General features: G+C 40.3%; 15 protein-coding genes across 29 annotated transcripts; 6 read left to right on the forward strand and 9 right to left on the reverse strand.

Moving 5' to 3' along the window:
* Positions 1-1,579: 1,579 nt before the first annotated feature.
* LOC108109957 (COMM domain-containing protein 10) lies at positions 1,580-2,885 on the reverse strand. Its single transcript, XM_017218772.2, has 2 exons — positions 2,697-2,885; positions 1,580-2,634 (listed from the first exon to the last, which is right to left on the reverse strand). Exons 1-2 carry the CDS (start codon positions 2,726-2,728, stop codon positions 1,944-1,946), a joined length of 723 nt encoding a protein of 240 aa, XP_017074261.1. The 5' UTR covers positions 2,729-2,885; the 3' UTR covers positions 1,580-1,943.
* Positions 2,886-3,313: 428 nt separating this feature from the next.
* On the forward strand, positions 3,314-19,342 carry LOC108109956 (cell wall protein IFF6). 3 transcript variants are annotated; one of them, XR_001772543.1, is made up of 7 exons: positions 3,314-3,618; positions 5,431-5,731; positions 6,481-9,092; positions 12,519-12,692; positions 14,156-14,486; positions 15,461-16,191; positions 17,446-17,541. XR_001772543.1 is itself a non-coding variant. In XM_017218771.1 (6 exons), the coding sequence occupies exons 2-6, from the start codon at positions 5,440-5,442 to the stop codon at positions 17,454-17,456; spliced, it is 3,420 nt and encodes a 1,139-aa protein (XP_017074260.1). In that variant the 5' UTR covers positions 3,315-3,618; positions 5,431-5,439; the 3' UTR covers positions 17,457-17,541. The 3 variants fall into 3 exon arrangements, 2 of the variants coding, with proteins under 2 accessions (XP_017074260.1, XP_017074259.1); XM_017218771.1 differs by lacking the exon at positions 15,461-16,191 and having other exon boundaries at positions 3,315-3,618; XM_017218770.2 differs by lacking the exons at positions 15,461-16,191; positions 17,446-17,541 and adding an exon at positions 18,220-19,342 and having other exon boundaries at positions 3,316-3,618.
* Positions 19,343-21,423: 2,081 nt separating this feature from the next.
* On the forward strand, positions 21,424-30,874 carry LOC108109981 (phosphorylase b kinase gamma catalytic chain, skeletal muscle/heart isoform). Of its 6 annotated transcripts, XM_017218808.2 has the most exons (12): positions 21,424-21,662; positions 22,077-22,248; positions 22,425-22,514; positions 22,582-22,719; positions 23,347-23,525; positions 23,593-23,877; positions 23,944-24,034; positions 24,583-24,719; positions 24,781-24,878; positions 26,897-27,382; positions 29,781-29,939; positions 30,003-30,874. In XM_017218808.2, the coding sequence occupies exons 4-12, from the start codon at positions 22,628-22,630 to the stop codon at positions 30,135-30,137; spliced, it is 1,662 nt and encodes a 553-aa protein (XP_017074297.1). In that variant the 5' UTR covers positions 21,424-21,662; positions 22,077-22,248; positions 22,425-22,514; positions 22,582-22,627; the 3' UTR covers positions 30,138-30,874. The 6 variants fall into 6 exon arrangements, with proteins under 6 accessions (XP_017074297.1, XP_017074299.1, XP_017074298.1 ...); XM_017218810.2 differs by having other exon boundaries at positions 22,077-22,514; XM_017218809.2 differs by lacking the exon at positions 22,425-22,514.
* LOC108109983 lies at positions 30,622-31,686 on the reverse strand. Its single transcript, XM_017218814.2, has 2 exons — positions 31,259-31,686; positions 30,622-31,143 (listed from the first exon to the last, which is right to left on the reverse strand). The coding sequence occupies exons 1-2, from the start codon at positions 31,362-31,364 to the stop codon at positions 30,908-30,910; spliced, it is 342 nt and encodes a 113-aa protein (XP_017074303.1). The 5' UTR covers positions 31,365-31,686; the 3' UTR covers positions 30,622-30,907.
* A 2,915-nt stretch (positions 31,687-34,601) lies between these two features.
* Positions 34,602-38,084, reverse strand: LOC108109975 (alpha-(1,6)-fucosyltransferase). Its single transcript, XM_017218796.2, has 4 exons — positions 37,360-38,084; positions 36,296-36,848; positions 35,813-36,237; positions 34,602-35,735 (listed from the first exon to the last, which is right to left on the reverse strand). The coding sequence occupies exons 1-4, from the start codon at positions 37,602-37,604 to the stop codon at positions 35,096-35,098; spliced, it is 1,863 nt and encodes a 620-aa protein (XP_017074285.1). The 5' UTR covers positions 37,605-38,084; the 3' UTR covers positions 34,602-35,095.
* A 524-nt stretch (positions 38,085-38,608) lies between these two features.
* On the reverse strand, positions 38,609-43,246 carry LOC108109976. 5 transcript variants are annotated; one of them, XM_017218800.2, is made up of 3 exons: positions 42,832-43,246; positions 41,136-42,162; positions 38,609-40,750 (listed from the first exon to the last, which is right to left on the reverse strand). In XM_017218800.2, the coding sequence occupies exons 2-3, from the start codon at positions 41,932-41,934 to the stop codon at positions 39,906-39,908; spliced, it is 1,644 nt and encodes a 547-aa protein (XP_017074289.1). In that variant the 5' UTR covers positions 41,935-42,162; positions 42,832-43,246; the 3' UTR covers positions 38,609-39,905. The 5 variants fall into 5 exon arrangements, with proteins under 5 accessions (XP_017074289.1, XP_017074288.1, XP_017074287.1 ...); XM_017218799.2 differs by having other exon boundaries at positions 41,136-42,165; XM_017218798.2 differs by having other exon boundaries at positions 42,749-43,246.
* A 2,228-nt stretch (positions 43,247-45,474) lies between these two features.
* Positions 45,475-48,380, forward strand: LOC108109985 (thioredoxin domain-containing protein 5 homolog). The gene is made up of 3 exons (XM_017218819.1): positions 45,475-45,743; positions 46,844-47,246; positions 47,310-48,380. The coding sequence occupies exons 1-3, from the start codon at positions 45,541-45,543 to the stop codon at positions 47,964-47,966; spliced, it is 1,263 nt and encodes a 420-aa protein (XP_017074308.1). The 5' UTR covers positions 45,475-45,540; the 3' UTR covers positions 47,967-48,380.
* A 574-nt stretch (positions 48,381-48,954) lies between these two features.
* On the forward strand, positions 48,955-51,858 carry LOC108109984 (BTB/POZ domain-containing protein 17). 4 transcript variants are annotated; one of them, XM_017218817.1, is made up of 5 exons: positions 48,955-48,984; positions 49,154-49,610; positions 49,707-50,691; positions 50,756-50,913; positions 51,113-51,858. In XM_017218817.1, the coding sequence occupies exons 2-5, from the start codon at positions 49,269-49,271 to the stop codon at positions 51,365-51,367; spliced, it is 1,740 nt and encodes a 579-aa protein (XP_017074306.1). In that variant the 5' UTR covers positions 48,955-48,984; positions 49,154-49,268; the 3' UTR covers positions 51,368-51,858. The 4 variants fall into 4 exon arrangements, with proteins under 4 accessions (XP_017074306.1, XP_041674786.1, XP_017074305.1 ...); XM_041818852.1 differs by lacking the exon at positions 51,113-51,858 and adding an exon at positions 50,976-51,069 and having other exon boundaries at positions 48,956-49,086; XM_017218816.2 differs by having other exon boundaries at positions 48,957-49,086.
* A 1,261-nt stretch (positions 51,859-53,119) lies between these two features.
* On the forward strand, positions 53,120-64,558 carry LOC108109987 (putative transporter svop-1). Its single transcript, XM_017218822.1, has 4 exons — positions 53,120-53,232; positions 62,721-63,242; positions 63,303-63,959; positions 64,022-64,558. Exons 1-4 carry the CDS (start codon positions 53,190-53,192, stop codon positions 64,429-64,431), a joined length of 1,632 nt encoding a protein of 543 aa, XP_017074311.1. The 5' UTR covers positions 53,120-53,189; the 3' UTR covers positions 64,432-64,558.
* On the reverse strand, positions 53,448-57,809 carry LOC108109989 (mediator of RNA polymerase II transcription subunit 29). The gene is made up of 2 exons (XM_017218823.2): positions 57,413-57,809; positions 53,448-55,922 (listed from the first exon to the last, which is right to left on the reverse strand). Exons 1-2 carry the CDS (start codon positions 57,636-57,638, stop codon positions 55,066-55,068), a joined length of 1,083 nt encoding a protein of 360 aa, XP_017074312.1. The 5' UTR covers positions 57,639-57,809; the 3' UTR covers positions 53,448-55,065.
* On the reverse strand, positions 55,813-62,628 carry LOC108109991. The gene is made up of 2 exons (XM_017218825.1): positions 62,155-62,628; positions 55,813-55,922 (listed from the first exon to the last, which is right to left on the reverse strand). Exon 1 carries the CDS (start codon positions 62,449-62,451, stop codon positions 62,179-62,181), a length of 273 nt encoding a protein of 90 aa, XP_017074314.1. The 5' UTR covers positions 62,452-62,628; the 3' UTR covers positions 55,813-55,922; positions 62,155-62,178.
* On the reverse strand, positions 55,835-60,458 carry LOC108109990. The gene is made up of 2 exons (XM_017218824.1): positions 59,746-60,458; positions 55,835-55,922 (listed from the first exon to the last, which is right to left on the reverse strand). The coding sequence occupies exon 1, from the start codon at positions 60,240-60,242 to the stop codon at positions 59,817-59,819; it is 426 nt and encodes a 141-aa protein (XP_017074313.1). The 5' UTR covers positions 60,243-60,458; the 3' UTR covers positions 55,835-55,922; positions 59,746-59,816.
* On the reverse strand, positions 60,964-61,973 carry LOC108109992. Its single transcript, XM_017218827.2, has one exon. It carries the CDS (start codon positions 61,273-61,275, stop codon positions 61,030-61,032), a length of 246 nt encoding a protein of 81 aa, XP_017074316.1. The 5' UTR covers positions 61,276-61,973; the 3' UTR covers positions 60,964-61,029.
* A 5,431-nt stretch (positions 64,559-69,989) lies between the features above and the next one.
* Positions 69,990-100,980, forward strand: LOC108103584. The gene is made up of 8 exons (XM_041818853.1): positions 69,990-70,289; positions 71,390-71,482; positions 94,759-94,864; positions 98,163-98,316; positions 98,382-98,509; positions 98,578-98,725; positions 98,829-98,951; positions 99,015-100,980. Exons 3-8 carry the CDS (start codon positions 94,787-94,789, stop codon positions 100,400-100,402), a joined length of 2,019 nt encoding a protein of 672 aa, XP_041674787.1. The 5' UTR covers positions 69,990-70,289; positions 71,390-71,482; positions 94,759-94,786; the 3' UTR covers positions 100,403-100,980.
* Positions 95,177-96,158, reverse strand: LOC108103585 (farnesol dehydrogenase). The gene is made up of 2 exons (XM_017209110.2): positions 95,497-96,158; positions 95,177-95,436 (listed from the first exon to the last, which is right to left on the reverse strand). Exons 1-2 carry the CDS (start codon positions 96,070-96,072, stop codon positions 95,257-95,259), a joined length of 756 nt encoding a protein of 251 aa, XP_017064599.1. The 5' UTR covers positions 96,073-96,158; the 3' UTR covers positions 95,177-95,256.
* Positions 100,981-112,153: the final 11,173 nt, after the last annotated feature.

Genomic DNA, 112,153 nt, shown 5'->3' on the forward strand with positions numbered 1-112,153 from the left:
ATTTAGTGTACAATTTTAAATTTTTTTTGTATCTGTTTTGTGTTTAATTTTTTTTATTATTATTATTATTATTATTATTTTATCTTTACAAAGCGTAAACTGTGTATGTATATGTGTATGTATGTATGTGCTACATTAATTTTGTTTAATTATATCAATTTTTATTTAAAAGAAAATCCTTTTTTATTTTTTCCTTTTTTTTTTTGGCGCTCAAAGTTATAAGTTCCAATACAGCGGGCGCTGGAGTTCATTCTGATTAACAAAAAATAATGTAAAACACCGATGTTAATGTTTAAAAACAAACACAAACACAAAAACAGAAAGTTGTTGTGTTTCCATTTTCATTTTTTTTTTTTGGGATTTTTAAGGAAATTAAAAAAATATTTTCCGTATTATATAAGGTAAACCTGTATATCAAGAAAAATTTCTGATAAAAGCAAGTTAATATTGGTAATTCGATTTTTGTATATATTTAAATAACTTTTAATGATTTCATTATTGTTTTTGATTTTATTTAAGCTAATTAATCTCCAAAAGCTATCTCAGCGATACCTCAAAGTATCAAGTCTGACTCAATTTATAAAATTAAAAGCAATTTTATTGATTTTTTCCAGGCTTGCAAAATTTTAATTATATAAAATTCGAGTTCGAATCATGTTTTTGGATTTACTAAAGCCATTTTAAATCACATAACGTAATTTCCCAGAAGAAAATGAACATGGAAATGCAACTGTTAAACAGACAGCACAAATTAAACAACAGGAACAAATGACCAACGCATTTCGTAAGGCGATAATCATTTACACAAACTCCAATATGATTAACAGAATCCCACGCAAACTGTAGACTAACTAACAGCAAAGTTAAGGGGCTTATAAATAAATAGCCGGTGCCAAAGTAAAAAAAAAAACTCAAAACAAAAACAACAACAACCTACACACAACAACAACTAACTGTAAACAATAGCAATAAATTTAAATGAAAATTGTAGTCCAAATAATTTGCATACATTTTGTATTTTTTCCAAAAAAAAAAAAACAAAAAAGAAAAGAAAAGAAGAAAACTTAGTTAAAATTATTAACCGAACTGTGAAAGAGTGCAATAGAAATCGTTTTGCTTCTAGATTAGTGAAAATACAACGAAGCCCCTAATTTGAAAACAAACTAATCCCAAAAAGGTCCCCTTGTCCCCCCACACACCCCACGTCAATAACAATAAATGCAAAAAACATTATATGCAAAAGTTAGAAATGATGATGATCATGATGATGAAACTAGAAAGTCTGTATAATGCATACATATTATACGAGACTCCATTATACACGTACTAAGGCCGACGAATAACATATGCATATACAATATAGACATATATTAAATATATATCATTGTAATAATTTGTAATGTTTATCAGTAGAATTATGATCCGAGGTGGAGCTGACGAGTAAAACGCATGCAGAGATCCATTAAAGTGTACTGTAAAATGTGCCACATATTGTTTTAAATCGATTTATTGGCGGTTTTTATTATTTTTTAAAGGTAAGTTGTATCAATATTTTATTTTAAAACAAGGTTTATAAAGATTTTATGTTTAATTATATTTCTTTTATTATTCTATTTTAGTGTCCATTGGTACTACATACATCTTTTTTTGCTAGTCTTTTCTGGGGAGATCTTGAAGAACTCCATAAAAGCATTGACAAAATACATACACAAAAATAATTTACAGATCGAAGCAGAACTACATCTTTTAAACATTTGGCTACGTTCGGAAATTTACTATAACTTCGGAAAATCTTTCTAAATTTCAATTAAAAAAAAAAAGAACATTAACATTTGGCTACGATTGTGTTAGTATTGGATACTTTTAGGTCCACCACTTTGCACATGGATTGCGTATGTTGATTAACAATTTAATTGGCACTGAGAACGGTCTAACGTGTCCCACTATTGGTTGCCAGGAGCTGGTACATCTGCAGCCTTCATGGCCAGCATGGCATCCAGTTCACCCTGAATGTTTTCGAACTGGTTGTACAGCTCCAAGAGTTCCGGATGCGTCATTTCAATGTTAATATCCTCGCCGACAGCCGTTTTCATTTGAAGCACGGCCAGTGGCGTCTTCTCCCGCTGCTGACAATGTGAGGAGATCTCCACGTTGAGCTTCCAGGCCACATCTTCGATGACATTCGATTCATACCGCTTGCTAGCCAAATTATTCATAATGGGCGTCGTCTCGCGCACCCACAATCGCAATATGGCATCGATCTTTGCCTCATCTTCCAGCTGGAGTTTCTCGCGCAGCTCACGTTGCAGTAAACTTGGCTTAATAATGAATGTGGAGATGCGTCGCAGGATGTACGAGAAGGTCTTGATCAGCAGTAGGAAGTCTTGACGCGGAACGCCCACCAGTCGCTCCAGTTCCTCGAGTGTGTACTCCGGTTCCGAGCTACTCGTGGGATTCTCTTCGCTACTGCTGTCCGCTTGACCAGTGGTCATAACACTGGTGCCCACTGTACTAGTAACATTCGTCGCCGCTCCGGAAGCTCCACTGGGACTCATCTGCCGGTGGGTGTACCACAGAACAGTGTTGAAGGTTTCGTAGGGCAGGGCATTGATGATTTTGATTCCCTCGCGGGCTCTAATAAAAAAAACTCCATTTCCTAGCAATATATTTAATAATAGTTAATTAATAACACTAACCTTTCAGTTATCTTTATCCAGTTAATGCTCATGATAGGTGTTAGGTGCTTGTAACAAACATATAGTTAAAGTATCGCCAGACGCACTTAACTATTTTATAATATATTTTTTATTAAATTTCTTTATCTTTGCGTATGCATAAATTTTCTATAAGAAACAAAAAACAAACGAAGACTTTGTTTATACGAAGCAATAAAAACAACAACAATAAAATCTATCGGATTGCCAATTCCTAATGTTGCCACACTAATGAAAATGATAACGGAAAAATATATTTCGGATATGTAATCATTGAATTAATAATATAATCAATAATATTTATGATAAATATTGGCTAAGTTGTTTTTTAAATAGTATTTACAGTTAGTTTATGATGTCCACAACGCCAATGGGATATACAAAATATATATTCCTTGTTTTGACTTAAAATATTTTCTAAATTCAGTATAAAAAAAAGTTTGTCTAGAATAAAAACAACAATATATATAATTCATCAACCGGATAATACTAACTACTTCTATCTTATCAAAAACCAGATAATTTTTGCTAAAGAGACACTCTATAGTGGCAACGCTGACGACATTTATCGATGGGCCGCTCGATAACGCGTACCATCGATAGGCAGTATTTGTGTATTGGAAACGCGGCTTAACTTAATGCAGATTTTTCCGCTGATTCGGCTGCAAAAGATGCACTTTTGAGGCGCAGCGAGTGCACCCACCGCCCCCGAGTTCGAGTGCAGTTGCAGTCGGGAAAGTTTGGAAAGTGCGCGGAGTGAGAAGAGTGACGAATTTGGCCAGCGCGTCGAGATAAAAAGAAACGGAAAAGTTGTACTGTTGCGGGGGGAAAAACGGCGGATAAACAGAAATTGGAAAATTAAAAACGAAACCCAACCACCGATTTATACGGCAGCATTTCAAATGTAAGCATTCGAAAACTAAAGATTACCCGAAACCGCGAGAAAAACAAAAACGCCAACAAACTAACGGAACAGTGTGTTTTGCCTATGTGTATATGTTTGGTGTATATATATGTATGTGTGTGTTTTGTGTTGGTGCTGTTCCTGTGTAAATAAACAAAACCCGGCTCTTTTTATCTGCCATAATTCGTTGTTTTCGATATTCCTTCTGGAGTTTATTGGCAATTTTTAATTTGCCATAGCATATCTTCTCGATTCTCTTCCTTATTTTTTTGTTGTTGCATTCTGTGTGTATCAGAGTTCTTGTTCCAGCTTGCCGTAAAAATCGATAGCGCGTCGTCGGTTGTTTATTTTATGCTTCGTCTGCATTTTGCAGCCCCTTTTTATCGCTCTCCCCTTTTCACCCACCCCTGCACACACACACACACACCGCATTCATACTCTCACAGTCGGAGTGGTGTTAATGCATACACAAACACATATACACAAGTGATATGGGAAATTAAAAATAATAATTTTTATCGCGCGGTACACAAAAGTCATAGCTGCAGAAACAGAAAAAGAAACAATTTCAATTCCAACAATAATAACGATAATCTAGCCATGCAATCAATTTCAGCGAAACAATAAGAAGAATCGTTTGGTTTTAAGTTTCCCCCGCTTTTCTTTTTATTTTCTTGTACCCCTTCTATCTGCCCCTGCCCCTTTGCCATAATATATATTCGGTTTTATCGCATTTTCCGCTCATTATGGCAGTTTAGCATATTTATGCTGGAAAAATATTGGGGTTTCTTTGCTTCTTACCTTTTTGTTTTACGTTTTGTTTTGCTGTCGGGCTGTAAAAACAGCAGTTAATCCAATTAAGAAAAATAAAACTTTAAATTCCATCGTCACAACGAATTTTCGATCTCCTAACAACAGTAAACATTACACTCAAAACTTATTTATCTGAGGCAGAAAAAATATTTTTTAATTTACTTATTTGTCAAACTCAGTTTGTTTATATTATACTCTTAAATCTTAAATTTATTTAGACACAAAGTTCAGTTTTTTGAAAAGTCCCATTTAAGAAATTACATTTTTTATTTTAAATGGCTGAACACAATCAGAATAAAAATGAGCTTTTTTTTATCAAAACTTTACTATGAATCCCAAACCAATCTTAGTTTACTTTAAAACCATAATATATTGGCAAATAAAAACTTTCACATCGCTTAAATAAAATTCCCCCTTACAAGTTTCTTTATCGTAATCTTTAGCTTTAAGTACATATTTACCCACTTGGTACTGTTTATGATATATTTAGAAACCAGTGTTTTTTCTTGATTCCAATTCAAATAAAGATAGTGGAATGTATTATAAAAGAAATTTATTTTCTGATTAAATGATTAAATAGCAATCAAATCTTAAACTTATCAAGTAAAGATGATTTTATATCTACTAAAGTATATCTTAATCTTTAAAAAGCTTATATAATCTATCCCTTAAACCATAAATCCCTTTAAATTGATTCTTCTGGGAAAGCTGGCCATTAAAAATATGGAATTTTGAGATCGTTTCCTCAATTGGCTATGATTTCCATGGTTGGCCAATCTTTTGGGTCGGCAATGCCCGCCTCTTTGCTTTGTAGAGGAGCTTGGCCAGCGGGCCACTTGCAATTGGCACCAGCTTCGAGCCAGTCAGTCCGCCAGACTTGGTCTTTGGGTCGAGATGTAGAGCTGGATAATATAGGAAATACTATACTATATAGTGATACGGACACAACGGATGGGGCTGAAATTCATTTATTAATGCCCCATATAATGCCTCTTGCAGACGGGGATAATGGAGTCACAGAAGCGGCCGTCGTTGCATTTACACACGGATGTCCCAGCAGGATCGGCATCTGGAGGAGTTGGACCTGCAGGATCTGGGTCTGGAGGAGCAGCAGCTGAGATGTCGCCCACTTCCGGTTTCCTGCCGGACATGCCGCAGTGGAAGAAGGACCTCATCCAGCGTCGGAAAACCAACGTGGCACGCACCCAGGCGGCATCTATCGCCTCACCCACCGATGGCAGTTGTGGGGCTTTGGCTTCGTCTTCGTCGGAAGTCACCGCCGCTCCAGGTGCAATTGCAGGTGAGTGGTGGTTAGATAAACTGGAATACTTTCACTTAACATGCAAATTAGAGGTATTTAAAAGACCAGTATTTCTTGGAAAGTAATTAAGTTGTCAGCATTTCAACATACGGATAATATATAATCCATGTTTCAAAAATTATTTCTTTTTAACAATGAAGAATCGTTATTTTTAACAATTTGTAAACTTTCGCATAAAACTTTCGTTTAAAACTGTTTTGAAACAACCATCCTTATCAGTCTTTAAAATTTCTCGTGAATCTTAAATGCCTTTTCTGTGAGTGGGCTTAATAATTCATATTATGTAGATGACTGTAGTGAAGTATTTATATATTTCCACAAAGTTAGTGAACTGTATTAACATTCCGGAGTATTTTAAACGTAAATTAAAAATATACTTTTTATTTCTATAGAAGTTGTTGTATTCCTAGTTAGAAGTAACTAATCTCAGTATATCATAAATTAAACAATTATCATTCAATCATATATATAAAATAAATTAACTGGAAAAGACTTATGCAATCTGCAATCGCTCAGCTGGCATTTAACAAGCCATGAGTAATGTTAACAAGTGTTTTCAATCCGTTTTGCCAACAGTTACGTTTTCAGTTACCGCGAAACTTTCAAATTGGCCGACCATCGATACACGGTTATCGATAGCGAGCAGAGTTGTCAGATCGCGGGAATTAAAAACAAAAAACAAGTTTTTGTCTTTGTAATATATAAATGCTATTTTTTTTCGTCACCAGATTCCATGGAACCGGCGACAATCAGTAGCACTAGTCAAAAGAGAAATATGATCGCTTCAGAGGAAAAGTCTGAGAAATCTTCTATTTCCAATACCAATTCTAATTCCACTGGAGGTCATCAATCCGTTGTTGCCGTCTCCCTTTCGCCCGAAGCGGCAACAACAACAACAGCAACAACTGTAACAGTAACACCAATACCAAAGCAGCGATCGAGTTTACTCAACACAAGAAGTCAGGAGAAAGAGACAGAGATTCTAAATGAGAGCGCAGACCGCGATAGAGAGACAGAGAGCTGCAGCAGCGAACAGCCGGCTGCCGTGGTAATGGTGAGTAGCAGCCGGTGTGGTGAAGTTGAAACTGGCACAATTGGAGCAGCAGCTATAACATCGTCGCCGTCGTCGTCGTCAGCAAATCAAAACCCAAACCAAAATCATTTGAAAACGAAATGCAAACCGGGACAGAGCGTTGCTGAGGGCAAGCCTTCAGCGAAAGAGACCATTAATACCATTACCAACATCGATAACAAGAGCTGCTGTAAAACCAAGAGTATTTCCGATAAATTGCAGAGCAACAAGTTTATAATTCAACAGCAACAGCAGCAGCAACAACAACTGTCACCCACAAAGGTAACGGTAAAACCGACAATGGTCGCCATGCAAGAGATGAAGAAGACAACCAAACAAAATGGCCAGCACCGACATCTAGCGGGCAAAATTGGCAGCAGTGCCACAGGCGATGTCGATCCACATCCACCAAATCCCATTCCAGATGCCTTGGACACCGGTGAGGATCTGAGCTATGGACCCGGTATTGTATCCAAATTGCGTTGCCGCTATTTAAGTTTGGCCCTGCGAGAATCCCGTCAGCAGAGCAGCAAACAACGATTGCAGCGCTCCACCAGCTTAAATACTTTGCTTGATCGCGATGATGACGAAGTGGAAGTGGAGGAGCCCGATGTGGCCAGCAGCCAAGTGCGTGCCAAATCCACACCACCACCGATATTGGGTGCCAAACCGACAACCAAACCCAGCAGCCAGCAGCAAAGACCCGTTAGCCTTGGTGCCAATGGAGCTGGATCAGCTGTTAACCCGCCCTCGACCACGGATGAAAAGCAATCCGGTGTTTTGGCCAATGGAGGAGCTGGATCTGGTGCAGGTTCGGGCAATCGATCGCGACATTTTAAACGCGGCAACGAAGTGATGAAGCGCGCCCGTTCTGTGGAGGCGCTGCTTTGTGAGAAATCGCCGTGGAATAGTCAGAGAATTAGCACTGCCGGTGCAGCAGTAGGAACACCATCACCACCTGCTCCCAAGGCCACCGTTGCTGCTGCCACCCCCTCACCTGTCACCTCACCAACCTGCGTCACCATTGAGGATAAGATCCATAACGCCCGCGAGCGTCTACACAGTGGCACAGAGACGGCGCCACCCAAGCGACTGACTTCTATTATCGATGACACCGAACGGCCGCCACCGGATCTCGTTAAGCAAACCCTCAAAATGTTCGAGGCAAGTGCCAATCGTCGTCCCCGCGCCGCCCATCGTTCCAATGGCGTTGGTGGAGTAGCCAGCAAGGTGGCAAGCTACAAATCGATTATTAAGGATCAGAAACAACCAACATCGGCGACGCCATCGCCTGGTCTGGGTTTTGCCTCCTCCACGCCACTAAGGAACCCACATCAAGTTCATCCGGATATAATACCCCGTCAGGTCGATTCGCCAGTATCGGCGTTGAGTGTGATGATGCGTCGCATGGAACTGCAGGATCCAGAGACGCCAGAAAGGGACAACCGGGAAACGGAGGCTACACCGCAGAGCGAGGCGCCAAGCGAGACTGAGCGAAACGATCGCGATGAAGGCGATGGCGAAGGCGATGACGACAACAACACTCACAACAATAACGACGATCACGACGACGGCTGCGGCGGTGGCGACAGCAGCGACAACAATGAGCAACGCGATAAAATGGGCGCGGCGTCAGCGGCGGCAGGCGGCGATAAGCCTAAGCCCCCAACGGAATCGGCAGCGGGAGGCGCCCAACGATCATTCGCTGCCTCGACGGAGAACGCGCATGTAGCCAGCGGGAGTACTAGCAGTACAAGTACCAGTACCAATACCACTGTACGGAAGCTCAACAATAACAACGATTCCAGCGGACCAGCGGTGACCAAACAGATTGGTGTAATCCGTCCGCTATTCAATAGCCAAGGAGCTGGTAGTACGCCGCTAACGAGTCGCGAGATTGAAAAGAATCGCATCAATGAGATGAAGAAGTCGACGGCCACAGAAGCCGGTGGTGTGGGTACCGGATCCGGAACGGGATCGGGTAACTCGCCCACCACTAGTCTCGACACCGTGATAAACACCAAGGAAACGGCCAGCAGCGAAACGGAGGCAACTGCCTCACCACTGTGGACACTGCGCAAGCTTAGGAGTCAGAATCAAGCGGCCGGAGGAGGAGCAAGCGGCGCCGGTGGATCGGGGCCCAGTTCCAGCCATCATTCCACAGAGAACACCTCGATGGTGTTCAACTTTTCCAAGAGCACCAAGGAAGTGCCCGACTACATCGAAAGCGACGTTGTGATTTACAGGCGCAAGCGGGAGCTGCCAAAGGTGAGTGCTAGAAACTAAGAAGGGCATCAAGTACTGGGCATTGGGATCTCCAGTATTCCACAACCCTTGTCTCTTTTTTGTCTTTTTTTTTCTGTCTTGAAATCTTTCCCGGAAGAGTCACATTCAGGCGTCTTATCGGGAAGGCAGCCTTGTGGATTATTCATGATTAACAATTACCCCATAAATTATTATTTTCCCCGATAGCAATTTGGTTTCTTTCGTCCGTCCCCAATAACTTTGTTGTTATGGTTTATTTTCCGTTTCTTTCTGGCGTACTTTTTTCTTTCATTTTTTATTATTATTATTATTATTTTTTTTGTTTTTTGTGTCATACGGCGGCAGCCATGCCGTATAAACAAATATGAAACAAAGCACACAGAGAACAGCGATCATGCGCATTTCGAAAGTTCAACAAGGCGAGCAGGGCGAGAACGGAACTGAGGAACTGAGTGGAACTGGGGAGATCGGTGGAGAGAATCGGGTGTAGAAGTGACAAAGCGCAACTTGGATACTCTTTCTTCTTTCTTTCTGTCTTTCGTTTTGTCAAGGAAACTTATATCTTGACTTCCACTTTTTTTTTTCTGGAAATTAGTCACAAGTCTGAATATGTCGTTAAATATGGCTAATTTTGCATGATGACTGACGACTTATTGCTCACTTATGATAAGGCATCTCCCAGATGTTTGCTCTGAGAACTACTTATAGGTTGGATATATATATATACCTATTAGAATTTAGCTCTACTTAAAGTGATTTAAGATTGTTTTGTTTGAGTGAATGAGTGATCTATTGCTATTTAAAGACTAATCTGGGTTAGAGAACTATTTGAAATATAAAAAAAATAAAATTTAGGACAGCTAAAAATAGACAAAACCAAACTGTCAATATTAGTTAGTGAGTAATACTGAAAGATAGCTCAGAATATGTCCCATTTTATCACTAATAACTTTAATAGCTTGAATCTTTTATGTCAAGAATAACTCATCATTCAAAACTTAAAAACACTAATTTGTGTAATTTGAATTGGAATTAGTTGAGCCATAGGTGGCGTTCTATGATTCCCGATAAGTGTGTGTGTGGTTCAAAGCACCCATTTATTACCTGTCGGCAGAATGATCATTGGTGTTGATCAATAAGTATCTCACAAAGATTATACTGCACAGTCGCTTAATTAGCATTACTCAGATCGTTGTACAATTAGGGATATACAATCATTCTACTACTATTGCTTTTAGCTTCTGCTTTAGGCAAACGGCGCAAGCCCCTAATAGAGATCGAAGAAGCTTGCATCACAGCTGGGTATAGTTCGATGTGATCTTCTGCTCCGAGTCAATTAAAATTCGCCTTGAATAGCTCTCCGATCGATAGCCCCGAATCGTGTGGGACATGAGCAGATGCCCCTCCTATATATATGCATATACATATAATTCTCTAGATATATATATATATATACACATATCTGCATATTCTTTCCCAAAGTCTTTGCTTTGTTCCCAGCCAGATGCAAGTCTCATCTTCTTCTGGTATAGTCTTGTGTCTTCTGCCTTCGGTCGCTTCTTCTTTTTCGATTCTTTTTCTTTGGCTGCAGTTTTCAGAGATCGGAAGAATGGGAAACCAGTTTTGAAGCATGCATGTGGTGGACATGAGAAGATATTTCTGCGCTTCCTGCTGCCATGCCAGCAAAAGTCCGAGTCCGTAAAGATATGTGTACACTGGTGCACATGATGATGATGAGATATTATGTGTTGTCTGTGGGGAACTTAATTCTTGGGGAGCAGCCGCTCCTCGGGATGCCGGTTTTGATGGGATTGGTATTGAGATGGGGATATGAGTCTTGGGCTGCTCCTCACAGCTGTTTTTTTTTTTTTTTTTTGTATGTCCTCCGTCAGCCATTATTAAATTCCCTCTATTGGGTGAGGGAAATTTGCCTTTTGATAGTTTTGGCTTTGTTAATATGGAAAACATTAACCAAAATCATTCTTTAGTCTATCATAGTACTTAAAAATGCTGGGAATCTTATTTTTGGATCAGAAAAGGTAGTTGATATCATAATTTATATTATTTCTTATGATAATGATCACCGTAAAGACCATTTTACGATCAGATATATTCTTTTTAAAGGATATATAGCCATTAAAATTTCCAAAAAGTGATTTATTTATAATATTCTCTTTATAGAAAATATCTTTAAACTATTATTCTAATCTTTAAAAAGATCAGATAGTTGGAAAAGCCGACAGCACTGACACTATTTTTCATACTCTATACACATACCTTCTCTCCCTTAGCTTTAGACTGTAGCTTTCGGTTTGGCTGAGTTTTCCTCTTGCCGCCTTCTTCTCGTTGGTAAACCCGTTTTGTTTGTGCTTTGTGCCGTTCCATTCTCTCGGCTACTAAATATCTCGTTTTCTCTCTCTCTCTCTCTCTCAGTTTACCCTCTTCTTCTTCTTCTTCCTACCACTGAACTCAATTTTGTCAATTCTTTTTTGAGGCTCACTTCTACTTACTGTGTTTGCTTTTGCTTTTGCTTTTGCCTTGTCTTTTTTATCTCGTTTTGAACTTTATTATCTGTGGTATAGGTAGTATATATATGGCATATAGCATATGGTATATGGCTGGGGGTCGATTTGTGTTGTGCCACAAAAAAAAATGGGCCAAAAAAGGGATGGGAACGGTACTGAAATTGGAACCGGGACCTGAACCTGGACTTGGACTTGGTACCCCACTGAACCACGAAACCACGGAACCCCTGCCGTGAGTCACAGATGACCCATAACATAACGCTGATTAAGAATGAGTTTCCATGAATTTCACTTTTCGAACAACACACATGTGACCTGAAAAACTGGACAGATTTTTTTGGATGGTGTCAGGGTCGGGGTAAGGTAATCGTATTGGTCAATCCTTCATCTTAAATTATCCGGGAGACGAACCATTTAAATCCAAAGAAAGAAAGAAAGAAAACGGGTTATGCATCAACCAGGGACAAAAGGGGGTTGACGGTCGTTCTTCCCAAAGTTCTTCGGTAGGTAGTTAAACTTTAAATAAAAAGGCGTGTTTACCATTAAATGATAATATCTGAACCAGAAGGAAAACACATCTTAAAAAACATTCCACAAATTAACACATTTTTTTTTTGTTACCTTAAGTAGCTTGTGTTTATTTACCTGAAATTTTTATTTCAAAACAAACATAAGAAAAAAAGATATTACCAAAAGTAGATAATAAATATTTTTATTAGGGGGAGTTATAATTTAAAATCAATATTTATTCTTTATGTGCTATGTCAATCTTTATAAACAATTTATATTAATACCTTTTGATTTAAGAACGTTTGTAAAAGGTAAAGCCTTATCAACCACCCACTTGATACCAAAAATAAACCCAAAAACATCTACTAATAGTTTATTATTTCTAACCTTTTAGCCAAATGAGCCTGGCTTCGTGTTGCTGGGTGATCTCTCCGTGGAGACATCAACGGACACGGACTATGACGACTACTCCATGTGCCCGCCATCGCCGTGCGATGTGGAGTTCGAGAATGCCAATATTGTGATCGACGGCAAGTCCAGCATACGCCAGAAACCCAAAGAGTCATCGGTATGTATGAAGGGGGATAGGATATGGGATGATCCCCCCCTACCGAACACGTTCCTTAAATAGTGTTTAGTATAACCATCGACTAGTAGTGAGTCAGGTGCATAGCGTTTTGTTATTTTGTCAACCAAAATGATAGCATAGGTTCTTTTTTCCAATACCAGTTGGTTATAGTGAAAAGGATAAGATAAGATTATTATTGGCTGGTTGCCCCCGGTTTTGGCAAGGAGGAGGAGGAGGGGGGTAGGTGGGAAATGTATTCGACTGTTTGACCACTCAATGGTTAACCATGATGATAAGGAGAGGGGAATGTAAAGCGGTATTTATGCTTCTGCCTTATATAACATTTATCGACTGTGTCGCCTGTCCAGGGACTATTAATCAACCAGCATTAGGCGTCGCCTTAGTTTGTAATTAGCTTGCAACCTCTTTTCTTTTTTGTCTTTTGTTTATATTTATTTATTCCTTTTATACGGGTGCGTTCCATCAGTGTGACTGATATGGGAAAATACTACTATTGTCTTTAAAACTGAACAGCAGCCGCAACCTGAATTTCCAAATCAATTCTCAATCGTCGAATTGCGTCGGTCTGTTGGGGTTTGTTCTCCGATAAGGAGCCCGATTTCCGAGGGTTGACTCATTGATATGCCATCGATAAGGCATCGATGAGTAAGTAACCAGGGAGTTTGCTTTCCGAGCAATTTATTTGCAATTACTTCAATGTCATGGTTAAAAACTCTTTATTACCAGCTGGAAAAGTGGTTAAAAAAATGAACACAAAAGCCTATTGCATTATGCATTTACAACACTCGCGACATTATCTTTCATTCATGAATGGCTTAAATATTTTCAAAATATATATTTATAACAAAAGCAACTAACACTTTCGTCTAACCTTGAATTTATTATGGCAAGCGGTGAAACTATTTAGTTTTTTTTGTTTGCCATATATTTGTTGATTTGTGGGCACCGCTAAATGTAAATCAAAGCACCTGGTTATGTAAATTATAAACCGATCGTTAAATTAAAACAAAACAAAACAAAAAAGGATTGGACATAGAGTAACGTGTGTTGTAGTAGATCTTGAGTTGGTTTTTGATTAGTTCAGTTTCCTTGACTTGAAAAGGTTTTGTATTCCCAGTCAAAAGTGATATCCAAAGTAGTTATCATTAACTTCAATGGCGCCAGTTAGTAAGTAAACGTATTAGTTGTTTTTTTTTATCAGCAATGTCAGTTACTTTTGCTTAAGTATCAAAAGTTTTTGTTAAGAGGGAAGTTATTAAGTGGGTTTATTTCTAAATGTTGGTAAAAAGTTACAAATTTTATATATATTTTATGAAGAATTTGATATAGTAACATGTTATTTGGCATATGAACTTAACCCTTCCCCCCCAAAAAACCCATCTTAGTGTAAATAATTCCAGAAGCAATCACTGATCAGATTTCTTTTCAATTTTTTCCCACAGTTCCGCGTGCAGTTCAACGACACGCTGACGTCGACATTTGAATACCCCTCCGAGGCATCAATGATCATCGACGATACACCATACGCCGATCCCTTTGGTCATGTTAGCAAACATCATCAGATGATGCTGGCAGAGCATCTGTTGCAGCAACAACAACAGCTGGAACTGGAGCAAATGCGTCAGCTGGGTCTGCAGGAGCAGCATCATCATGTGACCGTTGACGAGATCATTGAGCTGCCCACATCGACGGCGGGACATGGACATGGGATTGGAATTGGACATAGGGCGGGTGCGACGGGGGGAGGAACGATGCTGGGGAATTTACCGTTGGGTAAGTTAATATCCATTCAAAAAAAAAAAAAAAGAACCATTCAAGCGTATATTATTTTGTATTGATGTTGTATGTGGCATGCAGCAGCGCGAATATGATGGAATGGCTTTTTGTCTTTGTCTTACCACACACTCTCTGAGCTCACTCTGTCTTTGTATCTCTGTCTCTCTGTCTTACACTATGTCGCCTGTCTCTGTCTGCCTGATCGCCTGCATACATACTATCTATCTCTATCTATATATATATATATATTATATATCTGTCTCTGTCTCTGTCACTTGCCTTGTCCTTAATCTTGATTTACCAGATGTGTTCTTGAGTTTTGTTTACCATCATTAATACCCACTCATCCATCACTCATCGTCGCGATCTCTTTCTATTTTTTTTTCTCGTTTTTTTTTGTTTTTTTTTTTTTTTTTTTGTTGAGTTCAACACTTTCGTTTGCCTTGAGGGGATTGCAAATATTATACAAAATTAACACCCACACAGATCAGACACCTGTTTAGCAATGGTTAGGTAGTAATATTTGTAGTAGAAAAGGTTATTTGTAGGGACAGCTGAAGAAATTATACATTTTGGCAAGAAATTTCTATCAAAAGAAGTGCTTAAATGGTTTTAATGGTTTCTCCGTCTCCGCCTTCGCCTCCGCCTCAACTTCTGTTACCGTCTCAGTTCCCAAATGTAGCGTCAGGACCACGACGGCAGGCAATGGCTGTTGGCCTTGGCCAAAGTTCCGTTCGGTTCTTGGCGCTCAGTTTCGCCGGCTGACCAGGCGCATCAGGTGGGTGCAGCCTTGCAGCTAGCAGCCCTTTCAAATATTGCCCTGTTCCCTGATCCCCCAATGCTCTTCTATATACGCTATGTCACACAGCTCTCAACGAAACTAAAAAAAAAAAAAACCCAAAAACCGAGATCCAAATAGCAGATCTTTTCTGGCTGAAAGGCTTTCAATTTCGCCTAATGCATATTTGCAGATTACCCAAGTTTAGGGAGGGGTATTATCTTGCCACAGTCGCCACAACAACAGCAGCAGCATCAGCAGCAACAACAACAACAACAGCAGCAGGAACAGCAACAGCCAGAACCTGCAGTAGCAGTAGCAGAACCACCAATAGAATTGGAAATCGTTGCCAAAATCGAGTCACCACCACAACCACCCACAATCGCCAAGCGCCCCCAGCTCCCGGCGAAGCCACAACCGTTGCGTAGGGCTAGGCCATCGGTGCTGTTGAAGCCGCAATATGCCTGTTTCCTACAGCATGATGATGCACCCAAATCCCAACCAGGTGGCAGCAAACCACGCAAGGCAGCCTCATTTACATTGGGCAATCAACAACGCCAGGCGAAGGAGCACTCATCTTCTCAGCATTATCAGCAGCAGCTACCATCGCATCAGCAGAGTAAATATGAACGAAACGATAGCCACCGGAGTCGGGGCAGTGGCGAGAGTCCACCTCTAGAACTCCAGCAGCGACGTCGTCGGCCAAGTCTGCCGTCGTCGCTGGCTTTGTCCAATGCCAGCTCGGCCCTGCTCCAGGCACGCATTCCAGGCACCACGCTCTACTATGTCTGATGGCCACCTGAAACAAAAATCAAAAAAAATATATATTAAAACCACCACTAGTCTCCACTAAACTCCAGATATCCAGAATATCCAGAACTCCAACTCTAACGTCCGATAGCGATCTGAAACCGCCAGCGAAACGTAGGCATTGCCCAAGCTTTACTATATGTTTTTTTTTACTACAAACTAGGCTATAAAGAACACCCATCAATCCCTATTTTTTGGATACCTCTTGGTGACCCCGATCCGCTCCCATATATAAAAAACAAAATACTATATTGGTTTGATGGCCGCTAAAAACTGTAAAGTGTAACCCTGTGCATATCCGACTCACTCCAAATAACTCAATGCGGAAAAACATGCCACCAGGAACACTAAAAACCCAAACACACGAAACAAACACACAACAAAACACACACTGGGGCAACCGGACACATTCGAAACACACTACGATTTAATCGATTAATAGATGATGCTTCCTGATGGATGATGATGCACTGACGCCGTTTATACGAAGCTCTGGATAACGATCAAATGGAATTTGTGAATTCACAAAGGAAGATTATTTCGAGGATTGAGATTCTTAACTTGTATATCTTAAGAAGGATTCAGCTGATCTCCCCTAAGAAACACTGGTTCCTATGCTAGCTAAGGTCGATGTTTTCCCTTTCTTTCTATAAGACGATCTATGGTTTCCATTTTATCCTTCCCTCCCCCTAAAAATGGTACTATCACAGCTTTATAACCAAATGCTTTGCCACAAGTTAAAGGTGTGCCAAATTTCAGACTTGTAGGCCAGTTTTAAGCTTAATGCTATAGCTTACAAAAAAACTTAAAACTAAGAATTGAAATAGTTAAGTTTATAAAGTCAAGGGGGGTTAACAGAAACTTACCTCCAATAAGGCTTGCATTGCAAACGAAACATAGGAACCCCCCCTAGTTAGTGACTAATTCCGACAACTGGCTGTGGTGTAAACCAAACCAAAACGACTCATAGAACCTTAGTTAGTGACTAGTTTCATTTGTATTACTTGTATTATATGGCTGGCGTTAGTTTATGTGCTATGTGCTATCTGCTTATGTATGTATGTTTGCTTTGTTTAGTTTAGTTTAGTTTTGGTATGCAGTTTGTGGGGCATGTATTGAATTGCAATTTGTGATTTGAAATTGTAGCTAGTAGTTACGCTAACCAAGCACCTTCTCGCCCCCACTATTTCCCTCAATGGTTTTCAGTTTCAACAAGCTTTTGTTAAACAAATAAGAAAGAAAATCAAAACTCACCTATCTGTCGCTTTGTTTTGTTTGCATTTGCATTGGCGTTGGCGTTTGCGTTTTACTATTCTATTTCTATTTCTATTTCTATTTTTTTTTGTTCATACTAATTTCTTTTTGCAGATATTATTTAAATGTAACAGAATACATAAGCAAAGCGTTGAAATAATATCTATATTGTATACCAAAAACAAAAATAAAAAACAAACAAACAAATATCTATGATAACACAAGCAAAGGCAAATAAACCGAACCGAATCGAAAACTGAAAATTGAATAACCGATTAACTGCAGCCGCTGAACCCGAACCGCAATAAAACGTAAACTATCGAAGCAAAGCAAATAGTTAATCTAAAAACTAAAAACTAAAAACTAAAAATTAAAACATCCAAAAACAATAACCCAATAATATAAAAACGATTACAAGTGCGAGAAACAGAAATCAGAAATGCCACACCTCTAACCCAGTGCACTTGCTCTGTCTGCTCCGCTGGGCAATCAAAACTAATCGCCAATTCATATTACTATTAAGGTAACTAACCCAGTTTAGAACACACACACACACACACAACACTCCTTGTCTCCACACACACTCAAAATCACTTGGCACATCCATCCTAGTCATATCATGAGAAACCTTCAACTTCCATCGCTTTCATCTCCATTTCCATCTCCGGCTCATGTTTCGTTTTCATTTGCTTGAAAAGATCCGGACCAGATCCCATTTTATCCATAAAAACAACACATCACCTTACCTTGATTATATATATAAATATTTATATTATATTATATTATATTTTCCCAACTCGGTGCCACCCTTACTAACCCCCAAATCCCCACGAGGATTTTTTGATATAAAAAAAGACTAAACTAATCTCAATCTCCTAATGCTTACAGGCTCCACGGCTCTGGGTTTCTACACGCCCATGAAGGGCTCGCAGATGAACAACCTCTTCCAGCTGGGTGTCACCCGGTACGCCCTGCCTGAAAGCAGCAGCAGTGGGAGCAGCAACGGAAGCCACAGCCCCAGCAGTAACGGGAGCAGTCCAGCCGGAGCTGCTGGCAGCCGGTTAATGTTTAATGGGAATGGCTGCATTGCGGGCAACGGCGAGGGACTGAACAAGGATGAGAATACAGTAGCAGCGGATGCAGCAGCAGCGACAGCGGCAGCAGGATCAGGACCTGGAGCAGGTGCCTCCAAGAACGGTTCAGCTGTGGACGAGGATGATTACCATCTGACGGCGACGCCGGGCGGGAGTGTTGTGTACAGCGAGGGTACACAGAAGACGGATTTGCTGTATTAAGTTGTCCCGCTGCTAGCTAAAACCCAGAAGCAAGTAGCAAGGAGCTCTTTTTCTACCGGTTTCCAAACCTTCCCAAGCCTCCCTTAAACCCCTTTTTCCTAGCCCCGAAACCATTCCCCTAATTGAAAAGCGTGCGCTTAGGTGAAATATCAATTTCGGTTAGACACAAAAAACGTAATGAATTAAACAAAACGAAGTATAAAAAAAAAAGTAAAAACAAAAAATAATGCAACGTAAACCAAGTATGGCAAGAAATCCATAAAGATACGTATATAAATAGATATTATTTGTAAGTTTGTAGGCCTAGAGATCCGATGTGTATGTGAACAACAGCAAGCGTGTGTGTCTGTCTTCTTTATATATATATATATGTTTTTTTTTTTCGATAAATTAATAATTATTATATTATTGTAATGTATCTACACGGCACTGAATGAACAACTTCGCTGCTTTATTTGTATTTGTATTGTGTATTCCATTTACGGCATTTTTGATAGTAAATATACAACAACAACAAATCAACGTATTTCCGACTGCATCCCGAAGGTAACTTAAATCTACGAAGCGAGCGGTCATGTCCGATGTCCGCCGGAGTATTAACTTAATGGATCTGAATGATCCGATCTTGTGACCCATCATACCTTTCTGCGACCCTTCCAATTCTTCCGCCACCATCACAGACATTAAAAAAAAAAACAAAAAACAAAAATAATAAACATTATAAGATTCCCCCCTTGCCCATCCGGAAGAAAGCAAAAGAAAAATGTAACATTTGCCTCATAATTATTATATACATTTAGCGCTTATTAAATATTTTTTACAATTGTATTCCGTAAATAAATATAATATACATCAACATCAAGTAGAGTGTTTTGAACGTCCTTGAGTGAACGTCCGTGAGTTGAAAACTAAAACAACATAGAGCAATTTCTGTATGATTTTTTTTTAGTATTATAGCTCCAGCTCGGTCAAAACAAGACGCACAGCCAAAAGAACGACTGTTTCGTGCTGCTAACGACCAATACTAACCCCCCCTATCACCCGTTTTTCGATTTTGGGAAAATCAATTTTGGCCCAAATTTCGCATTTTTGATAAGGGGTACCATCATCAAAATTTTCAAAAATGGGCCAAAAATGAAGTTTCCCAGATTTGAATGCAATTCAATTGGGAATCATAGCAATCAAATTACGAGCCCTACGAGGTATTACATTCCTCATTTGGACCGTTTTTGGCTGTGCTATGGCCGAAAAACTGAAATTTGTGTGCCCAAAATCAAGTATACGCCTTTTGGTAGCAGAGAGCCCGACTTTGTTGCAGTTGCTGAGCTCTAACTTTGCTCAGACAAGACGCACAGCTAAAGCAGTGACTGTTTTATGCAGCTCACAACCAACACTTTAAGGCCCTATACCCACTTTTTACAGTGGTGTACTGCTCTTTTGCTGCGAGGGCTGATTTCATGGCTAAAAAATCAAAATGCAATATTTGTTGCGGTTTTTCAGCTCTAGCTCGGCCAAAACAAGACGCACAGCCAAAAGAACGACTGTTTCGTGCTGCTAACGACCAACACTAACCACCCTGACACTCGTTTTTCGATTTTGGGAAAGTCAATTTTGACCCAAATTTCGCATTTTTGATAAGGGGTACCATCATCAAAATTTTCAAAAATGGGCCAAAAATGAAGTTTCCCAGATTTGAATGCAATTCAATTGGGAATCATAGCAATCAAATTACGAGCCCTACGAGGTATTACATTCCTCATTTGGACCGTTTTTGGCTGTGCTATGGCCGAAAAACTGAAATTTGTGTGCCCAAAATCAAGTATACGCCTTTTGGTAGCAGAGAGCCCGACTTTGTTGCAGTTGCTGAGCTCTAACTTTGCTCAGACAAGACGCACAGCTAAAGCAGTGACTGTTTTATGCAGCTTACAACCAACACTTTAAGCCCCTATACCCACTTTTTACAGTGGTGTACTGCTCTTTTGCTGCGAGTGCTGATTTCATGGCTAAAAAATCAAAATGCAATATTGGTTGCGGTTTTTAGCTCTAGCTCGGCCAAAACAAGACGCACAGCCAAAAGAACGACTGTTTCGTGCTGCTTACGACCAATACTGGCCACCCTTATCACTCGTTTTTCGATTTTGGGAAAGTCAATTTTGATCCAAATTTCGCATTTTTGATAAGGGGTACCATCATCAAAATTTTCAAAAATGGCCCAAAAATGAAGTTTCCCAGATTTGAATGCAAATCAATTGGCAATCAAATTACGAGCTTTACGAGGTATTACATTCCTAATTTTAACCATTTTTGGCTGTGCTATGGCCAAAAAACTGATTTTTTGCCCAAAACAATGTTATGACTGTTGATTTTCCCCTCGGAATAGCAGTAATTCGACCACAACTAAGCCAATAATGGCCCAAATGTGGAATTAATCGTTTCTTAAACATTACATCAAAGTCTTCCAAAAATGAATTTAATTTATAAAGTTTGAATTTAATTTAAGGGATTTTGGGATTTTATTTAGGGAGCATGTATTTGCTAAACACACCACACTTATTCTGTTACATGCTGAGCCTTTCAACCCTGTAATGGAGTATGTCTTTACTAAGTAATCGATATCATCAAATTGAAGTCTTTTATTTAGTCATACCGATAACAATACTTGTAACAGTGTTACCTTTTTCATATAGATTTATTTAGTATATGTATACAAATTACATACCGATATCGATTACAGCGGAGTAGGACCAATTTTGCTGGCTTTTCTTTCTTGGTATTTTTGTTGGTATTTTTATACCAATTATTAGTGCGAAAAGTAGACGGATAAAGAAGTAAACAGACGATGCAACGGAACGGCTAAGAAAACTCGCGGCAATTGGAAACGTAACGAAAAAGACGTCGTTACTAGCGACCAGAGAGCCAAGTGGCTACACGTGTATGTGTTTTACGGGCGGTGCGCGCGCCAACTCCGCAAAAAGCGTACTACTTTTAACCTTAGTTGACATTGAAATGTACCCGCTTAGTTGGATGTCCACGATGGTGCGTGTGTATGAGTATGTGTGTGCTGTGCGGCGTCTGTGTGCGCGAGTGTGTGTGTGATTGCAAAGGAGGATGAGAAAAAAAACGAGAGCAAAGCAAAAACAAAAAGAACCTGCTGCACATAATCGGTGTCTGGTGTGTCTCCGCTGTGTGTGTGCATGAAAGAAGAAGGAAAACAACTGCAAGAAATCAAATGACAACAACAACAATACGATGTATATCAGTGATAAGAAAGCAGAACATAACAAAAATAATGCACCTCTTTTGAAATAGAAACAAAACAAACCGTTGTAGTTGTGTAATCATTCATAACACAACACACACACCGAGTAACAATTTGTGTATTAGTAAATTTTAATTCTATTATTTTTGATTTAATTTTTGCCTGTTATTCAAATCGATCTCTGTTTGTAGTTGGCATTCGTTATTAATTAAATCAGCCGCCAACAGCTGAGCGAGTGAAAGAGAAAGAGTGAAAGGGCAAGAGAGATAGTTAACCGATACAGGCCACTTCCACTTCCAAACGAATCGGAGCAGCGCAGTCAACAGGAGCAGCGCAGCCAGCGGCGCAGTCAGCAGAGGCTTGGTAATTAAAAGGAAAGACTGAAACGAAAAGAAAAGAACGAAAGTCGGAAAGTCGCAAAGTCGGAGAGTCGCAGTCTCAGTCGCAGAGATTCCACTCGTGTCGCACGTCCGTTCGTTCCCACATTGTCGTTATAAAAATAGCAACGCCTTAAACGATCGCATCAACCTCATCAACAGAACACCATCATCAAAACCATCACCTCCTCTTCCTCCTTCTCCGCTTCGACACCGCCGTATCTCATCTTCATTAACAAGCAGCCCGGCAGAGTAACTGATCTGATTACGATCATTATCATCCTTTACTAATCCTAATCCATTGTTTTTTCAAATTTAGATTCCAACCTGCCGTTTCGGCAGCCGGCAAGATTTCACTGGATCTAATGGCCAAGGACGAGGAGGATGATCTGCTGCCCGACAAGGATGCGGCCAAGGGCTTCTATGCCAAATACGAGCCCAAGGAAATTCTGGGCAGGTGAGGATCAAAAGACATTTGATAGGACTAGAAAAAGATATCCCCAACAGAGATGGGAAAATTAAAAACTACTTTTTGGTTTTTCAGCAAAAATTTATTTCATTTAAACCTGAAATGTTTCATTTTATTTTTTAACTTTAACTTAAAAGCATTCCTTGCGAAGAGAATCTTACATAAATTAACTTAAAAGCAATCCTTGTGACGGGAATCTTACATAAATGTATCGAAATATCCTCACTAACTTATCATAATCAAAATAGTTCCTACAAGTGATCCCCAGAAATATCTACGATCGATCTTTTCTGATTTCACAACCTTCTACTGCTAAGTCTGCAGTAATGCCAATTTGTTTATGGCTCTGCAGTTTGGCTAAATGGTGCCAAGTGAGTCAACCTTCTTCAGCTCATTACATGAAGCAATGACATGGGTTTTAAAGTGGCGCCTGTCTGTCGGTTACTTCTCCTCTTCGTACACCACACTGAAGATCACAATTTGCTAAGCAAATAGCAGAGACTAAGCGAAAACAAGGGCTATTACAATTGAAGCGATTAGAGATTAGATAAATTTCCCGATCATGCCAATGTCAAGTGCAGCAGAGCTTATCTCAAGCCAATGTTTGTCTTACAGGGGCATCAGTTCGACCGTGAGACGATGCATCGAGAAGGAGACGGGCAAGGAATTCGCTGCCAAGATCATCGACCTGGGCGCCACCACAGAGGCGGGCGAAACGAATCCATATCATATGCTCGAAGCAACCAGACAAGAAATCTCAATACTGCGCCAGGTCATGGGGCACCCCTACATAAGTTAGTCCTTCTAGCACACAATATAGAAATTGATTTTTAACCCATTTTTTTAAATTTGCAATCACAGTTGATCTGCAGGATGTGTTTGAGTCAGATGCATTTGTTTTCCTCGTATTCGAGCTGTGTCCCAAAGGCGAGCTCTTCGACTATTTGACATCCGTGGTGACGCTCTCCGAAAAGAAGACGCGTACCATTATGCGACAGATCTTCGAGGGCGTCGAGTATATACACGCCAAGAACATTGTCCATCGCGACCTCAAGCCCGAGAACATCTTGCTCGACGAGAATCACAATGTTAAGATCACGGATTTTGGTTTCGCTAGGCAGCTCCAGGAGGGCGAGAAACTGACAGGTGATTATCATGAAGAATCCTTGGGAATTAATTCCCTTATAAAACTTTATATAATATCTCCTACAGATCTGTGTGGAACGCCTGGTTATCTAGCGCCGGAAACGCTAAAATGCAATATGTTCGAAGGATCCCCCGGCTATTCGCAGGAAGTGGACATGTAAGAGCAATATTTATCAGTATATGCCCCTTTTTTTATGTTGCTTGACTTGAGTCTAAAGAGTTGGTCAGTAACTTTAAAAGTGCTGACAACGTTGTTAAATCTTGTTAAAGTTCTACGAAAAATATTACTTGATTTTTAATGTTTACAAAAGCTAGCGTCATATTCTTACTTGAGCATACAAAAATATTAAGGAAATGCCATCGAAATTAGACCCATTTTTTTTTTTAGAGACCAATTTTGCTGATAGGTGTTTATATAGCACTTTTATAAACGTTACTTGTCAATCGAATTGTTTTGATCTTGGAGTGTGCGTCATTACAATCTGAAATCTGATGAGTTCCGATACGGTTGTCTATTTTTCTTTGGTTCAGCAAAATGTACGGGTCTTTTGTTTATTGGCCTGCTGGACGTTTCCCACTGGTATTAACGTTACTTGAGCTCAGCAAAAAATTATTGATAGTTAAACGCTTTCTATAATGGTTTCCAATTCTTTTCTTTTCCTAAAACTGACACCTTTTAAACATTTCTCTTTTGTTTGTTTGCAGTTGGGCCTGTGGCGTGATTATGTTTACGCTGCTCGTCGGTTGTCCACCTTTCTGGCACCGCAAGCAGATGGTCATGTTGCGGAATATCATGGAGGGCAAGTACAGCTTCACCTCACCGGAGTGGGCTGATATTTCAGGTTAGTCGAATGTTATAGTTATGGAAAATGTATGTTAATTTTATGCCCGTTTGTTTTTCAGAGGATCCGAAGGATCTGATACGCAAATGTCTAGTCGTTGATCCTGCGCAACGTATCACCGTCAAGGAAGTATTAAGACATCCATTCTTCAACCAAATGGTAAGTGCCGGAATTGTTAGCCGCCGCCGAGCCCCAACTAAGAGCACTACAACCACCTGTACAAGGGAAAAATCAGTCCAATTAGTCCACTTAGCCGCCAATAATGAGGTCCGCCTTCGAGTCGCCTTTTGTGTGTTCGGGCAGCAGTCTTTAGTTTTCGCATCACCTCTCCTTGTATATAGATTATAGATCTCTAGTGGAGGGGCTTAACCTCTGGAGGGGATCCTTTACACAATCAATCCAACCAAAAAACAACCGTCCCTGCAAATGTCTCTAAACACCAAAATACACCTAAAAAAAAAAACAAACAAACACACACTCTGATGGAAAGAACACACCTGTGACTCACAACCCACTCACAACAGCCTATTAACTGCTTCTTCTTCTTACTGTTACCTCCTAAAAAAATACGATTATGATTTATAATTTGGTTAGGGTAGCAGCCTAACCCCACCCCGTAGTATATAGTCCAATTGTCAGATCTATGGCCTGACAAGGGTCTGTCATAAGTTTGGATCCCCAAAAATTCACCTTTCGGGCCCTCTTAAGCAGCACTCCTCGTTGTGTTAATTTTTTTTTAATTTTTACTATTACTATTTATTATACCAAACATTTTCTCTCTTCTTTTCCTTACATATAAACTATTTATCAAATCGAATACAATTAACTTAAAAAAAAAAAAAACGAACCAAAAACGAACGATAACAAACACACACTATCGATAGCTGTTCGAGCAAAACATTGATGGCCTCAAGCGCAGCCTGTCGACCAAGTCCCGACGAATGAGTCGCATCACTGAGATCGCACTGGTAACGAACTGTTCCCGGACTAACCCAAGCTCTCTCTTTAAATCTCTGTGCTGTGTGTCTCCGTATCCATTTAATATCGGAGCCGTAATCGCTATAATAACGATGATCCCGATAATCGGGCCGGCAGATCCAACTCATGACCACATATATGCAATCCTGCCGGCCCAGCATATATTCGTCTCTGTGTTCCGTTGCATTCTGTTCTGTTTCGTTCTGTGCCGATCTAATATAACCCAGCTAAAAACTGTACATCATAGTGCATATCAATTGTATACTATTTTTATATATTTATAAATCGTTCAGGTCATGTGCCAACATAATAACTTTTAACTGACAAAAACAAGCAAAAAGAAAAAAGAAAACGTACCTGATCTGCTTCGTTTTTTTTTGCATCTGATTTGTTTTGCTTGTCGATTGATTGATGCCCCAAGATGATAACAAAATCTCCCTCTAATCCCATTTCGTTGTACACTCGATGTTGTTGTCGATCTTGTGCTCCCTCTGTGTGTTTTTCTTTATTGTACAAAACAACCGATTGCCTCGATAACTAAAAAACGATAACACACGTCTGCAGCTATGCGCTTGCCATTCGAATCATTCTCTGTTAAGTTAATAACTGTGTCTGCATGCCAACCAAAAGATAAAATCCTGCAGGGTTTCCTTTTTCCCAGACCGTACCCCTCCAAAACCCCAAATTTCCCAATTTTGAGTCACTGCATGTCTACGTGCATTAACCATTAGCCAGCGAGAAGAAGGAGAAAAGGCAGTGAGATATGAGGATGATACACCCATACCTTGATTCTAAGGGATAATACCAATTTATAAGAAAGCATCCAAAAGATATTTCTCTTTAAAGTAATGAAAATCAAGGTAGGGGTGTATTTCAAATACATAAAAACCCAATCAAGGTGCATATAAGTATGAAGTGTAAAGGAATAGGAATTAGCCTACTAGGATGTATTCTTTAAGCCAGGTTATATATAGACTGTAAGTTAAGGTGATATATATTTATATATGTATGCATTAGTACGACCTGATTCACCCCCTTTTGATTTATCCCCCAATGACTGATAACAAAATTTTAATTTCTTCCGCGCCCACACTCTGCTGCTGCCTCTGCCCTTGCCTCTCTGCCAACCAATCAACCAACCACCAACCTCATCCTTCCTCCGTTTTGTTATTTGTAAATCGCGGTGTTGACGTGATCAGGTGTTAATGGGTGACCGCCGGCATGCACCGGCTCCGACTTTGTCGGCCGCCCATTCGAGCAACAGGTACCTCCTCGGTTCCGAGGCATCATCGTACCGTTTTGGGCAGTTAAACAGCAGTAGTGGCGGTGGTGCCCCCGGTTACCTATATTGTGCGCCACAGAGCTCCTACTCGTCGAATCGTATGCGTGACGGGCCGTTTGATGATGCAGCTGCCTCCGTATCCGCCTCCGCCACCTGCCATGCCATGTCATCCAACTCATCCACGTCTGCCACGGCCTTGGCAAACGCCTCCATGGCATCCGCCACCTCACACAAAACGCTAACGGCGACAGTGTACTATCAGCAACAACCGCAGCAGCATCAGACGCAGCAGCAGCAGTATCACCAACAACAGACGACGCAACTGCCGATGCAATTGCAATTGCATCATCCGCCAGGCAATGGCGATGGCAAGCAATCGGTGTATGCACCTCCTTCAGTGCAGGCAGGTTTTCCTTTGATTTTCTTCTTTGCTTTCCCATCACAAATGGCCCAACGGTCGATGGCAGAAAACGCTAGGAAAACGAAAAATTTCATACCAAATACGTGGACAAATATATATCCTGTTCTAATGGCAACTTTTCTATAATTGTTAGTTGATTTTCCTATTTAACAACATTATAACTTTGTTAAAAACACATTATTACCCTTTCTGGTAACCAATTTTAATATAAAATATTTATTCTTAGCCAAGAATAGAGCTCTAAAGATATCTGTTTATAAAATTCCTATTTAAAGTTAACTTTTCTTTCATGTTTTTAATTATGAACTAAACTTATTTGACACCTTAAAGAACATAATATTTCCTTTATTTAAAGTTAATTCATACAACTATTTTAATGATTTTTGTTAAAGACAAGTTACATACTTTATTTCAAAAGTTGTATTAGTCAGTTTTGTATGGATTTTTTTTTTCGTTTCTTCTAACTTTTTTTGACAGCCGCGTGGGTTATTATATATTTTATATATATTTATTTAGATGCCACACGTATTATTACTGATTAATTTCTAGCGCTTTTAGTTGATTCGATTTAGTTCACTCCACTCCATAAATCATCAGAGACAAGCTGCACTCGACTCACTCACCTCCATTGTATCACTCACTCACTCACACACCTACATCCCTCTCACTCACTCACCCATGCAGTATACCGTTCGGCTGTCTCTCTCTAAGATGTTGGATCCCAATGGATTGTAATATCGGGCGATCGGTCAAATGCTGCTTACAACACTCACACGCACACACACACACACACACATACACATCTGCCTACTATTTAGTTTAAGATTTTGAAAAAGTATCTCTACTGCATTATACTATTACTATTATTGTATTTTCTTATAGCTGACACTTAGTCATATCATAGCGAGTAAACACTATGTTTGTATTATATGCACCTTTCTCTAGTACATATCTCTCGGGTGAACTGGATGATATTTACAAGAACTGTATGTAGTTGACTTGCTTCTGCCGTATATACCTCTGTGTAGCCATAGCCGTATAGCCTTTATAGCTATATAGATGTAGTCGTGATCGGTGAATCGTCGTCTGTCACTAATCTCACCCCAAAAAAAAAAAACGCCTATCTTAGTGTCTCTCATTTGTCTCTGTGTCTTGTGGAGGAAGTCAGGATAGTAAACTAAGCTAACTTGCATGCTAGTCTAGTAAATATGATTAACGTGTCTCACCCTCAGTGTATATATACCCAAAAAAAAAAACAAAGATAATAACTATTAATTCCAAATTAATAATGATCAATATCACTATTTAAGCTTAGCTTATCTAATGGATAATACAAATTATAAGTTTAAGAGCTGATAAAATCATTTAACTAAAGATTTAATATATTTTTGGGTGCATATATATGTATATCTATTGCCCATTCTATAATCGTAACTATTATAAAAATAACGCCAAAATCGATTCACTGACGGATTATTATTTTGTTTAATTTCTCCTCTGTTGATGATGTTATACACGTTTTGTTTGTGTGTCATGTTCTCTATATTGTCAGAGTCTCAACGCCCTTATAAGATGTGTGTCTATAAGTCGGTGTTGTGGAGACTCCCTTGTGAGTAAACCAAGTCAAACTGAGATAGATTTGCATACAGTATTATTATTATTCTTATATATATATATATTTATCCATACAACCACACGCCCACTCCGCATACCTAAAACAAAAAACTAGTCAATGTATATCTGTTTTTATCTGCATAATGCCACACATATATTTATATTATGATTTACAATCATGCCAGTTTAATGGTAATCCGTAAATAGCGTCAATGTTGTCGTCAACTCGAAAATGTTTCTCTGACTGTAACTACTCCTCTAATCCCTAACCTCTGACCTTTGATTTGCTTTCGGTAATGGCTTTCTTGTCTTCTACTAATGCGTCTGCTTGGCCACCCACCACCAACCTAAAAACACTCTAACCCAAAAAAAAAAAAAAAACTAGTAACTAATGCTACAGAAATAATGCTCACCCATCGAGACACTAACTTGGAAGATGTATATTCTTCATTGACAATAACAACCAAAAACTAACACTGGGCACTCGAAACATATCGCTGTCCCCGATCCGTGTTGTTCTCTAGTTTTTTATACTTGTCCGAAGGTGTAACCATTAACCATTAATATGTAATCCACCAACTGCTAACCCCCGAAACGATTTAACCCCCCGAAATTTAACCCATGGCGTGTGCACCTCTAACCAAACACAAAGCCAAAAGAAAAATAAAAAGAAATATGTAAAAATGAGATCGATCCGCAATGAGCGAGTTGATGTCCGAAGTGTACAGAAAGTTCTAATCCGTATTTATCCGTTTCTCATGTTTAGCTGCGGAAACAGAGTCGCTTCAACGCGCGCAAAAAGTTCCAATTCGCCATATTAGTGATACGGGCCGTTATCCGGATACGGCGCCTCCGCTACACCGCCGAGCCGCTACACGTTGAGGAGGCCATCCGGGATCCATATCGCGTCAAAGTTCTGCGCAAGGTTAGTATATGTTTTTACAATGTGATTATTATTATACATTAATTAACTAAAATTTAATTGCAGGTCATCGATGGCTGTGCCTTCCGTGTCTACGGGCACTGGGTTAAGAAGGGCGAAGGCCAGAACCGCGCCGCCCTCTTTGAGAATACTCCGCGCACCGAACTGCACGCGCTCTACATCAACAATCTCAGTCGATAGGCGGCAACGGGGGCGTGGTCGCTGAGCTACATAAGCACACACACAAACACACACACATAAAAAACAAACAATCAACTAGCAAGCAAGCAACCAACAAACAAACAAACAAACGAATTAGCAAAAGTTACTAAGAAAAACAGGAAATTGCGATTGCAAAAGGAGAGACACCAAATAGGATTCAACCTTAAACGGCTCGTTGCGATTTCGAATTCGCCTCGTTCTGGATCTGGGTTTTTATCTGGGGCTTCGAGAAGCCCAAAATCAAAGCCTCAAACCAAACACACAATCGCAGGTGTAGATATACATACATGCCTAGTTATATTACCTCTCTCTGCCTTTTTTCGTCCTTGTGATTTTGTTTAAATACTTTTTATTTGATTTTTTATTTTATTATATTTTGTTTTATGCGCCCGCCATCTAGTGTTATCAGTTAGTGTAGAGTAGTTGGGCAACAAACTACTATATATATATATACAAATATATATACCCCGTGTACAGTGATGTATTACCCGATGCCAGAACGAGCCGAATCGGATATAGATATAGGTAGAGCCGCGGACAGGTCCTTGCCTCATTATCCAAACCCAACTACACCCTCACAAGCAAGCATACATGCATATGTATTTTCTGTTAATGATTCTATTAAATTATTTAATTGTATTGCTAAGCGTTTACATTTTAATTGTTATGTTGTAGTATACACAATAAATAAATCAAAAAAAAAAAACAAAAAAACAGATCACCAATCGAAAAGTGTGCGTGAAAAGTGTTTAGATGTGTTTGTTGCAATCGTAGGCTCGCTCGCAGCAAGCGGGATAATCGCGATTTGTGTTGACAAAGTCACGCTGTTTGCATCCCTTGGGTGGAGCGACAGCTGGACAGGTGTTGAAGGTCACATATAAATCGGAATGGCATTCGACTTTGGTGCACTCCCGGTTTGGAGCCTTACCAGTCTGACCGGGCGACAATAAAAGGCCGCCGTCGATCACACACTGGCCAGGATGATCTGAAAATGGAAAAAATTATTTGGTAAATATTTTTTCAGAAGTTACTCTTTGCTCTATAAGTTTGAGTTATGATTAAAAAGTAAATCTTAAAAACACTAAACACCATAAACTTACCGGGATTGGTCAGTTTAACCTTGGCAATGGCAGCCATAGCTTCTTGGCCTCCCAGGATGACGATCAGGCAGGCGAAAAGGGCAGCAGCGACGGTGAATTGCGACATTCTGTTTTATTTGGATTTGGTAAAATCTGGAAACTCTGGATGGCGATGTTATCAACTTGGATGCTGGTCCGCAAGTGCTGTTGTTTGGGCCCCAAGCGAAACGTTTTATACACAGCCGGGTCGCCGGTTATCAGAAGTCAAAGCCCCGGAATGAGGCGGCTTATCCGTTTTAGCTGCCAACGACAACGATCTGACCTTGTCCAACGGTCGGTAGAAGTGCGTGGCAAGCTCCTTTTTCCGACTCCCCGATGCCCGGTTTATCTGCCTGTTTGGCCGCTTTTTTCTCACATATTTTTGTTGTTGTAATTTATCAGCGGTTCATTGAGTATTTAATTACACTTACTCACAGACACAGACGCCTTTAATTTATTTATGCACAAGCACATACACATGCGTGCACCAAATATATATTTATTATTCTTTTTTTATTATTATTATTACAGTCGTTGGGGAAGCTTATCACGTTTCATTATTTTTGAAATTTTTTTGTTTTTTTGTTTTGGGAATTTTCTTGTTTTGGTTTTTTGGAATTCCTGCGGTCATCGAGGTGGTCCAGCGGGGTTAACTTAACTTGACTCACCGATAGGGTACAATAACGTCAATTTGCACTTTCACCGACTGCGTAAGGTTTTTGACCCAATATGTTAGACAAGCTTTAAATTAAAGGAAATCAATATGAAAAAAAGAATTTTAGATTTTTCGTTAACATTAAAAAAATACAACATACCTCGCTACCAATGGTTCAAATGAGGAATGTAATACCTCGATGGGCTCGTAATTTGATTGCCATGATTCCCAATTGATTTGCATTCAAATCTGGGAAACTTCATTTTTCGACAATTTTTGAAAATTTTGATGATGGTACCCCTTATCAAAAATGCGAAATTTTGATCAAAATTGACTTTCCCAAAATCGAAAAACGAGTGATAGGGGTGGCCAGTATTGGTCGTAAGCAGCACGAAACAGTCGTTCTTTTGGCTGTGCGTCTTGTTTTGGCCGAGCTAGAGCTAAAAACCGCAACCAATATTGCATTTTGATTTTTTAGCCATGAAATCAGCACTCGCAGCAAAAGAGCAGTACACCACTGTAAAAAGTGGGTATAGGGGCTTAAAGTGTTGGTTGTGAGCTGCATAAAACAGTCACTGCTTTAGCTGTGCGTCTTGTCTGAGCAAAGTTAGAGCTAAGCAACTGCAACAAAGTCGGGCTCTCTGCTACCAAAAGGCGTATACTTGATTTTGGGCACAAAAAAATCAGTTTTTTAGCCATAGCACAGCCAAAAACGGTCCAAATTAGGAATGTAATACCTCGTAGGGCTCGTAATTTGATTGCCATGATTGCCAATTGATTTGCATTCAAATCTGGGAAACTTCATTTTTGGGCCATTTTTGAAAATTTTGATGATGGTACCCCTTATCAAAAATGCGAAATTTGGGCCAAAATCGATTTTCCCAAAATCGAAAAACAAGTGATATGGGTGGTTAGTATTGGTCGTTAGCAGCACAAAACAGTCGTTCTTTTGACTGTGCGTCTTGTATTGGCCTAGCTAGAGCTAGAAAACCGAACATAGTATTGCAAATTTCTGTTAAAAATAGGTTTCCTCATTTTTCAGCCTTTAATCAGGAGCTCGCACCAAAATATTAAAACTATAATGATAAAAGTAAGTATATGTTTGAAGCTTTGGTAGTCAGCTTCATAAAACAGTCATTGTTTTAGCCATGCGGCTTGTATTGACAAAGTTAGAGCTAAGAGAATGCAACAAAACCGGACATGTATTGACAAAGTCAATATATGTATGTATAGCTCCATGTGCAGAAAGGCTGCTTCCTTCTCAGGATTATGAAAGAGGAATAGGGCCACTTAATGGCAAATAAATTGAATGGAATGTAAAAGCTTACATCGCTTAAAAATTAAAAATGGTTAGCAATTTTCAGATTTTTTGTAAAGAAAAATATATAATTTATCAAAATTCTTACATTTATTTTAATGCCAATCTAATTTTTAATATAAACCGAAAATTTAACTATTAAGAGCAATTTTTTAAAATTTTAAACAGTTAAAAATAACCGAAAAATTTAAAGTTAACGGCTATATTTGGTAATTCCAAGTTATGTGCACTCCGTGGCACTTGTAATTCCCAACAGGTTCTAGCAGAAATGTTGTGACTATGGCGCTGTTGGCCGGTGAAAAATCAGTCAACTCATTTGTGTGTGTGTGTGTGATGTGTTAGTACAGTGCTTCTAAGTGCCTTCATGTGGTCCCATGGTACCCACCATCATATTGGTGGTACCTGGACATGGCCTCCATGGAGGATGCAGTGCACCATGGATTTTTTTTTTTGGAATTCATATTCTGGATGACGTGAGGTGCTGGATATAGATGACGATGCCTACTACACCATGACTGATCTTCAGCAAGCCGGATATCAAGGTAGGTGGCAAACTTTTTTATATTTTTGATGAATAAGCCGAGGGGCATAGTAGGTCCATATCCGCAATTTTTGCAATCGGCTTGCATGCCGTCAATGCAATGTGGATAATTTAAGAATAAGTTACGTTAAGCTAAGCTTGCCCAGCTGTAATTACTCCGACTCTTAGGCCCAGTCCATCGGCTATGGAGATCAGGTTTTTCCCGTTTATGGACTGCTGCTACTTCGGAATTATGGATCACCGTCATGGAGATACTGCTCGGCTGTGGGAAGTCCCAGTCCCTAGCCCATTCCATTAGCGCCATAGAGAACAAGTAATGCTCTACTTCTGTTTTTCTGAATTATAGACTGCTGCCACTTCGGAAGACTTATAGACCACCCACACGGATACACTGTCCGGCTGTGATTTCTCCCAGTCCATCGGCCCTAGAGACCAGGTACTTTTTTGTTTTGCTCCTTTTTTTCTTACTTTTCGGGACCTATGTATACATGGAGATACTACGCTAACTAGGCTAAAATCTGTCTACTTTGCAACCATAAGGATAGATCGGCTGGAGGATAGGCTGTGATCACTCCCAGTTCCAGTCAATCGGCAATGGATACCAGGAACTTCTCCTCTACTTCTGTTTTTCTCGTTTTTTGGACTGCTGCCACTTTGGACTCATGGAGCACCGACATGGGGATACTGCTGGGATCATCATCAATCCCATGAGTCTTTGAGCTTCAAATTTAATATCCATTATAAAAATAAAACGACACCTTTCTTTTTAAAACATTACTATTTATTTATTTTACTATTTACGCTTGAGTTTAATCAGATTTAGTTTTGTTTTCTTTTCAACTATTTTACAGGTGATAGACTATATTGCGCTTAGTGATCCTACATGCACTCCTATATCTAATTTATTTATATATATGTATATATATATATATATATATATTATATATTTGTTTCTAATTTATTTCCTTGTCAACATAATTTCTTCGGCTTTAGACTTACTAATTAATAAAAGACTTGTACAAATGCAGAATTATGAATCAGATTCGGTATCGGAATCAGAAAGTAAAAGTGCTTAGACGAAAACACAAAGAAATTGTCACAAGAAGCACAGGGCTTGGTTAAAAAAATTACAGAAAGCGAGCGAGATTTCATTTGAGATTCTGAACATTCGATAGATTCTGGAGATGCTGATCCGAGCCGAATCGAACTGCACCATGAAAATTCCAGGTGGAATGCGGCAGAAATGATTCACAGATCAATCAACAACATGGCCAAGGGGACGGTTTATGTATCCGCGCCAACCAACTAAACGCCCGGATACAGTGGCAGCTTGGCGGTATCCACTTTCTCCTCCACCTTAAACGAGGGGAACAGTCCGCCCTGATTGGTGCGTGTGTTCTTACCCTTGGAGTTGCCATCCCAGTGGTTGCCAGCCACCGAGACGAGATCACCGACCCGCAGCTGCAGATCCTCATGGGTGCGAGGCTTGTGCGCTATGACGACCCGGCGATTGTGCGCATTCTGACCGCCATAGTAGTAGATGTCGTCCAGCGACTTAAACCGATGCGCTGCATCCGGATAAAGCGTCTGCATGATCTCATAGGCCACGCGACACACTTGCGACGAAAACGTGCACACCAAGTGATCGGACATGGACAGTAAATGGATATCGAGTATAATACCATTCAGTGCCGTGTCCGTGTATCTTGTAGATACGGACGCCATTCGTGCAACTTCCGGATCACCGATGATCTGGTATTGCGGATACTTCCTGCGCGCTTCCTCAATAACCTGAGCATCGTCAGAAGCGAGGAAAATACGTCGCGCCACAGTGCTGCCATTGACCTCCAGCGTGCGATAGTAGTCCTCCACATGAGTCATATACTCCTCCACACTGTGGCAGGCCGCTTCAGTGCCCACCTTGTCAGTACGACGAACATGGACCCTACAAAAGGAAAGAAGAAATTTTTAGGGTCCACTCCCTGAATTTCTGCAAGGAATGCAAACTCACGACTAACTTACCCAACAATGGGACGTTCCCATCCCAAGTTTCGCATGCCAGCGGTGAGGAAATCTCTCGTCGTCGTCTGTGGTCGCAACAAATACTTAAGAAACTGCCCCACCCACCAAACGATGGGGTCTCCATGCAGACGCTTCAGGCGCGGCGCCAGATCCTCAGGAACGGCAAGCGGCAGGTACGGTGGTCTCGGCATCAGCGAGTCAATGATGGGCAACACCAAGACTTGAGTGTTGGGCTTGCCTGGCCAATTATATGTATTGGCGGTGCCCGCATCGTGGCAGCTGTTGGACACCGGTTGGAATACCTCCTCCCAACCTCCTTTGTGATATCTCCAGCCACGAGATTTAAGGATAAGCGTTCGCTCCGTGGCATAGGCCACTATAAAGCAATACACGACGTGATGTAGTTGACAGCCGTAGCCACAGCCCTGGGAATTTAGTAATTATGAGTTAGACAAGATCAAAATCATAGTAAGTAAAACGCACCTTATTGAGCTTGCAGACCAGCTTGCGAGCGTTTTGACAGTCACTGGGATTCTGCAGATGGTGCAAACGCCGCTGCACCAAATCACTAAGCTCACGCGCCTCCTTGTGGCGCCAGGTCTCGTAGCCATCGGACTGACGCAGCCTCTCCATGTCACTGAGCAGCGAACGCTTGTGCTCGGCGCCCTGAAGCAGCACCTGATTTATGGACTCCTCCAGATCGGCATTCGCATGACCGGCGGCCACTGCCTTACGCACCTTTCCCAGCTCACTGCTGAAGAAATTCCAGATCTCTCCTATATTCGTCTGGATGCGTCGGCGTGTGAACTCGTATTCCAGGCTGGGCTCGAATTCGCCATGATCGGGCCCACCTGCATCAAGGAGATCATTGGGCGCTGCCTCGGCAACATTATTCCAACCGCGCAGATCAGCGGGCGCTGATTCGAACATGGGTTCTGGTTCCGGACCGGCGACCTCAGCTGCCAGCTTTGGATTCAATGCATCGTTCTCCAGCCTTTGTACCAGTTTCAGTGCACTTTGCTTGTCCAGCTGGTCACTGAAAGAAAGTGAGGTTGGGGGATTTGGTCAGTAAAGCAGCTTATCGCGTGTAATTCCGTCGACGTGCCACGCATAATTAGTCACGCAGCTGACAAATCAGCAATACGGTGACCATTATTATGGTGGACCAGGAAATTATACAAAATGTCTAGTTCACATATAGGTATTTAAATAAAAAGAAATATTTTCGAAAGGAACTTGTAGTTAAAACTGATGAAAATTAGGCACAAACTTGTATCATATCTATCAATACCATGGTTATTAACTACGAAGGTTACTATATATCTTTTTAATCCTGTTCTGCTATAAATATTTTGCAGTTACTTAAATATTGCAATCATTGTGTACTCATAGTGCACATATGTAAAACCCTTTGTTTAGTTAGTACAAGTGTTTAAGAAGTACAAAAAACAATTAATTATTTGCAATGAACTCATTTCCTTGAAGTGTCGCACACCTTTTGTGCTATTGTAATATCTTCTATTGAATTCTCAGCTGGGTCCACCTACCTCATCAGCTCGTCAATAAGCTGTTTGAGCTCCTCGTTGCGCTGGCGCGTGTGCTCCAGCATTTGGAGCGCCTGTGAGATTCGGCGTGCATTAAGCTCACTTTCCCCGGCAGCCTGTGATCCTTGCGTATTGGTCAATTTCACCACAAAGACATAGACCAATCCAACCCATGCCAGGACGAAAATGATGAGGGCACGGGCCCAGGAGTTGGCCGAAGCACCGAAAAGCTGACGAATCAACAGCATGTCGTTGTCTCCACTCCTCCTCCTTTTGATTCTGCCCACCTCCGGTTGCCGGGATCAAAATCGATCTATCACAGGGTCAAGTAAAAGAGCTCCCAACGAGGACGACTCCGGAAATGGTCTCTATGTGGACTTCGATTCGTTGGTTTTTCGATCCCGGCGCATAGTCACTGCTTCACTGATCTAATCCCAATTAACTTCGATCTGGCCAACGACCATAGCGATCTAATGACATGGTCGGAGAGCAGGGGTGGGGAGTAGGGCTTCGCTTTAATTTATGTTTTTGTTGTATGGGGCGATTGCAAATATCACGCTGCTCACTGAAGTCCAAAATGAAACTCTGAATGGAGGAGGAGGTGGAGGAGGATAGTCGTGGCACAGTCAAATTAGGTGCGAAATTATTCTGTTCTATATGTTTCCGTCCTGTTCTGGGAACACTGTTTTGATTAGTGCTGATGTTAAGCCAATCGATGACAGCGGCGACAGTATCGTTTGTCTAGGCTCCACATGCTATCGATATATTTTTTTGTATTCTGTATTTATCAAAATTCTATTATTTGATTTGTAAAATATGTGTTTTTACATACCATTAAATTAATTTTGTGATGTATTCTATCAATTTAATTAGTTCCTTAGACTTCAAGTTCTATCGTGAGTTTATTCAAATTCTAAGTTCATTAGAGAAAAGATAAAGCAATAGGAAATTTAAAAACAAAAAATATAAATATTCAAGAATTCTAGTAAATCGTTTACGAGTGTTCTTTCATTTCGAATATAATTTAAAATAATATTCAGTGACAAACTATCGTTTTACGAAGCATTTTAATATACTCACCTCTAGATAAGAAGTTACCAGACGTTGCCATATTTTGAAATGCTGTTATCAGCGATAAGTTGATGACTACAACGATAACGATTACCACAGGCTCAATAACGTAATGCCTATTCAAACACTGTTTGAAAATCTTATTGAAGCGATCCAACAATTCAAGATGTTTCGGTGATGGTTTCAGTTTTATGCCGTGTTCTCTTAATATTTCACATTTTATTTGGACTTATGCTACTAATAATAAAAATGATTATAATTTTGAGATGTTTTTTTAGTTCCGGCAGATCTGCGGATTGTATGGGTCGTGGGTATCGGGGAACCACCCGTTATCAGCAACCCAAACCATCCGGAGATCGACCGACCTGCGCCGGGTGCAATTAAGATGCAGTTTTTTTATGTTCGCTTCCGTTTCTTTTTTCGTGAAAATTAAATGAAAAATGATTATCGTATAAATTATAAAAAATTCAGTATATGTAAAGTTAAAAAAAAAGTTGTACACATAAAGTATTATAAATTATATTATTATAATTACGACCACAAAAATTTCTTAGTGTTGAAATGAGTTTTGTTTTGTTTCTTCCGAGTGTGTGGGGGTGTTCTGTGTGTGTGCGGCGTATCTTGTGTTTGTGAGAAAGAGAGCGCGAATTGTTGCGGGGTTGAAGGTCGAGGGGGTGGAGGTCGTGGTGGGGGCTTGGTTTATGCGACAAGTTTTGATTTATTATTAAATTTAAATACTTATGTATATAAATTACGTTTCTGTTTTATTATAATTATTGTTTTTCTTCCATCTTAATCATTTTGTTTTGTTTTCATCTTTTTTTTGTTTTTGTATGTAGTGGGCAACTGCGGCATTTGTAAATTTCTTTATATTTAAATGTTCCTTTTGACTGTGTAAAAATATCGATTTTAATCTGATCTTGTTTTATAGTTACTATTCATGTATGCATTTGCTTTTCGTTTCAATTATAATATTACGTTAACGCTGCATTCTGAACTCTCTTTTACTGATGCTGCTGCTGCTTGTTCTTCGGATTCTTGATCGGATTCTTCTTGGCGCACTTCTTATGCTATTGAAATGTTTTTTGTGGTTCTGCTTTCTGGATCGGGATCTTATATTCCGCTCTGATCTGATCGGTTATGTTATGTTACGTCGGGCTGTGTGTGTGTCGTATGGTGTTGTGTCTTGTGTGTTTGTATGAGAGTGGAGTGTGTGTTGGGTGTGTTGCTTCTCGTTATATGTTGTATATATATATATAATATATTATATGTATGTATAATTAGTTGCTTAATAGTAGAATTTCTTGAATGTTGTTGTGGTAAAGTGTAGGTAATGTTGCTCTATGTCTCTATGTCGACTCAACTGCACTACATACATATGTCTTTCCACCAGATACGTGGCGAGCCGAACCGAACCGATCCCCGTTTCTGCATCCGCATCCGTATCCGTATCCGTATTTCGTATCCTCACCTCCGCCTCATTCGCTGCGCAGCTTCTTTAGCTCCGGTGATTTCTCCCCCACGTTTACATCTACACCACCTGCGTTATTCAGCTCCATCTCGCAGTGCAGGGCAGTGCGCTTCTGTCCAATAGCTGGCGCTGAATCTGCGACCTCTGACGCTACCGGCGAAACGACATCTCCCGCTTTGTTCGCCGCCAGCTGCTGCAGTTTACTGTCCTTCACAATACCGTTGCTGCTATTGCTCTCATCAGCCTCTAGCTCCGCTTCATTTGTATCCTCCTCGTCGAGCTCATCCTCTTCCTCGTCCTCCACCTCATCCTCATCTTCATCACCCAAGACGCCGTTGCCATTTCCATTCCCATTGGCAGCATTCGCTTTGCTGGCTGGCTGTGGTGCTGCTGTGACCGCTTCATCCACTGTTGATGTCACCTGACCGTTGTTGGTGATCGGCTTGTTAGTTTTGTGGGGCTGGCTCGGCGACTGCGTCTGATTCTGGGTCGAGGGCTGTGTCGGAGTCAAAATAGTCAGGTTGTTGGTTTTGGGCGGCGCCTCCTGATTGCTTTCCGAATCGGAGGCAAGTGGTGTGCCACCTAAACCGATGCCGATGCCGATACCCAAGGCCATGGGCTCACCATCCTCTGTGGATGTGGTGGCCGTTGTCTGTGTTGTGCCATCGTTGTCATCAATGATTGGCTCCTGTGAGGTGGAATCGTTAGACACAAAGTTTGAGTCGCCATCCTGCAGGGCAGCGCCTACCGCAGCTGCGTTGTTCTTGGCATCGCCCGACTGTAGAGGCGTAAGGGCAGCCGGGTTGGTGTTCTCGTTCTCTGGCTCCGATTCTGTAGCAGTGTTTCGACCGCCTGCGGATAGAAAGTATCAGTTAAAGTACCAATTGTCAATATGTTTACTTGGTAAGCCGCGGTCAGAATAATAACAAGAAATAATAGACATTTTGGATGCCAACGGAATTATAAGAGGTCTAATTACCTTTGCTAAGTTGCTAAATATTATAAACCTATAAAAATCAATCCTGTGGATATGTAATTTCACTTTTTTATTTTAAGTAAAAGCTGAAGTGACGTGAAAGCAATTGAAGAAACTCAAATAGTTTAGCATAAACATAAATAAAAGTAATAGGAGCCAATCTCGTATTTCAGTTGGAATCCAAATGAAATAAGCCGAATAAACATTTTGATTTCTGAATTCTATTCTAACCGCAGCTGGCGTATTATATTAATGCCTTACCTGCGCCTTGGCTCTCATCATCTAGATCCACGGCCACACCATCGTTGGTGTCGTCGCCGTCAAGCACCTTGCTGCTGGTGCCATTTGTGCTGAGTGAGCCGGTGCCAGTGGCGGCTGCTCCGGATCCCGGCGGCGGCATATCGTCAAGCATCTCAGGACTGAGATCATTGGCCACATAGTGCGACCAAAGGGCCAATTCTACGCGATGCGGCGACCAATGCGGCGTATCACCGCCCACCTCTGCATTGAGGCGCTCTACGGTGGCCTGAATGTGATTGACGAAGTTGAGGTACTCCTTGGTGGTGTAATCGATGCCCTCGATCTCTGGTATAGCCATCAGGCACTCGTCGGCCATAAATGGTGCCGAATCGGGGGCGGCAGCCGCCAGCAGGGCACTGGCCATTGTGGTGCCGACACCCTTGAGGTTCGATAAAGCTGTGATCGCCTGCTCCAGATTGGGAAGCTTGCGGAAGGCCTTCTTCGTCTCCTGGATAACGGCACGTGGTGTGTTGACCTTGACCAGGTATGATAGCTGCGGATAGAACTTGCCGCGCGACTGCTTCCACTTCATCGACTGAACGAGTTCATCGTAAACCATATGCGCATCCTTGCCGCGCGCCTTGATCAATTTGGGTAATTCATTCTGATACCACTGGTCCAGACGAATCAGCTCCTGCGGCTTCTTGCAGCGCTTCTCTGCCTTCAGCTTAAGAACCTGGGGATACAGCTGGTAGCAGTACTCAAATTGTGTTGTGCTCCCGTTCTCAAAGAACGAGACCGTCGCCTTGCCGTTGGACATCTTCTACGGTTGTGTCGTTGTCGCCTGCTAATGTTTGGTGGTATCTTCGTATCGTGGTATCTTCTTGGGGCCCAGGACGTTTGTTGCTCCGCAAGTGCCCGGCTGGCTGGCTATATATATATTATACGTTTTCGTGCGTGCTATATATAAGCCAATCTTATGCTGACTGTTTTGCCGCCTGCTTTATCCTGCTTATCCTGTCCGTTCCGAGCTGCTCCTGTCAATGTACTGCTATTCGATAGTTGAAAGTCCCGGCGAGGAAGAAGAGAGCAAGTCAGTGAGAGAGAGAGAGACAGGGAAAGAAGAAGAGGTGGCAAAGGAGAGAGGAAGAAAAGAGAAGAGAAGAGGCACACAATTAGGTTTACAGTTACGATTACATATGCAAGGGGGATCGGGATCGAGGGGTACTTCGATTGATTACTGTTAATGCTGCTGCTGTGCCGACTCTGTTGTTTGTTGTATTTACTCAATCCGATAATCGCTCACTATTTGCCAAAAATCTGCTCGCTTCGTCCGCCGTGTGCACAACACACAAATCGAATTTTTACAGTGTCGTCGTCGGGTTCTTTTTGGTCCGCCACACAACGCGCACACTAGCACAAACTGACAGCACAAACACACACACACTGGCAAACATACTCTCTCGCACACCCAAAGAGAGTCAGGCGGACACACACACAAGCAAAAACACACGCTTACACTTATATACAGAGGCAACAGCAGCAGAAAATTTCTTTTTCATCTAGGTTTTCGAAAAAATACGAACGCGAGCATTAAATAAACGAATGGTATTTTTTTGTTTTTTGTTTCGTACCTCTTGTCTTTTTGGCAAACGCTGAGAACAGCTTTTCATTAGCGTACTGCACGCACACAGATGAGTGGGTGAACAACAAATACCTTTTAGTTAGTCGCCGCCAGTCTTCCTTTCCGTCCACATCCAAACAACTACTCCAATGCTTTGCTTTTGCTTTGCTGTTTTTCTGTGTTGCCTCTGCTTTGCTTCGCTTCGCCTGTGTGCTTCGTGCTGTGCTGAGCTTCTTCTTCTTCTTCTGTTTCTGCTTCTGCCTCTGCTTTCTGCCTACAGGGGCGTCGTTACCAACCAATACAAAAAAGGGGTTACGAGCGGTGTTCACTGGTGTTACTACCAAAAGAGCACGCCACAAAAAACAAAAAAGTAAAAAAGGATCGGATGCGATGCAGCTGTGCGATGTACGCTCTGCGCTGTTAACTCGTGTGACGGGAATTGGGAATACGGGAATAAGAATATGGGAATGACGAACCGGGAACAGGAGTTGTCGCTCTATCTCGCCCGCACTCGCTGCCCGAATGTATCTGTATCTCTCTGGCACCCCTCAGCGTTCCAATTTGCCGGCGACGTCCGTGCGCGCTGCCGCCGCTCTGCCATCGTCTCTGCTACTGCGTTTATGCGCAGTCAGCCATTTCATGAAAACCTGTCTAAGCCAGGCATAAACATAACATATATACTTAAATATCAACACACTACCGATAAAATTAAATGGTAAATGTGCGATATATACCACACCATTAATGAATTGAAATACATCAAATGCATTTTTCTATGCATAAATAGGAAACTCGATTTTTAAACTAGTGTCATACAAGGAAAATCTTAATTTCTCGTTTCCGAAATTCAAGATATTCATAGTGTAAACACGGTTTCTCTGCTTGTTCGCTGCTTTTGTTGTGCCAGTTGCCAGCGGCAGCGGCGTCGTTGTGCCATTATTCATGAGGGGGTGCGTCAGGTTTGGTGAATTTTTCAGTCTTGTTTGTGCAAAGCGAAATTATTTATGGCTTAGCACGAACATCGATAGAAATGCATATGTTGTCGGTTTGTTAAGAACTGCCCTGAAATGCAGTTAGGTGCATATAATTTGTATTTTAGAATATATAATAAATTTATCAATCAGCTGTTTGAGAACTACAGAATTCTCAGGCTAATGGGGGAAAACTATTATTTATTAAACTTTATTTATTATTTTGTTCATGCTCATGGCTAAAACTTGAATAGCCTAAGTTGACAACAATAATATTTACAAATATGGTCTTCAATATAAAAAAATCGTTAAATCGTTAATTTAGTTAAAAACGGTCACTTTAATACTCGAAATTAGTTTCGATTATTTTCAACATTCTGGTTTTAGCAGTAATGTATTTTCGAACAGCTGCTAGCTCAGGAATCGTATATACACATGCGATACGATACCCAAAGTTTACGCTGTGCGCTCGAGCAGCAACTTGATATTTAAAAACCCTACTTAACAGTCGACTCAAGTTCGATCCCCCCCCAGGTACGCTCCTCAGTTCACCTATCGCTCGGTTGCCTCTGCCGCCATCATTCGCTGTTGCCGTTTTTACCCTATTCGTCGTCGTTGAACAACGAGCAACATAGCAGCTGCAATTTAGCTGTTTCTGTTTCTGCCTTTTCTGTGCCTGACATTCGCTCATTATACCCTGGCAGAAGGTATTATCATTTGTTTCAGATCTGGCTTAATCCCGACGTGAAAGGCCAAAAACGTAATAGTTAGTAAGATCAGCAGAAAATATTTTTTTAACTTCTTCATTTATGATCCTTTTATTCTCCGCAATTACGATTTAAGTATGAGAGCGGAACAAGATCATTCTAAGGACCCTAGGTACTCTAAAAATAACCTAATTAATTAAATATTTTGTAGGGCATTAAAGCGTCAGCTTGTCGAATTGGCTTCCCTTCTAGTTTTGCCCTGCTGCTCTCTCATACACACACACTTGCACGCATGCAATGTGCGACGCGGCGATATGCGTGCGATATATCGCAGCAATACTCGATGCGGACGCCCATCTGTTTTGCGGCGTTTTCCCGCTTTCCCTGTTGCAAAACTTGTTTTTCAAATTACAAATCCTAGTGTATTTCAAAATTGAAAATGATTAATTTTCAAAATTCCCGCTGGAGAGCGACATTCGAAGTGGTTGAATTTGAATTCTCTCTTCGTCATGGCGTATGTATTAATCATTCGGTATACAAGCAACTTTTCGGCACACCCCTCTCCTAAATTAACTACGTCTCTGTGTGTGCGATTCGTTGGTTTTTGTGTTTTGCCATTTTCGCTGTTTACGCACCAATACACTCAAATAACTAGTGTTGTTACAGGGATGCCATATCAATGAGTATTGCTTTTATTTTATTAGCGGTGCCAGAGTGCTGAGGAATCAGAATTTTTGAATGATAATAAAAGTAGTTTTGTTTCTATTCTTCTTAAAGCATTCTAATCATTTTTCGTATTATTTACAACATATTTAATGTATTATATTTAATAATATTTTGGCTTTGTATCGATTAACTAAAATTGGGAAGACGTCACGAATTCTTAAATAATTAAAAATATACATAAACATAGATATCCCATTTCCCTCCCCCTAAAATTTAAATATCCGTTTTAATATTGTTGGCTATATCGTTTAAAATAAAATAGGCTTATACAATCGATGATCAGCTGGCTGTGCGCTATCGATTGTCGTTTGTGGCAGCTCTAGTCAGTCATCGAAATTTTATTTTGTATCTGGACGTGGTCCCCCAGCAGTTAGATCTCTCAAAACGATTCGTCCATCATGTTCGCCAGGTCCATCTTATCCGTTGCTGTGTGCGGCCTACTGCTGTCACCCCTCCTGCCCTTCATCCGTGCTGCTCAGGAGGAAGACGCCTCCTCCACCGGCAAACAGGCGGAAAAGCAGTTCGCTGTGGAGCTGGACCCAGAATCCTTTGATAAAGCGATTGCCGGTGGCAATGTCTTCGTCAAGTTCTTTGCGCCTTGGTAAGTTGCAATTCGTTTCGGTTCCCTTCACATTCTCCCTTGTTCATCGAAAGAAAACTGCGTCCCAAATTGGCCAACTTTTGCCGGCGAATCGCAGCGGTCCACATAGGCCGTTTATTTTATGTGACCAAGCCACGCACACATTAATATCAAAGGTGTTTCTGTTTTCACTATCACCCATTTTTCACGATTTCGATTTTACTAACTTCCATGTAATTATAATCAAAAAGTTTTAAACTTATGATTACGATCGTTTGACCAGTTCATTTTTCCAATCTAAGTAAAACCTGCCAAAAATTAATTTTAATAATATTGTACTATTATTATTTAACTACAAATTATTAAATATGTTGGCAATATGAATCATTTCATAAGCTAACCAATGTTAAAAGTGATTTATCAATATTTTATTTTTCAACTTATGACCTGAAACCGAATTGAAATACAATTTTTATAAATCCGAGAAAGCAGAAATCGGAACACTTCTTTATGTTATTAGGCAGACATAGATTTGCGTACATGGGCGCCTTTTTGTATACCTATTTTTGGAAATTAAAAAAATACCTGAATATCTTGGTTATCATAAATTTGTGACCCCCAAATTTGGTCAAGAAAGCGAAGATCCGTGGAACTGAAGATTCGTCATGTCTTCCAAACGAATCGCACGTTCTCCGATAAGACGATCAAAGGGGCTTTGTTGCCCCTTGATTGACAAACTAAATACTCAAGATTTTGACCACTATTATAGTTTTCGTAGCCCTCGGCTACCAGGTCTTATCAAAAGCCATCGGTGTTGTCTATGAGCTAATTTGATTAGCTTCAATTATGTTGCTAGGAAGTACTTTACGATTACGCGGGGGAGTTTGAGGAAACTCAAAATGCGATTCGGCGCTTGCCCCACAGATGATAAACTCTTTGTTCGGGACAAAGCGCACAAAAGTCTTATCGCAGTTCATTGTTTTGTATTCCTTTGTATAGGGGAAACAATTTGATTTGACCGATTTATACTCCTATTTCAAAATCAATTTAATTTTAAGAGATTAGGGGTTTAATACAACTTTTCAATAATAAATACTGAAACAAAACCTTACTTCTTGCAGGTGCGGTCATTGCAAGCGTTTGCAGCCGCTGTGGGAACAGCTGGCCGAGATCATGAACATTGATGAGCCCAAGGTGATCATTGCCAAAGTAGACTGCACTAAACACCAGGCTCTGTGCGCCACCCATCAGGTGACTGGTTATCCCACGCTGCGTCTCTTTAAGGTGGGTGAACAGGAATCGATCAAGTTCAAGGGCACTCGGGATTTGCCCGCTATCACCGATTTCATTAACCAAGAACTGAGCACACCCGCCGAGGGGGATCTGGGTGAGGTGAAACGTGTGGAGGTCGAGAACGTTAATATTGGTAAGGTAGTGGACCTCACCGAGGAAACCTTTGCCAAGCACGTGTCCAGCGGCAATCACTTTGTCAAGTTCTTTGCGCCTTGGTGCAGTCATTGTCAGGTGAGCTTTTGCAATATTCCTCCTCAATTAATATGCTAAACGGTGCATTATTTGCATTAACAGCGTTTGGCGCCTACCTGGGAGGATCTGGCTAAGGAGCTGATAAAGGAGCCCGCCGTAACGATCTCGAAAATCGACTGCACCCAGTACCGTTCCATTTGCCAAGACTTCGAGGTCAAGGGTTATCCCACTCTTCTTTGGATCGAGGATGGTAAGAAGATTGAAAAGTACTCGGGATCTCGTGACCTGACCACATTAAAGACCTATGTGGAGAAGATGGTTGGCGTGCCGCTGGAGAAGACTGAAGGCAAGGCCGATAACGAAGAGGTAGCCACCAAGGAGGCTGCTGCCGAGGATGAGGCAGCCAAGAAGCTGATACCACAACAGCTGAGCGGTGAGGAGGAGTTTGAGAAAGTCATTGCCGAGGGCATAACCTTCGTTAAGTTCTATGCACCATGGTGCGGACACTGCCAAAAGCTGCAACCCACATGGGAGCAACTAGCTACAGAGACGCACCAGGTGCAGAGTGATGTGAAGATCGCTAAGGTGGACTGCACGGCGCCGGAGAACAAACAAGTGTGCATTGACCAGCAGGTGGAGGGATATCCGACGCTTTTCCTCTACAAGAATGGTCAGCGCCAGAACGAGTACGAGGGCAGTCGCTCGCTGCCAGAGTTGCAGGCCTACCTCAAGAAGTTCCTTGGACATGATGAGCTCTAGGTCTCCTGCAGAACCACAGGGGTTGAACAGCAGTCGGATGAACAAATAAACGCCCGCCAAATTAATTGTAATCGTAATGTTTTCTCTTCAAAATACCAGCATAAAACCTCTGTGAGGAGTCCGCATTTAAACAATCTACCAACAAAACCTAAAAGACAACGTGCTTGCTGGAATCGATGTCGTTCTTACTTTCCTACGCTGTGTTCATGTTTCGTCCCTGTTAGCTCAGTTTGGTTCCCTTTTTTAATGTTTTTAGTGTTTACTTCAATGGGGCACAGGACGTGCACTAAAAAAGCCATTTAGCGAACTTTATTTCCAATTTTAACATCTTTTTGTGGTCACTAGGCTACTTTTAAGTCATTTATAGGAGAATTTGTCAATACAAAACAAATAAATATCTATTGGAAAACGTGAGTGAATTGTTTAATGTTTTTTTTATTTTCTAGAGGTCTATAGATTTATTTTAAATATTAAAGCACCAGTTTCGTTCTATTGTTTGTGAAGAACCACAATTCGATTTGCAAACAAGAACTAAACTATTTTTTACCCCAATTAATAGAAAATATTAAAAGAAAAATAAGCATTTGCACTTAACACTTAATCAAGAATTTGTGAGTAATTTATACATGCATATTTCAGATGGCATACCAGGGGTACTTATTCTTATAATAATGCTTAAATTAAATAAAAAAGAAAAGACCTTTAGAATTTCTATTTTAAAATCTTGTTTCCCGCGAACATATCCATATACCGATAGTCATGCCGACCAGCTGATTGCGTCTGATAAAAGACATCTGACATCGAAGGGTCCGATAGGTTCTGACAAATAAATAAATAAATACATATGAAATATATTTTTTCCGTGTGACTCAACTTAACCCAAAGTCGATATCACAAGGACGATATCCCAATATAACTGTTTCGATATTTCAAAGGAAAACAATCGATATGAGGAAAACAAAATTTGTTAGAGGCCTATCGAAAAAAACAGCTGTTTACCTGCGGACTCTAACGATAGGTATGTCAATATCAATTCATGGTATCGGAGGAAAGTAATAAAAATATTCTAATCTAATACTGTACTGGAGAATACAAAATACAAAGCTGTTAACTAAAATAAGTAATGTAACTGCCCTTATGTTCTGCAAAAAAACTGGGTCATTATATTTCAATATTGTATATTTCAGACTTTTTGCCATGTCTTTGGCTCATGCTAACGGAGCCGTCCTGTAGAGTGTCCTTGAGCAATTTGCCAGCGTAGAGCAAATCCTGGACCTGGCTCCAGTCGATCTCCGATTCCCGATGAACGCCAACGGTAACGGAGGAGCAGCGCCTGTCTGCGGTGGATTGGGCGGTGCAGGTGGTGCGCACGCAGGAGCTGCTGGCGCAGTTGGTGCTGCTGGTGGAGGTGTTGTCGGCGGTCCTGGAGGCGGAGCAGCTGTTGCGGATCAGGCTGGTGATGCAGCCGGTGGAGCAGCAGGTGGTGGCGCTGGCGATGCAGCTGCTAATCCCCAAGGAAATATTAATGGAATTAGTGCGAGTACATCAGAAAATCCAGCGAACGGAGCCACCTCCAACGAGGATCAGGACGCCAAGCGGCGGAAGTGTCGCGAAGCAGAAGAAGGTCAAGATGGAGCCAGCACGGTGCGTAAAATGGAAATGATATGCAACTCTTATAATGGGGAACATTACAATTTCTGAAGTAAGATCTAATCCTGTTTACATTTTTCCCATCCTTAGATGATCGATGCGAATAGTGTGCTCAATAAGATTGCTAACCTGTACGCTGAACAGCTGATGTCAGATATAGTGCTTCTGGTGGACGGGAAGGAGTATCCTGCGCACCGCGTTATCCTGTGCGCCAGCAGTGACGTCTTTCAGGTGATGTTAATGAATCCAGAGTGGAACGAGTGCAGCAAGCATGTGATTGAACTTCACGAGGAGGCATGCTGCTCGGCGGTGTTTCCGCAGTTCATCAAGTACCTGTACGTGGGCCACATCGAGGTCACGCTGCAGACGGTGATGCCAATGCTCGCGCTGAGTGACAAGTACAATGTACGCGACCTGATCGATCTCTGTGTGGGCTACATGAATAAGCACGTGGCCAAGGCGGCGACCAGCGGTTACCTGGTCTCCTGGCTGCAATATACACTCTCCTTCACGCCCACCCACAACGATCTCACCGAGACGCTGAAGCGGTTTCTCAAATGGAACCTCGAAATGGTGGCCGAGTCGCGAGACTTTGTGGAAATGGACCCGGCCATACTGCAACTGCTGTTGCAGCAAAACGATTTGGTTGTCACCAGCGAGTACAAACTGTTTGCCATCCTGCAGACGTGGCTGCTGCATCGTCGAGAACAGATGGAGGCTGTCGCCAGTGGTAGCTTTATGGAGCTGATCGAACAGACGGTGTCCCACATCCGCTTTGGCATGATGACGCCACGCGAGCTGTCGCATCTGCTGATGGATCCGTTAATCGAGTATCACAAGGAGTTCCTTGTTGAGCGCATTGCCATTGGGATGAGCTATCAATCGGGCCAGGAGGATAGAGTGCGAGAGGTGCGAGCCACCGAATCGGGTGAATTACAATTTACGCCTCGACTCTACTGGAACGACACCTGGAGCGTTGACATAGATGTGCACAACTTTGATGCGATAGAGGATTACAAGAACTATGTGACCTGCTTTTTTTCGCAGCGCCACATCGCCGAGACTGAGGATGACGGTAAGTAGTAGACTGAGAGTTTCGATCGACATTTAGAATATTATTATGTTTTCCTACTTGGCAGATCCTGGGATGACCTGGGAGATAGAGTTTTTCCCGCGAGGCGTTAAGTACAACAAGGCCAAAATGGTATGGGGCGAGGACGTACCAGGCTGCTCTTTAAACACAGTTCGCCTACGGGTTACCTGCAAGCATCAAAACATTGGCGAGGAACGATTCAAGGTGAGTAATGTGTGGCAGTTTGAGTTCATTTAGTGGGATATAAATAATCTGAATCATCTTAGTTTTGTATTAGCTCCATTATCCATTCACAAATTTCAAGGTTTCGGGACGTTAATTTGGAGTTCGTTGTGTTCTTTTAATTTTGTTAAGCGTTTATGGATGGCAATGAATCTCCAACACGTGTAATTTATCTTCCCAGATAGCCGTGCTGATCGTGGGCATGCAGAACCAGATAATGCACATCCGAACGGTGGTGGAGCGCACGGAGTACTTCTCGGATTCGTCGCGCGTTATCAATCTGGACAACCTGCTGCCGTACGAGGAGCTGGAGCACACATCACCGTACTTGAGTCCCCATCTGACGGGCACCGCACGGAATACACTTACCCTGCATGTGGTTATCACGCCGATGGGTTCCCATACATGCCGGGATACGCCGCCGTTTCAGTTTTAAAGACGTTTAACACCGATTTGGTGGGCGCATCTTGACCTCTCTAACTCCGTACTTTCCGGCGCATCCGCAGACATCTCATGCAACCAACCAAACGTATTTTCACTCTTCCATTCATAATTTTGTATGTATGTATGTAAAAAATCGGAAATCCAATGCGACTGCGAAATTCCCTAGGGCTCAATCTATGCGATCCTGACTGGCGGGATGTTTCACCCGTCCGCCGTAAACCCTTCCTGCAATATGTTTTGTTATAAGTTTTTTGTTTTGTATAAGTTAAGCGCACCGAAAGGAGTGAGTTCTTAGGCAGGGCCATAATCACTGATGATTGCGGATCCCATGGATAGCTGATATTGGCCATAATGGACACGACACTCGAGCATGTAAGAGATGGTACCGTATTTACTGTACCAGCATGAATGCCAACTGTATTGAAACTAGACTATGAAAAGGAGATTTTCTAATAAAAGTTGAAATGTAAAGTAAAAAAAAAACCCTACCGACATGGCTGAGAAAGAGAGGTCCGCTATTGCTATCTCGTCTGTTAGCCAATGCCTAAAATGTATCAGTTTAAATGTTTTACAGCCAATAGAAGATATGTGTGTATCCGCGCTTGTGTCTGTGTGTGTGTGTGTGTGTATGGCCGTTTAGATTTTTGAATCCCTTTACGAGTGCGTTTATGGCCCGGGATCAACCGCATGTCGCGTCTCCGGTGGCCTATCTTAACGTGCTCTGCTGGGAGTGACTTGGCCAATTATATCCCGTATACAGTACGGCTTTGGCTTTCTCTGGCGATCTGGATAATAGGCCAATATTAATCGGTCCAAGGCATCCAGTCACCATCAATCGAATTGATTTAATCTTGGCGTTAATGTAGTTCTTAAAATAAAAACAAAAAAAGAATGTCTCTTCAAAAATCAGCTATGGTCTATTATTGAAGTTTTCATTAGACTGAACTAAAGAGTAGAATTACTGTCATTTAACGATATAATTTTAGTGATTTCGGTTTTAATTTAATTATTTCCTAAACGTTGACCAGTCATTTTGTAATATAATGTCTCTGAAACCTCTAATAAAGGTGTCTAAAACTATAACTAAATGTTTTTATTGCCATTTTGTAGTGCAAATGTGATATGTCTGCATGGAGAATATCAATAAAGTATTTTATTTAACTTTCATTTTATAATTTCTTATTGTTTTATGAGTTTTTAAGGTTTAATGGTTTGGTTCTAAAAAGTATATATTATAATCCTACAAATTTGGAACCCGCTGTTCTAGTAATATTCACTTACTGGAAAAGTTACTTCTCCTTAGATATCAAAAAAAAGGTTTTGCTTTTTTCCAGGAAAACTATCAGATATCCAGATTATTCCTTGATCAAAGGTAGTTCCATTTATGATCTGTTGCTTTCAGATAGTAAGACGTCTTGGCTATCTATTCGCCTTATCGCCGATTTCGCATCTTGCTTACCCTGTCAAGACCAAAGAACTTTTACACCACGATACTGACTTGCAAATTGGATGGGAGAGATGGTGTGGTTATTTAAGATTTACAGCTTTTGTTTTCGTCTTTATTTTTGGTATATCTGGATATCTCTGGCCGGGTTTTACGATTCTGTTACCCGTAGAGAGCTTTACAGAACGTAATTGCGATCGGACTTTGAAGCACGTACCCCTGCCGTTTAGATACCCGGACGTACATACTTTTAAGTTTCCAGCGCCACGGAGTTGATCAGTTGGCCGTGGACTGCGCCGCCAGTCACAACTTATCCTCAGCCCATTTTGGGTTCAGACTTTCATATCTTGATTTTAAGTTTAAGGACATCATGGATAATTCCGCTTATGTGATAGATTGTGACCGCGAGTTTGGTGAGTTTAATAAATTAGGATTAAGTGAGATTCGGAATCTATTGTTAAATGGAAAGTTGCCAGAAAGTGTGGTGAAATATTTGTAAATCGTTTTAGAAAACTTAATGGTGAAATAGTAACCTGTGCTTTTAAGTCACTGGAATATAGTTTTTATTATAATCAAATATTTCCCAAGTAAACCATTAATAAAAGACTTAACCAACCACGTTCATAACTTAGTTTTTGTTTGCTATGCTTTATTATTGCCAAAATGACTTTGTTTTTCTTGGTATACATATATAAGATATATGCGGTATATAAGATATATATGCGGTATATGCCCATCAGTTACAGATTCAATTCTATATTGTATGCATATCGTTTATAGGTATGTTATTATTGATGAATTCAATTCTCGTGTCTTTGGATGCAGATGCAGTTGTTCTATATATCTCTCTCTCTTTCTAATACTCCTTTTCCTTTTCACTTTCCTCATCTTTCTTTCAACTATCTTTCCCGCTTTTTCGCTTAGTGTATTTGGTTTTTGATAGGTTTGCATTTAGTGTTAAAGTATGTGAATAGAGACCAAGCCAATGTCACGTCACACACATCGGTTATGTGCCCTATATATGCAACTATATATTTGTTCTTGACTTGAGCACGCCGGGTTTTATCTTGTGACTATAGGTAATACGTCAGCTTATTATTATTTATTGGCCACCTCGTGTAGAAATCTCCGGTTCAACATTGCCATAACCAAACATGCCAATCTTTTCATAATATTGTTTTTAAGTTTATGTGGCAAAGAGATCACTTTAGGTAGTTAGAACCCAGATATTATATAATCCCGCACATAACCGATATCTGGCAATGACAAAGTCCTCTTTGGTGTGTGTGTGGGTAAAGTGTGATTCATTCTGATGCTGAGTTATAGTGACATTGATCCGCTTCCCCGTTTTCAGGGGGTATATATACTCCTTGGATGGGTTACTGGGTAATTGATTACTAATTACTGGTTACTGGTAAACTGGTTACTCTAGGGGTTTGGCTAATTATTGTAGTTGGTGTAGCGTTCGCTAGCTGCCTGGAAGCAGTGTCCTAGGTGGGGTGAGTTTGCTGCTGAGCTTGGTGAGGTGAGCCGCCTGTGTGTGATCCCTGATCCGTGATCCGTGATCAGTGATCGCTGATATCGAGTGACTTTCTACTGAAGTGGGTCCCGTATTATGCGTGTGTGTGTGTGTGTGAGTGTGAATCTCTCATTTTCGAGTGTATTTTGTTTTGTTGAGTGGTTCGTTTGTTGTGGTTTGGTACATCGACTATAGTTTAGCTATGGTTTCCAACTATCCTTTTGCAGTACATAACATTTATTAACCTCTATATGTGGCCGGGCCTGGCTCTGTATATATAGACCAAATTATAGCTCAGTACTGATATAAGCGGGTTTACTTTAGAGGAAAAAAGTTACTTGATTTGATTATGGATTACATTATAGCTTTAAAGATTTTCAATTGCAAACATATTTTACTTATAAAAGAACTTAAATTTCAATAAGAAATGCCTAAAATTTGAGATATATAACCAAGATTAAAATATATAACTATATCTTATCCCAGTACTGAGCTTAACCGAATTATTGTGAGTAGTTCTGCCCCTCTAAACAGTTTCTCCATTGATATAGGTATGATCAGGTATGGAAGGTATTAATGTCCAATATTTTGTCCTTTTATTTCTCGACATTTACCATTTCTGTGAGCTAATCTCCATGTCCGATCTTGGCTTTAGTGTATTTCCCTCTATATGCCATACAAAAAAAAAAACCTATGAACCTCAGACTACCTAAACGGTTTCAATCCCTTACTTCTCGAAGATCAGCTCGCCGGTGAGGAACGGATTGAGGTAGGTTTGGGCTTCGTAGCCGGAAACTGAGGCCGTAGTGGTCCTTCGTCGTCCGCCAGATTGTGCCCCGCCCCGCCGATCGCCGTGCACATGACCATGGTTATGATGTAAAGGACGCTTCTCCTCACTGGGGCTCAGGATCAAGGGAATGGGCATCGAGGTGTATAGCTGCAGTTGTGGTGGCTGAACAATGGTTCCCGCCGCCGGATTTAATGGTGTGTCCATATAGTTATGTGGCAAAGTAGCCGCCGTGGCCATGGCCAGCGATGTATCTCCTCCGCTAGTAGTGCTCGGCGTTGAACTGGCACCCACGGCACTGACAATCGAGTTGGCAATGGACAATTTCTTTTGGCCACCGGCCCGAGCCCTATGGTGTTTGTAGTGACCACGATGTGTCTTACGCTTTAGATGACCCATTCCATTAACATCCACCGGGGGTGAGGTGTCCAAGAGTAGAGGTAAATGAGCCGGATCAGGTTCAGATTCAGACTGATCGCCACCCATCATATGACTCATATTTCCTGGTACCGGGGTATATGGACCTAATAGCGGTTTCTTAGGCGGCTCTCTGGGATGTGGATGGGGATGCGGATGTGCCTGGATAATAGTTGCCGTTGCAAAGACCTCCTGGAAGCGATTGTTTGCTTCCAATTGCTGCAGCTGCAGATGTTGACGCTGCAGTATCTGCTGGCGTTGTTGCTGCATGTGACTGAGGATACGGTACTGCTCGAGGATGTGCTTGTAGAACTGCTCCGCGGTCACTTCCGATGAGTTCAGGAGGCGAATGGCTATTTTTTCGGGTATCACAATTTTATCTGGAAAGGGGGAGAAGAGATAAAGTAAGTTTTTAGAACTTTATTACTAGTCTTAAAAAAGCTTTTCAGTTTAAAAGAAAAATCAAATACTAGACAAGACAAGACAAGACCTCCGCAATTTGCTATATTAAGCCAGGTTCTAGCTCTCTTAATAACGCCTTTTAATATTTAAATTTGCCATCCTGTTATTAAAATTTCAACCGCCCTTGTACGACTAAGTAGTACGCTTAGTACCCTTCCAACTATCACAATTTCCTCCTTCGTCCTTGTAGGCAATTGCGTCTGGTTATGCAGGCGGTTAATCAAATTTTAAATGAAAGGCTTTGAAAAGAGAAACCGCCCTGCAAAATGGGGGGGCGAAAACTTTGAAAGCGGACACTAAGCATATTACCCTTAGATTCTGTGCTTTGGCAGAAAGTGCATTCACGCTGTCATAAATTGCAATTTGTTTGCCTTTCTGGCGTATAACTTTCATTAAGCTACCAGATTCTGTATTTAATTGCATCAAATTAGATTTATTGAACTGCAAAAACAACAAATGGAAAGTACACCAAGGAAAACTGCACCCTGGCGGGCGGTTTGGGGGCGGTGGGTGCTTTCGGGTAGATTGGGTGGATTGGGTGTAGTCGTGTGCATGACACCCCATTGACCTAATTTCGAGTTGATTTACAAAAAAACTGAACAAAAAGCCAAGAATCAAAGAAAGGATGGAGGCGGAACGAGCTGAAGCCGTAGCGAGTAAAACAATGTGGGCGGCTTTTTTAACGTCCTTCCTGAGAAAGTGCTGCCAATTCAGATAATTCGCCAAGAAATTTTGGTAGTTTTTACTTTAAGGCTAACTGTGGGTTCATATTCTTAATTTTTAGCATAAAAAAGATTTTTATTCGGAAAGTCTAGTTAGATTTATGTAAAGTTTAGTCATAATATACGATTTAAATTCACTAGAAACTTCTTAACCCTAAAGAGAAGTACTTAGTCCTAAGTTCTAATGTTTTATGCCACATAAAGTTGGTCTAGACTTTAAAGAGTTATTGTTCTTATTTCTAACTCAAGCCCTCCCGATTGGCACTAAAGTGTTAAAAATGCATTAAAGCTTTTAACTTTTTTTTTAAACAGATGTTGATTAGCTCGCCTGTAACCTAAGCGTACACTTTCCGTTGAAAGCACTTTATTTTGCGGCTTAAAAAAGGGGTCAACACTGTCCTGCCGTCAGCCAGCCAGTAATCCAAGCCCATTGGTAATGGCTAACGGCTAATGGGTAGATCATAAACCCAACCCCACCCCCAATCCACAACACCACTAACTCTTAACTCTCATAGCCTAGATTCGGGCTTTGTCCCAGATTGACCGCTGGCCGCAAATTGTCCGCCCCATGATTGGTTTTTGGTCACTGGTCATCAGTTCTTTTTTTTTTTTTTTTTGATGGAGTAGTCAACCCACTGATGATGTGGACTAGTAGTGATTACCGGGTTGATTACTCGACACCTTACCGCAGTGCGTGGCCTTGGTGACAAAGGGGCGAATGGTAGGGTCCCAGATGAAGATGTAGTACAGGGATAGCATGATGGCCGCCAGCGAAACGCAAAGGACGTAAACGGCGACGGTCAGGATGCGGATGACCTTGCGGTTGCTCTGCTGCGGCTGGTAGCATCGGCTTATTGTCTCCGTGGGCGGCAGTTTCACTTTCTCCTCCAGCGAACTGTGTTTCGAGTTCATTTTTGATCTTGATTTCGATATTTACTTTTTGATTGTTTCGATATGTTAAGAGGGATGCCTCTTCTTGATTTTGTTTGCTTCCTTTTTTAAAGTTTATTTAAATTTCCTTTGGCAGTGTCCCGTTATAGTCTAGTATTTATTTTTTTTTGATAAATGCAATGTTCTTTTCGGTTTTTTTTTAGCTTGCCACCTTCTTATCGTTTACATTTAATATATATATTTGTAATATTTTTAACTAATTTTTTGTATTATTATTGTTTATGCGTGGCGAGCTTAGAAGTACAAAAAAAAGAGCGCGCAAAAACTTGTCTGCCAACCGACGCGTCGAACGTGTGCAAGCGAAATGAGAGCAGAGAGAGATTTTGCCAGGAGTTTGTACCGTTTTTTCGCCTTCGTGCTTTTGCATTTATTTCTCCTTCGTGTGCGAACGACACTCTCCGTTTATCCCTCTCTCATGCTCTTATCATCCTTTTAGGGCAACTTCGGTTTTGGGAACGTTTACCGTTTTGCATTAGCGATCTTCGCTTTTAATTTCATTCATAAAATCAACCTCTCTCGCTTGCGCTCATTTACATTTTCGGCTTCCCACGGTCTTTTGTATTTTCTTTTGTTTTTTCGATGGAATTCCTTGAAGGCGAAATAAAAACAAAAACACAGCAGAAACAAAAACAAACCGCACGTCGGCACGTTGCCGCTCTTTGTGTGTCAAGTGCAGTTTCCACTCCCCGGCTCCCTTAACCCCCTAACATCACATTGCCCTTTCAATTGATTCACATGCGGAAATTAAAATGCGCGCTTGAATTAATTTTGCGTTTATTTCAATAATTTCAATGCCAATCAAATATTTTGGCAATTGAAACAACTTTTCGAAACGAAATACAAATGTTGTGCAATTTTTCTCGTCGGTGGGGGGGGCCTGTAGATGAGTGCGGCGGTGGGCGTGGCGGATGCACTGCTGGCTTTGACAGCAACCTTCGCAGGTGTCGCGAAGGACGTCCAAACTTTCGCTGCCCCACCCCATTCCACAGGCCACCTTTAACCCGCCGCGCACACCTTCGTTTTCCGTTGCCTTCGGGGGGTTAACAAACTGCAACTGGGTCACTAGGACAACCTAAGACAGAGAGAGAGCGAGCGAGTGAAAATGAGAGAGTAAAAGGCAAAGCGAGAGTGGAACGAATGCACGGCTCGGCAAATCGAAATGCAGGCGTGCGAGTGAGAGGGCCGAACGGTATTGCAATGTTGGCCATTGATTTTGTTGTATAAGCTCCACGCACACAATAACACACATAAACGCTGCTGAGAAAAGAGATAGCCAGTCACACACCCACACACCCATATGCACATGCACAGGTGAACTTCGCAAACTAGAACAAAGGACTTGCATGCCCAAAAGTATGCTATATTTTCGATACTTTTTATATTTGATTTCTGGAAAATCCCTATAATCTAAATTTTTAACATTCCTAATCAAATTCTTTTTAAAGCAAAAAATAGAAACATCACTGTACTTGCACTTAAATGCATATTCATCATGTGGGCCAGTATGTAGGACACACTCACACTCACACTGCCACCAACTTACTCACATGCATTTCCCCTAGCAGTATTGTTGCAAAGTTTCCTTCAAGGAGTTTAATTCGCCAACGTGGCCAGGTGAAGCTCTCCTTGTCCCTCCACGCTTACCATGTTCATCTGGCTGTTCTGGCCTCGAAAATGTTTTCGGGCCCAGCCTATTGCATTTCCCATTACCCATTTATATTTTCCCCTACAGCCATTCCGGCCCCGCGGCGTACCCAAGCCCAAGTTTAAGGATGGTTTATCCATCTGCTTACTTATGTGCAGACAAAGCTGATTAAGCAGCTCGGGCAGCCGGAACGAAGGGATAACTTGCGCATGAGGGAAACTTATTCCTCGTACATACATGATACAGAGTTGGATACACATAATTAAACTTCAACTTTGGTTGGTTGAAAAGTTTTTGAACCAGAAAATACGGACAACTAGGGTGGCATATCATCTTAATAAGAACTAATGGCTATGACTTGAGTAAATTTGTGTACAGGCAAGATATTGGCCAGAAAATGTAATAACTTTGTAACAGCCTTACCAAAAAACAAAGAAAAAAAAACGCTTCTCTTAGTTAGGATTAGTTTGGTAAATGAATGAAGGTACTCTTCTCTAGCCAAAGGCTGGAGCTTTCTTCTGTCCCTTGTAGACGGGCGGCATGCGTGAGTCCCAGAAGAAGATGTGGTAAATGGATAGAAAGAATCCCAGGCAGCAGAGACCACACAGGTAGATGACGATCACGAAATAACGGGCAAATCTTTCAGTGCACGTTGGCTCAGCGAACACAATCTCCTCCAGCTGCGGTGATTTGGGTACATACGATGTGGCACAGGCACTTCTTCGCGGAGCACTGCTGCTGGCCAGGCGTACGCTGCTGCCACTTCCGCTACCGGTTGATCCCTTTGAAGCCGCTTCTTCACAGACTTCCGCTTCCTCGGCCCTAACATTCGATTCGATTAGATTCACGATTTTGGCCAAATTTGCCATACTGGCCGCATTTCCCAGGCCCACTCTAGGGGTTTCCGCCGGAGTGGACATTACGGATATATATATAAAATTGTAATCGTGGCAGTCCAGTTCGCGATGTGTCAACTACTGATTTGATGTCGCCACCACGATTAAATCAAAATCATTCGACTGACGCCATATCCGTCCTCAGGGTGGTGGCAGAGAATGGAAACAAATGGATGGAGGGAAACTAGGTGGTTCCAACTCTGCGATTTAGTGGCACGTAGCAAAGCGGATTAATTTTGTGCCAGGCTGTCAACTTTTGATATCGGCCACGGGGGCTAATTAAGCCACCAAAGCGAACCCACAACAGTGGTGACAGTTTTTCTGTTTATTTTTGTAAAAACGAAAATCTTTTCTGTGGTAGCAAAACTAACCGCAGGAAAATGGTCAGAAAATGATTTTCCTAAAGGAGATTAAAGTGTTTTTTGAAATTATAAACATAGAAGTGTAAAAGTTTGCTAGTACAGAGTTAATTATTGAGTTGGAAAAGAAAATATTTGTAATCTAATTTTGTTTTCGGTTTAAAATGTGAATTTCATGTAAGACAACAATCATAGCATACTTTTTCGAGCACCAATAGAAGATTTTAGGAACAATACTTATATCTTGATATATTTTATAGTATATATAAAACCCTATTCTTAATATATAGCCATGATTTAATTAAAAACTAGCTAATCGGACATCACTGCCATAATATACCCTCAAATCTGTACGTTGTCGTGGTCAGTTTGACGTGGCCACTCACCCGAATCTGGTCACTGATGTCGATGGGAAGAACTAAATGGCTGGCTGTGTTTCTGACCATTTGATCCTAGCCAATTGGATGCGTATGCTTGAACACTGGTAGCGGTGGCATGCGCGAATCCCAGATAAAGAGGTAGTAGACCGCCAAAGTGAGACCCATACCGCTGACACCACCCATGTACAGCATCAGGGTGAGCAGGCGAAAGGTCTTAGACTCAAAGAAATCATTTGACTTGGGCATTTGGATCTCCTCGTCCTTGGCCTCCTTGACCACCTCGGCCAGATTGGCCATTAAACCCGATTGACCGCTCATTTTTAAAAGATAAATTCACTTTCGATATATCCGAAAAACTTCTTAATGAATATATATATATTATAATCGTAACCAAAATCGAAACGTAACCGTCACTACGGACGAACTGAACACAATTGAGCAATTGGTTGGACTGCCCGGGGAGATCTGGTCTTTAGTTCGATTTCTTTTTATGTTCTTCTTTTTTTTTTTTTTTTGTATTTTTTACATTCCGCTTGACTGTTTTTTGCGGTTTCTTTTGGCTTGTTGGCTTCGAGGAGGAAGGGAGCGCGGCAGCGTCTTGGGGGCCAACGCTAATAAGATTCGTTAGTTTTGCAGTTCGAAATAGTCGAGTACACCGAGTAGTAGACACCGATCCAGATCCGCATCACGTGCTGCGTTCTTGGACGACCACTTGACCCGGTTTGATTTCCCGCCAACGTTGTCGTCACTCCTCCTAGTTTCTACGTTTCCACATCCACTTCACTTCATTTCTTTTTGGCCAGGTTCTTGCTGTTCGTATGTAGATTCTATATTCATGTTTGGTCAAGGAAATGAAAGTGACGATGGCGGTGGATAATGTGTTTTGGTTGAGGGATATAGTCGAATGTTATAGTTTCTAAAACCAGGTAGATCTTTTAACAAGATTTTAGAGAGTTTTGAGTATTGGAGGTTTAGATTTGAAGGATGTTTTAATATAAGAACTAACTATTAATTTCCCTACACAACACATTTCTCTTTTGTAACCACATTGATTCGTTTAAAGGTAGTTACTAACTATTTCCCACCATTAGCAAGGGAATCCAATAGTCTAGAATACCATTTCCACATTCTTAGCATTCCCAAATCCAATTAGCAATAGCCTGCGGCCCCCCTTAACGAGAAGGTACTCGTACTTACCACATAGGTGGATAGGTCAAATGGTCACTGGTACTCGTGTACTTTCTGCACTGGATGGCCGCCAATGGAGACGGGGAACTTAAGGTGGATGTCCGGCATGCTGGAGTCGAAGAAGATGAGATAGTACAAAGCCAGCACCATGCCCAGGCCACTGATCCCTCCAAGATACAGAAAGATCGAGATTATACGAAAGGTCTTTGTTTCGAAGAAGGGTGATGGTGGCTGCTCCTTGGGCAGGCGAACATCGTCCTGATTATCCTCCGATTTTTCACCTAAGTTTAAAGTGGTTGAGGCCATGATTAAATGGTAACTGAGATGGAATTCATTGTGCTTTAAGCTAGTTAAAGGGAATTCTTTAATTATTCCATAAACTCAAGGGTTTCCCATTAAATGACAGTGATTGACAAAGCTGCTTTGAGATGTTCACTGAAAGAAAATACTTAAAAAAAATCAGATTTAAGATTCATTTTAATAATAAAATGAATAACCTAATAAGTAGTTTGTAGTTATAGAATGATCCTTCTAATAATCCTATCTATATCCACATTTTCTCTCCCCTAAAATAGCTATTGGAGGCCGCGAGGAGAACCTCTCGGAGAAGCCTCGTGCACACACTTTCGATGAGGCCATCACGCTGACCGGCGTGGGTCGCTTCCACTATAAGTTGCTGCTCATCTGTGGACTCTGCTTCATGGCCGTGATGGTGGAGATCATGGGCGTTAGCCTGATTATGAACCAGATGAAGTGCGACCTTCAGCCAACGTTGAATCAGCAGGGCATCCTAGCATCCGCTGGATTTCTAGGTGTTGTTCTGAGCTCCCATGCCATGGGCTTTCTGGCCGACACATGGGGTCGTGCCACCACCTTGAAGTATGCCCTGTGTCTCAGCTCGGTTTGCTCGATAGTTTCGGGATTCTCGGTTAACATCTGGATGCTGATCGTTTTCCGATTCCTGACGGGCTTCTTTATTTCTGGAGGACAGGCGTGTGTATTCAGTTTATGTGGCGAGTTCCATGGCAAGGGCTCGAGGGTAAGGCATGTGACTTTGCTATCCGGATTTCTATGCGTGGCCATGATATTTGCTCCAGGTGAGTTTGTGATTGGTGAAAGGAAGAAGATAATTATTATAAAAATAATGTTTGTTCCAGCTATGGCCATTGGTATACTACCGCTGCGCATTGAGACCATTTTCCTTGGCATGCGATTCTCCTCCTGGCGGGTTTTGCTCTTGGCCAATGTCTCAATTTCCCTGCTGGCTCTTGTTGGAATCAGCACCCTGCCTGAGACACCCAAGTACTTGCTAGTCCAAGGACGTGGCGATCAGTCACTGGAAATCCTGCGCTCTATCTTTGCCAAGAACTCCGGCAAAGATCCCTCAGAGTATCCCGTTAAGGAAGTGGCTCTGGAAAGTGGCGGCGCCAGCTTGTCCGATGTCCATGGTTTTGTGGACGCAGTGCGTCTCGTTTGGCACCAGACAGTGCCGCTCTTCCATCGCATACGGCTATGGCATACCCTGAACATCTGCTGCATCCAGTTCTTAATTTACTTTCTGGCCCAGGGCATCTTCATGTGGTTCCCCACCATCTTGGATGAGCTGGGCACACACAATGGCAACGATACGCTGCTTTGCACTGTCCTACAAGGTTTCAATGTAGATTCGGGCTTGGGAGATGAAGTGTCGAGCTGCTCAGTGGAAGTGGACACCTCCACGTACCAAGTAATGATCATAATCGGAGCCAGCTTTGTCTTGATATATCTGTTCTTTGCCTATATCATCGACTATTTTGGAAAGAAGAATCTTCTGAGTGAGTAGCTAGAGGAGATTAGGTTGTAGTTCATCTCTGATTATCTCTTTTTTCTTTCTCAGTGGCCTGGATGGTGTTGACCATGATCTGCTTGGTGGCCCTGCACTATGTCGAGCAGTTCGCCTTGGTGGTTATAGCTCTAACTGTCGTGATGGCCATTGGTAATTGTGGTGGTTTAGTCAGCACCATTGCCATGGAGTTCTATCCCACGCACATCAATGCCATGGGCATGTGCTTCGTTATGATGGTGGGTCGTTTGGGTGCTGTAGTGGGCAGCAATATCCTTGGACGACTGCTTTTTGCCAGCTGTGATCTGATCTTTTGGGCGCTGCTGGTTCTTGTGGTGCTTCTGTGCTCCTTGGGCTACTTCCTGCCGGATAAATCACCTGCATGGCAGGCGAAATCCTCTGCCACGGCCAAAGCGATTGTGGCAGCCACCACGAGTCCTATTTTTGCAGTTAATTCCAAATAGGTTAAGCTAGGTAGAGAGGGTTGATTAAGTAATTTTCCAAGGAAAATCCTTTAAGAACTTGGATTTTATGCTTGTAGTTAATAATTTTTTTTTGTTTATGATTAAAAAGGTATTTATTTTCTACCTATTTTATGATGTTAAAATATATTGTTTAAATCTTCTTAGGAAAAAGAATGAAACTTACAACTTACTCGAAGGTAAAAATTCAAAGTTCGATTGCTAAAAAATTCTTTTTTAAATATAAAACTTTTTTATTTAAAAAAAAACATCAAAAGAAGAAAACCCCACCGTAAGTAGCATCCAAAATGGTTAAAGAATCACGAACGGGAACGAGAGCAGCCGCCTTGGAAATGGGAAATGGATTAGGTAAATGTTTGTGCCCATTCTTCCCTGCCAGTGGCGATGGATGTTGTCACCGAGTGGCAACCGGCAACCAAGTAGAAGTAGCTGCATTAACATTCCAGGCATTCGTTGTGTGGCGAAAGGGGGGGTTAGTGGTGGTGAAGGAGGGTTAGTCCAAGGGGGTTTCAGAGGGGTTCAGGGAAGACTAAACGCATTCCAAGTGCCGTCGCATCACCAACTTCAACTTCAACTGCTACTCAAGGTAAAGGGTATTTGCAGAGTTCGCGGGGTATATTAGTTCAAGATGCTTTAATTTTTTTTAATGATAATTAAAATTTAAGATTTTAAAGTGGTAATTAGGATTTAAGTTTGTTTAAGCAAGGGGGTTTGAGTAGGTTGTAAGGCGTTTAAATTAACTTAAAATATTAGTTATGTTCTTTGTCCGTTGAGATGTCCGCTTAAGGGAAGATGTATTCGCCTTTCAAAGTAGTTTTGATACTTTTTTATGTCAAAATTATTATCAAGTGTTGTGTTTCAATCTTAATCTTAATTAATAAATACCCCAATGGCTTATTTATCCCAAAAAAAAACTTTAAAAATATTTCTCATTATAGGTCATCAACTAGTCGAGTTTCGAAATCATATTCTTTCCCACTTCTTGGCCAGTGTGTTTTTGTGCGTCTTTTTATTTTGTTTGTATTTATTCAGCAAAACGGTATTTGCTCCGCCGGCTGGTCACAGTCTGCGCCTGCGTCTATGTCTGCGTCTGTGGCGGCACCTCCAACCCACCGATCAGGTAGGAAATGGGCAACCGAGCAAGTGAACAGGTAACCAGGTAAGCCAGCCAAATAGCCAAGCAAGCTGGCCAAGCAACAACAACTAGCGTTGCCAATCATAACACACACGTTGCACACAGAAAACTAAAACCGAGGCCATGGCCGAGACACTGAGACAGTGTCATTGCGGATTCCTAACGCCGATTTCAACTCCAAGTCCAATTGCGATTACCTCCATGCCACGATCCCTGGGCCCAAGAAACGATCTGCCGGATTGCCGGATCGCCCGGCCATTGATTGCCTAACTGCGCATTTCTCGACTTATATGGCATTGGCCAGATAACCACCTAACAACTGCCAGTCCCCAGTCTCCAGTCTCTCTAGTCTCTCTAGTGTCCAGTCTTCAGTTCTTCTGTTTCGGCATTGGTGGTTGTCCAACGTCTGAGTGTCAGTCTCGTCTTCGTTCTGGTCCCAATGCCAGTTCCATTAGCCAACGGCATTGCCATTGCCATTGCCATTGCCATTTCAACATCCACCTGTGGGGGCTGACTGGGAATCCAGTCTACACAAACCAGCCCAGCCAACCCACATTGGCCACCGCCCAACTCTGTAGGTGGCTTGGGGTCACCAGATACCACTTAGCATGTTGACAAATTAACCACTATTCATTGACTAACTAGTATTACTTACTACTTAAAGTTTTTCTCAAGATAAAAGTTTGTTTAAAAAATTCAATAAATTTGCAGTAAAATATACATAAGTTTAAAGTCCCGCAAAGTGCAAGATTTAAGTAGAAACTTTCCCAGGAAATTGAATTGATAATATTAATTTCTTATCATTACTTACTAATGACAGTAATTCTAAAAATTGCATCTTACTAACGATCTTCATGTTAACCAGCTTGTAGCTTCTCAAAAATCCTTACTGCTGATCATAGCTTTTTCTGTAAGAAATATTTTAGTTAGATCCACAAAATAACTTACCTAACTTTACCTTCTAGGCGATCTCTTGATTCTACATTAAACCTTAATGCTTTCTTCTCGATTCGGCTGGGCCATCAGCAGCCCATGTTGTGTGACAAATGACCAAAAAAAAAAGAAAAAAAACAACATGCGTTGACAGGTGAACATCCATCTTGATGGAGCCCATCGACCGGCCCACTAACCCATTATGCTGGCAAATTAGCATCGACATTAACTCAGTGCCGGTTATCGCCTTCTCCTCCTCCATCCAGCAACAACAATTGCAATGATGGCCAGTAATGGCGATGACAATGGTGGAGTCTGTCTACAGAGACAGCTTCATTTGCTTCTGGGTCACGATGCTGGTTGGGTGTCATGAATGAGACTTGGGCCATAATTTGAGACACAGGTGTTGGGCACAAGTCAATTGAGTGAGAGGTGGTGTGCTAAGGGGGTTAAGAAATCAGAGAGGGGGGACAGGAGGGTGTGGGAAACTGGGCGACAACGTGCCATGAAACAAAATCAGAGTTAAGCGACGCTTTGCGCACGCCCAAATGGAGCAGCATTTGCCAGCGAATGACAAAAATAGTTAAATAGCCGACTTAGCCAAATTGGCAATATGCGAGGAGTAGGCTCTGCTAAGGAAAAAAGAACTGAAAGAAATAAAGACACTAAAAGATGGTTACAAATTGTAAATTATATTCCAATCTGATAAACTTTTAGTAATGAAAATATGAATTTTTGTAGTTTAAACAATTTTTGATAGGAAAAGCCTTAAATTTAAAAGTAATATTAACCTAAAAACCATATGAAATTTCTCTCAGTGTCACCCAAGGCAGCAGCAGCAATAAGAAGAACAGCAGAGATGGATTTAGAGTCAGCGTTAGAAGTGCGTTGAGGAATTACAATGATGACAGCAAAAGGAGCCGGAATGAGGGGTGTTTTCGGGGGGAGGGAGGCCTTAGCGAACCGGGCGGAGGAGTGTCGCGGAGGGGACAAAGTGTGCCGATGCCTGTCTTGGAAAACAGGCGATGGCGATAGTTAACACGCCAAGTGGAGAAGACAGAACGAGCGACTGAGACGGAGACAGACGCCAAATTCAAAAAGTGGACTGCGCATGCGTGGAATGGGAATGAGAACGCGAACGCGAACAGAGAATCAGAGAATCGGGGAATCGCAGTTGGAGAGTTGGTACAGAAACAACTTTGTTGCCCTGGCTCCCATGTTGAGCTAATGAAGCGGACCAAGCGGTGGTTCGGTGGTTTCGCGGTTTTGTTGGTATGGTTGTATGGCTGTATCGAGGAGGTAACAGGAGGACGCCCGCCAAGTCAAACGTTATTTAATCACAATCGCAATGGCCTCAGTGCAAGAAACAGCAACAACATCAGTCTGGTCTGGGAGAAGTAGCAACGACAGGTGCTAGTGCTGCTGTTGCTGATGCAGCGGTATATAATCCAGAGGAATGCATCAAGGCACAAAAACAAAAACGCCAATCCAAAAGTATTCAAGGTGAGTTTTACAAACTAGAAAATACCTATTATTACTGATTTTATGTCATTTTTAAATACATATTTCTTAACTTTCAGACATGTTGGTGCATGAAACATGAGTTATTTGTCCCTTAAATGAGTGCGTAATTAGAATATTTAACATTATAGAAAGATTTTCAGTAAAAAATTCATCTGGGCTAAGGGATCCTTCTACGTTTTTCTGTAAAACTCAATATCCACCTAGTACTCCAATCCACAATAGAGGGTATTAAATAAGAAAAAAAAAACCAGATGTGGCAGTCGAGACTGAGGAAGAGGCAGTCGCAGTGGCGTGTGGAGTATGCAGGCGCGACGGCCAATCAATTCTCAGAAATGAAAACGCCGTCTTCGGTGGGTATTACCGTTGCTGTTGTTCTGCTTCTGCTGGCTCTTCTTCTGCTGCTGCTGCTGCTGGCTCCTCTCATTTCTCCGCCTTATTGTTGGCACAATTGTGCGATGCAATACAGCAACAGCAACAGCAACACAGCAACACAGCAACTGCAACAGCCACATAAACAGAAAAGAATGCGAAGAAATGCAAAATGCAAACACCACGAACCACAACACAACCACTTTCCAAATGCATTCATGATTTTTACCGTTTAAATGCGCCCAGTCTACAAAGAGAGATAGAGGCAGTATAGGCATCTAAGAGAATAAAGGAGAATGAGAGCTAGAAGAGGAGCAGCCTCTCAAATACTAACAACAAATGAGGAGAAAAGCAGCTGCCAAGTAGAAGTAGAAGATGAAAGAGGAAAAGAAGAGCCAGCATGGAAACCGTTGCACATTCTGTATATATGTATATGTATATGCTTATGTGAAATGGCGAGCTTGCCAATTCCGATGTGTGCGAATGAGATGGAGCAGGCGATCGCGAGAGGAAACGGATTTTTTTTTGTTTATTGCTCAAATCAGCTTTGATCAACTTCTGTTCCCATCTTGATTAGTTGTCAACGACGGGCGAAAACTGTTTAACCGTTATGAGCCGGCAGATCGGTTCCCAGCCCCAAAAAGCCAACCGGATGACTTATGTATGCATGCACCTTGCCCACCAGAAATGCTGGCTACAATATTTTGCCCTGCGTGTGCTTTTCGGTTGATGATAATCTGGGTTGGTGCATGGGGTATATCAATTATTGATTGATTGAGTTAGATGTACATATGAGAGGTTTTAATATGAACATGTTTATCTGAATGCCAATTATCATAGCCATTATCCTTCTCTAAGTGTTCTATTTTTTTATTATATTTTTTATATTAAAATTATATAAGCTGTTAGAAGCCAGATAGCTAGTTTCATTATGATTAATTAAAATTTGTAAAGGAATTGTGTAGGGTATCTACTCAGTCATAAGTTTTTGACATCTCTACGTATTGAACGCGCTGAAAGTTCAAGTTCAAGAGCGCCAAATTCCCGACGTCGACGTCGGCAGTGCCGCTATATTTTTCTCCTGCAGGAGAAGTAAATCTCTTTGAACTCCTGCTGATTGACGGGGGTGTTCAAATGGATTCGATACTATTGAAGTGCTAGATATATGGTTTTTTTATTGGTCGTCTAATTGGCAGGCGATTCTATGTCATTAGGCCGCTTGATTAGCGGCGCCGCTGCAGCGACAACAGCAACAACAGCAACAACACAACAAGTTCTGGCTGAGCTGTGCTCATTTGCGCAGCTGCCAACGCAGGTGTAAAAAGCTCGTTGCGCAGTCGCAGTAGACGTCGACGCAGACAGAGCTTCTCTCAGTGAATGTGTTTCTGTGTACAGGTCTTGCTCTGTCTTGAATTTCTTCTTTCTCTGCCTCTCTTTCTCTTCTTTGGTGCTTCTTGTGCTGCTGCTGCTGATGGTGCTTTTGCTTCTTCTTCTTCTTCTACTGCTGCTGTTGCTGCTGCTGCGACGGCTGCTGTTCCCGACAGTTACATTACGAGGCCAAAGAAAGTATCGCCTGGCTGGCTCGCGTATTTCGCGTTCGTCGCTCGCCGAGTCCACACGTGCTGCAGCTCCCGGTCGTGATACGAGATCGTGATCCGTGATCCGATCCCTAGTGTCTTAGTCCCACGAAAAAATATATAAATTCTACATAAAAAAAAAAATTAAATAAGAAAAACATCCAAAGTGCCCACGAGTGTTAGTGCATATCTTTTTTTTGTTGTTATTGCCGCTGCCTGTTACCGTTACTTGCTTAAGAGCAAGACGCCAAGAAAGAGAAAGAACGAGAAGAGAGTTTAAGAAGAAGAAACGTTCCCGTGAAGTGAGTGTTTCTTCTATCCAAAAAAAAACAAGCAATTCTGTTTTTTTTTCGTTTTTTTTTCCTGATTGCCAATTTTGATTTGTGTGACATATTCAGGATTTTCCATACTTTCAGGATGTAGTACTATACTTCTTCTGCATCCAGAAGAGCTTTCAAGTCTAAGTCTTTCCACCAGCTTCTTCATATCCTGATTCCAGTAAAGATTTATGGATGTTTGGAAATATCCTAAATTTACCATTCTTATCCTTCTTTGAGTTTTAGAGTTCTGTGAAACATCCATCCATTCTTAGATTTTCCAGCATCTACCGCCTCGTCTTCTTGCGCTTCCAGTGGAGCCGATTAACCAGCTAGACAGCAAATGCAGCCGAGCATTTCATGCTTTCTAATTTTCCCAATTAGCACAAATGCGGCTGGCTTGTTGCCTCCGCTTCGTGCTCTGCGCGCACACCTCCTCTTCTTCAACTGATTCTTCTTTATCTTTAGCTAGCCTGCAGAGTGTGTCTTCTCAGCCTGGCCAGAATCGAAATCAAAATCAAAGGTGTTGCATGCTGCACAGCAGTGTAGCTCTGTCGGCTGTAGTGGCTTTGGCGGCTGGCACTTTCCAAAGTTTTTCCCGTGTTGGGGGAAAAATATAACAATCATACATAATAATAATCATAACAATCGCACGTACGGCGGCAGACGATAGACGTTAGTCCCACAAAAAAAGTAGCAACGTCATCTGACGGGGATCATATTCCCACACGCCCAAAACAACAGGTGCACTATTTATTGACCGACCGAGAGGGTCGCACTCCCCCATCCACCCCACATTGAACTCAACTCACATACACCTGTCAAATGGCAACTAATCATCAATCAGTCGCCATGAGCACGGACTTCTCTTGGACTCAAAAACTCTCTGATGATGATGATGATTCTTCTTTATTTGCGTTACGTGTTAGGCGGTCCGGTCCGGTTCGGTTCAGTCCGTTCTGTTCCGATTTCACTTCTGTCCTCCTCAGCTTTGTACATATTTAAGCCATAGTTTATCTTTGCTTTTTTTTATTATTATTATTATTCGTGCCTCACTCACATTTTAATGCATTTGCCAAACGTAGAGCCGGAAAAGCACGGAAATATTATAAGGAGTCCACGGCAGGCATATAGCACACCTGCTGTGTCTTGACCTTCGGAAAGATTAAACTTTATCGGTAAGTTTAGAGCTTATAATAATATATATAAGCTTAGCTTTAAGATATTGAATTTGCGATTTAAATAGTATTATATGTATAAAGATCGAAGAAGAAGTTTACGTCTTTAAACCATTAACTATTTGGAAAGTTGGGATCAAGTTTTTTCAAGGGTATAAGCTAGCTTTAAAAGGATATAGGATATATCCTGGTTTTATGGTACTTTTAGGAACGAATATTACCAAGACATTCTTACACATTTCAGAAGACAATCTTCAGGCTTACTAAGCGTTTTTAAATCAAAGAAAGAATTGCAAAAAACTCATCCTTACTTACTAATTAAACAGCCAAGATGATCGGTTGTCGATACAAGTCAGACAGACAGATAATATGGTAGGATAAGAGTGCCAAAAACAAGTTTATTAACATACAGTTTGGGCCACCTTTTTCTGACCACATTCTCACACCCCATTAAGACGTGCAGTAAGGTGGCAAGGTGGGAATGTGGCAATGTGCGACATCGCCTCATCTCTGGCTTGCAACAGATTAAATGTTATGACAACTTTCGTCACCGCATTTGGTTCATTAGTCTCGGCGAATGTCTCGGCCAGCAGAGTCAGCAAATAGTAACAGATAAATAGAACAGATCTTAGCCAAGATAGAAGTTGAAGTGGCCAAGAAGTTGATGAAGAAGAAGAAGAAGTAGAAGTGAGTGGTAGCGGTGCTAATGCATTTGATCCGTTTTGGAGCGCATTAAATGCACCGTTAACTACTTCGAATTCTAATTAAGCTGATGCGACAATCCAAAGCACGCCGCTTGTGGCACAATAAACTCAATTCCAGGAGGCCAGCAGATTGGCAGCAGCAGCAGCAGAACAAACACGCGACTTGGCCATAAATGCAATGGCAACTTTGCGGCTATTCTTGTTGTCGCATTGCCATCGAAGTTGCACTAGGAATCGGCAATCCAGTATCGAGTATTGAGTATTATCGAGGCAACGGCAAACTATCTCCGCGGCGGCGTCTGTTTGTGCTGTGGACTATCTCTTTGTTTGGCCTCAAATGATTTGCTTTGGCCATTATTGTTGGGACCCTAAACGGCTTTAGCTTTTTATGTACCTCAACCCTCCCTTGTCCCTTGGGTTTCTTTTTTTTTTTTTTGTTCATTCTTTCGTTTTCCATTCATTCATTGTTTCGTGTCTTCGTGCCTCATCGATGAGCTTACATAGATGACGCATAATTTATGATCTGCCGCCGCGATCGACCCAGTAAATTCTATTCCCAGTCGATGCCGCCGAAGCCGCTCTTTCACATCCACAGTTGCGGATACATCGTAGATGCAGAAGATATAGTAGATACAGCAGATACAGTAGATACTGTAGATACAGCAGATACAGCAGATACAGTAGATACAACAAAAATACAACAGATACAGTAGATACATCCGATACAGCTACAGATACATGTAGACATGTACAATATGTAGATGCGGATACAAGATAAAGCTTCGTCGACAAGTCTTTTCTTCTCTTTCACAGAATGTTAATTTGTATTCAGCCAACATCAAAGATATACTTCGGACACTGGCCAAGTTTGTAGATGGCATAAAGAGGGAAAAGGGGGAGGGATGCCGGCGTCTCGTCGTCTAACTGTTCTTTGCCTTTCTACAAACATTCCATAATGAAATGGAAACTTTTCGTGGCACATTTTTGGCCTTTCGGTGCATCTTTGGGCCAGCCACGGGTTTAAATTTTTTTTAGAAAAGTGAGAGTACTGATTGACCTAATGGGAAGGGGGGGGGAGGGGGGGGGGAAATATCCCAAATTTTATCTTTAGTTAACTATCATTAGTTCTAATAAGAAGTGATATAATCCGTAGAATGCCTAGATTTTCAGATTATTAAACCAGTTAAGTTTCCACATCTTTCATTCAAGACAACCACTTACTCACTTTAGCTTAAAGTTAGCTATAAGTTAGTACTAAAGTAAAGTTACTTAACAGCCTTGGCCTCTCCTAAATTAGCCTTTAAGCTAATCCCAAAACAGTCTGGTGAGAGAAAACTGAGTAAATATTTAAAAGCCTGAACTGAAGTCTTCTGCTTTCGGCACCAAGAGTGCCAAATGACCCAAGGGCATTGCATATCGAGCATCTCTTCAAAACACTCTGTGGCATAAACATGCCCAATAAAGTTGTTAAGTTTTCCTCTGGCTCTGGTCTTGGTCTGTGCATCCGTTGATAAGCAGAGCTGGCTGGATGGACTTGGCTTTGCATCCGAGACAGAACCCAGTCCCTACTTCTTCTTCGCTTCTCCTATTCTCCAGTCTCGTTTTTCCTCAACCAGCATTGTTTGCACTTGACTCTGAATGGGGGAGTCGTGGATGCTGGATGCTGGATGCTGGCCCATTCAGTTGGAGGATGAGCTGGCTCTCTCAGTTGGCAGTTGTCATGTTGACAACAGACTGCCAAACAAAAGTTTCGCTGCAGAGCAGGCTTTTCGGTACGGTTTGAGTGGGCCAAGAAAGAGGAGGAGTAGTAGAAGTAGTAGTAGTTGTGTGGAGTGGGAGGCATGAGGGTTAGGTTAGTGTTTCGCAAATGGGCCTCCAAGCCATGATTCCCAGGCTCTGGGCCTGGCCCAAATTTGAATAGCAACTGCAACTGCCAAGAGGATGGTAGAGAGTAGACGGGTAGATGGAATGGAGTCAGGGGCCATTTGACACGTTCTCGGTCTTTGCCAGAGCCATTTGAACGTTTCCAGCTATAGAGAATAGCTGTTGACAACTGCTGTTGCAACAACAACAACAACAACTGGGAAACGATGTCATCTTTAGTTGCCTCTCCTTCTAGCACTATCTCCCTCTAACTGCCATAAGATTTACTGGCAAATTGTTGCCTTCAACAAAAAAAGAAGATACAAAAACTTAATATTCTGAAGCTATTAAGTTGCGACTAAGACTGGGGCAGAGACTGTTCACAGCTTGTTGCAAGTTCGTAAATGCCACATCTATGGCATCCTTAGTATATGCAACTTTGGTGGCATGAAAACTTTAATTGCTGCAACTCGGCTTGTTCGCCAGGCTAATTACACCGAATAAAATTGCATTTGGCTATTTGGCCGCAGAATGCGCACCCGAAAAAAAAAATTAAGAAAAACGCTAAATGGAAAATGGATGGGAAAATAGTGGAAGTGGAAGGGGGAAGGAGGGGGCTGTTGGCTTGCCAAAAGTGGACAAACTTGCTCGAAAAATAAAGGTGGCCCCGGCTGGTCTGGAACCAGTTTAATTAAAAGAAAGTGAACCATTTAAAAATGTATTTTGATTTGGGGTCTGCTTTTCCCATAGCCAAGGCATCATTATCATTATATATATCTTGATTATTGCGCTTTTCACTCAAGCTAAGCCCCCAAAACGGTAGCTAAAAATAACAGCATAAATCTACTCAAAAGAAAACCAAAAAAAAAAAAACCAAAAACTATAGAAAATATATAGATAGATATAGGTAGATATATATAGATGGATAGATAGACAGAAATGAGGCATGGGCAGGTGATTTACCGTTGGCTTTTTGCACAGACCGTTATTCGATTCGAAAGTGGTCGGCGCCATCGGCATTTTTCTCCAACTCGGATCCAACTCCATTTCCACTTCCATTTCCATTTCCACTGGCATTTCCATTTCCATTTTCCACACACACAAACACACACAAAATGCGAACCACCGAACAATCGAAAAAAAGTGAAAACTACCTTAACCGTAACCGTAAGCAAAGTTCGCCACTGATCGCCTTTTGATGCGACAATTTTCTTTTCGATTTCGATTTCGTTTTGATTCGATTTTGATTTTCCATTGATTCGTTTTTTTCTTTCTTCTTTCGTTTTTTTTTCTTAACTTGATGCATTGTTAATGAGTCAATGAATGGATCGGAGATCGGTTTGGGGTTTTTTTTTTTCGTTTTGAGGCAGGCACATTGTGGGGCATGTGGAGGGCCCAGCTCATGGAGCGTGTCGAGTTAACTTCTACTTTTCCGCTCTTCCGCTCGCTTTTCCCGCCGCTGCAGCAAGTGCTGTGCTGTTAATTGCAGCGCCAGTAGAAGAAGAAGTAGCAGCAGCAGCTTCGGCGGCGTCATTAATTAAGCGCCACTAGAGCGTGCAACACGCGGCCAAAGAGCTCTATCGCACTTTCTTTGACTTAGTTAGTTAGTTGGTTAGTTAGTTAGTCAGTCGAGAGGAAGGGGGAAACAACTGTCGCCGTCGCCAAACTAAATCCCAGCTATGGGAAAGGTGCTACATTTCACTGTCAGGTACGAGTATGTGTTAGAAATATGCATTAATTTTTGGGTACATATTGTAGATTTAAGTAAAAAAAGAAGGTAATTTTGGTATACCAATTGGTACCATTTCGTAAATCGCAAAGCTTCTACTAAATATCTGACACATTCAATGGCATTCGAAATGTCAAAATCATGATTATTGATAGTTCAAAAAGCAAACGCTACATGGGCCACCCTGTACTAAATTTTGATATTAAGTTTTGGTTGATTTTTTATTGATATAAATAAAGTAACTATAAGTAGGTGAATTTATATGAAGAAAAGCCCATTAAAACATTATCAAATTCTTTAAATGTCAACCAAAATGAAAATGTAGGTGAAGTCTTTTAAGAAGTTAAACTAGTTTAAGTAACATCAAAGTTTTTATAAATTATTTTATGATATTATTATTAGCCTAAAGTGAAACCTAAAAGTAAACCTAGAACTTACTTTTAATCAAGGCTTTTAGGATATAATACAATATAATATAATATAAGAAGAGTATTAACTTCCAATTTAGGTAAAATATTCTTTAATTTCAGCTCAAAGTTGTTAGAAGCCATTCCTAAATGGAAACCTAGAAGCTTATCCCCTTCTTTTCACTCATAGTTTTAAGAACAAGATATAATCTAACATCCGACTTGGTTAAACTACCCACTTAACTACCTATATATGTTATAATCTAACATCCCATTGCCTACCTAATTCCCCCAATCTAGCTTGAGAATCTATAAATATATTTCACCAACAAAGAAAGAAAGAGTACTGTAAACTAAGCCCCGCAGCTGTAAGATGCCACCCATCAGTGGCCCGCCGGGGGTAGATCGTCTTATAGAACATAGGACATAGGCTGATTATAGTACATCAGTTTTACATTTAGCTGACTTGATTTTAAAATTTTAAATACTTGTATGCACTGATACTCGGTATGTATGTGTCGCCTGAGTCAGGTATTCTATAAGATCCTCCCTCCATTGGTTTTCTGGAAGACGTGACCCTTTGCTATCCCTTGGATGAGTCCACCTGAGAACTCACCCCTACCCTCAAGTGTGCGCTCAGGTCTGCTTGTGCGTGGAGGTGCGAACTCACCCCAACCCTCAAGTGTGTGCTGATATCTGCTTGTGCGCGGAGGTGTAAAAATTTATTGTTAAGCGTTTTAATGAAAAGTTGCAGTTTTTAACTTACAATCGTATAAAGCATACCACTGGAAAGGGCTTGAAAAATGCTTTCCAATGCTTTTTTTAGTGAGGGCCTATATTGAGACCCCCAATTACCGAAATTTTTGCCTTTTTAGGGTAGTAGTGAGCACTTGGGGCATCGGCGAATTGGCACTCGGCTAAAATGGCACTCGGCGAAATGGCCCTCCACTGATTAGCCGCCCGCCCAGCCAGTGTCTAGGATAAATCTTTGGTTGGGGTCTTGGCTGAGAAACCGTTTTCGGGTATAGGTCATAGGAGTCCAAGATCATTACATTACGTTTGTAATTCATTCCGTTTTCCCCAAGTGCTCACTACTACCCTAAAAAGGCAAAAATTTCGGTAATTGGGGGTCTCAATATAGGCCCTCACTAAAAAAAGCATTGGAAAGCATTTTTCAAGCCCTTTCCAGTGGTATGCTTTATACGATTGTAAGTTAAAAACTGCAACTTTTCATTAAAACGCTTAACAATAAATTTTTACACCTCCGCGCACAAGCAGATATCAGCACACACTTGAGGGTTGGGGTGAGTTCGCACCTCCACGCACAAGCAGACCTGAGCGCACACTTGAGGGTAGGGGTGAGTTCTCAGGTGGACTCATCCAAGGGATAGCAAAGGGTCACGTCTTCCAGAAAACCAATGGAGGGAGGATCTTATAGAATACCTGACTCAGGCGACACATACATACCGAGTATCAGTGCATACAAGTATTTAAAATTTTAAAATCAAGTCAGCTAAATGTAAAACTGATGTACTATAATCAGCCTATGTCCTATGTTCTAGCTACTTTCAGCTTAAGGCCAGAAATTTTTAATTGCTTCACGATCGAATGCAAGTGCTGACAACGTGGTTACAAGTAAATATATATATAAAGGTAAAATGTTTATTTCATAACGATTGTGCATGACCGTTTCCGATTCCTTTTAAGTCTAAAAAAAAATATTTATTGCAATTGACGGTGTTCTGACCGTTACTTCCCACACACCTGTATTTACATTCGTGGAACCCTTGGGCATCGTTCTTATCAAGTGAACATAGAAAGGGAAAATCTTTCTTACACGGAGATTGTGCACGAACTATCCCGCTGTCCGTAGAAACCATTAAATGGAATATTTACTACACTTGTCATTTTCCTGACCAGTCTTCCGCACACACCGATATTTACTTTCACTGAACTCTCAGGCCTCATTATCATCATCCGTTAATTTGTTCGCCATCCTTGTCTTCCTTATCCTTCAATACCATATGACTGGCGTCCGGGGCTCCTATGTATACTCAAAACCAATACGATTGGTTCTAGGAGTAAAACATACCTGTATGCACTCCCTATTGGTAACATTAGGTGAACATAGTCTAGAGACTATATAAATGACACCACTCAAATTGCTCAGAATCAGTTACTCAAAGGCCTCAGAAATACATCACTATGGATCTTACTGTTGAATTTTATAATTCTTTTGAGGCTGATAAGACCCTCGTTAACCAACCTTTCGATATAAACGTTAAAGTTATCGGGTCAGATGAAATCGATGACCAGGACTCCGATGTGGAAATTATTGAAGATTCTGAGCCGGACTGCGCATTGGATCTCGATGATGAAGACACCGTGGACCGATACCTACGAGAAGTATTCGAACCACCCTCATCGTCAACTCAAACCACTCCATCAGAATTGGATTCTTTAGGCTTTGAAGACTTTCCTATGGGTAAGGATACCCAGGAAGTTCTAAGAAAACTTATTCTACTTGAACAAAGCGAAGAGCAATATAAGAATATGCAGTGTGCTCAAACGTTTGATTTGAATGAGTCTGAGCCTAGCCTGTTTCCAAATGATGATCACATTTTTAATGAGATAATTGAAAATGAACCGCAGACAAAATATAAACAACTTATGGATGACGGACAGGATAGTGTTTTAATGGATGTTCTCTTAAGATTAGATTCCTAATATTTGTATATTTGTCTTAAAACATTATGAAATAAAAACACGTTATATAAATTCAATATTTAAAGTTTTTGTTCTTTATTAGATATTTCTCTTTCGTTTTATTTATACTTTTTAATTCAGCATCGTGCATCAATATCATGTGCATATTAAAATCGTCTCGCAGCCAAAATTTCCGAACATCAGTACAGAAATAACAGTAGTAATAAAAGGACTTTGATTTTGTATAGCTAAAGTTGTGTACTTTTAAGGTATGAACTTTTAGACTGTTGCGCGTAGTAAAAGATTTTGATTCCGAGCATAACTCACAATGAAACTTGCCCATTTTGATGTGAAACTGAACTGAGTTTTTTTTTAAAAAAATACATCTATTTTAAAGAGTTTTAAATGAAAAATTTTATATTATATACTTTAACTGTGTTGTGGTACACCTGTATATAATATATACATATATATAGTGTGTACATGAAAGAGTGAAATAGATATATTTCTTCATGTATAAAAGACCATGTAATTCATGTAACAAATTAGTATTCAACGACTAGTGACTAGAACACCACGACTCCAATCTCTAACCAATCAAAAATGGTATATAAACATTTCTTTATGTATATAATCCTTCCTAATCTACTTATTCCTTATAGGATTTTTTAGAGACCCTAAATGAATCAAAACCTGTTATTGGTTATACGAAAATTGAAGATCTATGTATTGGGTTTGATTATAAGATCACCGGATGTAAATTAAGGAAAACACCTTATGGAACTAAAATATGCCTTTATTTAACCAATAAGGAAAATGAGGATATTTGGATATTTCTACCAAAAAGTTATGTAAACAAATTTTCTACTAAGACACCATTTAAGAAATTGACTGAGAACGGAATTTCTCATATGGTATATAAAGGAAAGGATCCCAATAGATATAGCTGTGCTCAAATTGAATTTATCAGTAAATAAATGAAGTAAATAAATGAAGTAAATAAGAAATTCCCCTTATAAAAGATTGAATTTCTTATTCCAAAATCAGTCTTAGTTCAACCTTAACAAGTTACAAGTCTTACAAAAATGCACGCTAAACAAATTGAAGTCTTCTTGATGCAGTTTGAAGACATGTTATTCGAGCAACACCTCAGGAGGCTTGAATATTTAAAAGCCACCCTTGAGGACTTAGCGGAAAAGGAGTTAATACATTCAAAGTTTGGATTCCACTACAAACTTTGTCCTTGAGTGATGAAGATGCTACATCTGGACCAGACACATGTCAGTGTCATATGCTGCCGATATTAGAAGACGAGGCCCTTAATATTATGCTTAAATATTATAAGTTAAACCAGAGATTGTATCGCTCAGAAACATTAAATAAACTCAACTAATAATAAAAAAATTTTATTTACTTTTTGAAATTTTTCTTAAACATTTTAAGTATTTGTTTATCATTATAAGTAAAGTCGTTTTTCTTGAAATTTTTCAGGAAGCACTTAAGTGATTTATTTCTACATTTAAAAAGTCCGAACAACATACAATAATGACCACAGGTGTTAGAAAAATATCCTTGTAGTTGTTGTTTATTAAAAAAATATTTATGGGCGTTTGATCTTAAAAATGTTATGAATTCCTTTTTCTGCGGATATTGACCATATGAATCGAAAAATTCAGCTGACTTAGGGCTATCAAAATAGAAGGCAATCCAATGAGTTCCAGGTTTATCTGATGGATCGGTATTCGCAATAATAAGAGCCGGATACTTTTTTATAGTTTCAGGTAACTGGTCCGAAGGGAAAACTCCTTTAAAAATCAATCGTGTTTTTGCATGCTTTGATAGCAAATATTTAATTTGTAATGTATTCATGTTAAAGGAGTAATCGTATGTTTCTATGCTTATCAATATCAATCATGGAATCGTATTCGCAGTACACCAGACAAGTAACTGCTTCAGTAAGTGGTTCAGAGAATCTTCCTTCGATTCGTATAGTTCCTTGGGTTATTAAATTCGCACAAACACTCGAATTTGAATGATCGGCAGTTAGGTCAAAAGCCAATATAAAACTGTTTGTGTCAAACATTTCCTTTGTAATTTGCAGACCACGATCATAATGTTTTATCCCACTAGATCTGAATAGCATATTATAGCCCCGTGAGCTCTGAACATTTTCACCATTCGAGTAATCAAACTCAAGAGCTTGAGAAGGAACTTGAACTCCATTCACCAATAAGTTAAATCGTTGAATTTTAAAATGTTCAAAATGAAATGGATCTAAACCACGGTTTCCTGAGTATGAACGGTTTTTAACCATACAAAACGCTAGAAAATTGGGTAGCTGTCCAATAACTGCATTGTCTATAGATAATGTATTATTTCCTGGGTATATTGTAAAAGATTTTACTTCAACCTTATTGAAAGGGTATATAGCATTTTTGGTCTGTAAAACTCGATGGTGAGCCAATAAAATGCTTGGGTTAACTGTTATATGATTCATGAAAAGTTGAGCTTCCAGTATCTTTAAATTTGACTCAGTACCAGTTTCCATTAAATAAAATGCAGTCTTTTCAATATTAAAATTAATTCTTAAATCAACATTATTTACTAGTAGTTTTGGTTGATTAAATATATCGCCGTGGATTTTTCCGAAAAGTTCCACCTTATTACTATTTTTAAATAAATTTTTAAGCTTTAGATTGGTATCTGGATAAACATATTCGCCTGCCGTTATTCGTCCAAAATTCGGGAAATATCCTTGGGAGGCTAAGTGACTTTCTGAGGCATCACTTCCATAGTTTAAAACTGTTTGCAAATACGATCTATAATGATAATTATTATCACTCTGCGATACTAATATATTATTTAAATAAACTGAGGAACTTCTAAATATAGAGTGTAAGATATTGTTCACTACACCGACATCGTTTCCTACAATGCCGGTACTATCACTTTTTCTAAGTTGCACAACAAGTCGTAAATAAACACTTGATAGGTCTCGATATGTTTCACCATTTCCTAAACAGACAAATTCTATTGATGATGCTCCGTCTAAAGAAGCAATTGGATTATATGAAACTTCTTCAGTTCTTATAATGGAACTTTGCGTGGGATGTGGTGCAAACAAATCCAGTTCACTCTTCATGCATTCGATATGGTTATTCATTTTGTCTTAGAAAAAATGTCGCTAATATTTAATTTTCTTATAGTTCTTTTTCGTTTATGATGCGGTTTGGTTTGTTTACGCTGTTGCTTGGATGTTAAATGATGTCGTTTTTTTCTGGTGCCTCGCTTTTTATTTCTTTTTCCTTCCCCGTTTTGGAATCGGGTTATTTTATCAATTGCTCTATCTGATAAATTTTTCAAAGCAATTTTGCTCTGTTCTTGCAGGATATTTCTTAAGGGCTTTCTCCCGATTTCATTGATTACAGCCTTTCCAGTAGCAGCAGCCTGACTTTTTATAGCAGTTATACCCGAAAGAAAAAGTGGTTTGATATAATTAAAAAGACCACTAAAAAAGTTCCCGATTCCTCGTCCTTGTTGAACTATTCGTGGTGATACATAAAGACTTCCAATATTGCTTAAACCACCCCCACATTGGTTTAAATAGTATTCGTGATAAGATTTCACCATGATGACTGTTTTTATTATGAGTAAATAATTTTTAAGCCCGTATTATTTATAGACTTTACAACGTCCTTCTTCTTCTGAAATGTAGAGTAACAAAAATCGGAACTGTTGACGTTTCAAATGGAACCTTATATCCGTTTGAATCAGTAATTAGTATTGAGATTTCATTTGGTGACCATATATCCAAAGGATAATATTCAATGTTTTTAAATTGAATATTTTTTTCTTTTCCATTATAATACATTACTCGAAGACAACGAGGTTTTTTACAGCCTACAGATCTAGGTTTAATTATGTCAGTATAAATAAAAATCAACCCATTTTCAGGTGTTTTTGAATCAACGCTTACATTTTTATATCTAAATGTTTCAGCATTTACTAAGCTAACAAATTCCGTTTCTTCACGTATTGGAATTTCTTTATTGGAAGTTTGATTAATATAATTATTGAGATACATGTCTATAATGCCAACTTCCCAATCATCGTTCATGTCTTGTGGGATATTTACAATGTTTGTAAATGCACACTTTACGTTATCAGGAAATACATTTAATGAATCATTACTGAGCAATGTGATAAACATTTCATCTAAATTCCCCATTTTTATTATTTAAATTAAGCACTATTGATAAGAAATCCAACTGATTTTGTTTTTTCCTATTTGGTTTTTAGCACGAACCGATCTCATTAATTTTTCACGTCCAGACACATATTTAAGATCTTGAAATGGATTTGAATCTATTTTATATTTTTTCAGCTTTACCCTTAATTTACGTTGTTTATCATTAAGCTTCACTTTTGTCACTGCTCTTCTTTTAATATCTTCTTTATCGTCTAAAAAAAGAAGTATCACTTAATTTTCGCTTATCGTCTAACAACTTTGTCCGTTCCTCGGTCTTAAGTTCTCCTTCATCACTATCAGTTGTTAAATTTGTAAGGACTTCATTTTTTGGTAATTTTTCTTCATATTTTATTATTGATTCTGAAGTATCAGGTTTTGCATCATTCCAATCTAATATTTGAGTTTCATTAATTCTGCTAGATATAGGGGTTGATTTTGAATCAATATTTCGAAAGTTAAATGATTTATTACGTTTTTTTGTTTTGGTAGTAGCATAATTCTTGCCGTATTTTGATCCATTTGTCATAATCACTTATTTTATTGTTATTCAAAATTGGTAAAAATTTTATATCTATTAGTTCACTACCCCGGTCATTGTTTACCAGTTTTTGGTATGCGTTGGGATGCATTAGAACTACTTTGCTTAAGTTATGTTTATTTTTAATCATCTTTTAAAATTTTTCCAAAAATTCCGGAAAGCAATGAACTGATTAAAATAGGTAGGAAACCACCCTTCTGAATAAGAACTTTTCTCTTAGAGCTTAGGGTACGCTTTGGACATGAGAGATATCGCAATGCATTTTTATACTTTTTAAGAGCATTAAGATGTGATTTTGTAACTTTATGATTGCCTTGTAATGTGTTTAAAACAATCTCTACTAATGTTTTTACGAGGTCACTATCACTATTACTTATAATTGCCTTTCGAAGTTTATTGTTGGCCTTTTTGAGCACATACAATAAATGTTTGTTCGCTTTCAAGCGATTTAGATTCTTTTTGTAAACCATTTTCGTCTGAAAAGCACACGGTATATTCGGAATTAAAAATATCCGTTCTAAATCTTAAAAGATCGTTGATTCCTTGAGTAAGATCAATAAGTAAATATCCGTGTGGTTGTTCCGTTACTTCCTTATATATTCTAAATAACTCAGTTGGATTTTCAGGATAAATTTGTCTTGCTAAACATTGAAATTGTAGTTTATCACGAGGGTTTTTAAACATCACAATATATTTTGTGTTTAATGATATGTCTCGGGTATGCGATGACTTATGGAATATATTTTGAGTTACAACTATTACAGATAAATTCCTATGATGTGATCCTTTTGTAAAGAGCTCACATACATTTTTATTAAAAGCCCCCATCATCAAGTCATCCAATATTAAAAGAATGGGTTCATTAGTTTCGTTTTCAATTACATCAGGAACCCCTTTATAGTACTCAACATTATTAAAGTTTGGCTTAGCACTCTCCTCTCCATAACACCAAATAATTCGATTTATTGAAGTATTTAGCAAATCATTCTTCTTGTTTATTAAGTTTTCCAAAAAAGTGGTTTTTCCTGATCCTGATGGTCCGCAGATCAACATTGTAAAGGGATGTATAAACTGCGTAAACATTTTATTTATTTTTATTTTTTATTATATTTGAAATAGATTTTTTATCTTATCCTTAAACTACATTAGGTTTATTTATGTTTTTCCTGATCGCGTTTTTTTAGAGCAGTTCTTCTCGAAGTGAGTATCAGATCCACAATAATTGCAATAAATCAGTTGTGTGTATCCCCTTTTGCGCGGATCATTACCAAACAAACCCTTGAATGACTCCATTGTATAAGACAACTTGTAGGTTCAACTATTTATTTATTACTGAAGCTTAAACATACGTTATAGTATTACAATATACTTCGTAATTTGAGTTTTCCAATATTACAAATAGCTTAAACAAATTATTTAGGGAACATCGTAGAGGAAATTTTGTCTTATGTATTTTACAATTGGTGAAAAAATTGGGTAGTTGGGTTAAGCTTCTTCCGATATCTATATCGATTATGGTCGCTGACAAATACTTTGATAAAAATTTTTTTTTAATTTCACCACGAACAATAATTGAACTATACTTATTGAGTGGGGAGAGAATTTCTTCTAGGGCTGTATACGGTATATCTCCAGCGGCCCATTCCAAACCATTTATATTTTGTTGATTTAAATGTTGCTGCTTAAGAGTTTCCTTATCCAATTCTTTTATGTTGAATGGCGGTTTGAAATGAAAGAAATTTGGTATAACCGTTCCTGCTGGCATGAATGCAAGCTCCTTGACAAAAACTTGTTTGTTGTTTCCAAATAAATATTGAAAATCAACAATAACGCTTGAATTACGATCTACAGTGTTCATGATGGTTTGAAATTTTGAACTGGACTGAGGGTGTACATGCGAAGGCCTTTTCCTTTATATACCGGACAGATTAGAATAAAGTTTTAGTTAAAATAAAGTGCTCTAACCAAATAGACATGTGTGTACCGAAAAGAAATAAAACTCCACGAAAGAAACAGGACCATGAGGTCATTTTTGGATTCGAATACTATGTTGTACATAATTTAAAGTTGAAATGTGGTTTATCCACTTCTAAAAAATTTATGCCTATGATCTGGATGCAGCAAAGTAAAAGTAATTTTGTTGGATTTGATAAAGACGAATGGATGCAACTTCTCACATATAAGGAATATATTCAGTTGAAACTGGACCAGTATGACTTCTTGATGCCTGACACAATTATTGATAACCCCTGCATGGCATCTATGAAATGTAATTTTAGATTTAGGAAATCTGATAATCAGTATGTTTTTGTAATTAATCAGTATGGTAACAAAATTGAGTTTGACTCTGAGTCCTGGAGATCCTTACTAAGACTTGGTATATTTTTTACAACCTTCCTATGTTGGAATTCAATATTACGACAACAAGTGGTATATCTTTACTATAATCATATTATTCCTAAGTGTGTGTCATTACAAAAGTATGACATTCAGTTAGCTGACTTAGAGGGTTCTTTCGGTAAAGATGTACAAATAGATTTAACACGATTATGTTTTGAAATTTCGAAAAAGATGCGTAACGAATTAAAAAGAGATGTACTTCTATATAAGCAGTCCATATTAACTAAGCAAATATCACTATCAAATAAAAAATAAAACAAAATAAAATAAATCAGCAACCTAAAATGAGTAAACAACAAGTTGTTGATGAAATTCACAAACCGGCACGCAAAAACTTTTTGCGTCGTAAATTTGTTCAGAAGGGGATTAATGATACATGGCAAATTGATTTAGTTGAAATGATACCCTTTAGGAAAGAAAATAGAGGGTATAGATATTTATTGACTGTTATTGACACATTCTCAAAGTATGCATTCGCTGAAGCTGTAAAGTCAAAATCCGCACTGGATGTTACAGAAGCAATGAGAACTGTCTTTAAAGCGAGCAAAAGTAAACCAAAGAATATTCAGTCAGATCAAGGAAAAGAATTCTTTAATTCAACATTTAAAACATTAATGAGCACATTTAATATAAATCATTATCACACTTTCACACATCTTAAGGCTTCAATATGCGAGCGTTTTAATCGAACATTAAAAAATCGCATGTGGAAAATGTTTAGTATGCAAGGAAATTATAAATGGATTCATAACATAAAATATCTTGTAAACCAGTATAATCATTCATATCACCGAACCATTAAAATGAACCCTGCTGATGTTTGCATTAAAAATGAGGAGTTCATTTTGAAAACGGTGTATAATTTCCCTAAAGTTTTTCCAAAACATAAATTTTCTGTAGATGATTTTGTTCGAATAAGTAAATATAAGGGAGCGTTTATGAAGGGATATGAACCCAATTGGACAACGGAGGTTTTTAAAGTTATAAAAGTTAAGTCTACATATCCAGTAACATATGAGCTTCAAGATTACAGAGGAAACTCTATTGATGGGTCATTTTATGAACAGGAACTACAAAAAGTTAAAGATAAGAATGCATTCCTGATAGAAAAAATACTTCAAAGAAAAAAATAATCAAGTATTCGTTAAGTGGAGCGGATTTGATTCTAGCCACAACTCGTGGATTCCTGTAAATAAAATTCTTAAATAATAAAACGCAATTAGATATATTTTTAAACATTTATTTATTCACATATTTTTCTTAAAATAAAATTTTAATAATACAAAATATATTTACATATTTACATATATACTTTACAATAGATTATTATCTTGATCACTATTTATAATATGTTCAATTTTATAATGACCATGAGCTAATGTATTACAATTATCTGGTAAAATATATCTCTTATCATCCTTATAATTAAGACTTATTTTGTTCATAATTTCTGTATACAAAGTATGTGATCTACTACGAATTACACGCTGTGCTCCATAAAATGTTTTTTTATATTTTATACATTCAATATAATCAGTATGACTTAGTTTTTTAATAACAGATTTTTTAACTCCTTTAATTTTTTGAATAGATTCTGTTTTATTTTTATCTTTTGCAACTACACAAGAATATGCCTTAGCTTTAAGACCAGCAAAGGAAGTCATAACATCTCCAGCATGTTCATCCTTCATTTTTCCTGGTTCTCTATTATTGGCCTGAATTATTTGGTATTTATTTTCTAACTTATAATTTGAGGTATCAAAGCGATCGGGATTTGCTTTTATAGTCTCATAGAAATCATCCTCTGATGACAAAATAAAGGAGTCTGTATCCATATATATTATTTTCGTAGATGGACTTTTAACTAATAGAAAGTTGTAATAAAATTCATACATAAGCCACTTTGATAATTCTAAAACTGCTACTCCTATGTATATGGGCTTATCATACATTATTTGTGATGGTGTCGATTCAATTGCCGCTAAATCCGTTCCAAATAACTCAACGCTATGGAAATCATTTCTAGCTATACGTTGCCTAAAGCCTGGAGAATTTTGTCTAGACTCATAATGTTTTACTAGAACTACTTTACGACGCTTTTCAACATTTTCCATAGTTTTTCCGTATACGGCATTATTCATTAACTTATAAAAATTTTTTTCGAAGTCATTTCGTGCTAATTTTCTTTGATTAGTATTTAAATCAATATAGGGTTTTAACCAGCATGATTGTGTAAATGACAAAATCCTATGAATTTTTCGCAAAATCAAGCCATGCTGTAAACAAAGCTGAAGCTGTTTTAAATGAATTATGTACCCACTTTTGTTAGTTAAGTCTGCTATCAGTTTGGCCTGCTTGCCTCCTGGGGGAACTTTATTTTCAGGACAAAAAGGCAAATAATTATGAGAGTCATGTTGATTAGGAGGGTATTCCAGGTCAACTTCTAACATATATCCTACATCACCATCAGATAATATATTTTTATAGTCAAATAATGCGATTTCTTCCCTAGTTAAAAATTTAAACCCTGAAAGTGGTAAGGGCTGACTCATAGCCCATCCATATAAATTATTTGCGTCAATGTAACTTAAGAAATTATTTCGTTTGCTAGGATCAAAGTTATTTAAATACTTATTATTTGCTATGGAAATTCTTTGACTGCATTGTGTTAAGCCCCCTCTTACAGCTCTTTTTAAAAAGTTATACATATCACCATCACTTATTAATTCTAAGTGTACGTTGGTGAACTTTAACATTGCGTCCCATGATATGGAGGGAGCAGTTACATAGTTTATGGGGTCTAACTTATAAATTCTACGACAAATATTTCGAAAGTTTTCAAAGACATCGGCTAAAATTAAAACGTCACTTTCTAAATAAAGCTTTAAGTAATCCCTTATAGTATTACAATTAAAAGTGTCCCAAACTTTCTGTGCAAAACTATAATCTTCAACACTACAATTTTCATCGCTAAGAGAATTATAAAAACTATCAATGCTAGGAAGCTGGGTTTCGTTAAACTTTTCAAAGCTATCCAAGTAATCATAAGGAAATACACCCTTCCTACGCATTTGTCTGAATTTTTCTCCTTGAAATTTGGTTGCGAGAATTTTAAAATCCCTATCTTCCATATAGCTTGATAATTTTTCCAAGCTAGAATTTAGAAACCGTACTGAATCTATATACCTAATTTTATATCTATTTAATGCATTTAGTTTTATAGTTTGTGTAAGAGCTATGTACAATTCTTTATTACAAGGAATGGGGTTTAAATCTCCTTCCAATTCAGTAATAAATAAATGTATATCATACTTAGATAAATTATGAAAAACTACAGGAAAAAATGGATCGCTTAATTTATATTTTGGCTTACAGTTCTTATGAATAGGACCTACGTATTTCCCAGAAAATTGGTCGAAGTGTTTGTCCAGGTCGCCATCGTTGATTACCTTTTCACAGGCGCAGCAACTTCCTTCTTGGTCAAAGTCATCGATTGGATCTGTACTGGGACTTTTTGCTGTGGCCCAATATTTGTAAAATAAACTCAAAGTCCTTTCTTTGAGAGTTTTACAAAATTGCTTAATGCAATCTTCACCTGTAATTTTATAAAATTTAAATTATTTCAAAATTTATTAACATCATTTTTTTAATTTACCTTCATATGTCCATAACTCATTCAGAGTTGGATCATATTTGTGTGCAATGTAGAAGGATACCGCGCACGCTGAATGTTTTTGCACCTTTGTTGTTGCCGAAGTAGCCGGATTATTTAAGCAGATCTCATAGTTTTCAAGGACCGCCTCTATGTCTGCATATATAACTACTGGAGGTGATAGCTTCTTATGATATCCATTGAAAGAAGTGGTCGTATTAGGTTCAGGATAGTACGAAGCCACTTTTCCACATTCAAGCTTATTGTGGGTAGTGTTCGTTGTTGTATAAAACTGTAGACAGTTATCACAGAAATATTTTCCTGCGTGCGATTTTGAATGCTGCGAGCCGCATAATCTTTTGATGCACGTAATATAGGCATAGTGCATATTTTGACGGTTATTAATGCCTAATATATTAACGTGGTTTGGTAGAATCTCTTGAGTTTTAACTGTAGGTCCCACAATTTTTTTTACCGTCATTATCAATTTCATACACATTGATGCTAAAATCTTTATTTTTTTTTCTCGAACTGATTTATTCCTTTTTTTGGTAATTGGGAACTCAATTCCTGAAAAATCCAGTCTCATTCCTTCATAATCAATGACTTCTGCATTGATATTTATGTGGTAGTTTGCCGGTTTCGTTAATTTCTCCCGTGAATATTTCTTTTGTTGTGGTGTTGCAAAAGTAGCATTCTGAAATCGCTTGTTAGCTAGAAATGCTAAAATTGCCCACTTAAAACAAAATACGTCTGTGTTTTGAATATTTATTATCGCATTTCGCGATCTTATGGCATTCGGAGCTGGTATGAAACCGCTTGCAGGAATGTTTTCTAGTTTAACTATAGTGGCTTCAAAATAATCAAAGTTCTTGATAGCCCAACCAGAATCCTTTTCCTGGAATTCACTGCTCGATGTTATTAGGGATTCTATTGCGGCATTTAATTCTATAGTAATATTTTCAACTTGATATACCGATCTATATGCCGTTCCAAAGTGTTTCCTGGTTTCAACGGTTTCTCCGTCATCTATTTGTTTCATATAAGTCCCGTACACTCTTAACGAGAATTTGATTGCTCTATATTCTGACATGCAATCCTCAATTATTTTAAGTAGATTTGATTGACAAAATTGATAAAAATCATTTAAGTCAATTACATTTTCGTTGGGACATTTAATTCTATATGTTTTTACAGGAAACTTGGAGTTACTCACAATTTGTGAAATATTTTTATAATTTACATCTTCTCGAACCGAAGCATTCTTATGGTAATCGGTTAGCATATGCTGACGTTCCCTCGACTCAAGATACTGGATACCACAAGTATGACATAAAATTTCTCTTTTTTGCTCTTCTGTATTTCCCGAAATCTTAAGCTTTTTTGTAGGACTATTTGGTTCCTTACCCTCATCCATTCTTATCCGCTTGAGGGCATTTGCTGATGTTGAGGGAATATCGTCTCGAACAATATCTGGTTCCTGTTGTTTTCCTTTATTATCCTTCTTCTTCATTAAAATGCTGAATGCATTTTGCGGTCCTTCACAATTCTTATAGTGCTCGTCAAATTTATAGTTGGGGACTATACGGTAGCACAAGTCACATCTTATTTTAGAACTTGCCATTAAAACCTCGAAGGCATTCCGAGGTTTGGAACACTTGGCATAGTGATCACTAAACTCACACATCTTCACAATCATAGCACACAAATCACATGCAATTGTTGACTCCATTTTTTTTGATTTAAACGATGTAGTTTTTAAGTTATTATAATATTTGAAATGTATTTGTATATATATATATATATATATATATATATATTTGTAAAAATTGTTTATAATTTTTAAGCACCGACGAAAATGACAAAGATAAACACAATAAAGCACCGAGACTTTTAATGTAGTTCTGAGGCCTTTGAGTAACTGATTCTGAGCAATTTGAGTGGTGTCATTTATATAGTCTCTAGACTATGTTCACCTAATGTTACCAATAGGGAGTGCATACAGGTATGTTTTACTCCTAGAACCAATCGTATTGGTTTTGAGTATACATAGGAGCCCCGGACGCCAGTCATATGGTATTGAAGGATAAGGAAGACAAGGATGGCGAACAAATTAACGGATGATGATAATGAGGCCTGAGAGTTCAGTGAAAGTAAATATCGGTGTGTGCGGAAGACTGGTCAGGAAAATGACAAGTGTAGTAAATATTCCATTTAATGGTTTCTACGGACAGCGGGATAGTTCGTGCACAATCTCCGTGTAAGAAAGATTTTCCCTTTCTATGTTCACTTGATAAGAACGATGCCCAAGGGTTCCACGAATGTAAATACAGGTGTGTGGGAAGTAACGGTCAGAACACCGTCAATTGCAATAAATATTTTTTTTAAGACTTAAAAGGAATCGGAAACGGTCATGCACAATCGTTATGAAATAAACATTTTACCTTTATATATATATTTACTTGTAACCACGTTGTCAGCACTTGCATTCGATCGTGAAGCAATTAAAAATTTCTGGCCTTAAGCTGAAAGTAGCTAGAACATAGGACATAGGCTGATTATAGTACATCAGTTTTACATTTAGCTGACTTGATTTTAAAATTTTAAATACTTGTATGCACTGATACTCGGTATGTATGTGTCGCCTGAGTCAGGTATTCTATAAGATCCTCCCTCCATTGGTTTTCTGGAAGACGTGACCCTTTGCTATCCCTTGGATGAGTCCACCTGAGAACTCACCCCTACCCTCAAGTGTGCGCTCAGGTCTGCTTGTGCGTGGAGGTGCGAACTCACCCCAACCCTCAAGTGTGTGCTGATATCTGCTTGTGCGCGGAGGTGTAAAAATTTATTGTTAAGCGTTTTAATGAAAAGTTGCAGTTTTTAACTTACAATCGTATAAAGCATACCACTGGAAAGGGCTTGAAAAATGCTTTCCAATGACACCAAACACTTTTTTTTTTTTTTTTTTTTTTAGTGAGGGCCTATATTGAGACCCCCCAATTACCGAAATTTTTGCCTTTTTAGGGTAGTAGTGAGCACTTGGGGAAAACGGAATGAATTACAAACGTAATGTAATGATCTTGGACTCCTATGACCTATACCCGAAAACGGTTTCTCAGCCAAGACCCCAACCAAAGATTTATCCTAGACACTGGCTGGGCGGGCGGCTAATCAGTGGAGGGCCATTTCGCCGAGTGCCATTTTAGCCGAGTGCCAATTCGCCGATGCCCCAAGTGCTCACTACTACCCTAAAAAGGCAAAAATTTCGGTAATTGGGGGTCTCAATATAGGCCCTCACTAAAAAAAAAAAAAAAAAAAAAAAAAGTGTGTTTGGTGTCATTGGAAAGCATTTTTCAAGCCCTTTCCAGTGGTATGCTTTATACGATTGTAAGTTAAAAACTGCAACTTTTCATTAAAACGCTTAACAATAAATTTTTACACCTCCGCGCACAAGCAGATATCAGCACACACTTGAGGGTTGGGGTGAGTTCGCACCTCCACGCACAAGCAGACCTGAGCGCACACTTGAGGGTAGGGGTGAGTTCTCAGGTGGACTCATCCAAGGGATAGCAAAGGGTCACGTCTTCCAGAAAACCAATGGAGGGAGGATCTTATAGAATACCTGACTCAGGCGACACATACATACCGAGTATCAGTGCATACAAGTATTTAAAATTTTAAAATCAAGTCAGCTAAATGTAAAACTGATGTACTATAATCAGCCTATGTCCTATGTTCTAGCTACTGAAGAGGGCCACCTTTAACAATTGATATTTAACATACGAATTGGCCGGTGGACGAGGACGACAACGACGATGATGATGATGACCGCGCCCACTCTGTGTTCTTGTGCCGCCCCATAAAACGGGAGAAAAATAAAAGAAGGAGAACAATTTGGGAATTTCCGAAAAGTGGGAGGAGAAGTAGAAAGGGACAGCTCAGGGAAAAGAAGAGAAAGGATAGGAATTCGGGTTAAGAGTTTTTTGGTGGGAAGAAGAATGCTGGCTACTATAGGTGGCTGTGTAATTAAATCATGTGGAATTAGTTAATAGTACTACCAGCTTTGTTGGGGGATACTTAAGGTGGTAAGGGTTAAGGATTTAGGGTTCTCAGGTTCTTATCAGGGTAATTAAGCGAAGAAGAAGACTAGTTTGAAGATCTTTTAAGGGGAGGTTTAAGTTTATGTTTACAAACTTTAACTTAACTTTAATTACAACCAACATTCATTCTCTAAAACATGTTAATAATCCACCTTTGCCCCCTTAAACTCCAACTATCTTTGGTTTTCCCACCTCTCTAAACATCTCTTAACGTTCAGCAGTCATCAATGCAATCGATCAGGCAATGGGAGAGATCAGGAGATCAGTCAATCTTTCACTGCAATTTCTGCAATTTCTGTTCTCCACCGTTTAGCTCAGATCACGACTTTCGCTCCTTCAACCTGCCAACCACCGAGAATTCGTGGCCTTAAATCAAGATCAAGATCAAGATCGATCGATCAAGCACTTCCTCATTCTAGTGATCTGTAAATTGCCAACCATTAAAGATCTGCTAGATATATATACTATATAGTAGCAAATCAAATAGTTTTCTAACTTAAATTGGTGAATAACATACAGTTTATTGTACAAATTAGATCAATTAAAAGTGAGCAATTAATGTTTTATATAGTATACAGTGTTGATTGGCTTAAATGAATGTAGAATAACAGATGTGTGCATGCGTAGAGTGAAAGCGTTTCCATTATTTATGTTGATTGGGGCAGCTAGTTTCCACTTTCTTAGCTGCCACAATTAACTGCAATTTAAATGGTAGAAAAACATAAATAAACTTTAAAGTTGTTAGCTTGTTTTGGTCAATGGGGCAGCCAAAGTTTACTAACAAATGAGGTGAATAGCGAAAAGTTAGATAAGAAAACTCTCCATTTCTGTGGTGAATAGCAAAGCTAGCAACTCGCATTGAGGTAGTCCCATAATCTATATACATATTACTATATATATATAATATATATCTTCATTTTACTTACAGATCCGATCGCCACGCCCACAGCGCCATTATGTGGAGCCCACAGAAAGGCCCTACACGACTGTGGGACCTTAGGTTTAGTAGCTGTATATTTATCTTACACTTAATGGTAAGTACAGTAAAGCCAAACAAACTTGTCCACAAACACTCCATAAAGAAAAACAAGTGCAGCCTTATCTTATCTGTATAGATGTCGTGGGTCTATAAAACCAATTTGTTTGATAAACAAATGTTATAATAATAGAATGGCTTTCCTTTTAAGGCATTGATATGGCTAGCAAGAAGAAAAGGTGATTTGTTGGGAAATTCAAGTTAGATAAGAAACAAATTTGTAGATCTCTAACTCACAATTCCTATCAAATCTTAGCCTAACCAGGTTAAGAAGTTATTTTACAAACTAAGACCAATAAAACACCGTTTGTTAATAGATCGCAAAATGCATTTAATATTATAAAATTGTGGCTAAAACTAAATACAAAAATACAGTCAAAACCAAGACGCTTAGATGGTCTCGCCCACGGGCTTGATGGTCAGCTCATGGATCTGAACATTGGGCGGGGTCTGGATGCAGTAGCTAATGGCATCGGCCACATCCTCAGAACGGAGCAATGGCAAGTCGGGGAAATGGACAAGGGCGGCCTTGTCGATGATCTCCGTGTCCACAGCACCAGGACTGATGCTCTATAATTGGAAAAAACAAATATTAGTCGAAATCTTAAAAGAAAATCTTCGTCTACTAACCGTTATCTTGGTCTGGGTCTTGCTGTTGAGGAACTCCTGACGCAGCACCTCCGTCAGGCCAGTGATGGCAAACTTTGAGGGCGAGTACATGCCCATGGTGAAGCCAGGAATATAGGGCACTCGATGACCAGCTACACTGTTAACAATCAAGATGTGTCCATCGTTGACATTGCGTTTTTGCAGCGACTTGAAAGCCTCGCGAGTACACCAGGAGACGCCCAGGACATTGGTATCAAGGATGGCACGAAGATCATCAGTGTTGCCCTCCTTGGTGATAGCAACGCCGGTACGAACAATACCGGCATTGTTAACCAGAACATCAGCACCACCCAAGGTGGCATCAATCCAGGCAAAAGTATCGATCACATCCTGCTCCTTGCTGACATCGCACTTGCGTCCATGGAAGCGACTGGCCTGATCCGCTGGCAATGAATCCTTAAGCTCTTTAAGGCGCTCTTCCCGACGAGCAACACCCACTACGATCAGACCTTTGGCTACCAAATCCTTACAACAGGCAGCTCCAATTCCAGAGCTAGCTCCCGTGACGACAGCAACACGATTTAGCCAACGTTCCATTATGTTAATTCAAGTTTAGTAATGGGTTAATATTTCTATAGTATGTGTCCGATCGCGACCTGTTTTAGAACTGCTCTTTCATTGCCTACCCCACTCGCTTTTATAAGGTCATCAAATATCAACAGAAAAAACCGAACAGATCCGAAGTTTTAACGTTCCGAAGTCGGGAGACGACTATTTCACCACACGACCACAACATGGCCGAACCCAAAACATTTACCCGTAGCCGGTATTTTGTGGACTGTAGCGTAATCGTGAGTCTGCATAAAGTTAGCCTAGCCCTCGTCTTTTTGATCAGTTCATTCTAGAATGATAATATATACTGTATACTATATATATGCCATAGGCATATGCCTCTCTGTTGGTTGAGAGTGAGCGAGCGATCGCCGTCGTGAGTGGAACTCATTGTGGCTCAGCACATTTGTTTGGCGGCTTCTGTTTTAGGAACTTATCAAAGCCCACATAGTGTATCTATCATTGAAAAAAGAACAGATTAAATCAATCATTTGATGTTTAAATTGCTTTCATAGACATGACGTTGTTTGTTTTGCTTTCAAAATGGAATTTATAATGGCAAACATATTAGGTTTTGTTAGTTACGTATACGCAGTGTTGTCGGGTTAGCTAAGAACATAATATCGCTTAAAATACTTTGTAGTTTTGTTGTAAATTGATTTGTTTGTTTTGCTTTCAAAATGAATTTTCTAATGGCAAATATGTAAGGTTTTTGATAATTACGTATACGCAATGAAGTCAGGTTAGCTAAGAACATAATTTGTAGTTTTCATGTGTACTTTCATGTATAAATTGCTTTCACAGACCTCACATTCTATGCTTTCGAAATGGATTTTGTCTAATTGCAAACATTTTAAAGTCTTTGATAATTAAGTATACGCAGTGTTGTTCGGTTAGCTAAGAACATAATAACATTTTAAATACAAAAGTTAATAATAAAAACAGCAAAAAGAATATCTTAGTCAATTAACTATAATAGCTGCCTTTCGCTCTAAAGATTATTCATATAATTAGCTGGGAAAAAAGATGATGCAAAACGCTGAGTTAACTCACAATCCGCGCCAACACTTTTAGTTTGTTAGTTTGTTCGTTAGAATAATTGCTAGGAAAATGTGTGTTACATGAAAAATAAATGCAATAATGCTAAATTATTCGTTTGCCTGATCAAGATGTTAAACAATTACAACTTATTTGCATTAACTAATTTATTCAGTTAACTAACTGGAAGATCGGGCTGCTATCCATTCGCTCCTCAATTTCCATTCTCGTCCGTTGAGTGACGACGACGATGCCAGACAATCTGGCACCATCATGGCTCTGATCAGCTACTATATACTTGATTATATATACTATACTATATCCATTTGTTCAGGTGGCTCTAGTCTGGTGAGGCAACTTTTACTGATGAGAGGAAAATGCAAATTCCTTAGCCAGGCAACTCGATCAGACTTCCCCTTTGATTTTGATTTTGCAGCCATAGCTGCTGCTGATCTATGCGGCATGTGGCAAGGCAGTTTGGGGCAGGTATCGGTATGCAAATATGCAAAATGTCAGGTGCAACTACCACCGCCTCTGCCTCTTGGCGTACAGGTACCAGTTAGCCAACCCCTCAAACCAAACCAAAAGATCATTGCCAAACGGATGCAGGCCAAGTGGAATTCGCTTTCCCATTTCGATTGGCCTTCATTGGCCAACGGTTCGGGGTAACGAAGACTGCTGCAGACTTGAGACTGGAGAGACTGGATTGCCGTTTCGTTTTTATTGGTAACACGTTTGTCCAGGTGCCAGGTGGCAGGTGGCAGGTGCCAGTGGAACCGTTAGGAGCCCACCCACAAGGCTGGCCTTTGATTTTTGGGTGGGTTTTTTTTCGGAAAGGAGGAGGAGGAGGAGTCGAAGACCAAATCGTAACTAGTATTAATTTTTGGAACCCCCTAAAAGACGAAATGACTTTTATAGACGCTTCTACTTGATATTATAATGGTTCTTTATTATAATTTCTTTATGGCCTAACACATCGTCAATTTTCTTTAATATATCTAACTAACTTAGTAATTTCCAACTTATTTCATTAACAGTTTAGTTTAGTCATAGCTGGTAATGAACTGTGGCCCATGGAGCGGCCAGATGGTATGCCCAACATCGTTTCCCTGGAGGTGATGTGCGGCAAGGATCATATGGATGTACACCTAACCTTTTCGCACCCATTCGAGGGCATTGTTAGCTCTAAAGGTGGGTTATCTAAGCTCTATTTTATAAAAGAAAACTGTTATATTATAGAAATATTATCCCTATAGGACAACACAGTGATCCGCGCTGCGTTTATGTGCCGCCTTCTACTGGCAAAACGTTTTTCTCCTTCCGCATCTCGTACTCCCGCTGCGGTACTAAGCCGGATCTCAATGGACAGTTCTATGAGAATACGGTAAGTGTTTATCTTTATATTCTATCAGAAGAAAGTCTTTCTAATATGTTTCTTTTTTCTGTCGCTAGGTGGTGGTGCAGTATGACAAGGATCTGCTGGAAGTCTGGGATGAGGCCAAGAGATTGCGCTGCGAGTGGTTTAATGACTACGAGAAGACCGCCTCCAAGCCGCCAATGGTCATTGCTGATCTGGATGTGATACAGCTGGATTTCAGGGGTTAGTTCTAAGACATTCTTTTGATCATTTTAGACCAGATATATATGGAATATTATACTATATATTGTATGTGAAAGAATACTAATTTCTAACGATCTTTCAGGCGACAACGTGGATTGCTGGATGGAGATTCAGCATGGCAAGGGACCTTGGGCGCCACCAGTAAGTGGAATTGTGCCTCTCGGATCAACCTTAACCCTAGTGGTGGCCATTAATGATTACAGAGGTGAGTTAAGATATCATTTTCTTATAAAAAAAGTACCTAAATCCTTTTCCCAATCTCTACCAGGCGAGTTTGATATGCGTGTCAAGTCCTGTGTGGCCTCCGATGGTTCTGGTCATGTTATTAACCTATCCGATGAGTTTGGCTGCGTGCTGCGACCCAAGATGATCTCACGCTTCCTAAAGGCCCGTGCGCCCGACGAGAGGGCCACCGTGATTACCTATGCCTTCTTCCATGCCTTCAAGTTCCCCGATGCCTTGAGTGTCCACATCAAGTGCAAGGTGGAGATCTGTCGTCATGGCTGCTTGGATCATTGTCAGAATACTGGAGTTGGTGGTGGTGGATCTGGTGAATCATTGGGCTTGGGTCTTGGACTGGGATTGACCAATGCCAATGAGCGAAAGGATGTGCATATGTCCGATGCGATGGGCAGTAGCAGTAATGATTTGCTCAGAGATCTGGCACTGCCGCCGGGCGGTCAGCATGGCATGGGCTTGGGAATGGGACCAGATCATGATATCTTCTATGAGGACATTATCCACGATCACAAGCAAACGCTAGGCGGCGGAGGCGGATTGCCAGCTGGTGGGGATTATGGTCATGAAAAGCATTTGCCGCCACGTCCCGTGCACGAGGAACAGGAGGAGGCTGATCTGTCGGATCTGTTTGGCGACGAAGATCTCGCTGACTTGGACATGGAAGGAGGCGAGGGTGAGCGATACTTAGGCCTGAAGAAGAGTGGCAAATTCCCGCATGGTCCACGGCAGCTGGAGGCCCAGAAACGTATGGGTGTGCCAATGGCGGGTCCACGCTCCTTGGAGCCACATGGTCAGGATGATGAGGATGTGCCGCGACCAGTGTATAGGCCACAAGCGGAGGCATTGAAGAAACCACGCGAAGATCACATCGATTTGGATAAGGAAGATGAAAAGGAACAGGAGGAGGATAAGAAGGAGGAGGACCAACTAGACGGAGCAGCCAAAAATGATTCCTCGAAGAGTCGTCGTCGTCGTTCCTTAGTCATTTCCGATCGCAAGGTTCGCAGTGCCGATGTGGGCGTCAGCGGTCTTTACGATGTTATATCCGAGGCGGATTTGGCCTTCTCACCAGACTCAAAACAGGAGGCGGTCACGGTGTTCCAGGGCAAGATCAGTGAGGAAGTGGTCTATGGCATCTGTATGCCAGTTCCTGGCTTTAGCATTCTCTTTATCGTTGTAATCTCGGCAACGATCGTCTCGGCTCTAGTAGCCGGATCACTGTTATATCGCTATCAATTACAAAAGGAGGCGCTGGACAAGCAGACGCCCATGCCTGTTACCGGTACACTGGCCTCCTGGATGACCTTGAGGCTGTTCCGCCTACGACACTTGCAACAGCAGCAGCAGCAGCAGCAACAACAACAGCAGCAGCAGCAAGTAAGGCAGCCAAGTTCAGGACACGAAACAGTCCAGTGAGATTGACCAAGGATCAAGATCAAAATTACAATCGGAAATCGAAATCGATATCGAAATGGAAATGGAAATCGTCCAACCACGTCCAAGCCTTCCATTTATGATTATTATTTATTATGATTATTGTTTTTTTTTTTTTGTATTATTGGGTTGTTTGTTCAGGATCCTGATCCCGATCCCGACAAGGCGATATGGTGCAGATATCAGATATCAGAGATCGGGCAACAATGCAATACTCGAACTGCTCGTTTCGGTGCTGAATGGAAGTGTGTTTTTTTTTGTATTTTTATTTGTTTTCGGGTGCATTTAGTCGTAAAATTGCATAGAAAAAATAATAGAAAAAAAGAAGGGAAAGAAAAGAAAGTAAAAGTAAAGAAAAGAAAACGGTAAGTACACAAAGAAAGAAAGAATAAAAGAAAGAGAGAGAGAGAGATAAACAAATACAATGAAGACTCCGGACAAGGTGCTGCAGGTTTAAGGAGTCGGATGCTATATATCATATATACATCCGCTAGGCATAAGGGAACTTATTTACTTATACATATATAAATATAAATTATACATACGAGATTTAGCTGTAAAGCCGAACTTGATTGCCATGACTCCCAATTGGTTTGCATTCAAATCTGGGACACTTCATTTTTGGGCCTTTTTTGAAAATTTTGATGATGGTACCCCTTATCAAAAATGCGAAATTTGGGTCAAAATTGACTTTCCCAAAATCGAAAAACGAGTGATAGGGGTGGTTAGTGTTGGTCGTTAGCAGCACGAAACAGTCGTTCTTTTGGCTGTGCGTCTTGTTTTGGCCGAGCTAGAGCTGAAAAACCGCAACAAATATTGCATTTTGATTTTTTAGCCATGAAATCAGCCCACGCAGCAGAAGAGCAGTACACCACTGTAAAAAGTGGGTATAGGGGCTTAAAGTGTTGGTTGTGAGCTGCATAAAACAGTCACTGCTTTAGCTGTGCGTCTTGTCTGAGCAAAGTTAGAGCTCAGCAACTGCAACAAAGTCGGGCTCTCTGCTACCAAAAGGCGTATACTTGATTTTGGGCACAAAAATTTCAGTTTTTTAGCTATAGCACAGCCAAAAACGGTCCAAATGAGGAATGTAATACCTCGTAGGGCTCGTAACTTGATTGCCATGACTCCCAATTGGTTTGCATTCAAATCTGGGAAACTTCATTTTTGGGCCATTTTTGAAAATTTTGATGATGGTACCCCTTATCAAAAATGCGAAATTTGTGTCAAAATTGACTTTCCCAAAATCATAAAACGAGTGATAGGGGTAGTAAGTGTTGGTCGTTAGCAGCACGAAACAGTCGTTCTTTTGGCTGTGCGTCTTGTTTTGGCCGAGCTAGAGCTGAAAAACCGCAACAAATATTGCATTTTGATTTTTTAGCCATGAAATCAGCCCACGCAGCAGAAGAGCAGTACACCACTGTAAAAAGTGGGTATAGGGGCTTAAAGTGTTGGTTGTGAGCTGCATAAAACAGTCACTGATTTAGCTGTGCGTCTTGTCTGAGCAAAGTTAGAGCTCAACAACTGCAACAAAGTCGGGCTCTCTGCTACCAAAAGGCGTATACTTGATTTTGGGCACAAAAATTTCAGTTTTTTAGCTATAGCACAGCCAAAAACGGTCCAAATGAGGAATGTAATACCTCGTAGGGCTCGTAACTTGATTGCCATGACTCCCAATTGGTTTGCATTCAAATCTGGGAAACTTCATTTTTGGGCCATTTTTGAAAATTTTGATGATGGTACCCCTTATCAAAAATGCGAAATTTGGGTCAAAATTGACTTTCCCAAAATCGAAAAGCGAGTGTCAGGGTGGTTAGTGTTGGTCGTTAGCAGCACGAAACAGTCGTTCTTTTGGCTGTGCGTCTTGTTTTGGCCGAGCTAGAGCTGAAAAACCGCAACAAATATTGCATTTTGATTTTTTAGCCATGAAATCAGCCCACGCAGCAGAAGAGCAGTACACCACTGTAAAAAGTGGGTATAGGGGCTTAAAGTGTTGGTTGTGAGCTGCATAAAACAGTCACTGCTTTAGCTGTGCGTCTTGTCTGAGCAAAGTTAGAGCTCAGCAACTGCAACAAAGTCGGGCTCTCTGCTACCAAAAGGCGTATACTTGATTTTGGGCACAAAAATTTCAGTTTTTTAGCTATAGCACAGCCAAAAACGGTCCAAATGAGGAATGTAATACCTCGTAGGGCTCGTAACTTGATTGCCATGACTCCCAATTGGTTTGCATTCAAATCTGGGAAACTTCATTTTTGGGCCATTTTTGAAAATTTTGATGATGGTACCCCTTATCAAAAATGCGAAATTTGGGTCAAAATTGACTTTCCCAAAATCGAAAAGCGAGTGTCAGGGTGGTTAGTGTTGGTCGTTAGCAGCACGAAACAGTCGTTCTTTTGGCTGTGCGTCTTGTTTTGGCCGAGCTAGAGCTGAAAAACCGCAACAAATATTGCATTTTGATTTTTTAGCCATGAAATCAGCCCACGCAGCAGAAGAGCAGTACACCACTGTAAAAAGTGGGTATAGGGGCTTAAAGTGTTGGTTGTGAGCTGCATAAAACAGTCACTGCTTTAGCTGTGCGTCTTGTCTGAGCAAAGTTAGAGCTCAGCAACTGCAACAAAGTCGGGCTCTCTGCTACCAAAAGGCGTATACTTGATTTTGGGCACAAAAATTTCAGTTTTTTAGCTATAGCACAGCCAAAAACGGTCCAAATGAGGAATGTAATACCTCGTAGGGCTCGTAACTTGATTGCCATGACTCCCAATTGGTTTGCATTCAAATCTGGGAAACTTCATTTTTGGGCCATTTTTGAAAATTTTGATGATGGTACCCCTTATCAAAAATGCGAAATTTGGGTCAAAATTGACTTTCCCAAAATCGAAAAACGAGTGATAGGGGTGGTTAGTGTTGGTCGTTAGCAGCACGAAACAGTCGTTCTTTTGGCTGTGCGTCTTGTTTTGGCCGAGCTAGAGCTGAAAAACCGCAACAAATATTGCATTTTGATTTTTTAGCCATGAAATCAGCCCACGCAGCAGAAGAGCAGTACACCACTGTAAAAAGTGGGTATAGGGGCTTAAAGTGTTGGTTGTGAGCTGCATAAAACAGTCACTGCTTTAGCTGTGCGTCTTGTCTGAGCAAAGTTAGAGCTCAGCAACTGCAACAAAGTCGGGCTCTCTGCTACCAAAAGGCGTATACTTGATTTTGGGCACAAAAATTTCAGTTTTTTAGCTATAGCACAGCCAAAAACGGTCCAAATGAGGAATGTAATACCTCGTAGGGCTCGTAACTTGATTGCCATGACTCCCAATTGGTTTGCATTCAAATCTGGGAAACTTCATTTTTGGGCCATTTTTGAAAATTTTGATGATGGTACCCCTTATCAAAAATGCGAAATTTGGGTCAAAATTGACTTTCCCAAAATCGAAAAGCGAGTGTCAGGGTGGTTAGTGTTGGTCGTTAGCAGCACGAAACAGTCGTTCTTTTGGCTGTGCGTCTTGTTTTGGCCGAGCTAGAGCTGAAAAACCGCAACAAATATTGCATTTTGATTTTTTAGCCATGAAATCAGCCCACGCAGCAGAAGAGCAGTACACCACTGTAAAAAGTGGGTATAGGGGCTTAAAGTGTTGGTTGTGAGCTGCATAAAACAGTCACTGCTTTAGCTGTGCGTCTTGTCTGAGCAAAGTTAGAGCTCAGCAACTGCAACAAAGTCGGGCTCTCTGCTACCAAAAGGCGTATACTTGATTTTGGGCACAAAAATTTCAGTTTTTTAGCTATAGCACAGCCAAAAACGGTCCAAATGAGGAATGTAATACCTCGTAGGGCTCGTAACTTGATTGCCATGACTCCCAATTGGTTTGCATTCAAATCTGGGAAACTTCATTTTTGGGCCATTTTTGAAAATTTTGATGATGGTACCCCTTATCAAAAATGCGAAATTTGGGTCAAAATTGACTTTCCCAAAATCGAAAAGCGAGTGTCAGGGTGGTTAGTGTTGGTCGTTAGCAGCACGAAACAGTCGTTCTTTTGGCTGTGCGTCTTGTTTTGGCCGAGCTAGAGCTGAAAAACCGCAACAAATATTGCATTTTGATTTTTTAGCCATGAAATCAGCCCACGCAGCAGAAGAGCAGTACACCACTGTAAAAAGTGGGTATAGGGGCTTAAAGTGTTGGTTGTGAGCTGCATAAAACAGTCACTGCTTTAGCTGTGCGTCTTGTCTGAGCAAAGTTAGAGCTCAGCAACTGCAACAAAGTCGGGCTCTCTGCTACCAAAAGGCGTATACTTGATTTTGGGCACAAAAATTTCAGTTTTTTAGCTATAGCACAGCCAAAAACGGTCCAAATGAGGAATGTAATACCTCGTAGGGCTCGTAACTTGATTGCCATGACTCCCAATTGGTTTGCATTCAAATCTGGGAAACTTCATTTTTGGGCCATTTTTGAAAATTTTGATGATGGTACCCCTTATCAAAAATGCGAAATTTGGGTCAAAATTGACTTTCCCAAAATCGAAAAGCGAGTGTCAGGGTGGTTAGTGTTGGTCGTTAGCAGCACGAAACAGTCGTTCTTTTGGCTGTGCGTCTTGTTTTGGCCGAGCTAGAGCTGAAAAACCGCAACAAATATTGCATTTTGATTTTTTAGCCATGAAATCAGCCCACGCAGCAGAAGAGCAGTACACCACTGTAAAAAGTGGGTATAGGGGCTTAAAGTGTTGGTTGTGAGCTGCATAAAACAGTCACTGCTTTAGCTGTGCGTCTTGTCTGAGCAAAGTTAGAGCTCAGCAACTGCAACAAAGTCGGGCTCTCTGCTACCAAAAGGCGTATACTTGATTTTGGGCACAAAAATTTCAGTTTTTTAGCTATAGCACAGCCAAAAACGGTCCAAATGAGGAATGTAATACCTCGTAGGGCTCGTAACTTGATTGCCATGACTCCCAATTGGTTTGCATTCAAATCTGGGAAACTTCATTTTTGGGCCATTTTTGAAAATTTTGATGATGGTACCCCTTATCAAAAATGCGAAATTTGGGTCAAAATTGACTTTCCCAAAATCGAAAAGCGAGTGTCAGGGTGGTTAGTGTTGGTCGTTAGCAGCACGAAACAGTCGTTCTTTTGGCTGTGCGTCTTGTTTTGGCCGAGCTAGAGCTGAAAAACCGCAACAAATATTGCATTTTGATTTTTTAGCCATGAAATCAGCCCACGCAGCAGAAGAGCAGTACACCACTGTAAAAAGTGGGTATAGGGGCTTAAAGTGTTGGTTGTGAGCTGCATAAAACAGTCACTGCTTTAGCTGTGCGTCTTGTCTGAGCAAAGTTAGAGCTCAACAACTGCAACAAAGTCGGGCTCTCTGCTACCAAAAGGCGTATACTTGATTTTGGGCACAAAAATTTCAGTTTTTTAGCTATAGCACAGCCAAAAACGGTCCAAATGAGGAATGTAATACCTCGTAGGGCTCGTAACTTGATTGCCATGACTCCCAATTGGTTTGCATTCAAATCTGGGAAACTTCATTTTTGGGCCATTTTTGAAAATTTTGATGATGGTACCCCTTATCAAAAATGCGAAATTTGGGTCAAAATTGACTTTCCCAAAATCGAAAAGCGAGTGTCAGGGTGGTTAGTGTTGGTCGTTAGCAGCACGAAACAGTCGTTCTTTTGGCTGTGCGTCTTGTTTTGGCCGAGCTAGAGCTGAAAAACCGCAACAAATATTGCATTTTGATTTTTTAGCCATGAAATCAGCCCACGCAGCAGAAGAGCAGTACACCACTGTAAAAAGTGGGTATAGGGGCTTAAAGTGTTGGTTGTGAGCTGCATAAAACAGTCACTGCTTTTAGCTGTGCGTCTTGTCTGAGCAAAGTTAGAGCTCAACAACTGCAACAAAGTCGGGCTCTCTGCTACCAAAAGGCGTATACTTGATTTTGGGCACAAAAATTTCAGTTTTTTAGCTATAGCACAGCCAAAAACGGTCCAAATGAGGAATGTAATACCTCGTAGGGCTCGTAACTTGATTGCCATGACTCCCAATTGGTTTGCATTCAAATCTGGGAAACTTCATTTTTGGGCCATTTTTGAAAATTTTGATGATGGTACCCCTTATCAAAAATGCGAAATTTGGGTCAAAATTGACTTTCCCAAAATCGAAAAGCGAGTGTCAGGGTGGTTAGTGTTGGTCGTTAGCAGCACGAAACAGTCGTTCTTTTGGCTGTGCGTCTTGTTTTGGCCGAGCTAGAGCTGAAAAACCGCAACAAATATTGCATTTTGATTTTTTAGCCATGAAATCAGCCCACGCAGCAGAAGAGCAGTACACCACTGTAAAAAGTGGGTATAGGGGCTTAAAGTGTTGGTTGTGAGCTGCATAAAACAGTCACTGCTTTAGCTGTGCGTCTTGTCTGAGCAAAGTTAGAGCTCAACAACTGCAACAAAGTCGGGCTCTCTGCTACCAAAAGGCGTATACTTGATTTTGGGCACAAAAATTTCAGTTTTTTAGCTATAGCACAGCCAAAAACGGTCCAAATGAGGAATGTAATACCTCGTAGGGCTCGTAACTTGATTGCCATGACTCCCAATTGGTTTGCATTCAAATCTGGGAAACTTCATTTTTGGGCCATTTTTGAAAATTTTGATGATGGTACCCCTTATCAAAAATGCGAAATTTGGGTCAAAATTGACTTTCCCAAAATCGAAAAGCGAGTGTCAGGGTGGTTAGTGTTGGTCGTTAGCAGCACGAAACAGTCGTTCTTTTGGCTGTGCGTCTTGTTTTGGCCGAGCTAGAGCTGAAAAACCGCAACAAATATTGCATTTTGATTTTTTAGCCATGAAATCAGCCCACGCAGCAGAAGAGCAGTACACCACTGTAAAAAGTGGGTATAGGGGCTTAAAGTGTTGGTTGTGAGCTGCATAAAACAGTCACTGCTTTAGCTGTGCGTCTTGTCTGAGCAAAGTTAGAGCTCAACAACTGCAACAAAGTCGGGCTCTCTGCTACCAAAAGGCGTATACTTGATTTTGGGCACAAAAATTTCAGTTTTTTAGCTATAGCACAGCCAAAAACGGTCCAAATGAGGAATGTAATACCTCGTAGGGCTCGTAACTTGATTGCCATGACTCCCAATTGGTTTGCATTCAAATCTGGGAAACTTCATTTTTGGGCCATTTTTGAAAATTTTGATGATGGTACCCCTTATCAAAAATGCGAAATTTGGGTCAAAATTGACTTTCCCAAAATCGAAAAGCGAGTGTCAGGGTGGTTAGTGTTGGTCGTTAGCAGCACGAAACAGTCGTTCTTTTGGCTGTGCGTCTTGTTTTGGCCGAGCTAGAGCTGAAAAACCGCAACAAATATTGCATTTTGATTTTTTAGCCATGAAATCAGCCCACGCAGCAGAAGAGCAGTACACCACTGTAAAAAGTGGGTATAGGGGCTTAAAGTGTTGGTTGTGAGCTGCATAAAACAGTCACTGCTTTAGCTGTGCGTCTTGTCTGAGCAAAGTTAGAGCTCAACAACTGCAACAAAGTCGGGCTCTCTGCTACCAAAAGGCGTATACTTGATTTTGGGCACAAAAATTTCAGTTTTTTAGCTATAGCACAGCCAAAAACGGTCCAAATGAGGAATGTAATACCTCGTAGGGCTCGTAACTTGATTGCCATGACTCCCAATTGGTTTGCATTCAAATCTGGGAAACTTCATTTTTGGGCCATTTTTGAAAATTTTGATGATGGTACCCCTTATCAAAAATGCGAAATTTGGGTCAAAATTGACTTTCCCAAAATCGAAAAGCGAGTGTCAGGGTGGTTAGTGTTGGTCGTTAGCAGCACGAAACAGTCGTTCTTTTGGCTGTGCGTCTTGTTTTGGCCGAGCTAGAGCTGAAAAACCGCAACAAATATTGCATTTTGATTTTTTAGCCATGAAATCAGCCCACGCAGCAGAAGAGCAGTACACCACTGTAAAAAGTGGGTATAGGGGCTTAAAGTGTTGGTTGTGAGCTGCATAAAACAGTCACTGCTTTAGCTGTGCGTCTTGTCTGAGCAAAGTTAGAGCTCAACAACTGCAACAAAGTCGGGCTCTCTGCTACCAAAAGGCGTATACTTGATTTTGGGCACAAAAATTTCAGTTTTTTAGCTATAGCACAGCCAAAAACGGTCCAAATGAGGAATGTAATACCTCGTAGGGCTCGTAACTTGATTGCCATGACTCCCAATTGGTTTGCATTCAAATCTGGGAAACTTCATTTTTGGGCCATTTTTGAAAATTTTGATGATGGTACCCCTTATCAAAAATGCGAAATTTGGGTCAAAATTGACTTTCCCAAAATCGAAAAGCGAGTGTCAGGGTGGTTAGTGTTGGTCGTTAGCAGCACGAAACAGTCGTTCTTTTGGCTGTGCGTCTTGTTTTGGCCGAGCTAGAGCTGAAAAACCGCAACAAATATTGCATTTTGATTTTTTAGCCATGAAATCAGCCCACGCAGCAGAAGAGCAGTACACCACTGTAAAAAGTGGGTATAGGGGCTTAAAGTGTTGGTTGTGAGCTGCATAAAACAGTCACTGCTTTAGCTGTGCGTCTTGTCTGAGCAAAGTTAGAGCTCAACAACTGCAACAAAGTCGGGCTCTCTGCTACCAAAAGGCGTATACTTGATTTTGGGCACAAAAATTTCAGTTTTTTAGCTATAGCACAGCCAAAAACGGTCCAAATGAGGAATGTAATACCTCGTAGGGCTCGTAACTTGATTGCCATGACTCCCAATTGGTTTGCATTCAAATCTGGGAAACTTCATTTTTGGGCCATTTTTGAAAATTTTGATGATGGTACCCCTTATCAAAAATGCGAAATTTGGGTCAAAATTGACTTTCCCAAAATCGAAAAGCGAGTGTCAGGGTGGTTAGTGTTGGTCGTTAGCAGCACGAAACAGTCGTTCTTTTGGCTGTGCGTCTTGTTTTGGCCGAGCTAGAGCTGAAAAACCGCAACAAATATTGCATTTTGATTTTTTAGCCATGAAATCAGCCCACGCAGCAGAAGAGCAGTACACCACTGTAAAAAGTGGGTATAGGGGCTTAAAGTGTTGGTTGTGAGCTGCATAAAACAGTCACTGCTTTAGCTGTGCGTCTTGTCTGAGCAAAGTTAGAGCTCAGCAACTGCAACAAAGTCGGGCTCTCTGCTACCAAAAGGCGTATACTTGATTTTGGGCACAAAAATTTCAGTTTTTTAGCTATAGCACAGCCAAAAACGGTCCAAATGAGGAATGTAATACCTCGTAGGGCTCGTAACTTGATTGCCATGACTCCCAATTGGTTTGCATTCAAATCTGGGAAACTTCATTTTTGGGCCATTTTTGAAAATTTTGATGATGGTACCCCTTATCAAAAATGCGAAATTTGGGTCAAAATTGACTTTCCCAAAATCGAAAAGCGAGTGTCAGGGTGGTTAGTGTTGGTCGTTAGCAGCACGAAACAGTCGTTCTTTTGGCTGTGCGTCTTGTTTTGGCCGAGCTAGAGCTGAAAAACCGCAACAAATATTGCATTTTGATTTTTTAGCCATGAAATCAGCCCACGCAGCAGAAGAGCAGTACACCACTGTAAAAAAGTGGGTATAGGGGCTTAAAGTGTTGGTTGTGAGCTGCATAAAACAGTCACTGCTTTAGCTGTGCGTCTTGTCTGAGCAAAGTTAGAGCTCAGCAACTGCAACAAAGTCGGGCTCTCTGCTACCAAAAGGCGTATACTTGATTTTGGGCACAAAAATTTCAGTTTTTCAGCTATAGCACAGCCAAAAACGGTCCAAATGAGGAATGTAATACCTCGTAGGGCTCGTAACTTGATTGCCATGACTCCCAATTGGTTTGCATTCAAATCTGGGAAACTTCATTTTTGGGCCATTTTTGAAAATTTTGATGATGGTACCCCTTATCAAAAATGCGAAATTTGGGTCAAAATTGACTTTCCCAAAATCGAAAAGCGAGTGTCAGGGTGGTTAGTGTTGGTCGTTAGCAGCACGAAACAGTCGTTCTTTTGGCTGTGCGTCTTGTTTTGGCCGAGCTAGAGCTGAAAAACCGCAACAAATATTGCATTTTGATTTTTTAGCCATGAAATCAGCCCACGCAGCAGAAGAGCAGTACACCACTGTAAAAAGTGGGTATAGGGGCTTAAAGTGTTGGTTGTGAGCTGCATAAAACAGTCACTGCTTTAGCTGTGCGTCTTGTCTGAGCAAAGTTAGAGCTCAACAACTGCAACAAAGTCGGGCTCTCTGCTATCAACAGACGTAGCATAATTTTGGGCACACAAAAAATCAGTTTTTCGGCCATAGCACACCCAAAAACGGTCCAAATGAGGAATGTAATACCTCGTATGGCTCGTAACTTGATTGCCATGACTCCCAATTGGTTTGCATTCAAATCTGGGAAACTTCATTTTTGGGCCATTTTTGAAAATTTTGATGATGGTACCCCTTATCAAAAATGCGAAATTTGGGTCAAAATTGACTTTCCCAAAATCGAAAAGCGAGTGTCAGGGTGGTTAGTGTTGGTCGTTAGCAGCACGAAACAGTCGTTCTTTTGGCTGTGCGTCTTGTTTTGGCCGAGCTAGAGCTGAAAAACCGCAACAAATATTGCATTTTGATTTTTTAGCCATGAAATCAGCCCACGCAGCAGAAGAGCAGTACACCACTGTAAAAAGTGGGTACAGGGGCTTAAAGTGTTGGTTGTGAGCTGCATAAAACAGTCACTGCTTTAGCTGTGCGTCTTGTCTGAGCAAAGTTAGAGCTCAACAACTGCAACAAAGTCGGGCTCTCTGCTACCAAAAGGCGTAACTTGATTTTGGGCACAAAAATTTCAGTTTTTTAGCTATAGCACAGCCAAAAACGGTCCAAATGAGGAATGTAATACCTCGTAGGGCTCGTAACTTGATTGCCATGACTCCCAATTGGTTTGCATTCAAATCTGGGAAACTTCATTTTTGGGCCATTTTTGAAAATTTTGATGATGGTACCCCTTATCAAAAATGCGAAATTTGGGTCAAAATTGACTTTCCCAAAATCGAAAAGCGAGTGTCAGGGTGGTTAGTGTTGGTCGTTAGCAGCACGAAACAGTCGTTCTTTTGGCTGTGCGTCTTGTTTTGGCCGAGCTAGAGCTGAAAAACCGCAACAAATATTGCATTTTGATTTTTTAGCCATGAAATCAGCCCACGCAGCAGAAGAGCAGTACACCACTGTAAAAAGTGGGTATAGGGGCTTAAAGTGTTGGTTGTGAGCTGCATAAAACAGTCACTGCTTTAGCTGTGCGTCTTGTCTGAGCAAAGTTAGAGCTCAACAACTGCAACAAAGTCGGGCTCTCTGCTACCAAAAGGCGTATACTTGATTTTGGGCACAAAAATTTCAGTTTTTTAGCTATAGCACAGCCAAAAACGGTCCAAATGAGGAATGTAATACCTCGTAGGGCTCGTAACTTGATTGCCATGACTCCCAATTGGTTTGCATTCAAATCTGGGAAACTTCATTTTTGGGCCATTTTTGAAAATTTTGATGATGGTACCCCTTATCAAAAATGCGAAATTTGGGTCAAAATTGACTTTCCCAAAATCGAAAAGCGAGTGTCAGGGTGGTTAGTGTTGGTCGTTAGCAGCACGAAACAGTCGTTCTTTTGGCTGTGCGTCTTGTTTTGGCCGAGCTAGAGCTGAAAAACCGCAACAAATATTGCATTTTGATTTTTTAGCCATGAAATCAGCCCACGCAGCAGAAGAGCAGTACACCACTGTAAAAAGTGGGTA

This window comes from Drosophila eugracilis, unplaced genomic scaffold, assembly GCF_018153835.1.
Source record: "Drosophila eugracilis isolate 14026-0451.02 unplaced genomic scaffold, ASM1815383v1 contig_394, whole genome shotgun sequence".
In the NCBI taxonomy this organism is placed as follows: domain Eukaryota; kingdom Metazoa; phylum Arthropoda; class Insecta; order Diptera; family Drosophilidae; genus Drosophila; species Drosophila eugracilis.

Excerpts from the sequence above, each read along its gene's own strand:
- LOC108109990 (XM_017218824.1), bottom strand. The coding sequence starts at position 60,242 with ATGTCCACTCCGGCGGAAACCCCTAGAGTGGGCCTGGGAAATGCGGCC.
- LOC108109989 (XM_017218823.2), bottom strand. The coding sequence starts at position 57,638 with ATGAACTCGAAACACAGTTCGCTGGAGGAGAAAGTGAAACTGCCGCCC. Across the intron at positions 55,923-57,412 it reads CACCAAGGCCACGCACTGCG|ATAAAATTGTGATACCCGAA; the intron begins GTAAGGTGTCGA and ends CCCCCTTTCCAG.
- LOC108109985 (XM_017218819.1), top strand. The coding sequence starts at position 45,541 with ATGTTCGCCAGGTCCATCTTATCCGTTGCTGTGTGCGGCCTACTGCTG. Across the intron at positions 45,744-46,843 it reads GTCAAGTTCTTTGCGCCTTG|GTGCGGTCATTGCAAGCGTT; the intron begins GTAAGTTGCAAT and ends TACTTCTTGCAG. Across the intron at positions 47,247-47,309 it reads CTTGGTGCAGTCATTGTCAG|CGTTTGGCGCCTACCTGGGA; the intron begins GTGAGCTTTTGC and ends TTGCATTAACAG.
- LOC108109975 (XM_017218796.2), bottom strand. The coding sequence starts at position 37,604 with ATGCTGTTGATTCGTCAGCTTTTCGGTGCTTCGGCCAACTCCTGGGCC. Across the intron at positions 36,238-36,295 it reads TGGTCTGCAAGCTCAATAAG|GGCTGTGGCTACGGCTGTCA; the intron begins GTGCGTTTTACT and ends CTAAATTCCCAG. Across the intron at positions 35,736-35,812 it reads TGGGAACGTCCCATTGTTGG|GGTCCATGTTCGTCGTACTG; the intron begins GTAAGTTAGTCG and ends TTCCTTTTGTAG.
- LOC108109991 (XM_017218825.1), bottom strand. The coding sequence starts at position 62,451 with ATGGCCTCAACCACTTTAAACTTAGGTGAAAAATCGGAGGATAATCAG.
- LOC108109956 (XM_017218770.2), top strand. The coding sequence starts at position 5,440 with ATGGAGTCACAGAAGCGGCCGTCGTTGCATTTACACACGGATGTCCCA. Across the intron at positions 5,732-6,480 it reads CGCTCCAGGTGCAATTGCAG|ATTCCATGGAACCGGCGACA; the intron begins GTGAGTGGTGGT and ends TTTCGTCACCAG. Across the intron at positions 12,693-14,155 it reads AGAAACCCAAAGAGTCATCG|TTCCGCGTGCAGTTCAACGA; the intron begins GTATGTATGAAG and ends TTTTTCCCACAG.
- LOC108109976 (XM_017218800.2), bottom strand. The coding sequence starts at position 41,934 with ATGTCCAACGGCAAGGCGACGGTCTCGTTCTTTGAGAACGGGAGCACA. Across the intron at positions 40,751-41,135 it reads TGATGAGAGCCAAGGCGCAG|GCGGTCGAAACACTGCTACA; the intron begins GTAAGGCATTAA and ends TTCTATCCGCAG.
- LOC108103584 (XM_041818853.1), top strand. The coding sequence starts at position 94,787 with ATGTGGAGCCCACAGAAAGGCCCTACACGACTGTGGGACCTTAGGTTT. Across the intron at positions 98,317-98,381 it reads GGGCATTGTTAGCTCTAAAG|GACAACACAGTGATCCGCGC; the intron begins GTGGGTTATCTA and ends TTATCCCTATAG. Across the intron at positions 98,952-99,014 it reads GGCCATTAATGATTACAGAG|GCGAGTTTGATATGCGTGTC; the intron begins GTGAGTTAAGAT and ends AATCTCTACCAG.
- LOC108109987 (XM_017218822.1), top strand. The coding sequence starts at position 53,190 with ATGGATAATTCCGCTTATGTGATAGATTGTGACCGCGAGTTTG. Across the intron at positions 63,243-63,302 it reads GGCCATGATATTTGCTCCAG|CTATGGCCATTGGTATACTA; the intron begins GTGAGTTTGTGA and ends TGTTTGTTCCAG. Across the intron at positions 63,960-64,021 it reads TGGAAAGAAGAATCTTCTGA|TGGCCTGGATGGTGTTGACC; the intron begins GTGAGTAGCTAG and ends TTTCTTTCTCAG.
- LOC108109981 (XM_017218810.2), top strand. The coding sequence starts at position 22,628 with ATGGCCAAGGACGAGGAGGATGATCTGCTGCCCGACAAGGATGCGGCC. Across the intron at positions 23,526-23,592 it reads CATGGGGCACCCCTACATAA|TTGATCTGCAGGATGTGTTT; the intron begins GTTAGTCCTTCT and ends TTGCAATCACAG. Across the intron at positions 24,035-24,582 it reads TATTCGCAGGAAGTGGACAT|TTGGGCCTGTGGCGTGATTA; the intron begins GTAAGAGCAATA and ends GTTTGTTTGCAG.
- LOC108109983 (XM_017218814.2), bottom strand. The coding sequence starts at position 31,364 with ATGTCGCAATTCACCGTCGCTGCTGCCCTTTTCGCCTGCCTGATCGTC. Across the intron at positions 31,144-31,258 it reads GGTTAAACTGACCAATCCCG|ATCATCCTGGCCAGTGTGTG; the intron begins GTAAGTTTATGG and ends TTCCATTTTCAG.
- LOC108109957 (XM_017218772.2), bottom strand. The coding sequence starts at position 2,728 with ATGAGCATTAACTGGATAAAGATAACTGAAAG. Across the intron at positions 2,635-2,696 it reads TGGATAAAGATAACTGAAAG|AGCCCGCGAGGGAATCAAAA; the intron begins GTTAGTGTTATT and ends TTTTTTTATTAG.
- LOC108109992 (XM_017218827.2), bottom strand. The coding sequence starts at position 61,275 with ATGAGCGGTCAATCGGGTTTAATGGCCAATCTGGCCGAGGTGGTCAAG.
- LOC108103585 (XM_017209110.2), bottom strand. The coding sequence starts at position 96,072 with ATGGAACGTTGGCTAAATCGTGTTGCTGTCGTCACGGGAGCTAGCTCT. Across the intron at positions 95,437-95,496 it reads AGACCCAGACCAAGATAACG|AGCATCAGTCCTGGTGCTGT; the intron begins GTTAGTAGACGA and ends TTCCAATTATAG.
- LOC108109984 (XM_017218817.1), top strand. The coding sequence starts at position 49,269 with ATGAACGCCAACGGTAACGGAGGAGCAGCGCCTGTCTGCGGTGGATTG. Across the intron at positions 49,611-49,706 it reads GTCAAGATGGAGCCAGCACG|ATGATCGATGCGAATAGTGT; the intron begins GTGCGTAAAATG and ends TCCCATCCTTAG. Across the intron at positions 50,692-50,755 it reads CGCCGAGACTGAGGATGACG|ATCCTGGGATGACCTGGGAG; the intron begins GTAAGTAGTAGA and ends CCTACTTGGCAG.